Source organism: Brachionichthys hirsutus, chromosome 8 (assembly GCF_040956055.1).
Source record: "Brachionichthys hirsutus isolate HB-005 chromosome 8, CSIRO-AGI_Bhir_v1, whole genome shotgun sequence".
Classification (NCBI taxonomy): domain Eukaryota; kingdom Metazoa; phylum Chordata; class Actinopteri; order Lophiiformes; family Brachionichthyidae; genus Brachionichthys; species Brachionichthys hirsutus.
In genome coordinates this window covers 13,486,277-13,629,316 of record NC_090904.1, presented here as the reverse complement: position 1 = coordinate 13,629,316, position 143,040 = coordinate 13,486,277, and the positions used below count along the sequence as shown (strand labels likewise).

Below are 143,040 nucleotides of genomic sequence, written 5' to 3'. Positions count from 1 at the left end.
GTTTTCTTCCGTGTTGATTCCTCTGCGATTATTTTGTCCGGACAGGTTTAAATGTTTGCAGTCATGCAGTTCTACAAGAAAATACAATGGCAGATTGTCATCATTCCATCACGCCGACAGATAAGGGCCTGTCCTCCCGTCATCACAGCAGTCTAGCATCAGCTTAATCAGCCGCTGTAGCTAGCTGAGCCTCTGATTGTGTGAGTAGGAGTGTCTATCTGGCTATCTGGCCTGATAAGAGCTGAGAAAGAGACAGCAGAGCCGCACATGCACCACCAAGTTTCACACAGATGGCAACGAACAGGCCAAGGATGTGTTTGAACGTGGCGGAGCGCGCTGTCGTGGTTCAGAGGATTAAAAGAATAGGAGTTGTTCAATGCCATTGACGTCTATGGAAAGCCAAACATTCACTGCCAACCCTGACATTAAATTCTGCCTCTGTCCAACGGCTAATAACTCCAGAACGAAAGATGGTCGGAACACACTTTCTTTTCCTGATGAAAGACGAGACTTTAATCTTTCATTTGGTAGACAGAGGGAGAGCTGGACGTGCAGAGCGCAATCAGGGGGAGAGTGTCTCGACACACACACACACACACACACACACACACACACGAATACACACACACGCACGTCTAATCCAGCTAATCCATCCTGCTAATTAAACAACTAGTAACTTGGTTAATGAGCCATGACAAAAACAAAGACCAAATTGACAGATAAAATTATTCCATTTACCCGTCTGAGAAAAACATCTCATCACCGCCATGGTTAAAAAAGAAGAAGAAAACAACATGCACAAATTAATTAAAAGTCAGTGATGAAACACCTTCTGTCAATTATTGTTACAAATAACAAGCTCCGTAACACGATTATGGGCACGTAGAGACACATCACACTAGCTTTAAAGAAAAATAGGGAATCACTCACTTTGAAACCCTTTAATAAAAGGGCAGGACAGACTTCGTGAAACAGGAGACACTTTCTCCAAACAAGGGAAGCAGTCTCCTGAAAGGGAAGAATGAGCAGTTTACAACAGAGAAATGCTCACTGGACACCAGCTCGATCGACCTTGGGTTGCTTTCTAACGGCCTTTGCTCCAGCATGACATCATAGGCCTGGAGTGCCAGTGAAATTGAGTGGACCAGAGGCAGAGAAAGGCAGTGCAAGACAAAGGAAAAGTGTGGAGGCTGAGAGAGGGCTTTCTGATTTGTTCCGTTGGCAGATGACAAAACTGCGTGGAATGCGACGGCGAGGGGAAAGAGAAGTGATCAAGAGCTCAAGAAAGAAAGGAGGGCAAGAAATGGACGAAAGACAAGGGGAGAGAGGCCTGTTGATTAAGCCCGGATTGCAAGGCCTTCCCCTGATTCATTTCCCCTTTATTACCATTCTCTGTCTGTCCCTCTCCCCCCTGTAACCGGAACACAATTAGCCTCATATTGGTGAATTATTACTCTTGGTGTACTGACACAAAGATCATTTCATACAAAATCAATGCCACATAACTATGGGATTTAATATACCGGTAGTAGGTTGCGCTTTTGCCACAATTTTTAGTTGATTTCCCCCCCCCCCCCCATCTTTGTTAGCTAGCAAGGCTACTAGCTGTGGTTTTACATTTGAGATTGTAGGCTGTACAAATAACGTCTGCTGCTGTCGCAGAAGCTGAACGACACAGGCTACAACGCCGTGAGACAAAATGAAGGTACGACAGTCCCGCCCCCGACAGGCTGTGAGAAAGGGCGATCGAGATCTGTACATTGAAGAAAAGAGGCAATCTGTATAATGGTTCTATAATCTAAAAATGCACTTAGAAACAATGTAAACAAGCAACACACAGCTGCATTGATGAAGGCAACAGGCTGCCATTGTCAGCATCATTTCACGGTGGCCTACCATGGCCAACCCTACGAGGCCTGCGGCCAGTCACTGATTATTCTCTGGGTAAACAGTATCACCTCGGTTACACGAGTCCTCACACAGACGCTCAGAGTTCCATCCAAGTCGTACGCGCATACAGGCCGTCTGATTAATGGCCTGTGAGCATTAAACATGACACATCTGTGATAAAAGCCACACATCGCCACTTTGTTGGCTTTTGCTGCTTTCACGCTCATCACCCCATTCATCCTTTGTCCGCTGACTCTGGACGCCCGTCAAACCGCTAAGGCATTTTGTTCAGAAAAAAAAAACCCCACTGCGGCATAATGCTTCATATTTAATTTGGAAGTGATGAAACCCTCTGCCTCATGAAAATATCTTTAATACCCCCATTATACTTTACAGACTATATTAAAGACTGTCAGTGGATCCAAGTTTCTGGGACATACAGTACACGCACACCAAAGAGCATCAAAGGACATTAGTGAGCCAAAGATCCATGTAAAAACGTCCCATGGTTGGTTTGATTTCTAATGTTAGAGTCGCATCAGAATATTTTACTATATAATACTTAGCAGCAAAATAAGTCCCTCTGATTAGAACATTGAACTTCAGGTCTCTTTGTACAGTGCTAAGTCAGGTCATGAGTCATCTCTGCAGCTCTTCAACCGCCTGAATGCAGTTTGGCTTCATTAAATGGCCATCATGTGACAGCAGTCAGCCACCCGGCTCCATTGCTCCTCTTCCCTCTTCTGTATCTTCTCGTGCCCATCTCTTGCCTTCATCTCCCCCCCCCGCCCGCCCCCTCCACCCTCCACTGGCGCCTGCATGGTTAGTTAGGGATTGCCACAGGACATCATGTGACAAGCAAACAAACACACTGCGCAGTGTGCGCACAAACAGGCACGAGCGCACACACCAGCAGACACACAAGCGCATAACCGAACAGCACATCAATTCGTCTTTGTCGCTCCCGTTAACTTTCATGTGGGCTAAGTTGAATGAGCAGTAGAAAGCGATCCGACAATAGAGCCCATTGTGCCGGCAGTGCAGAGGCTCCATCTTCATGTGTTAGTCCCAGCAGCGACCAGACACACCATGAGACTAAATGTTATCATTCACTCACTGTAGTTACCGGCTGGCAGAAGCTCCGACTGACTTGGTTTTTATGGAGGGTTAATTTATTTATATTTGTTTTGAATCAGTGGCTCTAAAGTATTTATATCGCTTGTCTTTCGATAATTCTCCTGCCATTAGTACGTCTGACAAACAAGGCAGTTTAGGTTTCAAACGCTGATTCATGGGGGGGGGGGGGGGGGGGGGGGGGGGATTTCTTCATCTTATGACGTACGGATGTTGGAAAAATAGGAAATAATAAAGTCTTGAAAGGAACGAATTATGAGCGCAACACCCTGCTGATCCCCCACGCCCGTTAGCCAACCTGTGTACCTGTGCAGTATCCAACCCGGGCTTGGGCCGCTGCGATCCCCCGGCCGCCCCTCTTCACGTTCCCTCATCGGCTGGCAGACCTCCAGCACCTGAAACTCTAGACGCCACTGGTTCTGGCCTTTCTACAAAATTTAGGAAGCCATTAGCAACATCAAATCATTACTTGAGGAAAGGGAGACAGTGATGTGTGTGGGGGGAGGGGGGGGGGGGGGGCGTTGGCGGAGTGACGATGAAAGAGAGTAAAAGAACAAGAAACACACGAGGAGAGAGATCAGATTTCTCCTGCTCAGTCCCTCCATTACAATAATGTGCAGGTGCCCATTTTACGAATACATAATGGTATAATATCCATAATAAAGACAATATGGATTCTTTGACTGAAAGGGTTAATGCACTGGATACAACAACTTCCACTCCTGGTATGTCGATCAAGCACAGATGAATAGAAATCAGGAGATGATGTATCCGCTCTCGGCTCCCATGTGTGTCGGAAAAGAGAGTCTAGTCTCTGAACAAATAAGGCTCTGGAGAAAAATGAAGGTCATATCAAAGGGTAAATATATAATTAGCATTAAATGTCAATTTTACAGTATATTTAATAATTGGAACTTTCTTCTTTAAAACCTGAAAATGTTGTACATTTCATGAAATGTATCCTCAAGATAGGAAAACTAACTGATTTGGAACAAAGTTGGATTATCTTAAATTTTTTCCAATACATTATTATTATAAAAGTTTGAATTAATATTTCTTTATTTAATGAATGCCTGAGGAAATAATGGGGTGGCTGTGTGTTGGGTAGTAAGAAGGATGGGATGGGTCAAATGCGGTGAAAGATTCTCCTTGGGGGGATTCACAATTAATTCATAAATGTTAAAGAAAATGGTGAAAATGTGGGTATTTCGAATTTTTCCCCCATATTTTTTCATTTGAAAATTCCACTGAAAAATTCTGAATGCTTTTGAAACCATATGAAATAAGTTAATAACAAAAATAACCATTCTTGTTGTGTTATCCAAGTAGCATGAATGCCAGTGAGGGGGGGGGATAAAAATAGTCACACACCACAAAAATACAACCAGAAAGAGTATGAATTAATTCCAGAAACATCCTCCACCAGGCTATAATAATCTACACAACTATGGCAGAATAAATGAAAGAAGATGACACAAACTCTAACGCAACACAAAGCTACACGGCCGTTTGTCAGAGTCAGAATAGAGGCCATGGTTTTAGAACTTCTGCTCTCTCTGACCCTCACACTCTCGCTCTCGTTACTGCACTGTCACCCCAACACTAATCCAGTTCAAATGTAAACAGGCTTAGGTCTTCATTCCTCTCTTAAACCGTATCAAATGTATCAAAGCTGAGGCTCAGCGGTGTCCTTGGCTACAGAGGGGTCAGGCCAGGGCCACGCAAGGCCACACACTCTACTCGATTAGCCGCAGAGCCAGTTAGTCTGACTGACCAACGCAGTGTGTTTCCACGAAGCAACTCAGACCAGTATGAGTGCGTTCATATGTAAGCATGTGACTGAATTTAGATGGCGCTATCTATTGGGTTAATAGGTCAGTTCATGGTTATAAGAGGCATGACCGTTTGTAAAAGAAACATGTACATGCGTGTGCGTCTAGCAGAGACACGGAGTCTTGAAGTGGCATCAACCAAGAGGGAAAATATGTGAAAGGTTACACACAGGCTAAGAACAATAATACAGATTGTTTTACAGATTGTTTCTGCAGCTTGTTTTTTTTTCTGTGGTAAAGTCAGCAACCATGGATGAGTTTTTGAGAGTGTACCATCTTGCTTTATTTTTAAAGTAATGCTTAGTCTTTTTTTTTAAATAATTTCAAATTAAAAAGACAATAATCACCTTTATAAAATATGCATGAATGTTACAAGCTTTTCCTGCCTGTAAATTACAATCTAAAACAAGGAGATGTAACAAAGTGCCAAACACAAGCAGATAATTACAAATCCAAGTTCTGCTAAATCCAAGTTTAAAGTTCTGCTAAAAATATTCACTTGCTGCTACAATACAGTATACCAATGATGTTTTAAAAGATAGTTTAACCCATCTTATGCTCGCCCGGAGGGGATTCTACAGCCATTTGGCTGTTACTATACCACCTTGGCGCAAACACAGTTGAACCAAATGTGGGAAAGCGTTTGTTATCTGGCTTTATTGTGAAAAACCAGAAGGAGAGTAAGGGTCCCAGGAGAATTTCAATCAGTTTCCTTGTCAAGCTACAATCTAATCAGTTACAAATATCTGACTGTTCACATTGACGTTCTCGAGCTAATTGGATACAACTATTTAGAACAAGTGAAGCCTCAGCTCTTCTTCACGTTGATTTCCAGACTCGCGCAAAACATTCGTATCATAACAAAAAGAGAATAATTATTATCTCAGTTTTTTTTTAATGCAATTGTCACCAGTGATTTCCCCCAAATAATTTGCTTTATTACGCTCAACATATTCCGTAGCCTCTGGAGGGTCCTCCGAGGGGACCGCTGGTATAAACGATACTCCTCCCATCTTAATCCCACAACCATCACTCTTCCTCAGACGTTCAACTGTCATTCTGACCCTGATGTGGGAACCCGGTTTTATCTGATCCCCCAGTTCTCCCCGGGGAGGTGTAGAGGTAGAGGCAGGGCATCCCAGCCAAGCCAAGCCAAGCCAAGCTGTGTCTACATAACTCACCATAAACAGACATCCCCAAACTTTCACACCGAGAGCTACCGCTGAGCTGTGAGAAAGCGTCGCCCCCAGCATCTGGAATATGTTGTAAAAATTGATTTAACTTGCAATCTGTAATAGAATTTCCATACATTTAGGACTATAATTACTTAATTATTTAATTGCGTATAGGTCGGGGGAGGCACCTACAAAACATATATTATACATAAAACATATATAAAACATAGAAAGCCATGGGAATTATCAATAAAAATCATTATAGAGAACAAACGAAACACTTTTCATCCAGCTAAACATTCTGAAGTTTAATGACATAGTAGATTACAACACAATAAAAAGTAGGAGGTTGTTTGAGCATCCATTTGTTGAGAAGTTGTGCACGGACTAACAGGCCGTATATTTTTATACGGCCTGTTTTTTGTACAAACCAAGAAAAGTATTTTTCAATCTAAATAAAAACACTCAGATAACCACGTATTTGCAATGTTGCTAATCGGCTTGCTCGTTCCCTTTCTCATATCTCCCATTGATCGCAACAAACACCTCTTGTGCAACTCGAGTCTGAGGTAGAAATAAAAATAGCAAATCTCCTCATCCCTTACGTGATACTGACAGTTCTGATGTTCCCTAGAGTTTGTGTGCATGTCATCCTATCAGTGTTCACTTGTCTCCTTTCCTCTATCAACTGACCCCATCATTCAGAAATAAGCCCTATCCTGCTAATCGTCCATCAGACAGATTCAATTGGAGCTTTTTAATTAATATTGCCGTTTATCGGACCGAGTGGGGGGGGGGGGGGGTCTTTGTAAATGGGATACCTCATTAGGCTTTGGAGGAAGCTTTTAACCCAGCAAGGTTATCTGCGCTCCTCCCTCTGCCTGTCATCAGCGCCTCAAAGTGGGCTTCCGTTTGCCTTCACTTCCTGCCTGCGCTGGTCCTTCTGCCCTGTTTCAGTCTACTATTCTCTTTCTTCAGTGTATAACGCTGGATTTGAAAGGGAATACACATTAGCACACATCAGTTTAGCACCACGGAGTCAGAGCCTGAGCGAGACTTCTGTCCAGCATGATGTCGATGGGGACTTATTGATCCCAGCAGGCTGAGGCTTAGGGGATCCTAATGCATTTACACTCCCTCCACACATTCTGTTAGCCCATCTTAATTATAGCTCAACCATAACAGGTCCATACAACTCCCCTGATACTCAATGACTTTCTCTGCACTGACCCCCCCCCCCCCCATCCTAATTTCCCCTTTTATTCCCTGCCCTTTGCCAGTCTGTCCTCTGGGATCCCTGGGGTATTATCTCTAACGGCACCGTTTGTGAGGCCAGTCTGCTGATGGAGGCCGATTTATTGTGTAATGATGCATTCTTTCAAATTGATTCAAATTGTCCAATAATGCATGCCGACAATGAGGGAAAACAGCCACACCCACAACTGACAACCGAGGTCCCATGTTGTTGTGGGCTGATTTGCTTTTACTTGTAATAAATAAACTAACATTAGATTATATGTCTACGTAAATCAAAATCAGATCCGGAGTCTTCTGATCACATTACATGACCATGACCAAACCTTTGTTTTCTAGGTCTTATTTTCATTTTCTTTACCTTCCCGGTACGCTTCTTCGTGCTGACATCACTGGTTGGAGGTGGGTGGGACACCATAAATGATGTCAAAGACATTCAAATCAGGATCGGACGAGTGATTGTTGTGGGGTTAGGATTAGGGTTAAATGTGACTAAACGACACCCATGCAACTCGAATAGACAATAACAATTAAATAGTGCGTCTTACCAAGAATTCAGGAAGATTAGATATTTCTTTGCATTACAGGCGATTTACGAGTTGGCAGTAATTCATAGTCGTCATGGTACGACAAAAACTGAGTCACGTTTTTACAAAAATCAATTACCATTCCAAGCCATGCCTGTGCGCTTATGGTGCGGGCATTAGCGGACAGGCCAGGGCGCTCTGTCCCACGTCCCATCCGTTGGCTGGCTCTTAATGCAGTTACAGCTGTGTGTGTGTGTGTGTGTGTGTGTGTGTGTGTGGGGGGGTCTGGACGTTTCCCGTCTTCGATAAATGAAGTTTTTACTTACCCTGGAGGAATCCAACTTTAATGGGCCCTGGTAAGTAGAAGAGGGGCAGACCAGTTCAGGGAAGGCTGCCAGAAGAGAAGGAAGAAGAGTGACAGTAATTAACAGGTAAAAAGGAATCAGTCAATGCACTGATCAATCAAATGTGAGTCTGTGTCTCAGACAATCTGTGAAAAAGCAAACAAATGCACTGACGCCTAACCGGCAGCTCCGGTTGTTAAATAAGGATGTGGTAATGCTCTTTAGGCTCTTGGTGGCTCAAAATGGAGGCAGCAGAAGTCTATACACTGCTCAGAGCACTTCCTCTGAAAACACGATTGTGTATGAATGTATTTATAAACTGAGGACGCTGTTCAGGCTGCTCAGAGCCCTTTGGTACAGTTAGTAAATGGCTCCATCTATATGCCTATTCTCCCTCACATATACCCAGATTCACAAACAAACAGCCCTCCACCCTTTCCCACTGCGCCCATGGGATGGGCAGAGCACTCAAGGGAAATGAGGTCACACACACACACACACACACACACACACACACACACACTGCTGTGGTAGTGTCGTGTCATTCAGGCCTCTGTTCGGCTCTGTCTATCAAAGCTGTCAATCTAATGCCCCCCCCCCCCCACCAGCAACCAGACCTCGGTCCACCTTTTAAGGCCGAGAATATTTGGTCCCGTCGGTTGCCATGGGAACCACCCAGATGTTGGCCTCTGATTAGCTGGTGACCGTCAAATGAAATCAGAAGAGGTGTGATAAGATCACCGCGACAGAAACTGGGAGAAAGGTGGCTGCAAGAGGGAGGGGGGGGGGGGGGGGGCAGAGGAAGTCATAGAAAGGGGGAGGAAGGTGGGTCGAGGGCTTTGCAAACACGTTCATGAACTTTGATGCTTCACTGGCGAGTGATATTTTTTCCTCCAAACGTTTCCATTTTCGGTCTGTGCAATCTTGGCGACGTGTAAAAATGGCCGCCGCTTTCACTCACTCAAAACCGAAAACAATCAAGCTCTGTTTGTTTTCTGAATGAGAATGTGTCAAGATCGTTTTTCCTGAGCGGTGAAGCACCGTTGCGGCACTTGCTCGCAGATCAGGTTGATTCTATGAGGGATAGGCGGGAACGCAAGCTGCCCAATCCAATGGCTTTTAAGCAAACTCCAAACAGCACTTCTCTGCTCCCCTACCTGTCCTGCAAGCAGCTAATCGCATCCAAAAGTGCCATTTCCTGTCAATGAAATTACATTAAACATCTCCCTTTAGGTCATTGTCCAAAGTGACCCCGAACTCACTGAGCCTGATAAGGGTGCTAACTAGGTAAAGGCTGAAGCACTTCCCAGTGTTCGGTCAGTGAAAAGGGCTTCGGAGGAGGGAATGCAGGGGGGGGGGGGGCTGGCACTGCTCGCTCCATTTTCCAATAAACTCCAGCAATCAGATCAGTGCCGCTTTAAATGGCCGACTTGATGGCAGCGGGCTGCATTAGCCGCTGGTGTCCTCCCAATCCGATTAGGAAAAGACAATGACAGTTCCCAGCCAAAAGAGGCAGGTACACACACACACACACGCAGCCAAGGCAACGTTTACTGCTCATTACATAGATTATATATATGGTATAGAGAGACACTCGCACACAAACACACGTGAACCTATATTTGTGTTAAAAAGAGAGGTATGAACAAAAGCGAGGGTCTCGCCCACATGAACCGTGACACAAACAGGCCGGACCTCTCGTGGCCATTTGCGGCGCTGACTGGATGATGATATGGCAGATGTCATTATTATTGAGCAGTCGGCCCACTTGATGTTTCCAAGTTGTTGGGCAGTCATTTGGGGGGTATTAGCAGCTCCTTTGGTGCAGAGGTCACCCCCCCCCCCCCCCAAGGCTGTGTTACATGTCTGAGTGTGTGCTACAAGTGTGTATGGTTGTTTGGGCGCGGGTGATTTATGGCTGTCAAAAAAGTGACTCTCCATCTCCCTAATGGCTCTGCTGCTTTGAGGGCCTGCCTTTTACGGTCACATAATTACCCGAGCTTGTTTTTGTGTGCAACAATGGGATACTTTTACGTCGTGCACGTGCCCGACATGGGGACCTCGCAACGAGCTGCTAAGTGCAACAGGCGGCGTCATCAAAATGTTTGACATACCTGAGATTCCTCAGGTATTCCTCAGGGTTCCTGCTCAGGTGGAGCAAACCAGCGATGCAAATTAATGGCTGGGCTATTTGAGAATGCTTGTGTGAGGCACAGAGGCTGGAACCTGCTCCTCATCACAGAACTGGACGGAGAGGAGTGAGGTTGTATTTAACAGATTTAGAAGGACGGTGAAGCCCAGCACCTGGAGGGAGAGAAAGAAGGGAGGGGAAGCGCATCTCATCTTTACGGGCCCGCCCGCCCGCACAGCCCGAACTGGGTGAACCAGAGGAAACCAGGACACGCTGATTCAGAGCCTTCGTTTCTACCTTCCCTTCACAAACCACACCTCCAGCAGAGAAAAGCCCTTATGCAGCGTTTTGGAAGAGGTGGCACACAACATAAAAAAATAAATAAAAAAAGAGATGTAGATGCAAAGATGTAATAAGTTCAGCCGTGCGCGACTGATAAAAGCAGACCACCGGCTGATTTTGAGTGTTTTATGTTGGAACGTTATTTATGCAGCGCTGCATTACCTGATGTCGTCTGATGATGGACTGCGGATCAGCTAGTTAATTTAGGCCAGATAAAAGCCTCTCATCTCCGCCGAGGTAGATTACTGTAATAACAGCCTCTCTCATCTTTTGATCTTTTTTTCCCCCTTTTTTTTTTACTGCTGCGTTGATTCATTTGCATGTGTCACAGATACAGCTTTATTTAGGGTGCTTATTAATGGGAACAGGAGGGATACGTGATACTAAAATCTGAGAAAGATTAGCACTGGCCCCGCCCCAAATCTCACATGCCAATTCTGAACATAGTATCCGTGCATGCAGGTACACACAATTTGTACTGCAACACTGTGAACACATAAGAATAAATAAGCAACCAGCACACAAGCATGTAATCTTAACTTTATACGTGCACAAGAACACAAACGCATTCACACAACTTATTCAGAGACACGCAACATGCCTGCCCTTCAATGACGCCATCTTGGACTGCCAGGCAGAGCGTCGTCTCAGGCCTCGTCCTCCTGTCTCTCCCCGGCTGCTTCGCCCTGGCAGATATGGCCGACGTGGACGTGTACTTTGTCCTGATCATCCGTGAGATGAGATGAGAGGAAGTGGGAGGTATTGTTCTTCCTGTGGCGCTAAGCCCCCGGGCGATTACCCTGTCAGGAGGGAGAACTCAGCGCCGGCGCCAACTGCCACAAACCCAGTGCTAAATCCCAACTGATCGCAAAAGAGGCTGATTTTTACACTTTAGATTCCTCCCATCTCTTAATGCGGCCGATGAGGCAGAGGATCTTCGCCTCTCCCTCATCTTATCCGCTGCCGCTATCCTCCTCAGTTGGTGGCGTCAACCGCTAAGCTTGCGCTGCAGGGATAAGACTCAACGCCTTGTCAGGCCAGATCAATGTGATTTTACAATGCAGTCCGTGAGAGAGGCCCGTACAGCCAAGCCTGGCAAGACAACGGCACACAGCTCGTTCAGTACGCTTAAGCACAGCTCAGGAGTGACTCTCACCACCTCGGAGTATCTAGGGTGTTCAAATAAGATACCCTAATCTAACAACAATGTTGTACACAAAACCTGCCCAATACATTTCTTAAATCTGCCCCCCCCCCCTTCCTTGCCCCTATCTTTCGGTTTATCAGTGAGGTTGATCTCTCTGAATGCCTCATTGAATTCCTGCATTGGTTTTATCTTATCCGTTTTCTCAGAAGCACGCCATGGAACTGTTTTTTTTTTTTTTCAGATTCCCCCTCGTGTCATCAGAGCATTTCTTTCTCATTTTGTTCGATCCCCAACGGTAACCCCCCACCCGGAAAATGACACTATCATGTCACAGAGGGTGTTTATATTAGCGACGTGTTAATAACGATGCGACTGTGGTCCTGCATGACAGTCAGTGATGAAGTCATTACATTTGGAACAAAGCTTTTTTTTTTATTGCTTTTCCTTGTGTGAAAGGCAGAAGAACAAAAGCTTTTGCTGCTAAAAGAGGCCGACTGAATGAAGGCAAAATGAGAACTTGCAGTAAAAATTGTTCCCCATCAGAACATCCAGCTGCATGATGACATCCTCCTCTTTGCCAAGTACTTCAACTGATTTCCTGTTTGGGTTTGGTTATCATATTGGACCGCACTAATATATCATCCCCTCCCTAATGTCTCCTCTCCTCTCTTTTACTTTTACGAGTGACAGTTGGGAATAAAGTAGAGCGTAAATCTCTGGCAGTAATAAAGCTGCTCAGGCCAATGTTCCTGACGCTGGTTCATCTCGCCCTCATCACAAATGTGTACTTCTTACAAGATAAGCCCTCCTGCCTTTCATTGCTCCCGCTAAGTCATACTCATGTGTCAGATCTCCATCCATTTTTAAGAATGCTGACGGAACTGCTGCCTTGCACGAGTGCATGCACAGCATAATGCTATAAATGCGTATCAATGCTAAGAACAAACATCTTTAACAGCATTAGGCACACACGCATTCAGAGGGAAAAGTTCCCTCTGCCTGACCGCATTCCTCTAAAGGGCGATCATGAATCTTGTCCAGGAATCTGAGTCCTGTGCTGGTAAAGCAACCTGTGGCAGCAACTCCTCCTATCCCCAATAAAGTCATCCCTGGGTGGGCAGGAGAGCCCCACACATCCCTGACCTCCATCCATCAGCCAGGAGGGAGTGCTTGGCTCTGCACACACACACACACGCACACACACAAGATCTAACTGGTTTAAAGCCCAAAGGTGTCAAAACAAGCCTCAGCAGCTCCAAACACAGCCAACAACTATCTAATCAGTCAGCTGTTAGATTATGCTGTCAAGTGGTCGGCTACTCGACTCCTGACTTATCACTTACAAGTCTCCTTTATGCTCAATGAGGACAGATTGCAATTCATTCAACTAACATAAAAACTTGAGAATGATCACAAGGACAGGATTGTGGATCTATTCATAAATCAGGCACAAATCTTAAAACGGAGCTTTTATCTTAAAAGCTCCGTTTTTGGCCGGAGAGCGTTCAGGAACAGCATCTAATAAAAGATGCGGCTGCATGCAAGCACCCATTGTGTTCATTCTACAACTGAGAAATGTGCATTAAAGTGACACTAAACAAGAACACAATTGTTCATGTCAAGTTGTTATGTCTTATGTCCTTTGTTGGATGTTGTGTGGAAAGACAACACAACTCTGGCTGTTTTAGTGTGGACAGGAAAAACTGAACTGAACCCTTCCTTACCAAAGAGATTTAAATCAATCAGGAGTTTGTTGTTCAAGCACTAATCTCTCCTGATTTCATTGCTTTTAAAAGGCCACACACAACGCCAACCATTTAATACATAGTAGGATTTGTAGGACTGTGATGTTTGCTGTCCCCAAAAGGATTTTACATAAAACGATACACATGAACAAGAATATAAACAAAGACACAAATCAAATATGCACAAGTTTGAAATGTACATCGAACTACACAAAATCTTAACTTTTTTCAAATGACTCACGGACAGAATGTTGAGACCAACGATGAATTACTCAAATTTTCTCCAGGAGCCTCAAACATGACTTTTGACACCGAGATCACACAATTTCTGAGATGAGTTTATGATTATGAATATATATCCTTCTAAAACCTGATAAAATGAATACAGCGCCTGATAAGATTCTTTTCTAACAGACTTTCTGGAATGCAGGCTTGGAAACCTGAGTTAGCGTCTGATGCTCATTTGTCCACTTGGGGCATGTTGGCTCAGACAAACATGAACACAGAGGTTGCCATGATGTCAGAGGCCAAAAGACTGCGAGCCTGTTAGAGCTCTAAGAGCTTCATCAACATGCCACGTGGACACCTAACGCATACCCAGAGACACATGTCATCCTTCCACTAGTTCATCTGTTTCTCACAGGGGTGGGACTGTGGGAACCATGCTGTCACTTCCTGTGCCTGTGGGCTGAGCCAATCATCATCTGATAAGATTCATGGCTCTGCCAATCAGAGCTTGGCCTCAGCTTCACATGATGGGGCAGAGGATGCGATAAGAACCAAACTTGCCAGGGAAAAATGTCTTGATCTCAATTGTGCCCCCTTCAACCCGACCCTCTCCCCCCTCTTCCCACCAAAATAGTTGTTTGGAGACAAGGTTTCTTTTTGTCTTTTGCCCATAATTACATTTCCTTTCATCTGCCCCCTGTTCCCCTTGACCTCTACTCTGGGGTCAGTGGCCAGGATATCCCACTCTCCTCTGGCCAATAATGTGCCTTTTAGGGTGGATGAAGAGGGGCATTCATGCCAAGGCAGACAGGAGAGCAGCGAGCGGCGCAATCACTCCATCACACTCTGCCCCCGTCTGTCTCAGCCCCTGCCCAAACACCCAAACGCTCCTCCGTGCTCCTCACATCAAAGGCCTGGGACTCCGGGCTGCAGCCTCGGCTACAGCTCGGCGCAGCACAGAGGGCAACGGTGTCACCAGCCAGGGGGAAGCAGCGCGGCTGCCGTCTCAGAGGAAAGCCCCGTGAGACGTTCCACCATCACAGTTGTTGATACAGTGAAGACGGTGGTTGAGAGTCAAAGAATTTAAGTCACACGCCTTTATGCGGAATCACAAACTCGCACACTTAACTCACAATCTTAATGAAAAAGATTGAGAACAGCCGGGGACCCTCACGATGAGTCATTGGGGAAGTGTATGAATTTTCCATTAGCCTTGGGCAGTCAGACCTTACATTAGCATCGGTCCTGATCACAGGAGGTGGTCTGACTTATGAACTAGTCCCTGGACACTCTGCTGAGCTGCACTAGTCAAGTTATGTCAACATTACAGATGTATACTGATGTGGTGCATGCCAAAGAAGTGTCCAGCATGTGTCCAGCATGTGTCCAGCATTTCTATGAGTGTCTATCTGGTTTTACTTTACTGTAAGATGTCGGCCGGCCCGTGTGGACCCGGCACGTAAAGAACAATAAGCAAAGTGTGGGTCAGTATCTTCAAACATTCATTACAAATGACTGGAAGTCTGCCAAAGGCTTCCATGCTGTCAAAAGCCTCGCACCTTCACTGTTACATAGACCAAGTGTGCTGGAACACAATAAAATCAGCCATCAGGCCTCGCATGGCGCCACAAGGCGCTAATGCTGTCCTTTGTCTTGTGGCAACAGAAAAGTCTTTTTTGGAATATCGTGTCAGAAATGGGACGTATGGTGGCGCAGTGGTAAGCGCTGTTGCCTCACAGCAAGAAGGCCACGGGTTCTAATCCGATTGTGAGGAGTTTGCATGTTCTCCCCGTGTCTGCGTGGGTTCTCTCCGGGTTCTCCGGCTTCCTCCCACCACCAAAGGCAAATTAGGCAAATTAGTTACACATAGTGAGTGTGTGTGAATGATTGCCGGTCTGTGTGTGGCCCTGCGATGAACTGGCGGCTTGTCCAGGGTGCACCCCGCCTCTCGCCCGTTGACTGCTGGGGTAGGATCCAGCACGACCGGTAATGGACAAAAGCTAGTCAGGAATGAATGAATAAGTCACAAATAAAATACAATAAAAATGAAATAAAATATCACTAAAACAGCCCGAGAGCGAAGCTCAGGCTTCTTCAGTCGTGTAAACCTACAGCCACCAATCTGAGCAGACCTCCACCAGTCTGCCTGCAGCCTACCACCCTTTAGAATTTCACTGTGATCAATAGCTGGATTAATTGCTGAAAGGGTGGGGGGAGGAGGAGGGGGAGGAGAAAAAGGAGGAGGTCGTCAGAGCCCCGGGCAGGGGAGGTTTTCAGAAGGTGGGGGTTAAGATGTTGCTGACAGGCAGGGAAAGCTGAGGGGAATTAAAAGGCGAGCAGAGGGGGGGAGCTGGAGTTGGAGGAGTAAGAGCTGGAGAGGAAGCTTCAATCCTCCTCCGCTCTACCCCACCCCAGGTCACCTGGCAGCATGCAGGGCGGCGGGCAGTCAGATTAGGATCTGAGAGGGGGAGATAACGAGTTTACTGCCCCCTGGACGGGGCTGTTGGAGCCAGGCAAGGAGGAGGGCAGGCCAAACAGGCTGTGGATGGGTGGCGGTGGGTGTTTGTTTTAACCTGGGGAGATAGATGCAGCCAGGCAGGGTGTGCATGAAAGAACACCCCAGCAGGGGAGTAAAACACACGGGCAGGACGGTTAGAATACCAGCAACAGCTCAGGCAGCTCATCCCTCTCAGCCGTCACACAAACACACTTTCCTGTGCTCCGAGGCGCACACACACGCACAACCCGGCAATCACTGCGCTCGCATTTGGATTTTCTGCAGCTATTTGCAATTGATTAAGCTCTCAGTCAATAATAGATCATTGGTAATAATTAGAATACTTGCTGTCCTTATTTGTTGGTGTCGGGTAGATTCGTATCCAAAGGAACTGCTAGGAATTCCACACTCTCATTGAACAGCGACGTGCACGTTCATATTATCTCCACAGTTACTGGAAATTGGATGAGCCCGATCCCATTACAAGCAAACACGGAATAACATATGAAATCTGTATGTATTTCACACCACTGTGATCTTCGATCACTGAATTCTGTGCACGTACAGGCAGGCTGTATTAGCTTTGCGTGTCTGGCCCATGCAGGCACTGGAGGAGAGATAAGGCGAGCGGATATGAGAAATATGAAAAATAGCTCTGTGATAGGATGATCAGTGAGAATGAGCAATACCGGCTGCGGTGACAAATGGGACAGGGAGCCAAAGAGGAGAGGGATGCAAAACGGCATTGAAGCCAAGGACAGAATGATTTTCCAGTAGGAGTGGAGAAGAAGCGTTCTGAGAAAGATCAGGTCAACAATAACCTCCTGATATCAGCCAGTTAGTAATACCCCATTTCAACACAACTTTGAGAGCCTTTTTAATGCTGAAACTGAAACACACTCAGCACAGGTGCTGCAGTTTAATACGAGCGGAGTCCAATGTAATAAAGTTCTCAAATGAAATGAATGAATAAACTCTTGTCTCTTACTTTAATCTTGTTTTTACACAGATGAGATCATGTTACGAGCTACTTTTGGGTGTTTTCCTGTAGCAAACCAGCCAACAATTGAAACAGGACAGACATTCACAGCATCAAGAGACGCGGGATGAATAGCACAGATCCTCAAACACACAAACCCCCCACTCTCTCCTTAACACTCACTTTCATACGTGCACTCAAAGGGATTCTGGGACCCTGCGGAGCGGCACGCGAGCGGCCCTCTGTCAGCTGTGTTTGCAGTGAGGCAGGCAAGGGGCACCCTGCCCGTCCAAAAGACAGTCGTGCACCAGGCAAATGGGAGAAAGGAGGGGCGCCCTGTGGAAAGGCCAAGGCCCCGAGTGGAGAGAAAAGAGTGGCCACAAAACAGCTTTCCTCCAGAGAGCGAGAAAGAGGAGGCGGGGGCCGTTGGAACAATGCCCCTTCAGCTGCAGGTGCAATGGCTGAGGCCGTGTGTTTGTGCAGAGTGTAGTTTCTTTTTTTGTGTTAATTGAGCTGATCTGTTGTCTTTTCTTCGCTGCAAGTTTAACTCACAGCTGATTAACATGTGGCCTTTGCAGCTCCCATGTGTGTGTGTGTGTGTGCAGAATTACAAGCCGAGCTCGGTTGCCAGTGCGTGCAGAGTAATGACACACGCACAGGGTGTGTAGACACAGGCGGAGGGAGAATGTTAACTTGATTTGCACTTGTATGACGCGCAGGGCACCGGTTAACGCATCTGAATAAAAGATTTATGTGCTACGTGTCGTACAATGGGAAGCGCGCAGAGGCGTCACGCAGCCACTAGATTAAACAGCATACTCAGAGGATTAAAGGCGTTATACCTAAGAAAGGTAACACGGTAGATCAGCAGGGCATTCAGCTCACCCACTGTATTTATTACCAGAGTCATATCCCTGTTATAACGCCGCGTCACTTTGGGAACGGCTATAATGCCACGACGCAGCGACTTTGCAGCGACTTCTTGACAAACGTGGCTGTGCATGGTTGAATAAAGAACAATCAATCTTTGTTGAGGTTGACATCAAAACAGGACCTCATGTAATGAGATTCGGAGAGTCTTGACGCCAAGGATCCGCCTCGGACAGCCGCCCCACGGCGAGAGATCCTGATATTCAGACCCCTGCAGACGGGACGGCCCTGTTTGGACAACTGTTTCCTATCCTACAAACTCACGAAGCATCGCCGCCACAGAGTCGACAGCCCCGTCCTGCCCTCGGGCGGCTGGGCCTCAGCTGCCTGCCAGCTTGGTGGAGAGGTGTCCGTGCACCAACGACAGCTTTGGAGGAAGTCCTCACCTGCAGGAGCCGAAGCAGCAGATATGCACATGTTGGTTTTAACCAATGCAACAAGCGAACTTAACGCTCCTCAAAGCCACAGCCCCCGGGGGCGGTCAGCAGGGCGCTCGGTCAGCATGGTGAGGGAGAAACACGGAAACATGTGTAACGCCTCAAAGAAAGACACCAACTTCACAGAGCAGCGTGGCCCCCATTGCTCCCCCCATCCCACACCTCAGCCCATCCTTTTCATTGGAGATTATTGGGAAAGAGAAGAGCAGAGGGTAAAGATGGGGAACCGAGATATGGAAGAGAGTGAGGGAGAAAGATGAAGACACAGACAGGGAGATTTACTCGCCACCCCTCTCTACAGATATCACTGCTTAATTAAAAGGGCAGCATGTGCTAAGTATTATTCCAGCTGAGATCTCTATCTCCAGCCTATGTAATAATATCTTCAGCAGGCTTACAGCTACATTTTCGAGCAAATTTCCTTCCTATTCTTTGCCCTTATTTCCTCTTGGCCTATGTCTGTTTTGTGCTGTCGCTGCAATCTTTTTTTTTTTGCGTGCCTGCATTACGTGCGTGTGTGTGTGCGTGTGCGTTTGAACCAAGCCGGACTGTTTTGCATGTTAATTAATGTAATATTTTGTACACCACTCGGGAGCGCCTAAGTGTTCTTTTGAATGTGTTCCAATTAAGAAACATGCCTAAGGCGCAAAACGATTTCAACATACAGAAAACGTTCCTTTTTCTTTCAAACAATTTTTGGGAGACCACTGAGGAACGTGAGGGAAATGCAGAGTTCACATGCCTTACAGGAGCAGAAAGGATCTTTGGTTTATGGAGTCTTACAGAGAACCCCACTTCTCCCTCACAAACCAGTCACTGCTCTCCGTCTCCATCTGGAGAAACCCTGACATGATTCACATCTGCAGCCAGACATGTGATCCGGGTACCAAGCTGCCTGCCTCAGAACAGTCATCCCCAGAACCTTAACGGTGCTGCAACAATTTCAAGCATTATTAATGATGTGCACTTAATATGTATCTATGTTTGTCCAGAAATCCCCTCCAGGTCAGTTCAGACTTTGAATCACATGCACACGCACACGCATGCGATTGCCATGATCGGGAAGTCATTCATGCTTCGTGTCTTTTTTAAGGGGTGAGCCGTAAACCCCTCATGCGTTTTTTTTTTTTTACTCAAAGAGTGGCTTTGGACCCGCATTCAATCACCTGGTAAATTAGTTTAATCCTGCAGAAAATCTGTCCCTCTCCTGGGACATATTCAGAGGTGTCAATCGGAGATAAGGCTTGCGTGACAATAAAGCCACCAAACCACAGGGGACCGTAGCGCCGCTCCTTTGCTCTTCCATACATTTGAAGCTATTTGATTTGTGGGAACAGAGAAAAAGGCTTCCATTTCCTTTTTCATTAAACTGTCAAAATGAAAACATTTGACACAAGTGTTACCTGCAACAGAAATTAGCTCCTGCATGTCAGAATAACTGTTTATGAAGCTTCTACGTTAAACTTCTGTTAGCAGCATGAGAAAAATACACGACATTCATAAGCATTAGATTCATTTTTAAGGGACTTGAGGTGCTTCTATCTTTTCTTTCTACAATGAAACACTAATTCTAGTTATAGTATAAAGAGATTGTTTGGTTTGTATATCTTGCATATTATTTTATCCATTACTTTGTTGTCCCATTTCTCATATATTGATTGGTTTTGTTCCAATCGCTAAACTTTACCATTCAGCTGGACTGTTATAAAAACAAATAACTCACTACTCACCACACACACGCACCCACACACACACACACACACGCGCACACAAAATACGCAATCCCTGTAGGTCTCTCAAATACAAAGCCAAGCCCCTGCAGATCACTTCTGCCCTCTATTGACTGGGAATGGGATTGCAGTTGCAGATAGATAGAACATGTGAGGTTTATTTCTGAGTTCAGTGCAGCTTTATTTACAACACACACCTGATGGCTGCTTGATTAGGAACTGGGCATCCGGTGTTGAGAACATCTTAAATGATAATTATTAAATAAAGTCATCTATTTGATCGTCAACAATAACATGGTATTCAAATTAATCATAGGAAAATTGTGATATTTATTGAAAATTATTGTCATATTTCGACATTCAAATTTATTCATCCAGATTAAATTGAGGACAAATTCTAACAAAATTGGGCTTCACCGAGGCCCAACAGTCGCCGATAATTCAATCAGTCTTGTCAAAAAACAAATTCACATTCCTGTATCCATAATTCACAGGATAGACAACTCCCAATGAAAATATATTTAAGTCTGATTGGTAGGGATCCAAATAAAGATACTGATCTTTATTTCAGTCGTAGATGCTGCCACCCTAAAGATGGCATATTTTATTTTGCCAGTAAGTTTCATGAATTATTCTCTGAGAGCAAAAAGAAAATGTTTAAAAATGTCTTTTTCAAGGGGGGGGGGGGGGTCCTGCATCTAACGCCTTTGCCAAGATCCAAATATAATTACCGGTAAGTCTATCCTGGACCAAGAAGCAAACGCCTGCAAAGTTTTACCAAATACTACATACCCAATCACACACGTGAAAACATTAGTTTCTTGGTGGAGGAAATACTATAATACATACATTTTACGTTATTTCACACAAATTCTACTTTATTTATTCATCATAACAAACTAAGATATTGAACAAATAAGAGATTTATGAGTCTCACCATTTTTGTTTTACCACGACTGAGGCCAAATAATTAAAACAAGCCATAAACTGAAGTGTTCCACATTTCTTCATTGGGGACCCCGTGCACATTTAATTAGCAAGACACACCACGCATTTACACATATAGAGGTTTCCACAGGCGGTGAGCAGAGTGCTAATGTGTTACAGAATGAGTGAGAATGATGTGAACAGAGTGGAAGGGAGCCGGGTGACATAATGGGAGTTATTTTAACATGAAGTTTAGTGAGAAACAGAAGAAACAAAAAGAGCAAAAGTGGAAAGGAAACTTCAAAATGTTCTCTGAGGAGAATGAGATCACAGGCTGCAATTATATCAATCTTGTCAAGTGATGGTGGCGATACACTAAGAGGAATGCATGCAAGCACACACACACACACACACACAACTCCACTGGGAGAATAGCCTCCTTGACTTGATTTTTAAATGTTAGAATGTTCTGAGGGTCACATGAGGGCCACTTACAGGAAGAGAATGTTTGCGTGTGTCAGACTCAGAACATTGGGCCCCTGATAAAAGCACTTCTTCTGATTTCCTCCTTTGGTTTTTAGTTTTGTCCATTTGCTCTCTTGCTAGTTACGATGAAAGTCAAACGTTCCCTGATGCCAAATGCCGATTTGGACTTCAGACAAGTATTGAATGCGAGTGTGCTTGTGTGTCGTTCAGTGTGTCAGAGTCCTGAGAAACTAAACCTGACTGTAAAATCTACCACACTACAAGAAAACAAAACACGCGTTAAGTAGTAATTCATTCTGTTGCATTTGTATCATGGACACAACACATCCCCCCAGTTTGTAAAACCAGTGTACAACCTCGAAACTGGAACACAAAAGGTCCCAGTCTGAGCCCACGTCTTTCACCCACACACAACAGACTCATGGTGGGGCCAGGGGGTCTGCAGCTCAGTTCCCAGGGAGCCTCGCTGGTCTGACGGAGGTACTTTGTCTGAAGCCGGGGCAGACTCCAGCAGACTCCAGAGGAGATGCCTATCAGCTATACTGGCTATGCTACAGCCTGAAAGAGAGAGGGCGAGAGAGAGAGAGAGAGAGAACTACAATACCAGATGTCGAATGAAAGAATTGCAAGCATCGGCATACAAATCAAAAATGTGTAATTGCTAATTTAAGGCCGGAAAAAAAAATCCATGCAGGTTTGCAACAACTCACTGGAAGTAAACATTTCCTTTGAGATTCGTACGTTAGATATCGACATCGGTCTTTTGCTGCGACGGTCAAGACGATGGAGATAAATCCCTCAACGGCCGAATCAAGTCAAGTAGCCCGACCGCTCCCCGTAGCAGATAACGGAAGCAGAGGGAGCCACATGCAAGTGTTGACAGGCTGAGCGATGCACAGTGAAACTGAGAGTGAGTCAGGTCGGTGACGCTGAAGGTCAACAAGGAGCACGACCTCTCCAGGTGTGGCCTCCTTAGTCAGTGCAGACTGATCACGTTCCCTTTCACACGTCCTTCACGCTTGTATATATAAAAAAAACAGAATGCAAAATGATCTTGCATACGTTTAAATTTAGACGCAATATGCAGTCCATCTTTCCCGCTGACAGGGATGTTGGCAGGTATTCTAAGGTGCCGAGCAGTGATAGGAACAACAAAAAAGCCGATACGGGGATGAATGCAATGCCTCTCTCTTGTGTGTGTGTTTGTTTTTTACATCTTTCTCTCCGATCGCCGAGGCAGGACAGGGTTATGGATCGGGTGTGTTAGCGGTAGACAGAGCTAATGTGTGCTGTCTGTTGCATGGCGACTTCTTAGTTAGAGCGTGAGGGCATGGGGTGGGGGTGGGGGCTGGAGGGAGCCGCACCGTGACCCAAGGATCTCCACGGTCTCTGTCACCGGAAAATTAGATTACAACAGTTGGTCCAGGGGGGGGGGGGGGAGGTACCGAGGAGGGGGCGTCAAGAAGTCTAAATATGGAGGCCTCAGTATGTCTGTAATCACTTTATACAAGTTAGATGAACCGACAGACTTATCTCCTCCTCGCTGTCCAGATTGCAGATGCTGGTGTTAAGTGGATGTGTGTGCAGGAAAGCGCTCCGACACAAATCCTCCGGCCTCACGGTAGCTCTGCCGCGTAAAAGCAGAGCGACAGGATCAAATCAGACCGAATGACATGGAGGCATTCACTCTGCTTGGACTGATCAATGGTCGAAAATATCTTTCTACCATCTTGGAAAGGCGACTGGGGACTTTAAGACGGACAGAAGATGGGGCGGGGGGGGGGGGGGGGGGGCACGGGTAGAGACCGATGTCAGCGAGGAGGAAAAGAGCGAGAGGTGGATGATGGGCAGAGACAGAGCAGAAAATTGAAGTACATGTAACATGACACAAATGGACAAAAGTATTTAGCTAATGATTTATCATTAAACAGAGCAGGCAGCCCTCCCCGGCCTGATCCCCCCCCAGCACTGCCCAGGCCCTGGCCCTATTGTAAAGAGATGGAGGGGCAGATAAGCAGGGCTGTAATGGTAGTCAGATGGCAGGTGGGCTGGCCGAATCCGGGGTTAATCACCGCTAAGTGCTGTGGGGAGGGGAGGACACGGGGCCTGGATGAAACACTGTATCCTGGGGGGCATTAGGAGGACAGGTAAATCAGGCCAGGTAACTCTCCTCAGAGGCTCAGGGAGACAGCTGGACGCTCGCACTGGTTGGGTAATGGCGTTAACTCGGGAGCGTCGCCACAGCGATGCGCAGCATCAACACAGCCCCCCCCCCCCCCCCCCCCCACGTCTGAGGCTCGCTCCTATAACCATGTTAGGCTCTTTTGTGCGAGATCCATCCGACGCCATCACCCGGGGCGTTTCTGCGTAAACCAAGTGACCTAATCTGTGTGACCGAAAACACTGAAGCAGTAACCAAACAGAGGGATCCGTTGACCCTTCAGAGGAAAGAGAATCTCTCACAATATCTCTTTTATTATTTCACACAGGGCTGAAATAAACAGCTTACATGAATCGCATCACACTTTGATTTAAAACAAGATAAAGCCCTGAGATTACAAACCGCGCAGAAAACTAAAGCCCACCACGACAAACGCGGCGTGGAAAACCTCCCTCTGGTTTCAGGAGTTCATGTTTTCGGGCCCCTATTGGTCCGTCCGCGCACTCAGAGCCACGCTCGCCTCCAGCAAACAGTCTGGATGACCCCCCTGCTGCCGTACCATGAAACGCAGGCGGCCCTGTGTCTCAACAGCGGATGACGAACGCATAATGAAGGCAGTAATTGGAACAACATTTTGCGCTCTGGGATCCCTGTCGCCGTCAGGCCCAGAATTCTCCCAAAATCATTCCCAAACGTCCGAAAACCAAAACAAAACACGGCGAAGGGAAACACAACTTTACAGAGCAGTGACTTTTGATGGGCCGTTTCTGCTGCAGACTCCAGTGTGCGTGCGTGGACGCGGGGCCTTCCTCGGGCCCTTAACGCAGAACAGGCTGCGACTTTGCGCCATCGGAGGCACCTAAACAACAACAACAACAACAGCCTGCTCTGCGATCCGCAGAAACGCACGCACACACACGCACGCACGCAAACCTTAATCTCACAGCGCATGCAGGCACCAACCGTGCAGCGCGGCTCGATGCGCCACCGGCGCGCGTAAAATGAAGTCGTCGTAAACAACAGACGAAGTCATCTTGTTTTAGAAGAAGAAACGACGAGAGGTCGAGTCAACGGAAAAACTTAATTAAAGCATCTGCTTGTAGTAAACAGTCGAGAGGACGCATCTATCAGCCGGGCGGGCACGTGTCGCTGACGGGGGGGGGGGGGGCGGCGCTCATCGGCTCTTCCATCAGCGTGGCGGGTGGCGCTGCTCTGACTGGACACAGTAACACAGCGCGGCCTGTTCAGAACCTGCGAGGTTACTGTTCATTGTTCAGAGCGGCCCGGTGCGCCCTGCGCTCTGCGCGTAATTACCTCATGACGACAAAGTGAGCTTTGATGCACCGTCTCTCCGTCGTGAGGCTTTAATGACCGTTTGTGCAGACACGAAATGAGCCAACGCGCACATTCGCTCGTGCGTAACACAGGCAGAGACGCTCTCTCTCTCTTTTACGCGCGCGTACTGGCTCCAGCCAACCAGTGGGTTTGATGTCAATCAAGCGGGTGTCTAATTAAAAGTAACAGGAGGGAGCTGCTGGGGACAGCAGTCGCTATCAGACTCACATTTTCATATGAATGGCCCGTTTTAATTAAACTGAACAGCTAATAAGCCTCAGTATCCAGACCATGTAAAAGTTGAACAGACAAAGAGCCACAAAGAAAACACACGCGCGCGCACGCACGCACGCATGAGAGGGAAAGACAGAGGGATGAATAATGACAAGTCACAAGCAGAGTGATGCGTTGCCTTAGAACCTGTTTGCGCTCCTTTGTTTTCGGAGGGGCTTTGCCAGCAGCTATTGTCGCCGGCAGTTTATTCAGCATTGATGGTATTAAAGAACACAGTCCTAAAAGAATTTCTCTTTGCATTGAGACAGGGGAGAAATGAAAGGGTGGCATGAAAGAGATAGAGAGAGAAAAAGAAAGAGAGAGAGACCACAGAGCGGTATCTCTGCCTGGAGAGAGAGAGAGAGAGAGAGAGAGAGGCTACAAACAATTTTGTGTCGGCTATGCTTCCTCACAGCTCAAGGGTAATTATAAATGTATATTTCAGTGAGTGGATCAAAAATAAAGCAGCAATAGGGCTAAACCGACTGCCGACTGTCTCCGGGCCAAGAAAGGCAAAACAAAAGCAGCATTCTGCCAATGATTTGGGGTATCATAAATGAAATAACACAAAAACAAAGTATGAAAGAAATAAAAAAAAATCCTGCCAGCATAATGAATTCATGTAACACTTAGCAGCCTGGCTATATGATGGTCTGTGTGCTGCCAACAACAACATTTAGAGCCTCCAAAAGAAGCTTTTTGTTAATGAGCCAGACATAATTAATTTGTTTATCATCCCGGGTGTGAAATTAGCAAACAGCTCAAATCGTTTCTTTCTTCCACCTGCTCATACCAACCGAATGTCATGCAGCAAACACCCCGGGTTGCTGTGGATGCATGAGGAGAGAGAATGGGCACAAAAGCCCAAATGAATTAGTCGGGCAATTCCCATACTGCTAAGATTTCTCCATGGAAGAGATTATGGTTCCGTTCTAACAAACACGACAAATCTCTATTTTCCCAAACCTTTTACGGCGGATAAAGAACCCTGGATCCCTTTTCCACACTAAATCCCAGATCAGCTTCTCCTCAGCTATTCAAACCACCCAGCAGGTTGGTTCTGAAAGGCTTGAAAGTGAGCCCTGAGATATGAGCTCGCCGCCGTACGCTCGACTCTCCACTTCCCCTCCTTCCTCACTTCTTCAGAAACTTTTAACATCATGACCCGAAGAAACATTTGAAAACTATAACAATAAAATTAACTTGTAATGAGCAAAATAATTGCACATCAAAAGCTGCTCAATGGTGGAGCTCGAGTTTAGAAGAAAGAGCCCAATTTACAGATTACATGGCTCATGATGACTAAAGTTCAAAAAACGCACAGAAATTGGTTGTGAAGTGAGAAAAAAGGGCCCTTCCAAAACGACTCCGAAGCATCCTTTAAACTTGTGTAATGGATACGCTGCGGGCAACAGGGCAAATTTACCATGCAAAGAATCTCCATTCTGCACGCAACACTTCAAAGGAGAAGGGAACTAAGTTTCAGGCAGCCAGTGGGCACAGGGAGGGGGGGGGGGGGGACTCGAGAAGCACGTTTGTCTCCTGGAATGGCAGAAATTGGCAGGAGGGGGTGTTCAAAACGAGAGATTTAGCTGATCTAGGGCAGAGAAGTGGTTCCGTTGGCTTCCTCGATGTTAAAGACGAGAGGAAAACCGTAACGGGGACCGGACCAACGCTGAGAAAGTTAAAACTGAAGGCAAGGAGAAGAGAGGCTTTTTTTAAATCCATTCTGTGCTGAAAGAGCGACAGGAAAGAAGGAGAGTGTAATAAGATAGGAAGATAGATGGTGACAAGGCAGAGTTATTGTGTTTCTCTCTATCAGGTCACGGGTCTTTATGCTTGAGACAAGAGGGAGACACAAATGATAAGAAGTCCAATGTCATACGGTGCCGTCCAATCAGATACACAACAAGCATAAAGACCTACTATCTGCACACGCTGGCCTGCAGTGGACAGCTGAGATCGTTATATATATACATATAACTATATTAAGTTGTTCTTCCCATTATCAGATACTACATACACAGAAATTTGATTCCAAAATGAAAAAAAAATCTGTACAGACAAATGCGTACATTTAGTCGGCACAAAATGTTAAAAGAAAAAGAGACATTTTCTTGGCCATGACGTTTCCTGCCCATTTCTCAAGTTGCCTCCACGTGCATCCCTCTCTCTCTCTCTTCTTTTGGTCTCTCCTCCACCTCCCTCCCTCCCTCTCAAGCACAAGGCACTCTCCTCCTGCCGTTCTGGATCCTTATCTGATGGGAGCGTCGCCACTGTTTGCATAAAACACTGTTTATAAGGAGTTGCATATGTTAAAACATTAAGAAACACATTAGAATGCACACACACACACACACACACACTAACGCTGCACACAGACCTACACACATTGACAAGTTGAGCTGTTCTGGCGCTGTTGAAACTGCGACGTGGATTTGTTTAAAAAAGGATTTTAAATGTAAAATCTGAAGGAAAAGGAAAAGAAACACACACACACACACACACCATTTAAGTTGTTAAACTGCTGTTTAGTTCTAATATACACATTAGTCTCTCATGTTTCATTCTAGTATGTGCTATTAATACATTATATTTATGACATACTATCAGTCGTACAATATAAACAGAACAAAATGAGAACAAACGGCTTTTTGTTAGAACATAAGAAAATGTGTTTGTTTCATCTTAATAGAATAATAAAAAAAAACATGTAAATAATTTCCAAAATGATCCATTCAAATGCCGATTATATGAAGAGTTCATAGTAAGAGTTCTGTAGTAAACGGCAACAAATTCCCATAAATTACGTGCCAGTGAACTCCTCTGTGTTTTCAAATGCTCAGAGCAGAGATGTGTAGATTAACAGGTTACACACGCGTGCTGCAGCTGTTCAGGCATTTAAAACAGCGATCAGGTACGTTATAGAGGCCGAGGATCACGATGAAGCATCTCCACCTGTTCAGGAGCAGCGAAAGAAATGCTGCAGCAGCTCTGTGCCGTCACTACGTGTTCAAATGCCGGCTAGCGTATCAAAGACCATCTGATGGAGTTTGCTCCGCCTTCTTAACCAAGTCGGAGGCGGCTGCCAACACAAACCGCCGGCTCCTCCTTGATTCTCGCTTCAAATTCTCTTGTTCTGCTTTGTGAGTTGGTTTTTTGCTCAATTAAATTTCACCATTTGTTTTCTCATGAAATTAAGTTACTTCTGCAAATTTACACTCATTTACTTAACTTATGAAAACCTCCAGCCATTCAAAGAAAAAAAAAAGAGTGAGCGAGAAAATGAAGCATGCCGTTTGTTTAACATGCAACTTGAACTTTGTGACCTTCACATCAAGCCCGTCTCCACCCGTGGACCTCAGTCTCGCTCCCTTTATATCCATCAGTGGTCTGCGTGGACCGTGTCGGGGGGGCAGGCAGGTGGTGTGTGTGTGTGTGGGGGGGGGGGGGGCACCTTTCTCTTTCTGGGATTAAAGTCGTTAACCACAGGGGATTTGGACGAGTGACACGAATCAAGCTGTGGTTTCATCGAGACCACCTCAGCATATCCTGGGGGACGTTTTCCTCTCTGCTCGCACCCAAAGAAAACGTCTTCCTGATTTTTAAACTGCCAACAATGGCTCTCTATGCTTTGGTCAGTCACGTCTGCAATGTATCTCCTTCCTGTGTGGACAGAGGCCTTTAATCCGAGTGTGGCTCCCAGGAGACAGAGGAGTGAGAGTTGTGCATAGATCGGAGAGGGTGCCGTCAACAGAGACAAGCCTTTTGCCCCGACACGTGACCCGACTACTTCCGGGTCATGCCGTGATGACCTTCCCGGAGGTTATTCAGGGTGCCAGCTGTGTTTCACACGACCTCCACTACATCACATTCCCCCACGCCAGTTTTCCTTTCCCTCTTCGATGCAGACATTCATTTCTGTCCCACTCATGATCTGCTGATTTCACATCCAATTATGCCGCAGTCGAACCACAAAGAATGTTTCATTCATATCTGTTTATTATGTCAACTCTCGACCGGGGGGTGGGGGGGTGGATGAAGACTGAAGATGAATGAAGATCGTCATCATTAGAGTCGATGGTACGTGATGAGCTCATCATGGAGGAATGAGGGTCGTTTGACTGAATCATTCACACCAGAATAGTGTCTGACAGGCTGGCAACACATTTGCTGTTTGGAGAAACCTTTTGTTCATCAGATAAAAGTTGACTTCTTGTAGTTTCTTAGATATTCAAAGCGTTCTTTTCTTCAGTACTTTACAGATTAATGTTTAGATATCATGGTGAAATCTTCTGTCGGACATATGCAATTCTGAATTTCAAATGGAATTCAATTAGTATTAGTAAAGTATTTTCCATTCATCCATCCATTGTCTTCCGCTTATCCGGGGCCGGGTCGCGGGGGCAGCAGCCTAAGCAGGGAAACCCAGACTTCCCTCTCCCCGGCCACTTCTTCTAGCTCTTCCGGGGGGATCCCGAGGCGTTCCCAGGCCAGCCGAGAGACATAGTCTCTCCAGCGTGTCCTGGGTCTTCCCCGTGGTCTCCTCCCGGTGGGACGTGCCCTGAACACCTCACCAGGGAGGCGTTCAGGAGGCATCCTGAATAGATGTCCGAGCCACCTCATCTGGCCCCTCTCAACGCGGAGGAGCAGCGGCTCTACTCCAAGCTCTTCCCGGATGACTGAGCTTCTCACCCTATCTCTAAGGGAGAGCCCAGCCACCCTACGGAGGAAGCTCATTTCAGCCGCTTGTACCCGGGATCTCGTTCTTTCGGTCACTACCCAAAGCTCGTGGCCATAGGTGAGGGTAGGAACGAAGATCGACCGGTAAATCGAGAGCTTCGCCTTTCGGCTCAGCTCTCTCTTCACCATGACGGATCTGTGCAGAGTCCGCATCACTGCAGACGCTGCACCGATCCGTCTGTCGATCTCTCGCTCCATTTTTCCCTCACTCGTGAACAAGACCCCGAGGTACTTGAACTCCTCCACTTGGGGCAGGATCTCCTCCCCGACCTGGAGGGCGCACTCCACCCTTTTCCGACTGAGAACCATGGCCTCGGATTTGGAGGTGCTGATTCTCATCCCGGCCGCTTCACATGCGGCTGCGAACCGATCCAGTGAGAGCTGGAGGGCACGGCCTGATGAAGCCAACAGGATCACATCGTCTGCAAACAGCAGCGATCCAATCCTGAGGTCACCAAACCGAACCCCCTCAACGCCCTGGCTGCACCTAGAAATTCTGTCCATAAAAGTTACGAACAGAATCGGTGACAAAGGGCAGCCCTGGCGGAGTCCAACCCGCACTGGAAATAGGTCAGACTTATTGCCAGCAATGCGGACCAAGCTCTGGCACCGGTCATATAGGGAGCGGACACCCCGTATGAGGGGGTCCGACACCCCATACTCCCGGAGCACCCCCCACAGGACTCCCCGAGGGACACGGTCGAATGCCTTCTCCAAATCCACAAAACACATGTGGACTGGTTGGGCAAACTCCCATGCACCCTCAAGGACCCTGCCGAGGGTGTAGAGCTGGTCCACAGTTCCACGGCCAGGACGAAAACCACATTGCTCCTCCTGAATCCGAGGTTCGACTATCCGGCGGACCCTCCTCTCCAGTACCCCTGAATAGACCTTACCAGGGAGGCTGAGGAGTGTGATCCCTCTGTAGTTGGAACACACCCTCCGGTCCCCCTTCTTATAAAGAGGGACCACCACCCCGGTCTGCCAATCCAGAGGCACTGCCCCCGATGTCCATGCAATGTTGCAGAGTCGTGTCAACCATGACAGCCCTACAACATCCAGAGCCTTAAGGGACTCCGGGCGGATCTCATCCACCCCCGGGGCCCTGCCACCGAGGAGCTTTTTGACTACCTCGGCAACCTCGGCCCCAGAGATAGAGGAGCTCACCCCCGAGTCCCCAGGCCCTGCTTCCTCACTGGAAGGCATGTCGGTGGGATTGAGGAGGTCTTCAAAGTAGTCCCTCCACCGATCTACGACGTCTCGAGTCGAGGTCAGCAGCGCACCATCCCCACCATACACAGTGTTGACCGTGCACTGCTTCCCCCTCCTGAGATGCCGGATGGTGGCCCAGAACCTCTTCGAAGCCGTCCGGAAGTCGTTTTCCATGGCCTCACCGAACTCCTCCCATGCCCGGGTTTTTGCCTCAGCAACCGCGGTAGCTGCACTCCGCTTGGTCTGTCGGTACCTGTCAGCTGCCTCCGGAGTCCCACAGGCCAAAAGGGCCTGGTAGGACTCCTTCTTCAGCTTGACGGCATCCCTCACCACCGGTGTCCACCAAGAGGTCTTGGGATTGCCGCCACGACAGGCACCGACCACCTTACGGCCACAGCACCGATCGGCCGCTTCAACAATGGAGGCACGAAACATAGTCCACTCGGACTCAATGTCCCCTGCCTCCCCCGGTACATGGTCGAAGTTCTCCCGGAGGTGGGAGTTAAAACTCCTTCTGACAGGAGATTCTGCCAGACGTTCCCAACAGACCCTCACAATACGTTTGGGCCTGCCAGGTCTGTCCGGCATCCTCCCCCACCATCGGAGTTGGCTCACCACCAGGTGATGGTCGGTTGACAGCTCCGCCCCTCTCTTCACCCGAGTGTCCAAGACATGCGGCCGCAAGTCCGGTGAGACGACTACAAAGTCGATCATCGAACTGCGGCCTAGGGTGTCCTGGTGCCAAGTGCACATATGGACACCCTTATGCTTGAACATGGTGTTTGTTATGGACAATCTGTGACGAGCACAGAAGTCCAATAACAAAACACCACTCGGATTCCGATCAGGGGTGCCATTCCTCCCAATCACACCCCTCCAGGTCTCACTTTCATTGCCAACATGGGCGTTGAAGTCCCCCAACAGAACGAGGGAATCCCCAGAAGGAGCACTCTCCAGTACCCCCTCCAGGGACTCCAAAAAGGGTGGATACTCTGAACTGCTGTTTGGACCATAGGCACAAACAACAGTCAGGTTCCGTCCCCCCACCCGAAGGCGGAGGGAAGCTACCCTCTCATTTATTGGAGTAAACTCCAACATACAGGCACTGAGCCGGGGGGCAATAAGTATTGCCACCCCCGCCCGGCGCCTCTCACCAGTGGCAACTCCAGAGTGGAAGAGAGTCCAACCCCTCTCAAGAAGGGTGGTTCCGGAGCCCTTGCTGTGTGTCGAGGTGAGGCCAACTATATCCAGTCGGAACTTCTCAACCTCGCACACCAGCTCAGGCTCCTTCCCCGCCAGAGAGGTGACATTCCACGTCCCTAGAGCTAGTTTCTGGAGCCGAGGGTCGGACCGCCAAGGTCCCCGCCTTCGGCTGCCGCCCAGCTCACATTGCACCCGACCCTAGTAAAGTATTTTGACTTATTTATTGCTGAGGTGGTGCAGGATGTTGTTTTGGAGCAAACTGAAAAGGTTCTTTCGGATTAGGACATACAGAAAATACTTTGACATCGTGTACAGATACGCGAGTTCTTCTGGTAACATGTACTCTGCAGGTTTCTTATAGTTTGCATCATTTTGCACCTTCGTTGGACGTCGCTCTCAGACTTTAAACTTCCGTGCGAACCCTGACTCGCCGCTCAACTCCCAGTGGACACACAGGCAGTTGTGTCTGGGCCCATGAGGGCAAGATGGGCGTATTCGACGGGAGCACCGAGGTCACGTGACCGTTTCCCACCGCTCAGAACCTCTGCTTCCCTAAAGCTACAACAGGAAGCAGAGTTTCGGGACAGACTAATGGACCGTCATTACGCTTTCTGGCTCCGTTTGCGCTCATTTGTTGGAGCGGTGTGAGAACATAGAGCTTCTAGCCCTCTGGCAGACAAAGACAGTAATATCTGCACTTAGTTCATTATGCTGCACAAGTGATAGCCCATTTTCCCCATTTCTTGCCTTTATTCATTTTAATTCATCCGCATTCAGCCATTTCCCTGACCGTGCTGCTCTGCTCAGTCTCCGGGTCTCTGGTCTATCTCTTAATTCCCTTCTGATTGGTGGAACTGAATGAAACAGGGAACTGAGTCTGCAAAGTTTCCTCCAAACTACCACAAAATTTCAGGCTTTGATGCAAAAATCTTAATTCATTCGGCACTCCTGCAATCACAGGCCCCCGTCCTTCCTGTTTTATTTTTTACCATGTGACCACAGAGAGGAGGGACTGATGGAGGGAGCATGCTTCACTTCAAACACAAGACAACTTTTCCCTGTGCTGCTCGCATCCAAAGTTAGATATGGTTTGCTACAATGGCTGACAGCCTTCCTGTCACACACCTGTCCAGTCTGACTCAAATGGGCCAGAATGGATAGAAGAAAGGATGGGGCGCAGGCAATATAGCTTCAATTGTTTAAGTGTGCTTGAGAGACAGCCAAAAGAGACAGAGCCACCAAACCGGGCCAAAAAGGGGCTCGCTGAATGGTGTGTGCACGATGTGTGTGTATTTAGGGGGCAGCAAGGATGGGAGATGTCAACATTTTTTCTTCAGTCCACCCATCTCCATTTGCATATTTTCAATTCCCCACGAGCAACAAAGAGAGGAAGGAAGGAGATGCTCATACAAAAACCAAATTGACGAGGGAACAATGGTGGCCTGAAGGGTCATTTTCAGGGGCTACAATTTTCTGAAATCACAGTTGCATACTTTTCTATTCTAGTGCTCAGTCAGAACCCTTCTTTGTGTGATTTGATGACGAAAATACATCAAACCTGAATAGTTTTTACATAATCAAAAAAACAATGGCCTTTATTTCATTTGTCAGTAGCAAAAACGAGCAGCGGGCGGGAGGTTGGCGGACTTATCGATGATTAATGCCCGTCCTTTCAAAGCTGACCTTGAAATGCATCATTCACCAAAGAACATAACCCCTCAAGGTCACGTGGAAAGAGTCGACAAACAGCTGACAATGCAAAGAGAAACGTCTTTAATCCGTCGCAGCAAAACCGAGATAGCATTCGCTAACTGCACACCGGCTAGGTCGACGCATGACGGAGGTCGTCTGGAGGTGTCATAGGTGTAGGGGATGAAGGCGCACACACAGCTGGCTGAGGGGCAGGTGTAGGGAGTCAGAGGCCTGAAATCAGGGCGGATGAGCAGGAGAAGATGAATGATGGATGGTGTTGATACAAGAGCCGCAGCTCTGCTTTATCGAGGCAGCACAAGCCAAACCTGCCAGGGTGACGGGTTGGCTGTCAGCCCTTTGTTTATGGGCCGCCACCCATCTCCCAAATGCCTCCAAAAGCCCCGATCCTTCAAAAATAGCCACTTCCTCACCACTCCTGGTCTCTCCATCTCTGACTCGCTTCCTTTTTTCCATTTGCTGTGCAAAAGAACGGAAACGTCTTCAGAAGTTTGTTTCAAACGTACCGGAGCAAATGAAGACGGGCCCGTTAAAATTCTCCCCATTGGTTGGGAAACGGGGGAAAAAGTATTTTAACAGTTCATTTTTTTATAAGATGTTCTTCTGGACGTACGAATCCACAGAAGAGGAAGGAGAAGAAAGAGAGCGGAGGGAAGAAGTGAACCTAATCCCGCCATATCCCCACGAGTTGCACGCTTCCAATTAACGACTGGTTGCTTTATCAGTCTCCGACGGGCGATTGCCGTTTTTAATAATTTTCTTTCTCTACACGGATTCTTCCCCTCTATCAGTTCTTCCCGCTCTTATCATCTAACCCCCCCGTGTGCCGTCTTGCTCCCCCCGCCCCCTTGCTTAGGTTGCTGCCGCCATTAAATCATGTTTCTCATGGAGCCGTCCTCTCATGCCTTGTCCGGTGGCAGAGCCCAGTCTATGCAAATAAAGGCGTCGTGCTCCGAGTTTAAATCCGGCGTTCAGCCGCCGACGCGGCAAATTCCACACCGGATTACCCGGCGCCATGTACCAATCTAGATTACAGCACCAAACCGATTGTGTGATCAAGAAACCGCAACGGCATAAAGTCGAGCTCAGCAATAAGACGGAGATCCGTGCGTTGAGCTGCAACACTGGGAGTCAGATAAAGTTCGTCTTCGGCTCCGGATGACAGCGAGAATGTTTAAGCCTTTTCTCCCGACTCATCCACAGCTGGGAAACAACAGCAACCTCTTTCACCCATGCCTTTGTTGGTGCGATTGATTTGGAGGACCTGAAATGTGCCTGTCACATTGATTGATCTGCCCACGTGAAGGGGATGGGGAGGGGGATCCCTCTGCCGGCATGGTAAGAGACGGCAGGTGATGGCTGGCTGACGGAGGCGAGGAGGAGCCGAGGCGGAGGTGCATGATGATCCAGCCTGAGTGTGTGTAGAGGCTCATTGATTCGCTGTTCTCCTCCCTCTGGTCAAGGCGTTACTGGAAGCGGGGGCTGTTATCTCCATCCTGGGGGGGGGCAGGGGGGGGGGGGGGTCACCCACCGCCTCGCTAATGGCAGCATACCATCCTAACCAATCGAGCGAGCCGAGCAGCGAGTCCAGGTGGGCTGTTGCTAGCCACTTCCTCCTGGGTGGGCTATAATTCATCTCCAGACGGGGATATGGCCTTATCTCGCCCTCGCCCCCCCCCCCCCCCCCCACCACCACCCCCCCAGACCTGCCCCTCGCACGCTCCGTCTTAGGGAAAAGATTTTCTGGTGCCCTCGGTTGTGAGTTATAGTCGGGGTTAAGGTGACTGAATAGGCCTGTCTGTTCGGGTCGTCTTTGTGAATTATGTCTTTATGAGGAGTGTGACAGTGCACGTGCACGTTTATACAGCATGTGTGTGTCTTTGTGCGAGACGTATTTATCATGCAAACAAGCTGTGTGGCTTCTCATTAAAGTGTGTTCATACATTAGGTGGAACATTATTGTCATAAGTTATTTTATCATCTGTGTGGCATCGTTGTCGTTGCATTTGAGGGCCAACCCCCCCCCCCTGAATATGCTTCCATACGCACACACACACTCTCCTCCACGCTGCCTCTCGCTGTCATCTCGGCCTATCAATCAAAAATGTATTAAGTCCGGAGCCGGGGCCGATCAAAGGCAGAATTCCTGGGAGGAGAGCAGATAAGGCCTATCTCATTAATAAGTGCTTTACCATCGTAGGGGCCTGCGCGCCTCGCCACACCCTGCCTGCCTCCCTTTGATATCTAATTATCCATCCGTTTCATTCTGTCAGAGAGCGAGTGGAGGGATGACTCATAGTGTCATCACAACCGAACGCTGTTGCGTGTGTGAGTGTGTGTGCGTGTGTTGGGATCCGGGCGAGGGGCTGCACCGAAGCATCGTGACATGCGGCAAATCCAAACCTGCAGCGAATGTAAACAAATGCAAATCAGATGTTCTTGCAAAGGCGAGCGGGTTTTTACGTTTTGGAACACACCCCTTTGGAAAAGATGTCACGTATGCAGCTCGAGCCTGAGAGGGAGAGAAGCGTGTGCTTTATGTAACGCTAACATCAGGCTGCTGCTGGGACTCGGCAGCGGCTTACAAATCTACCTTTTCAAAAACATCTGTGAGGGCAGGAGGAGACGGATCTATTAGCAGCGGGCGAGGAAAGAAACAAGATATTAACACATCAAGGAAAGACGTTGAGGAAACGGGACAATGGAGGAGCGAAGGGTTAAGAGGATCTTTAAAGAAATGCCGAGTAAAGGCTGATGGACAAAAGAGGAAGAAATGAAGAAGGAGACAGGAGAAACGAGAGAATGGGAAGTAGGAGGGAGAGAAAGAGCAAGGATTTCTTTCCCCTTCTCTCCTTGGCTTTCTGTAAGAGTAGCTTGGGAAGATAAGGCTAAAAGGTCCATCAGTCTGTTGCGGAACAATCCATTCTGTGTCTCCCTCCTTTTCCTTTCTCTCAAGATACTGCCTTTCTCTCCGTCTAATGGCACAACTCAGATTTCTAGTGATGCCTCTTGTGATACGGCTCATCTCTGGTGGCACGGTTTACTGACATCACTTATCCACTACGCTCATCCTAAAAAGAGCAAGCCAGCGGCGAGCCCATTGCAAAGGGCAAACATTTTGTTCCTTCCAAGGACAAACCTGCAACGCGGCTAATATTCAAGCCAGTGTCATTTATTGATATGAAGAAAGGCGACAACAAAAAAAACTGAATTTACGTCTTAATTTGAAGAAGCCGTTTTAAACCTTAATCGCTAAAAGCAGAGCTAAGAGACAAACACAAACCACGGAGGATTTAGAAGAACAAAACCTGCGCGCCTAACAAAGACTCACGAGTCTTCGAGTCTTTGTGCTCCCGCTATGAAGAGACTTTCTTCGAGAGAGGAGGTGTGTCAAAGACATGGGTCACAATGTTTACCGAGACTTTTAATCCAATCACAGCACCCCCTCTGCTTTCATTTCCTGTTTCATGGGATTAAAATAAAAAAATTAAACAAAACAAAATTAATTTACGGCCGAATAGTTTTCCGTTTTAAAGATGTGGGTTTTGAAGACAGAGAGAGAAACTACAGAAGCAATAATTAAAGTCAGAAAAGCTAATTATGTTCTGTGAGTTCACATTTTGTTTTGTATTCCTGAAAGAAATGTGTGATGTTAAGCCAAGCAAACAATATGAACATTCATTGCATGCTGACATCTCTCTCTGTCTGTCTCTGACCTGTGGTGAAGCTGCCTGAGGGTTTGAATAACTGTCTGGTGCCAGGCTGCCTCACCCCAAGGCCTTGTTGGAGATGAAATAGGGGTCAGCAGTGGTGGTGGGGGGTGGGTATCTGTGTGTGTGTGTGTGTGTGTTGCACACTCTTTCCATCAATCTCATAAAGCAGATAGAAGGGAAAGTCTGAAAAATGGGCCTAGGTGCAGAGAGATGATTGCAGTCATGGGATTCAGGAAGTTACAAAACAGAGCACGAACAGGGGCAGAAAATCCAGACCCAAGGGCAACAAGCTGTTGCTTTTTCCCCTGATACATTTGGATATATGTTCACATAAACCCCCCCATTCAAAAACAACAAGTTAAACTTGGCCTCCATCTTTCGGGACTCTTCTCCTATTTACACCTAAAATGTAGAAAAGCTATGCTTTTACAGCACAAACATAAGAAATGAGCTGCAGCTGCAACAGCCGACCTCTCCGATCACCGCACACTCACACACTGGCCCTGCAGTGATACTGGACCTGAGAGTCAGAGCCACAACCAGATGAAAGAGCGGTCGACCCGCTGGGATGAACTTCATCTCAGGCTGACCAGGGCTGGAGGGGCTGGTTGCGTGGGTGGCATCGCCTACACCCCATGCATGAGCAAGTCTGGTTGTGATTTGGTCGTTGGAAAGCGAAGACACAGCAGAGTCTTCCCTCGTTTTCTCTGCTTGGAATCTCTTGGCTAACGTGGGTTAGGAAGAGGTGACAAAGAGGTCAGGGGGGCTCCAGTCGACTGTGGCCGGAGGGTGAATGCTGGGGAGGGCCGTTGTTAGAGGGCGGGGGTATCCCTCAGGAGTCTTGCCCTTCCCAAATCAAAACAAACAAACAGAGAGGTCCTCTGATTTAATCTGGCCTGGAAAAAAAGCCCTCCAACCGGACCACACCGGGCCGCCACCTGTAAGCAGCAGGAAGCACTGTAACGGCACCAACTTCGTTTTACGGGTTTGCTCCTTTGCACGTTATCCGACTACATGGAAGGAAAACACTGACGCGCTGGATGTGTTAGGGTCATTTTTTCTGCTCGAAACTGAAGACAGAAGCAGATAAAAAAAAAAACAACAGGAAGCACAATCTAGATAGAATGATCTGCTCCATATTTGGCAAATGTATATTCATGGCTAAAGGCCAGTGAGGAGACTATAGTGGACGTACAGATTTAATAAAACGAAGTCCAATTGCTTTAACAGAAAGCCATCAAGCTCCACAGCGAACTGCCGTAGGTGGCTGCTTGCATCCCCATGCAGGAAGAAGAACAGTCTACGCCAGAGTTGGGCAAACATTTTGACTCGCGGGCCAGAATGGGTTCTAACATTTGGCAGAGGGGCCGGGCGACGAACAGATGGATGGCGTGTTTGTGTGAACTAATATAAATTACATGTAAAAGCCATTTAATGAAAGGTTTGGCATTTTACAGGTAGCATTAGGGAAAGGGTCAAATGAATGAGGTTTAATTATAATAACATTGAATTTAATGATATAATATGGACAAGTTTGGCGGGCCGGATTAAATAGCCCAACGGGCCGTATATGGCCCCCGGGCCTGGGTTTGCCCATGCCTGGTCTACGCCGTCATGGTCGCCGTGACTCATATCACGCTCACGCCAAACTCCTGCACCTTGTTAGAGCTGCACAATACAGCCGAGAGAGGCAAACATGTTGTTCCAGGGACTCGACACTATTCATAGTTTCCATTCAAGAGAGATATGAATTGATCGGTCATCTCTTTGGTCTCTGCGGTAAAAAGCAATTAATTATTGCTATCAAATATTGGCCAAATGAAATGCATAGCGTGCCTCCCAACTGTGATGGATATATATACACATGAGCAGACATCCATGTGAGCTGGGAAATCAGTGGAACGGTATCTGATTGGCTGCCGCCCGGGAACGCCAGCATGTTTGCCTCTCTGACTTCTCGCCATAAACATTCCTTCTGTCTCTGTGTTTCGAAGCTTTGCTGCAACAGTAGACTAAACTTCTCGCTGGCTAGCTGCTACCCCAACACAATGCTAAACAAATTCTTCTTCCTCAGTGGCGAACCCACCAATAGCAGCGCAGCGTTCCGTCAGCTGACCGAAGCAGCAAAAGATGCGGCTGAGATTAGCCCAATCAGGGGTCAGGCTGAGGTTATCACAACCACTCCAAAGCTGAAACAGATGGGGAATGGAGCGCGGCGCAACTCGGCGCTGCAGTCCCTGTATTTCCCTGCTCCACTGGACGAGAATAGAATCAGACTTTTACATTCTGGGTCATGTTGCTTTAACAAATTAAAGCGTGGATCAGCAAGTCGACCTTTAATGTGACGCGTGGAAAGACCTAAATCTCGCTCAGTGATTCAAGTTCTGCGTCTGTCACAGGGTGAAGAAAAGATGCTGAGGAGGGCACATGTCGGAATGTCGGAATGCCTCTTCACGGCCGTGTAAAAAATATTTTATACGACAGTCTCAGACACAAGACGCACGTCCCTTCTTAGAGATGACGATCATCTGCGATTTGGTTTAGGCTTGACATCGAGCCTAGACCTCTAAAGTTTAATCATGAGGGAGAAAACTAATTCTAATTAAAGAGCTTGTGATGATACCGACCTTTTTACACACCAGCAGGATACACAATAGTAGTTTGTGTTTTCTCTAACCCAGGCATGGGCAAACCCAGGCCCGGGGGCCATATGCGGCCCGTTGGTCTCTTTAATCCGGCCCGCCAAACTTGTCCAAATTATATTATTAAATAAAATTGTATTATAATTAAACCTCATTCATTTGACCTTTTTCCTGTAATGCTACCTGTAAAAGGCCAAATCCTTAATGCAATAGCTTTCATGTGTCATTTATATTAGCTCACACAAATACTCCATCCATCGGTGCTTGGTCCGGCCCCTCTGCCAAATTTTAGAACCTATTGTGGCCCGCGAGTCAAAAAGTTTGCCCAGCCCTGCTCTAACCTGTCTAGACTACCCCGGACATCATTCCTGCCGTCTGTCAGTCTGCCTGCCCCCCCCCCCCCCTCTCTGTCTATTTTTGCATAATTGTTTGCTTGTTTTCCTCATTATCTCTCCATCTGGAATTCAACTCCCTGAAGTGATAAACACAAGGCCCCTCGCAGTCTCCCTCTCTTTCCGCCTCTCTCCCGACTCCTCGCACCGAGATGAGATGTAATTGTGAAGTGAACGGTGCCGCGGCGAGAGGACGCGAGGAAAAGCAAACAAACAAAATCAATGAGATAAAACGGTGGAAATATGTACAGCAACTTATCGCAGATGCTAATTGTTTCCGTGTGGGAAGGGGGGGGTGGCCGTATGAGTGTGGGGGGTGGGGTGGGGGGGGAGGAACTTGAGAATATCCTCCCTGTGCGTTTGGCCTGCGCCTGACTTCAGAGCTAAGCCCTCGCTCAAGAGAAGGTCAACGCCAGGTTCAACTTTTCACCTCACATCCTGAGAGAACACATCGAATACCAAGGATTACGCCACCGGATGCTGCAATATCATTTCTGCTCACCTGTTTCTCAGAACTCGAGCTGATATGCAACAGCTGCGATAAAAAAAAAAAAATTAACTTTGTTGTTTTACAAACCGCATTTGCAAACTAGATTTTCCTTGGTGGCAAAAACTTTACTCACAAAGTCAGCACAACATAAAAGTGCCATGTCGGCGGTGAGTGGAGGAGCCTTGGTGTGAATTTTGTGAAAGTTTTAGAGCGGTGCAATGCAAACTGAAAAAAATTATGTGTTCAATTTACTGACATTTAATGTGTGAAGTGGTTGCACAGAACAACTGACTGGTAATCGAGATTTGAGTATATCTTAAAGTTGAACTTACTTTTTTCGGGGGACATTTTAAACTACAACTACAAATATTAGTTCCTTTTAGATTCACCATTGCATCACTGATGTTTACAAATAAAGCTTTCAACATTTACAGGAGGTCAGAATCAGGTTTCCCAGCGTGTATGGAGGTGTGTGTGTGTGTGTGTGTGTGTCCTCCGTGTGTAGGTATGGCGGTGTCACCGCCGGTCAGGTGTAACGGCACAGACAGACAGGCAGGCGACCGGCTGGCGTCAGTGGTCACACGCCTGTCACGACACACCGCACGCCTGGGAGCTGCATACCGCAGCACCCACACTGCAAACGCACAATGATTGCTCAGTCCGCTGTATCACGCACCAGCAGCAGCAGCAATGTGAAATATTCAAGCAGGGACAAAAGGTAGAGCGATGGAGGTGATGGGGGAAGGGAGGGGGGGGAAGAAGGAAGGGGTTCAATACAGTGGGATCCAGTGGATGAAAGGGACAGTATGAAATACCAACTTGTGCCGAACTTGAGCGTTCAGACAACGGTCTCGTCGCTGAGCAGTTTGAGGAAAGAGGTCATTTTTTTTTTGCATTTTCTGAGAAAAACAATAAAAAAAAGTTCCTGCTGGATATTTATTTCACATTTCAGCATTAATAATGAGAATTATAGAGAGAAAAATCTGTGAAAACACTCATCAGTAAAGAGGATGACTTTCATCAGCTATAATCAGAATTATCATTACTGAAGTTATTTATGAAGGAAGCATTCTAGATCTACGATGTAAAGATCTACTCTTGTCCCTTTTTGTATGATTGGAAATTAAACTTTATATTATTACAATGAATAAATCTAAGTTCTTGATGCTCACTTTTGAAATGTCCCTTGATGTACCGGAGGACATGTTTGTACATTGTTCTGCTGTTTATAGAAAAAAAAATCCCACATAAACTAATAAGAATAAAATAGAAACAAAAATAGCCCCCTATTGAAAATTAAACTATTGTTTCAGCACTGGTCACAAATTTATTTTAGTCACTTCCTTAAAAGAGCGCAGTAGTTTTACTATATCTCTAAATAAACTATTACTTTGCAAAACATCAGATCGGCACAGAAGAAATACAAACTTGGAATGTTTCTATCCTTTGCATGAACCGAACTGGAGACAACTATGAAAACAAAACCAACAAAAAAGTGGTCAAAACTTCAACGTGGTGACGCTGGAGACGTTCCGCAGCTCTCTCCCGCCCTCTGGTGGCGCAAAGGGAGACCTGCACCGCATCGCCGCCATTCACAGACACCCCGAGCTTGCACATCTGGTGCTAATCAGCCCAGCTCTCAGAACACAAACAAAGATGCAGACGCACAAGGGCAAACACTTTTGAACGGATCCCCTTAAGAAAATCCCTCTCAACTCCTGAACTTCCGACAACATACTTGGCCTGGATCTGCGGGGGCCATAGACGCGTTATCCATTGCACCACTGGCCCGCACATCAGTTCACGCTCACCTCCATTCAAAGTGATCCATTAATAAACTACAACCATTGGCGCATTTGGTTTCTGAAGAAGAGACGTGCGGTCCAGCGGATGTCTGTGATGACCTGTCAAGAATCGACCATTTAGACGCTTAAATAAGTATAAATTGCAAGTACGGGAAAAGTACAAACTACAATCTTGTATTACGTTTCAATATTCGGCCCCATGTTAAGTGGCTATAATCTAAATTGGGATAAATTAGCTCCACCGTGACGTTATTGACTTTGCATTTGTTTGTCTCCAAGCTGAATAACCTTACCTGAGGTATAAATCCTAAATCCATCTGTTAGTGTTCCTGGAATGTTCAGACATTAATACAAAAAATAAAAACAACAGACTACAAAAAACTTTTTTTTTTCTTTAAACAACACAAAACCCTTCTTTCTGTGGCCCCTCAATGGTTTTGAGAGAAGCTTCTTCTTTTATTGGCGTGAGAAACCCTAAGGACTCACTGCCGCCCCCTCGTGGCCGTAGAACTCTGAACAAGATAACCTACCTACATCTGCTTGACTCCAAGTTTTAATGTTCATTTTTTTAAGGTTAGGACCACCTCGGATTACATGTGGTTTTGGGTTAGTTTAGAATTTTATTTCAAATTTAATTAAAAAAAAATAGGCATGTCCACAGAATGGTGACATTTATCTCAGGTTGTTCACGGCTTGTTTAGAATCTAAATATTTATTGTTGGGCTTGACCAGACAAACACAATTGAATTGCGTTTACACCGCACATTCATGTAGAGGCCCATTGGTGAAATGCTCCGGAGTTCAGACATGAAGACTTTGGTTCCAGAACCATTGAATATAAAATGTAGCCCACCCGGCTGCCGAAACCCGGGATCGAACCAGGGACCTTTAGATCTTCAGTCTAACGCTCTCCCAACTGAGCTATTTCGGCCCGTGGCGTACTGGGATACAATAGTGAGAGTGGATTATAGTGGTATTGCTTTAGAATTAAACCACAAATAAAAGTAGTCACACAGACAGAAAAGAAAACCAGTGACAATCGTGTAAGCTCCATTGTAATAAAATAATATTTTATAAAGTGTAAAATATGAATACATGAATACATTAAGCATAGTTCCTACTCTGACTGTTGCAAATACGGTGAATGAGTATCAAAAATGCAAGGACAGGAGCGCTGAGTGAACACAAGTTGAATCTATAGCAGCTGGTCTTTGGAAAGGGATCTGTAAGAATTAAAACTTAATAGAAGGCTGTGGAATTAGTGTTTAAAGGTCTACCAAGACCACGTCATGACAATAAAAGGCGTTTTGATCGTTTAAAACGAGAGAACCTTGAAGTTCCCTTATGATTCACAGTGAATGTCTACAGCTGACAGTTTGAACTGGCCTATTCTGTTATGCAGTGATATTTAACAATGACTTATGTTGTTGATCATGAATAATTACTGAACTTCGAATTAAGCTGCGTCCATCTGGGAAGGGGTCATTCTGCTCAGTGATTTACCGTCAGGTTTTGCACGGAAAGCTCATCTAGTACCGTTCCTGCACTGACAGGAAGCAATAATTTGTTTTCTACAGATTTGATTGTTGTGGAAGGAAGCTAATATATTATGTAAAATGTGCAATATGTCCATGCTTTACAAGTTATTCATGTTATTAGTAAATGCACACGCCTTACCTTGCGTTCCAACTTTCACAGACTACATAGAGTTACCTAAAAATCACGCATGGTGAAGTCAGAATCATACGCTCTTATTTTGTAATGCCGTAGTGCAAAAATGTGTTTACGTATTCTTTATGGTTGTTTCTGTATTTCTGACACTTTTGGGTATCATTTTATATGTGTTTTAATTGCCACATACAATATTCCCACAGGATGACGTGGCCCCAGTGCAGTGTAGATTTTAAATGTTAACACAAATCGATCTAGAAAAGCCCCGACACGATGTAGTCTGAGGCTCTGCCATCGATCAGACCGGTTCCGTTTTTACCAGCAAACCAGCACTGAATCTTTTCCCCGTCTGTCACATTTCTGCTGAAGTCCTTCTGCCAGTATCTGGAAACAGGACAAAGAAAAGACAGTGTTCATGCAAATAAAGGCTTTTTGTAGCATTATCATTGTGTATATATGCGCTTACACACCTGGTCACGTTGAGAATTTGTTGCTTCACATACATCGTTGCATTCGAGTCCTTCTGACCCGTCACCTCAAACTCAACCCCGTGGTAGAACTGACCTGGAGGGAAGCAGCTCACGTCACATCCGCATGGCTTACTTGAAAGGATCATTGCATCATGATTTCCGGGTCTTTTCCGGGTCCCTACCGAGCAAGCCATGAACTGAAGCAGACAGATGGTGGCTGTCCAGAGTGTAGAATCCCAGGTAGTCCTGACGGACCTGGCGTCTCTTCCAAACCTTTGTGTGTCTGATGACCTCAAATTTAACGGAGTGTCTCAGCGTCACCGTCAGGCAGCAGTTTCTAGTCAGGCTCAAGTCCAGGCTGGAGGAGAGGCAAGGAAATTGTGATAATTTTGGCCGAAATTTCCAGGGTTAGCGTCATAACTGAAATTTGGATTTTTGCTTAAATGTTATTAAAATGGAATTTGGGGAAGAATGGGCCTCTACATGAATGTGCGGTGTAAACGCAATTCAATTGTGTTTGTCTGGTCAATCCTAACAATAAATATTTCAATTCTAAAGGGAAGTCTGGGTTTCCCTGCTTAGGCTGCTGCCCCCGCGACCCGGCCCCGGATAAGCGGAAGATAATGGATGGATGGAATGGAATTTGAGTCTTCACAGATGTGTGATTTAGGTGTAGTTCAAATTTAAGCATGGTTTTTATTTTACATTCCCTTTTTGTTTCGAATTATTTACTGAATCTGTTTAACATTATTTAAATAATTTCTACTTTGCTTATTTTAAATATACGGTGGGAGGGAAAATATCCTCAGATCATTTTTACATGATTTGTTTTTAAAACAAATGCGATAAAAACAACAAAATTCTTCATTACTAAAATATGCGGTATCACCCTAGATTTAATTCGATATATCAAAAACTATGTTACTTACTTGGCTTCTTTGATAGAAGTAGAGTCCGACCAGAGCAGCTTGAATTTCTTGCCATCATGAAAGGCAGTGATTTCCTCAGTGCTCACCTCCAGCCTCACCCCCAGCTTCTCATGGCTGATCCCAAAACGGCCAAAGTAAGTGTTGACATTTGCATCTGGATGAAATTTCTTCTTGTCGATAATTTGGCCATTCACCACTAAACCTGAAAATATGACAGCTTTGAGTTTTATCTTATCATACAAAAGGAGGCATGCATTCTGACTGAGTAAATGCGAACCAGGCTAACCGGATTTTGGGTCTCTGACCAGATTGAAAATGGTTCCAGGTTTGTCATTGATGTTGAAGCACAGAGCATCGTCCCGCTCTGGCAGCTCTATGATGAAATGGGGATCTCCGTCCACTGCGGATAAATCAATGAAACATCCGGTCAGGCAGAAAACATGTAAAATATGAAATCAAAACAGTCTGTTAGAATCCAGGATCTCTTCTGGATTGTCACCGAAATTTAATCATCTGTTCCTGGTAACATTGCTGGTAATATTTCCTGAAAATAAATTTAAAAGGTTTACCATCTGCTACACTTTTGAACGTGGAAGCCCTGTGCTTCGAAGAACCTCCTGCCAAAATGAATGAAAGAGTTCACAAGTTAAGGCATGTCAAAACGTATTTAGACTGAACACTATAACCGGTTCCTGCCATCTGCACGGTTCGATATGTGATCATAGTGCAAGTATTTTAATATGGAAAAACGTACTATTTGATTGGCTATGTGAACGGGGAGCACTGGCTCGGGAGATACCTGTGATCAATAACAAGCACATCTGTCAAGTTGTTCAGCCCAAAAGCAATATTGATGTAATAAGTGATAAGATTTCAAGAGTTTGTCATACCGCCAAGTCTCTCTGCTTTCTGCCGCTGGTCTGAGAAACAAAGCAGGGGTTAGTTGGAGGTCTGTGACGCATTGAGTTGACACGCCAAAAAGACTTACAAAAGAATGAATTACTAGTAAACACATCTGGACTGCTATTCTTGTACCTTCAGTCAGTTTATCTGCGATGAGGGGGCTGCCTGATCCCTCCTCAGTTTCAGGTTTTGTGACCACCATGGATGTGACGGGGGTGACGAAGCTGTAACGCAGTGACATGTCCAGGGCTTTGGCTGTCCTGGCGTCTTTCTCTTCCGGAGTGCCAATATCACTGGGTGATTCAAAAATAAATAGGAGCTGGTTATCTGTTCTGTAATGACATGAACCAGATGTGTAATAAAGCTGACAGACACAGCTCAGATGACCAAACCTGCTCTCCAGTAGCTGCTGGATGGTGAGGTAGGCCCACAGACGCTCTGAGAAGTCGCCAAAGATGTAATGCTTTTCTGGAAAGGTGATATCCAGGTTCGTTACTTGAGCCTTTCCTTTCACCTCAAAGTCCTTTTCAGGCTAAAGAAAGATTACAGATCCAAATACATAAGTCGTTAAAATGTTGGATGGATTTGTTGCTTAGGTCATTTTACTGGATCCAGGACATTTGAACCATGACAGAAGGCGAAAGACTCTTTTGGACTGCAGTTAGCAACAGCTGCTCCATGCTGCTGGTATACTCTGTCTGTTGCAGCATTTCGCACCTGTGCTTCACCAACCTCACATTCCCCTCATTTACATAAATAAAGTACATAAATGTCTATCTACCATAATGACTAGACAATGCTTTATTTATGTTATGAATGACACACTGATGTCCATTTCTCACCCCTTTGGCAAAGACTTCCACGAGGAAGTGTTCTGGGTCGTTGCTTATCACTTGGCCTGACACCACTATCTCGGAGCCATTAAACAACTGGGTGTACTGGTTTTTGGTCAGGAAGTCCACTGCGTTATCGGGATAACGTAGCTCCACCTCCAAGAGCAGAGGGCTGGACACCTCATCGTAGAAACCCTTGAACAAGGACACTTTAAATCATGTAATATCAATGTACCCAAATGTCCCAGGAGGCGTAAAGATAAAAAAAAAAGAATACCAAATTTGCATGGGTATGATTTTTTTGGTCTACCTGAAGCTGAATTGATGCATCTGAACCCACAAAAATCCTGCGGGCCAATCCTTTGTTTTGCTTACTCATCACATCCAGGAAGGAATAATCCACGTCATTTCCAAATCCAAGACAGAACACAGACATCTTCCCTCCAACAGCCGAACGCACGTTCTCCTGGATTATCTTAAGGTTTGACTGTCCTTAAATTTCAAATATGACTTAATATAATACAAATAATATTCAAGAGGTTCTAAAACCTTTACACAAATTATAATTCATTAATCAATCATGAATTAGACTGTTTGCATTCACAAATACTAATAAACTCTGACAGCCCCCCCCAAAAAAACCAAGTCTTTTTTCACATAAAGATTTCATATTGCAAATTTTTACAACTCACCATGGTTTGGCATTCCATCAGTCAGTAAAATAATCATATCTGCACTCCTCTCGGGTAGGTTGCCATTTCCTCTTTCTTTCACCAGCATTCTTACGGCCTTCAATACAGCATCATTAATATTGGTAGCTGGGAGGCAACAGCAGAAAACACAACATTTGTCCAATCATGATGAAATGAAAACCAAGTATAACATTCTCACTGTGTTCCACAGAACAATAGTTGAGCTTTCATGTTGTTTTTGCGCACAAGTCTAGTAAAATATGTCGATACAACCAGTAGGCTATTAGCTTAGCTTAGGTTAAAGGGACGGTGGATGAAGATGCAAGCCTGCTTCTGCCCAAACATCTCAAAATCTAAATATTAGAACCTCTGAAGCCTATAAAGTAACACTGAATCAAAACCTTTTTACAATAATGGTTCCAAGAACAATGACTTCCTTGCATTATTGGCATGTTCATGACAATATCTTTATACCAAGCTTCTCTGTGTCCGTTGACTTCTGTCCAAAAATGTGAAAATATCATCTGAATAAGCAATTTAATAAAATAAAAAAACGTCCTCTCACCTCCGCTGTCCTTTATTTTCCTGACATAGGAAATGGCTTGAGAAACATTTTTCTCTGTTGCTTTGACAAGAGAGTTCCTCCAGGTCACAATTTTATCATCAAACAGGATGAGGGCAAAGTGGTCTTCCTCATGGAGGTCTTTCAGAATGGCTTCCAGTGCTTCCCGTGTCTGTAAAAGTTGCCAGATTCACATATGAAGATGCAAACAGATGGACACATTTTGGGCGTGGACAGGTAAGTTTCTTACCTGTAACATCTTTGTTCCAGACATTGATCCACTTCTGTCAATCACAAACACCACATTCTTTGGGACTCTGGGCAAGTCCGGTGGAGCAAAGAAGTGCACAAAATACCCATTGACGATCTGAATGGAAACACATATACTGTGTGTGACTGAAGGAAATAAAAGAAATGTCACAGGTGTGCACACCCTCGAACCACAAATGGAGCCAACTTAGTTCACAAGAAACTACGACTGCTCTTCATCTTAAAGTTCATTCAAAAACGCTGTAGACTTTGTTAAAGAGTCTATCTGACTTTGGATAAATGGAGTTTTTAATGTTGAAATTTTATATTTTTTCCTGACCTCATTCTGGATCAGAGCCAGATGACATTTTGCATGATAGTTCATATCGAGCCCCCTTCTGACTGTGATTTTTGTGATTTTCCAAATCGCGACAGTATCCGATCCAGATTAAATTTGCTGGCAAGATAGAGGTCACCACCCTACGTGACGTTTCAAATTGCATAAACATTGGTCAATAATCAACCAAGATATTGAGGAACACATTTTGAAGCTACATTTGAAACCGTAGACCACTTACCTGAACTTCGCCAAGGCTCTCTTGCCGCTTCACATCATACTTAACGATGAAATCGCCATCAATTATGGTGGATTCACATCCTGGACATTTCCTCTGCTGCTCCAGAGTTGGAGAGAAAGAGATGTGTGCCTGAAAAACAAATATATTTCATTTCATTGACTGGCTTCCAGTGACGGTACAGGACACAGTATTTATGATGCTTGAAAAAAAGTAACCATGAAGTTTTTGGAAGTCTTGAAACAGAATAAAAGAATTCTGTCAAACTCTTCACCTTCGTGTCGGTGACGGTTTTCTCCACCAGCGAGAGCAGCTCATTGGTGAGGAAAGTTGCAGTGGCTTCAACAAAAGCGATTCCTTGGGGCTCGTAGATGTCTGCAACGATCTGCATCCATGCACACACACACACACATATGCATGTGCGCACATGACACACCATGTTTCATTAACAAGTCATCATCTGTATTGATGGAAACTGGAGGATGTTTTGAGCTCCATCCTGACCAATGCCTCGCTATTAACAGAAAGAAAAACAGAGGAGTGTGTTCAACCTCAAAATCCTGCACGGGTTGTTCGGGTTTGATTCTGGTCACAATCTCATACTGGCCCATTTTCCTCTTAAGCAGCTCCTCGTAGGTCAGAATGAAAGTCACGCTGCCCTTGGCTTCAATGTTAACAGACACCGAAAACTTCTCCATTGTCCTTCCGGAGGCCCTGTAAAGACGGACAGGTACTGTCACGCTCCCATCACCGCCACGCGTTCAGCATTTCTCAATTCAGCGTACTTGACCAGTCCGGCAGTTTGTCCGGAGGAAACAGCCTTCTCATACTCTTTCTTGGCTTTCTCTTTCCCCTTCACCTCCCCGACGTACGTCTGACCTCCAATTGTCCTGGCGAGACATAAAGACATGCATTAAACACAAAGAAGGACAAGATTATGACGGGGAGAAAGACAAGGTGAGTTCTCACTGACATCGTGAAATTGCTGATGAATGCGGTCTTGGGCAGATCCACTTCAAAGAAGATTTCCTGGGATGTGTTTACTTTGTTTAGCGCCTTGGAGGTTATGACTGTGTGGGAAAAACGGTACGTCACTGTGCAGTCCACTTTCACGCTGTACACCTCCACCATCTGAAAGGACGGGCAGAGAGAGAGAGAGAGAGAGAGAGAGAGAGAGAGATCTGGAATGTTTGTTGAATAAATGCATTTCCTTAGGGCTTGAGATCAAGAGATCTCAGCAATAACCATCATAGCAAAAAAGCAAGGCCAGCGGCTTTGGAAGACTGGCAGCCTGTTGTCTCGCAAATCGATTTTGGATCAGGAGAAGTGGAATGGCCCTGAGTGAGAGCGCTTTGCTCTGTAACCACAATGTTGGCGATGGTAAAAATGTCATACTAACAGTGAGGGAATAAACTTCAGATGGACAAATGACTTCTAGTTTTACTTCCTGTTTACTGTCTCCAATAAAGCCAGAGAAAATAAATGCATGCCATTGGACATTAGGGAGGAAAGAAAGGAACGTTGCCATCTGGAAGCAATGAAGCCACAATTTGCAAAGAGAAACAATACTGCCATTGTGAGATAGTTGCCAGTCCTCTTGATCCTGGACTGAACTGTGATCAAACCTCTTTTTCAGAATTTCAGATCAACAAAATCCCTTTTCCTTACATTTGCAGAGCTTGTGCTTCTTTTCTACGAAAGAAAAAGAGATTGAAATATACATTTATTCTCACGGTAGTAACAGTTCTTCTTGTGTTTGGTGGCAGGATGAAACAAAATATGAGTGACAGATATTCACAGTACGGAGAGTGAAAGATGGGTACCTTCAGTGACCTGCTACTCACAGCATTCTTGCTCTCCTGGGAAGAAAACATAGCATTTATTAGGATTGGGAAAATATTTTCCGTCAAAACGTTTTGTACAGACAATGCATCAGTTCTCCTGACAGCCCTCATCCCTTTTGATAAAGTTCACAAACTTAATAGCAAGTGTCTAGCTGACCCCTTTATGTGTGGCTGTGAAATGCACATTAGTGCAGTTTAACAGTATGGCTCATCAAGCTTCTACAAAAAAGCACAGAGAGCGCAGACCTCCGCCAAGCAGCTCATTCCCCTTATAATTAGATTTACTCATCCAGAATCTCATCTGGATCATCAACAAAATTCAATCATCTGTTCCGGATAACATTCCCAACATTTTCTGAAAATGTCAGCAAGATCCATCAGAACTTTGTCAGTTATCTTGCTAACAGACGGCCAGGCAAACAAACACCGGCGATCACATAACCCCCCACCTCGGTGAAGGTAATAATTACATTTGCATTTGTTTACATGCAATTGGTCCACATGGTGGGCCTGATCATAAGTACCAATGCAAAGGCCTTACTTGCAAAGGCATGACAGAAAAACAACACACATCTATAATAAGCCTGAAAGAGTTCAACATGGACATTGGGAAGAAACATCGCAGGACAAACGCTTCCATCACCTCACTTTATGCTTATCCTGGGTGCTGAATAATGATCCAGCTGTTAAAGCGGGAAATACTCAACTATTTTCCCTGAAAAAGCTAGGAATTTGTAGTGTACACCATCAAGAGTGTTCTGGACAGGACCACGGAGCCGTGCAAAGAATTCTTTGTACAGCTAAACACAGAATTAGAAAAGCCCTGCAAGATATTTTAATCCAGTCACTGAGGATCCACCCTGGATAACCTTTCCCCCTTGCTGCAGTTGGGAAGTGCGCACTTTATAATCCTTTCAAATAAATAAATAAATAAATAAATAAATAATAGCCTACGACAAAGCAAGGTTTTAAATACCTGTGTGAGAGCATCTCTGCGGGAAATGACCATGGCTCCTTGGCCCTGAGCCTGAAGCCCCATGCAGATGCATATCCACAGCAGCATGACTCGCAGTGCCGCTGGCATGCCTGGGAAACTGAAGAGCTTTCCCGCAGCTTCGGATGAAAACAAGAGCAGAGGGAATTTGAGGCATGTGGGAATCCAATCTTCTCATAGGAGTTATACTCCGCCTCCACTATGTGCTGCAGGAGGAGGGAGCCCGTCCAACTGGTGTGTCATGTTTGTGCGAGCCAGTGTGCATGGTTTCCTGTAAACTGGCACTCCAGTGTGGGAGGGGGCATTATTTCCATCTCGTCCCAACTTGCCCACCTCAAACTTGTACTTGTGTGTGTGTACGCGCGCATGGTGTGCGTAAAAGGCAACAACTGTAGGTTATAAAGTTATATAAGGCTATAGGTATTTGTTTCCTCTCTGAATGAGGCTGATTATATCACAAAGTGTGAACCACCAGTTAATCAGAAATGAAATGTTGTTCGGTCGTCTCAGGATGACTTTGGACAGTTTGGTCATATGAAGGAATGTTTCAACAAGTTGTCACTTCCCTTAACGTCTATTACCACCGTTTAGGACACACAGAAGTCAGTATGTTTCACAAATAGACACAATTGTTTCTGGATTATATTGCATGCAATTATATTTCCACACAATTGATCTCTCTTGAGACGTAATTGTAGAATAGAATAGAACAGCACTTTATTGTCATTTCACACAGTGATGCTATGAAATTGTCATTACAATGCTGCTGCTTCAAGCTGATTCTTTTTACTAAAGATTTTGATTTGGAAGATTTCCATGGTAACGCTGATTTGCGATGCCTTTTTACAGAGTTTTGAAAAGGCCGGACACGATGTAGTCCGTTGCGTCTCTATCAATCAGGCCTGCTCCGTTGTTGTGAATGGACCTGGAAAACGACCCATCATTCAATGATCCATTAAGAATCTTCTCTCCATTGGTGACTTTCACAAAATAATGGGAATGTTATTGGGGATGTTATAATGCATGGGTCGGGAACCTTTTTGACTAAGAGAGCCATGAAAGCTAAATATTTGGAAATTTATTTCAGTGACAGCCATATAATATATTTTAAACGTGAATTCAACTAAATGTCAGTATAAGCGGTAAGCAGGTAATAAAACTAGTATAATAAGCCTCTGAATGTTACGGACTAACGTGAGCGGACCCCAGAAAGCAGAGAACAGAGACGGTGCGATTGTTGAATTTATCATTTACTGTTGTGTTCTGTTATGCAGATCTAAACCTAGGGGGCGCTGTAGGAATGTGCGAGAGCGGAAATGGATGGTTGTGAATGAGGAAGAATAAAGTACCAGACTGAAGCACATGAGCTCCCCGGCTAAGTATTTATTACGGTGATTAAACACCACATTTTTGGCGACGAGGATGACAGTTTCTGTACCTTTACCTGCACCTTTCATGCCGTGCCCAGGCGAACCTACTATCGCTTTTACGATGTGGTTGAAGATGTTCGAGAACTACATGCTAGTCATCGGAGCTACAGGGGATAGCTGGCCCGATGCTAGAAAGCGTGCCGTTCTTCTCCATGCCCTTGGGACAGAGGGTCAGAGACTGTTTTATGCTTTGCCGGATACAGGTACTACTTATGCTTCGGCTGTTGAGGGACTAAGAAAGCATTTCGTTCCCAAAGTAAACGTGATTGCAGAACGTCACAAATTCCGCCAGAGAGCACAGAGGCCTGATGAGACGGTGAACGAGTTCTTAGCTGCGCTGCGCCAACTCGCTGCTGCTTGTGAGTTTGGAGAGATGGAGGAGCAGATGCTTCGTGATCAGATGATAGAGCGTGTTGCCAATACGCGCATACGGGACAGACTGCTGCTGGAAGCGGACTTGAACCTAGCTAAGGCTACTACATTAGCTTTGCAGATCGAGACTGGATTACGTAACGCGGACGTTTTTTCTGACAACATGGCTGCTGCACAGGTGAGAGCCATTCGCTGACCAGTAGTGGGTCAATTACGTGCAACAGTGTCTCATGAGGGACATTCGGCTGAATGCTCATTTGTGATTGTTGAGTCAGGTGCTGCTTTACTGGGGTTATACCTGTTCGTTGCTCTGCGTATGTGTATTGAGGGTAACAAAGTAATCCCTGCTGCTAACCCAAATGGTTCACCTGATCCTGAGCATGCATTGCCAGTTACAATGCCACTGACTGTACGAGAAGTTGGATGTGCAAAAAGCTTTGTGCACAAAATACAACTGAAGCCACATGCTATTCCAGTTCAGCAGAAATTGAGGAGACTTCCGTTCTCAGTAAGACAAGCTGTTACTGAGGAGCTCAAAGACCTACAAGACAGAGGCATAATTGAGCAAATTGACGCATCTCCGTGGGTCTCACCCATCGTTGTCACCCAGAGACGAGGCGGAGGAAAGCTTCGTATGTGTGTTGACCTGAGGGAGCCAAATAAATCGATTGTCTGTGACTGCTACTCCTTACCTCACATGGATGAACTGCTGACCAATTTGCGAGGGGCTACTGTCTTTTCTACTATTGACCTTGCCTCTGCATATCACCAACTGCTGCTTCACCCAGATAGCCGTGATATAACTGCGTTTATCACACACGAGGGACTTTTCAGGTTCTGCCGTGTTCCCCTTGGCCTCGCTTCAGCTCCATCAGCATTCCAAAAGATGATGTCTACTATACTGTCTGGCCTTCCAGGAGTTCAAGCCTACCTTGATGACATCATATGCTATGGCACTAACCAGCAGGAACAAGATGCCAATTTAAAGAGGGTGCTGAATGCCTTGAATGAGGCGGGACTCAAGTTGAACATGACTAAATGTAAATTCAATCAGAAAACTTTGTCTTTCCTAGGACATACGATATCCGGAGATGGACTCCACCCTGACAAAGACCGAGTCAATGCAGTGACTCATGCACCTGCACCACATGATGCACACTCCCTGAGATCCTTCCTTGGTCTTGCATCGTGGTATAGTAAGTTCATTCCTGACTTTGCTACTGTTGTTGAACCACTACGTGCTGCTCTCAAGGATGCTACTGACCTGAGGTTCATCTGGACTGCTGAGGCTGAGTCCAGTTTCACTGAAATTAAAAGACTGATAGTGGAGAGCCCTGCTCTGGCACTATATGACCCTGATCTGCCTACTCAAGTGACAACAGATGCTTCTAACTATGGGCTAGGGGCTGTGCTCACCCAGCTTCACCCAGACAACACAGAGAGAACCGTTGCCTTTGCATCCAGGACCCTTTCTCCTGCTGAAAGGAAGTACTCTACCATTGAACGGGAAGCTCTTGCATGTGTCTGGGCAGTGGAGAGATGGAGAACCTACCTGTGGGGACGCCACTTCACACTGCGCACAGACCACCAAGCTCTTACATTCCTCCTGACATCCAGAGGGACTGGTCGTGCTGGACTGAGAATTGCACGATGGTCCGCTAGACTGCTTTGTTTCACTTATGATGTCACTTACCATCCAGGCAAGCAGAATGTGACAGCTGACTGTCTTTCCAGAATTCCATTTTCCTCTACAGGGGATGCTGCGGAGGTGCCGGACATGGTTGCTGCTATCTTCCAGGATTTGTTGCAAGCCATCTCCCTGCCGGAATTCACTGCAGCCTGTGAAACATGCCCTGAACTGACACAGCTGAGACGTCAGATCCAGACGGGCTGGCCCAAATGCCGGAAGAATGTGACACCGGAACTCGCTTCATACTTCAATGTGTCTGATACGGGAATTCCCTACAAATGTAAGAGATGAACTGGCTGTTGATGACTCACTTATCATGAGGGGCACAGATCGCTTGATTGTTCCTGTTTCACTCAGATCCAGAGTGATAGATCTGGCTCATGAAGGACACCAAGGACTGGTACGCACGAAACAGAGACTGCGTGAGCTGTATTGCTGGCCACAAATGGATACTTACGTACACAATATGATCGCTTCATGTGTGTCATGCCAGTATTCTGATAAGACTGTGAAAACTGTGCCTGCACCACTCATACCTGTGGATCTAGCAAATGGCCCATGGGAAAAAGTGGGAATTGACATCACAGGTCCTTTCGACCATGCTACATGGGACTGTCGCTATGCCATTACTCTTACTGATTACTATAGTAAGTGGCCTGAAGTAGCATTTGCACCCACTGTCACTACGGAAATGGTTATTCAGTTTCTAACTACTGTCTTTAGCCGTGAGGGAAATCCTTCTTCCCTGGTTTCTGATAATGGCTGTCAATTCACCTCCCATGCATTTGCAAATTTTCTGAGGCAGAGAGAGATAAAGCACCTGCGCTCCAGTGTGTATTATCCGAGAGCTAACGGAGCCATTGAAAGATTCAACAGAGTGCTTAAAGAATGTTTACAGACTGCCAACAGAATGCACAAACCATGGAAACAAACTGTAACAGAGTTCTTACAGAACTATCGTGCCACACAACACGCTACAACAGGAGCTACACCATTTGAGTTGCTGAGACACAGAAAGATGCGTACAAAACTACATGTACTCCCTGTCTCACACAAAGTCAAAACACACACACAAGTGGAAGAAACAGTAAAACAAAAGCAACAAAAGAGCAAAGAGTACACAGACAGAAAGGTTGGTGCAAGAGTACCGAGGTTCCAGATAAACGACACTGTGCGTGTCTGGAGACCAGAACATGTTCCAAAGGGATCGTCCAGATTCACTGAACCCCTGACAGTTATCAAGAAAGTGGGACCAAACACTTACCTGCTCAGTGATGGACGGAAATGGAATGCATCCAAGCTAGCATCCTTCCCGAAGGAAGCTCTAACTGCCATGGATAGTGGAAATGTCAACAATGCTACTTTTGATGAGTTTATGGTGCCTGAGAATGTACACCATCATGTACCAGAGCTAGTTCCAAGGCAGAGCAAGAGAACAAGAAATAAACCAAATTGGCTGACAGGATTTGTTAGATAAGGAAATATGATTATGCACTGAGGTATTGCTTATTCTAAAAAGTGAACTTGGTTACAGGATGTGAATACAAAAACAAGTTACTGTTTATTTGTTTGTTCTACATATCATCCTGTTCGACAATTCTTTCATACTTATAATTTCATATCCCTGCTGTTCATTTATGATCGTTAAGCAGTCGAGATTTGTTGTTGTTACAAAATGCTGTTACCTTGCAAAAATGATTTGTTTATTCTGTGTGTGGAAGTGATTCCTTCAAGGAAAAGGGAAATGTTGTGTTCTGTTGTGCAGATCTAAACCTAGGGGGCGCTGTAGGAATGTGCGAGAGCGGAAATGGATGGTTGTGAACGAGGAAGAATAAAGTACCAGACTGAAGCACATGAGCTCCCCGGCTAAGTATTTATTACGGTGATTAAACACCACATTTACTGATATAAATTCAACACAAAAAACAACCTGACTGCACACAGGACGAGGGGCGGCTGGAGCCCAACGTAATATATATAACAAAAATACTTATTGAGGAGGAATTCTCACTCCTGAATTCAAATGGTGTGCGTATCCCTACTCCACGGACACAGGTTCGATTAATTCCACAATGGCAGAGAGCAGGTCCGGTTCAGACAGTTTATTCTCATGAACAATGATTGTCATACATTTGTGCATGGTATCTGTTTAACAACAATTATAAACAGAATAATTAAAGGCACAATAACAGCCAGCAAAAACACTTATAAACCAAGGAGTTGCCACCTAAAGCAGCAGCCACAATTAGGGGAGAGCAGTGGCTGTGAATGGGCCCACACGCCTCTTCAACCTTTGGAAAAATAAGAAAATAATATATCTTAATTATATTGCAATCACAAGCTCGACGTGAAACTAAGCTGTAAAATAAAAGTCCTACCACCTTCCAGAAACAACCCAAACTCACTGGCAACAGGACAGCGCAGCCAACACATCCGCAGCTCAATTTCACCTGGGGATCAGACGAGCAGCCCAGCGTGATCAACGATCAGCTGTAGATCCAATCACATGCTGATGTCACCGGGGTTGTGCATCGCGCTAATTATATGCAAGAGTGGCGTGTGAATGTTTTAGAAAATTACCTGTTCAGATAATAAATTGTGCGCGCAGATGGCCATTCGCGTCAGTCACACCACGACAGCCACATGAGTAACCCGGAAGAGGTGTGGATGCGCGCCCGGCTACAAGGGGGGATATGCCGCCCATTGAGGGGCGAGCCTACACATTGGCATAGCGTCCCACAGTGGCACGGAGGGAGACTACGTATGGCTACATTTTGTTTTATCGCGCCAAATGCAATCATCAAAAGAGCCATAGGTTCCCGACCCCTGACCTAGATGCTTCACCTTGTAGGGAATTTCCATATTAGATGGGATTCCACAATGTGATTACATGCCGACATCACAACATTAGTATTATTACTGATTCACTTGAATGCCTCATCTGGTGACGACACATAATGACGCACATAAACATGGGCTTAGATTGGCTGGGGCGGGACCCCCACCTTGAGGGGGACAGACTCATGGACATAGAAAGACGCGGATGCAGAGGGCGGCCCTTTGTTCGGACCTGAGACAGACACACGGAACAGGATCTAACCTCAGCGCTGATATCTGAACCAACTTGTATTGATCTGCGTATTATATAAATGTCTTAATCTTGACCCAAATCCTCTTTATTGACCATGCACCCACATGGAGAACAAGAACCGGGGAGGGTTAAGGTAAACCCTAACAACCTGCTGGGTTGGTGTTTGGGCAACCGCTCTGCTTTCCGGGTGAGTTTTTGCGGGAGAGTTCTGCCCCGCAGTCACATCGTTTTTCGTCAGACACTGCTCTGTCTCCAGTGCCTGTTGTTCATCACTGTTTTCCTTATGATGGCCCATTTAGGGCTCTCGAGACGGGCGCTAAAATTTTTGTCATAGACATGGGGGGACGTAGAGAGCGCGTCACGTTAGATAGGCTTAAGCCAGCGCATGTGCTGGTTGACGAAGAGGTGTGTCCGGGCCAGGTTCCCCGTCGGGGTCGTCACCCTTCCAGACGCACTGGGGTGTCCCAGTGGGTGGAAGTTCCTGAAAGGAGGCCTTCTGCAGATGTTGTGACACCTAGCGGTGGTCCGAGTGGACCCCTGGAGCTGCAGGTTCCTACAGTCGGACAGCGCAGCCGTTATGGCAGGCTGGATCAGGCCCCCTGTCAGGTATTGGACTTTATCCAGATGTTCCCTCTGGGTGTTCGGGGGGGGGGGGGGGGGGGGGGGGTGGTGACCACTGAGAATAGGTCTCTTACCCAAGAGGTTTATGGGTAATGGGCGTGGTTTTGCGCCCATAAGGTTTTGGTGCTCAGATTGCATTGAGTCTGTTGTTGGCATCTGAATAGTAAAGAGCAGTAATCCACCTTCGTCTCCGAGTCATTCCTCATCCTGCCACAATACAAACAAAAAAAGGATTTCTTCAATAAAGTACCATCTCTGTAATGTATTTGGTCCGTGCCTGGATTCCGTAGTCATGTGATGACGTAGGCATGTTAGCTTGTTGTGTGCGCCGATGTAACATGTAGTTCCGTGACCGGCTGCGCCTCATTAAAAGAAAGGTTTGTTCCAGAATCCGCCTCCTCCTTCCGACCATCCGTAGAAATACATAACAATCTCCATACGAACATCTATCAGCCACAGCTCCAGCAGTCTTAGTGTTGCGCTTCACCTAACTCCGTCGTAGCAACACATGCGACAGCAAACATTAGTTCCGGTCGTACACAAGAAACAGACGTGCAAGAAAATAACAACCAACATCTTAATGAACTTACTAGGTCAACAATTAATTAATGCATTTCAATAGCAGTAACACTGTTTGTAGAACCAAAGTTATATTCTTGATCTTGGTTTCCTCGATATTATGGACACATTTCTCATTGTACATCTCTTTTTGAAGTGCCACCAATTCTTCCAGGTTGATAGTCTCATTGCTGTTTAAATTCTCCATCTTTGCTTGTAGATCCGCCAATTTCTTCTTGTAAGTGGTATTCTGGAAATCACGGTGATTATTCCAATAGTCTATCTCTTCTTGTAGAACCGGAATTCTATTCTCTATCTCGGTATCCTTGCTATTATGGGAAGAATTCACTTTGTCCATCAGTTCTTGTGGATCAGCCATTTCTTCCTTGGATAGTATGCCTATTCTGTACATCTGTCTTTTTGTTGACGGAGGAGCCCCTGCTCCCGAATCCCGAGTCGCTGTCTGTACAGTCGAAATATCTTCCTTGTCCTTTTCTGTCTCATCTAAAAGTTTTTGCAAATGCTGAGCTTGTAGAGTTGCCAATGTTTTCTCCTTAACGGTTTTCCGGAAATTATAGCGCATATTCAAATTGGCTAACTCTGTTTGTAGAACTAAAATTATTTTTTTGATCTCGGATTCCTCGATATTATGGACAAATTTCTCATTGTTCATCTCTTTTTGAAGTGCCACCAATTCTTCCAGGTTGATAGTCTCATTGCTGCTTAAATTCTCCATCTTTGCTTGTAGATCCGCCAATTTCTTCTTGTAAGTGGTATTCTCGAAATCACAGTGATTATTCCAATTGTCTATCGCTGCTTGTAGAACCAAAATTCTACTCTCTATCTCGGCATCCTTGCTATTATGGGAAGAATTCACTTTGTCCATCAGTTCTTGTGGATCCGCCATTTCTTCCTTGGATAGTATGCCTATTCTGTACATCTGTCTGATTGTTAACGGAGGAGCCCCTGCTCCCGAGTCCCGAGTCGCTGTCTGTACAGTCGAAATATCTTCCTTGTCCTTTTCTGTCTCATCTAAAAGTGTTTGCAAATGCTGAGCTTGTAGAGTTGCCAATGTTTTCTCCTTAACGGTTTTCCGGAAATTATAGCGCATATTCAAATTAGCTAACTCTGTTTGTAGAACTAAAATTATTTTTTTGATCTCGGCTTCCTCGATATTATGGACAAATTTCTCATTGTTCATCTCTTTTTGAAGTGCCACCAATTCTTCCTGGTTGATAGTCTCATTGCTGCTTAAATTCTCCATCTTTGCTTGTAGATCCGCCAATTTCTTCTTGTAAGTGGTATTCTGGAAATCACGGTGATTATTCCAATAGTCTATCTCTGCTTGTAGAACCGAAATTCTACTCTCTATCTCGGCATCCTTGCTATTATGGGAAAAAATCACTTTGTCCATCAGTTCTTGTAGATCCACCATTTCTTCCTTGGATAGTATGCCTATTCTGTACATCTGTAGACTACAATTTATACTTTTCTTTTACGATCAAAGCACGGTAGAACATCAAAGTATGTAGAACGTCAAAGTACATAAAAGAGCGCCAATTAAACTACCAGTCTCTCAGAACTGAAGAAGGCTCTTTGATGAGAGGCAAAACACCTCCTTTTTTCTTCTAATTTGTCTGTGTGATATGGCCAAAAATAGCGCAACCATTTTTGTGTTTATTTAATTTAGGCAGCTGCACCATAATTTCCTTTGTTTTACTAGGTTTGATATTTCCATTTCAATTCAAGTGACAGTGGTGTCATGTTATATTATTTAATGCATGTCATTTAAGAATATGTATAACACATAAGCAGCATCAAGGTGGAACTTTATGTCACTGGAGCAGTGACACCCCAGGGTTGTTTCAGGTGGGAGCCTCCGCCCCCGCTTCAGATACGATCTGGATGAAGAACCGAGTGCTGCGTGTCATCTGCATACCTGTCAACCTCCAAGGCTCCATGGCCTTACAAACCATTGATTTTTTCCTTACAAAATACAAAATAACCTTACACCATATATTTTTTTTCAAATGCGTTTATTTATGTACATAGTTGGACATTATTAATTAGGATACAGTTTAATTTTGATATTTTAACTAAACTAAAATATCCATTAATAATGCTTGTAATTTAAATTTTTAAATAAGAACAGATATTTCGGGGGAAAAAATCATTAGCATTTTTATTTTTGTAAACCAAACTTAAGTATCGATCAATGATGCTTGTAATTAAAATTTCAAACAGGGACAGAAAAATACAAACCTTTGTTGGCTTGTGATTGGGAAACATGTTTTTCAAAAAGTACTAATGAACGTTAGTAAATGTTATGACGTGGTTTCATGCTCATTTGAGCATTTGAGCTGTGAAATGTAAAAACTTTTACATACGTCATCAAGCGTGTGCCGTCACATGGATGAGCGCTAATTTTCCCACCGTCAGGTCTTGCAGGCGGGTCGCTAAGGGTTGTGTATGGCTGTACATATTATTAGTCGGGCTCTCACACACATGTAAAATGATGCAACAAGCAGATTATTGTTCAAGTATGTTTTGTTTGTAAAATGGAAATTAAAGAGATACGATCTGGATGAAGAACCGATTGCTGCGTGTCATCCGTGTTACTGACATCCATCTGTATTCTACAGATTTGTATTTTGTTGCTGTGGTACCAATCTGGGACCCGTAACATCTGCATTTGTGCTCAACACTGACAACGTACATAACGTCAGTCACTGTTAGAGTTCTATGCAATTTTATTTTTATAGTGATTGTGACCGTCACCTGCCCTCTTAGCAGACTAGCCTATTCATATTATAATGATCCTTGGGGGAATCCTTAGGGGATCCTTAGGGGAAAAAGTGGCTTTAGCCAAGCCACTTTTTCTGTTCGTGCTTCTTTCACTTGGAATTCAATACCAACCTTGGGGTTGTTGGTCAAAATAGGAATGTGATGACATAACGAGTCTGTCCATGGCATGTTCCTATTTTGCGTCACCGTAATTCCCCACCTCTATCAAGTTCATAAATATATTTTCCAAGAAGGACCTGGTCAAAAAACAGGAGCGCAGAAACTGGAAACTGATTTATCAATAAATTAACTGCTCAATAAAAAAATAACAAAACTTCCGTGGTAGAAATAAATAATATAAATAAAAGTGCAATGAGAACTAGAAAACGACAATCAGAGATTGCAGGCCCTCGCCTCCAAAAGACTATTCGATCTTGTGAGACAGTAAACAGGGCTTCCGGATCAGAGGGGCCAAACCTGCTCTAGCTTCTGGACTCCTTCTGGACTCTTTTTCCCATCATGCCATTCGTGTCCCTCCCTCTTAAAGTGACAGTTTACGGCACAGGCACAATTCCAGATGTAAAAATAATTATAGAATCTGGATCCATATCCGGATCAACGCCATTCTCGGGGGGGACCGAGCCACGGACAGAACCTTGCTTGTTTAAAAATTTCAAGTCAATTGGGTTACTAGTTTTTGAGTTATGCCGAGAGACATATAAGCAAACAAACAAACAAACAAACGCACCCAATTGCAATACCCTCGCCTCCTCTTCAGCGAGGGTAATTAGAAGAAAAAAGGAGGTGTTTCGCCTCTCATCAAAGAGCCTGATGGACAAAGTGATTTTTTCCCATAATAGCAAGGTTACCGAGATGGAGTCTCGGAATCAGAACCAGCTCGGATACACAAAGATAAAGTAAACTGTGATCCAGCTGGACAATAGAAATTTAAAAACGAGAGTCTAGCTAAATGCAAAGAGGTAGAGAAACGAAGAATCAAATATTGATCCCGTAGTGTAACGCCATAGTAAAATTACTTCATACTGGTTCCCAATAAAATGCATATTATGAATATGTTTCACAGATCTTAAGCATAAATCTGTAGATTAATCTCTACAAGCGACTTTTCCACTTTTGTTTTTCTCTTTGCCATTTGATTTATTGTCAGAATATATTGATTAAAGTCACTTTAAATAAAAATACTTTCCCAGTTTCCTGATTAGCCCATTGGTGCCGACAGCAGCTAGCTCTTACTGGCAAAAACCAAAACAAGAAGCTGAAAGCTGCTAAAGCGCTGCAGAATCTTTCACATTGCACATGCAAATTTAACACTCAATAGGACACATAACTCCATGCTGCCTGGACCGACCCTTTTTATTAAATTTAATCCAATTTACAGCAAAACTTGTTCATAGTGGTTGACTTCCTTTTGATTGACCCCCCCCCCCCCCCAAAAAAACAAACAAACTATCTCGGCCTAGTTTAGATCTAAACTGTACCATGGCAGGCCCTACCAGCGAGCCATGTGCAAATCTATCAAGTAGCTGTTTTGCCATCGTGGGAGCCGACAACCAAAGAAACGGAAGTGAAAATATTAAGTGAACGGCCAGTATCAGGGAGTTGAGGCTCTTTTAAAAGAGTAATTAAAGGAGGATGACAGCTGATGACAGCTTTTGGCACTTGACAGGTTTTGATGCAAAGTGTTGCAGACGTGCTTTGCAGCATTTCAGTATCATATCAGAATGGAAACCCGGCTCTGATCTGTTCATGTGTGTCAGATGAGGGGAGAATGTTTTATTCAAACAAATGCAATTATACAAATAACTAAGAACCAGCTTAACAACAATTGTTTGCTATATATTACATGCTTTTGAAAAACATAAAAATGCTCTAATAAACAAAGACGGAGCAATTATTTACAATACGGACATTTAAATACAATTTTGTTCTCTTGAGAGAACCTGAGCACCAGTCCATGACTTCCAGTTTAGCTCGGAGAGTAGCTCAACTGGACTTTCTGTTTGACTGCAATGACTGATCCAATGTGGCAGCGATATTATAACTGGTGACTTGGAGGTAAAATTCAAATGCTGTGACCGGAACATTTGGTTAAACTGTATTGTAGGTACTTAATGTAAGAATACTATGAGAATGACCGCTTCAAGCAAAGCTTTGTAAAACCGGGTAGTGTTGGCAGAATGTTCCAGGAAGTAGCCGTCATCGTGACTCATTTTTAATGAGTCCAATCCTTCATTTGTACAATGTCTTAATCTATGTCCAATCCTTCATAACTACAGTGCTCACATGCGTGTGTGTGTGTGTTCGTCGCGGCTCAGAGACAGTCCTTGTCCTTGGGCTCATGAACGGCGAGAAACGCTGAAGGAGTTTAGTCCATAATCCCGATAGATTTACGGCAGTCCACAGCAGGTCCCTTATAGTTCCAGCGGCATTCGAATAAATGTCGCAGCTTTGCGACTCCAAACTCTGGGGGACGTAAAGAACGGGAACCTCTGCATGGGCAAGAAGGCGGCAACGCAAAAAGGCACAGTTCCTCTGGCCATCAGGGCTGTGCCAAGAACCTTTCGAAAGTTGGGAGGTGCTATATCTACAAGATGTGAACCACCAGTTAAACAGAAATGAAATGTTGTTCGGTCATTTCCTGTCATATCAGGATGACTTTGGACAGTTTGGTCATATGAAGGAATGTTTCAACAAGTTGTCACTTCCCTTAACGTCTATTACCACGGTTTAGGACACACAGAAGTCAGTATGTTTCACAAACAGACACAATTGTTTCTGGATTATATTGCAGATATTAGAAATTAAAATATATATTTTGAATAATAAAGTATAATAAGAGATATAAGATATACCAATAAGAAATCACAGTTGACTTTATTCTGGAATAGATGCATTTTTATTTGATTTCCACACAAGTGATCTCTCTTGAGACGTAATTGTAGAATAGAATAGAACAGCACTTTATTGTCATTTCACACAGTGATGCTATGAAATTGTCATTACATTGCTGCCTCTTCAAGCTGATTCTTTTTACTAAAGATTTTGATTTGGAAGATTTCCATGGTAACGCTGATTTGCGATGCCTTTTTACGGAGTTTTGAAAAGGCCGGACACGATGTAGTCCGTTGCGTCTCTATCAATCAGGCCTGTTCCATTGTTGTGAACGAACCAGCAGGGAATCTTTTCTCCGTTCTTCCAGTCCCTCCTGAAGTCTCTCTGCCAGCCTCTGAGGACAGAGATGGGATACATAAAGAGCATGTATTCCTTTGTTAATATGTGATGGGGGGGGGGGGGGGGGGGATCTGGACTGAGCCGTTGGGTACCTGGTCACATTGAGTTCATGTCCTTTCACAAGCATGGTGGCATCTGGTTTCTCTGGGACTTCACCTTCACGAAGGTTTGTCACCTCATAGTCAATCCCATGGTAGAACTGACCTGGAAAACGACCCATCATTCAATGATCCATTAAGAACCTTCTCTCCATTGGTGACTTTCACAAAATAATGGGAATTTTATTAGGGATGTTATAATGTAAGATGAAAATGTAATGTAATTCCCTTTATCTATAATCCTCTGTTTACACTGGTTGAAGATGGCTACCCACTGCCCCTGAGGAGTGGGCAAATGCAGAGAAAACCTTCCCTTCCATGCGTGCAATCAAAAAAACAACAAAGAAGACCTCTAAAGTAATTTAAAATGCAGATCTGTCAGAAACATAAGATGATGTCTCATAAAATTCATTCAGCCCATTAATAAGGATTCTGAAATGAAATACTTATAGATTTTCATAACTTTAAACCTAAACCCAATGCGCTGCTTGATTTGTGTCGTGTGGTACCTAGCAGGCCGTGGACTTGAGGTGACAGGAGGTGGGAGTCCAGGGTGTAGAAGCCCAAGTAGTTCTGGTGATACTGGTTCTTCTCCCACACTTTGTGTAGCAGGATGACAAACTTGACTGAATCCTTTAGCGTTACCTTTAACCTACGACCCTTGGACAACAGAAGGTCCACACTGGGGGAGAGGACATTGATAATTGAGCTGGATTTTATATTCACATTACTCATGAAGGGGATGAAATGTGAGGAGAGTGCAGACACTCACTTGTCCCCTTTGACAGATGCTGTATTCGACCACAGCAGCCTCATCCATTTGTCTTTCTGGTACAATGAAATGGATGTAGTGTCCACCTCCAGCTTCACCCCCAGAGACTCGTGAACGATACCAAAGCGCCCTAAGTAGGTGTTAATTATGCCATCAGCTGGAATCATCTTGTCTCCGATGGTCTGGCTATTCACGAAAAGTCCTGAGGAAACAATTCAGGGTTTGGTGTACACTTGTATATTAGGTGTAAGAATGTCGTGATGATAGTCAGGGCTCAGTGCTGACCAACAGCTGGGTCTTTGACCAGGTTGTAAATGGTTCCCGGGTTGTCGTTGATGTTGAAGCACAGGGAGTCTTTTTTATCTGGGAGCTCGATAATGAAATGAGGATCTCCGTCCACTGCAGGAGACATCAGAGTACAATGAGAGAAATATATGGAATGAATATTTCTCTGTTTTTATTTAGTGTTATTTGCTGATGACGTTTCAACCACAGTCTTCCAAATAGCCATGTGACTCACAAGTGTTTAATGTTAGGTTTGCTGGTATTTGTCATGGATTATACTGGGATTACTAATCCTGAATAATTTCACTATCATTGTTAGTTGTTGATCTTTTAATCTCTTGATCTCTGTTTCACATTCTTACATTTCTTTAAAATGTATCATACAGTGGGTCTAATCCACTACTTTAACACACACAGAAAATTATATCTGCACCCAGAGTCAAAATTGATTACAAGTGAGATTTCTCAATTCATCTTTATGTCAATGAGACATAAAGAATTAGAAACCTCGGATTTTGATACTTTTTCTCTATTTTTCAAATTTTGATTTTTAATAGATAATCAAACACTGATGGGCAAGTCCCCTTAAACGTTGTCATTAATATATTTAAATCAAAACATCCATTGTCCACATCTTTGGACCAGAATTCTAGAATTAGTCCAGCAATAGTGAGCCTCTAGGGGGCGCTGCAATTATCTATGTCTCATAATTGATAGCACAGATTTATATGACATTCTGTCCCCAGTCTGGGTTCACGACTCCATCTGTGCATTTGGCTTTTTCCGTCTGATTTCAGTCATTACTTGTTAACAGACTGACCAACAGGCTGACAGAATGGCATTGCTCATTGCTATTTCATACTGCAAAAATTTACTCACCAACTTGTATGGGGCTATTAGCAGGTGGAGGCGGTCCTACATATAGGAGCAATATTTATTTAGTACAATTTCAGTAATTCAAGTCAAAAACAATACATTGAAAAAAATGTTGTCAAAGTATACTACCTCTTCTTTCGGCTTCTTGTCTTTCCTCTGTCCAAAAAAACAAAAACAAATCAAAAATATTTTCACTTCTACAATTAAAATCAATGGATTACAGTGAGGGAAAATTTGGTGTCTGATGGCAGCTGAGTTCAGAAAGTCTGTTTAATATCACTTTAAAACCTCTTCACTCCTCCATTACCTTCAGTAAGCTTGTCAGCAAGGGCTGGGTCATCTCCATCTTCAGGCTTTGTGACCACCATGGAAGTGAGAGGAGTGACAAAGTTGTAATTTAGAGACATGGCCAAGGCTTCGGCTGTGGTGTTGGCGTTTTCCTCTGCAGTGCCACTTTTGCTGCAAGAAATGTTTGAAATGAATATTCCAACAAAGACAAGGAAGTCAAACTATTTCACTCGGCACTGCTGAAGGGATGCTGAGGTGAGTAACTGCAATTTCTTGTCTATTATTACTATTTTGACAGAGAGCTACGTGTGCATGTTTGTGTGTGTGTTGTTTGAGTGTGTGGATGTGTATTTGTGTGTAAAGAGTGAGTATTTTTTATTTTGTTTTGTTATTTTGCATATCTGCACTGCTGTAATTTTGTTATTTCTGTTTTGTTTTGATTGAGGACCCCCTTGAAAACGAGATGGTTTCATCTCAAGGGGTTTTATCCTTTCAATAAATAAATAAATAAATAAATATCATTTATTAACCCTTTCTTCCTGCTGCAGTCTACTTTTATATTACATATTGGCATCGTAGAAAATGGCTTGTTGAGATTTAAACTTGAGTTTAAATGTCAGAAAAACTTTACAAATCACAATAAACTGACCTCTTCTCTAAGAGCTGTTGGATGGTGAGGTAGGCCCACAGGCGCTCGATGAAGTTCCCGAAGATGTAGCCTTCATTAGGGTATAACACATTCCAGTCCACTGTAGTGGCCAGGCCCTGCACCTCAAAGTCACCCTTAATCTACAAAGAAAAAAATAATAGAAGTTTGGATATCTAAAATGCATAGCAGGGAAAAACACACGTACATGATCTCCACCCATGCATTGTCTCTAAAACACCAGTATTTCCTTCATCTCACCCCTTGTCCCTTCACTTCTACACTGAAGCAATCATGATCTGTCGACAGACGACCAGACGTCACAATCTCTGTGCCACTAAATAATTGGTCAAAGTGGCTGGTGGTGAGGGAGTCCACTCTGTTGCTATGGTATTGAAGCTGCACCTCAGAAAGCAGAGGGCTGGAAACCTCGTCATAGAATCCCTGCAATAAATGCAGGCATCTGATTGGATAAGTGTTGAAGAATGCAATGTAGTTTCTACAAAATTCTGAATTTGTTCGACTTGTCTTCACCTGAAGTTGAAGTGCTGCGTCTGAACCCTCAAATATTCTGCGGGCGAATCCTCTGTTTTGCTTGCTCAATGTGTCCAGGAAGGAGTATTTCACATTATTCCCAAATCCAAGACAGAACAGTGTCATGATTCCTCCAGTAGCCTGACGAACATTCTCTTGGATCTTCGGGAGCCTGGACTCTCCTTTAATGGTACAATTACAATATTGAAAAGTTCAATACTACACAAAATGACAGTAATCCAATATGCACTTAAACAGTACATGCAGTGCAGAGTATCCTCTAGTGTGTAAACACTCACCAGAAGTTGGCATTCCATCTGTCAGTAATATAATCATATCGATGCTGTTCTTTAAGAGATTGCCGTTCGCCCTGTCTGTGACCAGCATCTGCACGGCTCTCAACACTCCACCATTGATATCGGTTCCTTGAAGAAAATTGGACAATAAATTGTAAAATGTGCAGTTTTTGCATGTATTTCTGTTTTCAAAGGAATAAAGACAACATTTAGTCTTTAGTCTCATGTTTTTCTATTAACCTCCTTTAGCCCTGATGTTTCGTACGTAGATCTTGGCTTCAGCCACATTTTCCTTGGTTGCCTTAGTGAGGTTTTGTTTCCAGACATCAATGTTGTTATCGAACTGGACAATGGCAAAGTAGTCATCCTCACTGATGTCCTCGAGTATGTGCAGCATCGCCTCACGTGTCTGAAGAATTACAAGGTCAGGGGTCAAGACGTGCTCATTGATCTATTCGAAGCACATCAACAGTCTGGCCAGGGTGAGAACCTGCTCCATCTTTCTTCTCCACATGGATCCACTCCTGTCAATAACAAACACCACATTCTTCGGGAGTCTTTGCAGGTTGGGTGGAGCAAAGAAGTGTACGAAATATCCATTCACAACCTGAAGGGAAGAGAATAATTAGCAGCAGTGAAAACCATGACAGAACAACGAGCCAAAATGGGACTCCAAAGAATGAATGTTGATTCATTTGATGTTATGTAATCCAATCCATACATTGTATATAAAATTTCATCATTAAAGGAAATCTGGATAGTTTGACATGTGATGCAAATGTGTATGAAGCACTGACCTGAATAAAGCCAAGTTTATGAGATCGTTTCACGTCATATTTAATGACAAAATCTCCATCAATGATTGTTCCGTCACAATTTGGACACTTTCTCTGCTGCTCCGCAGTTGGCGAGAAAGAGATGTAAGCCTAACAGAGAGACACGATACAGCGATAAATAAATCATTTTCATTTACTCTTTATTCCTGAGGATTCATCATCTGCAATCCAGAAGAATTTGTTTTTTGCTGAGGACATAATATCTACCTTTTTCTCAAAGACAGTTTTGTTCACCAGAGGGAGCAGGTCATTGGAAAGGAAGGTTGAATTGGTATTAACATATGCAATACCCTGAGGCTCATAGATGTTTGTCACAATCTGTCCAAGCACATAAGACACACACACACAAAAAGAGAGACACACATTTACAATATTAATTTAGCAGTGAAGTGTGCAGTAGGAGCGACAGGGGAGTTTAGTGTAGAGGTGGGAGTGCACCAGGGATCAGCCCTGAGCCCCTTTTTGTTTGCCATTGTGATGGATAGACTAGTCACTAGCAGATGAGGTGAGACAGGAAGCCCATTGGAATATCATGTATGCAGATGACATTGTGATCTAGAGTGAGAGCAGGGAGCAGGTAGAGGAGAATTTAGAGAAGTCGAGGTCTGCTCTAGAAAATAGAGGAATGAAGATGAGCAGGAGTAAAACAGAGTATGTAGTAAAAAAGAATATCCCAGGAGGGATAGGGAGGTTACAAGGAATATATGTGAAAAGGTAGTGGACTTTTGCTTTTGGAGATAAGGTCGGAGAGACCAGACTTCTATGCTTTGGACAAGTACAGAGGAGAGACAGGGACTATATCAGTAGAAGGATGCTGAGAATAGAACTGCCAGGGAACAGGGCTAGAGGTCGACCCAGGAGAAGATACATGGACGTAGTGAGGGAGGACATGATGATGATGGACAGGGTGAGAAAAAGACAATTTAGAATATCTGAAATCACTGAGAGCCTGGATTTTAACTCACCTGGAACTTGTGTACGACTTGTTTGGGTTTGACTCTAAAAACAATCTCATAGTGGCCCAGTTTTCTCTGGAGCAGCTCCTCGTAGATCAAAGTGAAAATCACGGCACTTTTGGCTGCGATGTTGACAGACACTGAAAACGTCTCCATACTTCTTCCAGAAACCCTGAAACACATCAGAATGAAAGCCTCTGTACAACTTAAATGTGTATTTTACTATTTTTATGTATTCCTTGTCTTGACTCACCTGACCAGACCTGCAGTTTGCCCGGAGGAAACAGCTTTTTGGTATTGTTTCTTGGCTGCCTCTTTCTCCTTCACCACCCCGACGTACACCTGACATTCAATTTCCCTGTGAGGACAGATGGAGAATAACCTGATGTAAGTTGACGTAGCTCTGCTCACTAACTGCATCATTTAAAAAGACTGGATAACAGCACAATTTTGCTGAAGGTTCAATGTTGTCAGAGCCAGACTAACATGCTAAAGTTGCTGATGAATGCAGTCTTGGGCAAATCCACTTCAAAGAAGATTTCCTGGGAGGCGTTTGCGACGTTCCGAGCCTTGTACGTAATTTCCGTGTGAGCAAAGCGAGACGTCACAATGCAGTCCACGACGATGCTCTGCACCTCCACCTGAGGAGCAGACACAGATGGATTCAAAGAGCATTCAGTGTGGAATGCGTCCTATCTGAAGCAGTCACAGACGCATTTGTATACAGTAAGATCTGCTGCTTTTGTGACACATCAGACAGAATTTATTTTCACAGCTGGACTTCAACGTTTGAACAAAATGTTTCTCTCAATGTCTTTAACAGGAAAATGTCAAAAGGAAAATATTTTCTTACCGAACTGGAATGTGTATTTCTTTTCTAAAAGGTAAAAAGAAACAACAGATTTTGTATTATATATTAGATTTGTTCAGTTCAGATTTGCCCTCAACTGCCCTTATTGTTTTATGCCGTTTCATAATATGTTCCTTTAAAAATTAGAAAAGGAAAAGCTTCCATATCACCACAGTGTTGGTTTGATAGTCTATAAAAAAGATATATTTCAGCTGTTTCACTGATTTTGAAATCATTCATTCATCTTTTTGACCGGATCGTTGGATTTACTGGAGCCTATCCCAGCTCTCTACGGGCGAGAGGCGGGATGCACCCTGGGCGAGCCACCAGTTCATTGCAGGGCCACGCACAAACATTCACACTCAGCTTCAAACCTACGGACAATTTAGTGTAACCAATTCAACTAAACTGCATGATTTCTCCACGCAGACACGGGAAGAAAATACAAAGTCCTCACAGAAAGGAATCAAACCCGATACCTTCTTGCTGTGAGGCAGTAGCGATACTCAATGTGCCACTGTGCCACCTCACTGGTTTTTACGAAAAGTAATAAATGTTTCAGTATGAGGGAAATTAGAAGTCTCAGATTAGATTTGTAAAAAAATAATAATAATTATGACTTTTCTTAAAAATATTTACCCCCAGTTTTGCCAATGCTTGCCACTCAAATTACCTGATGGATAAACTGCTGTAGCAGATAATGAGAGATCAAATGTTGATGCTGCATGATTTTCATTCCCCTCCTTTAACATTGGGAGGAGGTTGTATTTTAACAAGTCCATTTCTCTTTGTTCTTGGTTGGGCTGTTTGCAGGGTTATGCAAAAACTACAGCGTATAAAGCAGTGAAAGTCTGACGAGCATCATGGGTTATTAAGCTAAAGAAATGTGCAAGATCGTTCGGCCTCGTACAATGCTGAGGGCCATTCTAGTTTATATCATTATAATAATTAAGTTCTGTAATGATTCCTAACTACTAACAGAAATTAGCAGCTGTTGAAGGTTTCGTCCAAAATGCACAAGTAGAAATTAGATTTCTCAATAACATTTTCATTATCATACCTGTCTCAGCATCTGGGATCCTCCTGCCTCCTGAAATACAAATACAACACAGTGAATCAACATGGAGCCAAGATATTAGGATAATAAACTAATTATAAGTTAATTCATTACATGAGCTGAATATATATTTGTTATTATTCTTAGCTAATAAATCAAGTGAAAACACTCAACTGTGATTTTTACATGTTAATATCAGAGTACAAAAAGGTCAGAGTGAAATTACCTGTAAGCCGTTACTGGGTCCAGAGATGACCAGAGCCCCTTGGGCCAGGTAGGGCAGCCAGAGGCAGGCACTGCCCCAGAGCAGCAGTCCAACGTTCCACAGTCCAGACATGATGGAACCTCAACTGAGTACTGACCAAGTTCACTCTTAAGAAGATATATAGTCCCTGTCCAGGGGGAGGGCCTGGTCCTCCCACTGGAAAGGGGACAGGGAGTACTCACTGCCTGAGTGAACGTACCTGGGGGGGTAGATTTGCTAGCAGACCACTGTAGTGCGATTCCAGAACCTAATTTGTACAAAGTGTCCTCATAATAATTAGGCAGAGAAAACCTCCCTCAATATCGATCTAACTTTCTGCTGCATGTGTGTTTTTCTGCTACTTTTAACCCTGCGTGCAAACATCCCATTTGCATAAACTGGACAACCGCCGATCCTCCAGTTCCCAACCCAAGTCCCAACCACTGAGCCACTGCCGCCCCTCATACATGCTATTACACTTTAATTACACTTTAACAACATTTCACATTGTAAAAATATTCAATACAGTCAACCAACATAAAACTGTTTCTATTTCACCTCAAGATAAACAAATAATTGTAGAAAAATCAATAAAAGGAGAAAAAAAAACATACTTAGGAAAAGCCTTCAGGAATTTCTCAGCATTGGTAAGAAAATCATTTACATTTCCTGAGCCCCATTAATCCAAACCTAAGATGAATCTTTGATGCACGTATTGTGAACATTACAGAGTAGAACGCAGTAATGTCAACTTGTACTACAGCTAGCACAAGCTCCAACCATTTATAGATGGTGAATGCCACATCATGCAAACCATTTTATCAGCCCATCCATGAGACTCAGAATGCCCACAGCGTGTGGGTCTTCTGTGAGATGCTTCTATCCTGTCGTGGGGCTACTTGCTGAACACGCTAGCACCGGGACCTTTGGCAGGTGCAGGCTTGTCCAGGGAGGTTTCTGTCCCCGTCCTCACCCTACTGAAGACAGATGGAGCCACTTTGCCAGCGCGTTCTAAATGCAGACATAAATACATCTCATTAGAAAAACAGCTGCTTATCCTCAACAATTGGCAGGAATTTCCATTTGGGATTTAAGTATGACAGAAGGGAAGAAACTTTACCGCAACAACTGAATTGTGCCGCTTCATCTTTATTTTTAAGTTGCGGGACTTTTAGAAGACGACTCCAGTCAATTTCCAATTTCAAGAATTGGGATGTCAACTTAATTCCCGCTGCCTTGATCCCTTATAATTACTTACTTGAGTCATATTTCTTTGTATTATTTCAGCATTATTTGATTCAGCAAGAAGACGGTGTTACACCAAACGGTGACCCTGACCTTTGAATGAATTCTTACCACAGGCACATTTAAACATTTCTTTTTTTAAATCTTATCTTAGATAAGCAAAGTTTGGGTCAAATCACTTCTGTGTGGGGGAGTTATGCACATGGTGTGGAGCACTCAGCATTTCAACAACGTGCCAAGTTAATTAGCTTAATATTTTAAATATGAGCAATACAACTTACAATCTAAGTTGTATTCAAAGTCAAAGCTTGGAATAGTCGATGCAGCACACAAATACAAAATAATGTGGAAAAGATGGTTAGACAATGCAAAACACACTATAAGGAATACCTATAAAGATGGAACATAGGAATACAATTTCAAAGAGAAGGGTGGTGAAAATAAAGAATATCTGCAGATTACACATTCCTTAATGAAGTGTCAGCCTAATGAAACCCATAATCCAATGGTTTACTATCTCCAAGGCCCACTCTACCCTAAAGCTCCAACATGCTATGATAATTCAATCTATTTAACCAGCAGCTAATGTAGTATGTGATTTGAGGATAATTTGGAAGAAAGACCTTGACTGTTAGATAGATGAAGACACATGGAAAAAGATTGTAACTGATAATGGGGAATATATTAAGGACAACAGAGGTAAATTCAGGGCAGCACGTTGGTGTAGTGCTTAGCACTGTTTCCTCACAGCAAGAAGGTTCCGGGTTCAAATCCTATCGGTGTGGAGTTTGTATGTACTCTCCACGTCGGCGTGGGATTTCTCCGGGTTCCCTGGTTCCCTTCCACCTCCAAAAACATGCAATGCAGGTGAATCGATTACCCTAGACTAGATTGTCCGTAGTGTTTAAGTTTAAGTGTGTGCGTAAATGGTTGTCTGGCTCTGTGTTGCCCTGCGATGCGCTGGTGACGCGTCCGAGGTGAAACCTGCCTCACGCCCTTAGCAAGCTGGAATAGACTCCAGCAACTCCCGTGACTTGCAAAGTGGAAGAAGAGGAAGAAAATGGATGGATGGAGGTAAATTCACTCAATAAAAAAATCTACACCGTATTATTTAGACACCATGTCGGCTTTTCAAAATATGACTAAGAAATGCCAACACATGCTGGAAATTCAAGACAGTGGTGGGAACGTTCTATGGTCAAACCATTTTGGGAAAGCATGCTGAAGTTCGTAGAGGCATTGGTAGGAATACCCTCGCTACATTTATGCCCTTTTGGACATAAAACATGAATTACAAAACTGCTGATTCAATCCTGATGGCTGGGACAATCTCAGCTGACAGAATTATTTTGAGATATTGGAAAGCACTCTCTATTCCAGCATCTAGTAGAAAGCTTATATGAGTGAAATAGCATCATATGAGATTATGTTGACAAGAATAGCGGGCAGGGGCTGTTTCGTTCTAGGAAGCTGTGATCACTTTACGGCCTACTAGACCTCTCACTAATAGGTCAATTGTAAAACTGTTACAGTAGTAGTTACTAAAAGACCTATATATACAGTATCTAATCATTTTTGCTAATACGATAGCTGTTTGATTTGTTCCCTCTTACAGGTACACTTCAATCCGTGGTCACAGTGCACCTGAATGTCAAACAGCGTGCTAAGGCCAACACATTTTAATCAGCTTAATGTGAAAGATAATGAGTTTGGATGCTGAATTCCTGAAGGAGTCTTTTGGAGTACACAGTGAACAAGGACAGAATGGGGCGGGTTAAGAATGATGTCAAGAGACCAACACTGCGTAGAAAAGAAGTACTAGATGTCAAAACGTGAGGCTCTGGAGAATGTCAAGCAGAAACTCTCAGCTCTGACCACGATGCTGAGGAGCTTCATCACATAAGCAGATGCCTCTTTTGTGAGCCTCGTTATAGAAATGCAAATTAGCCTTAATGCCAGACTTTATGTTTTCATGCAACATGTAGAATTCCTTTTAAAAAACAATTATGTTAACTGTAAAAGTAATGCCATCAAGATATAAGCCGACTGTGTCGGTATAGTACAAATGGTGGGGTGCGACCCCCTAGTGGGGCGCGGTGCGATGTCAGGGGGGGCGCCTGTGACCACGGAGAACATGCTTTTTTTGCCGTACTAGATTAAATTGTAATTGCACATCCACTCCAGTAGTTGGCAGTGGCGCCCTGATTGTCAGAGTGCGCGCAGGGAGTATTAGCTCTATGGTGTTGCGCGGCGCGTGTGCCGCACAGACAGCACAAAGCAGGCGATATGAAGAGCAGTTGTAAACAAACCCTCAAGAGACAGCATGGATAAATATTTAACAGAGAGACGGAGATGATAAGACAAAGGAAGGATGGTCGAAAGCCAAGACGAGGAAATATGACGTAGCGTACGTAGCGCTTGGCTTCACCGTGATGATGATGAATATATTTATTAGATAGAATGTTAGAGTACAGGTACAGTCACACAGTAGCATGTATTACAGTACAAATACAGTCAAACATCCTGTCTAAGAGGATTGTGAGTTTGTGAAGCAAGACACCCCCACACTCTTACATATCATTATTGTTACTGGTTTGGGATAAGTAAACTCAACCTCATTGTTATGTAATCACCTGCCTGTTGGATGAAGTGGAAACAAAAGCATTGTGGGACACCGGCTCAGGTCTGTCTCATAAATGAGAAGTGGAGACGAGAGAACATTCCACACACCACAGTGAGAAGCCTCACAGAGATAATTGGTCCAGGCATCCTTGATGGAAGAGCGGTGAATAAAACACCAATCCCATTCTCAGGGTGGGTTGAAATTAAATTCAGATTACCCTCTGTAAGTCTGACACTTCTGGAGCTGGTAGTGCCAGTTTTGGTATCTGAAGAAGAGGGGGTAGGAGAAGAACCAATAATTGGGTACAATGTGATTGAACACTTACTGCAGATGGGTATAGACCCACCACGTGCGGTTAAAGAGGCAGTCAGTGCAGCATTTTTTCGTGACAGAAAAGATCAAAGTGGAACAAAAAGACAAACCAGAGAGTGGCAGTGGCAGTAACTGGGACCCTCCGGTTTCCCTCAGTCATCTTTCCTTAGCACAGCAACAGCAGGTCAGACAGCTTCTGCATGAGGAGAGCGCAGCTTTTGCTCAGGATGAATATGATGTGGGAACTATACCATCACTGCAGCTTAAGATCCGTCTGAATGACCCCACTCCAGTTACACGAACCTATGTATCAGTACCCAAGCCACTTCATAAAGAAGTGAAAGAGTACCTGGAGGATTTGTTGAACAGAGGCTGGATAAAGAAATCCAAGTCCTCGTACTCCAGTCCCATTGTCTGCGTGCGCAAAAAGGATGGCAGTCTCCACTTGTGCTGTGATTATAGGGAGTTAAACAGGAAGTCCATCCCTGACCGTCACCCAATACCCCGCATACAAGATATGCTGAACAGTTTGATGGGAAGTTCTTGGTTCTCAGTCCTGGACCAAGGAAAGGCCTATCACCAGGGCTTCCTGGAAGAGTCAAGCCCTCCTCTCACTGCATTCATCACACCCTGGGGCCTGTATGAGTGGGTGAGAATCCCCTTTGGTTTGTCGTCTGCACCTGCAGAGTTTCAAAGGTCAATGGAGGAGTGTTTGGTGGGATTGCGGGATGAAGTATGTTTGCCTTATTTGGATGACAACCTGGTTCACTCCAAGATGTTTGAGGAACATCTTCACCACCTGAGAAGTGTCTTGCAACGTTATCAGAGTCATGGAATCAAGTTGACACCAAAAAAGTGTGAGGTTTTCAAAAACCAGGTGAGGTTTCTTGGCAGGCTTGTTACAAAAGATGGTTACACTATGGATCCTGCAGATGTCGCTCCTGTGCAAGCACTGAGGCAAAGGACACCCACCAACATAGGAGAGCTAAGGAAGTTATTGGGATTCATTTCATATTATCGCAGTTATATTCCAAACTTTTCCCGCATAGCCAAGCCACTGTATGACCTCCTCTCCTCAGACAAAGCTGAAAAAGGGAATCGCAAACCAGCAGATCGAGGCAGAAAAAAACAAAACAATGGACAGCTGCCATCATCTCACCCAGTTAAGTGGTCATCTGAACATCACCAAGTACTGTGTCAGCTAGTAGACTTTCTCTCTCAGCCACCAGTGTTAGGATATCCTGACTTCGAGCAGCCATTCGTCTTACATTGTGATGCTTCACAAGATGGGCTTGGGGCGGTGCTTTATCAGAGGCAACATGAAAAGTTGGTAGTAATTGCATACGGGTCCAGGACTCTAACTGCACCAGAGAAAAACTACCACCTTCGTTCAGGAAAGTTGGAGTTCCTGGCGATGAAGTGGGCCATATGTGAGAGGTTCAGGGATTATCTTTACTATTCTCCACCATTTGTAGTATACACTGATAATAACCCTCTCACATATGTGCTCACCACAGCAAAACTGAATGCCACTACTCATAGGTGGGTCGCTGATCTTGCTGACTTTCAGTTTTCCATCAAGTACCGTCCTGGCCGAGCTAATGGGGATGCTGATGGTCTGTCACGCATGCCTTTGGATATGGAGCAGTACATGCAGACATGTACGCAAGCAGTGGCGCCAGAAGTCATGAGCAGTGTGACTCAGGCAGTGTCTGTTCAGTCGCAGGAACCTGAACCTTGGTTGGGCCCAGCAACCATCAACCAGATATTAACTGGGAACAAAGATGTAGTGATGTCAGCAAGGGCAGATATCCCTAAGGCGGTTCTCAGAGAGGCCCAAAAAGAGGACCCTGTTATTGGCGTGATACTGAAATATATTGTCACTAACAAGTGGCCAAAAGGTGGAAAGCAATTGGACAACAAAATAGCTGCCCTGATGAGACAAAGACTGCACATTGCGGATGATGGACTGCTGTACTGTAAAACTATCAGCCGTTCACAGCTACTCCTTCCTAAGAAGTTCCATCAGCTGATTTATAAAGAACTTAATGAAGAGATGGGTCACCTTGGAGTAGAGAGGGTTTTGAATCTCATCAGAGACCGCTTTTATTGGCCTTACATGCAGAAGGACATTGAGCATTATGGTACTCGGGTATGCAGCTGTCTGAAAAACAAGCGCCCTAATAAACCAACCAGAGCGCCACTCACCAACATCGTTACCACCTATCCTTTCGAGCTGGTTTCTATTGTAGGGAATTTCCATAGTAGATGGGATTCCACAACGTGTTTACATGCCGACAGAACAACAGGGACGCACCACGCTTAGTTTGTTATTGTAATGACTGATTTCAATTGAACACATCACAACAGTGATGTCACACAACACAGATGAACATGGGCTTAGATTGGCTGGGGCAAAGTCCCGCCTTCAGGGGACAGAATGACGTGAGGACGAAGCAGGAAGCATCTTCATTCCAATGAAGCACGGGCACGAGAGCTGTGTTGGAATCTCAGCGCTGATATCTGAACTAACTTGTACTGATCTGTTAATTCTATAAATGTCTTAATCTTAACCCACATTCTCCTCATTGAATACACACCCACAACGGAGAACAAGAACCGGAAGAGGGTTTGGTAAAACCCTACACTATTGATTTCTTGCATTTGGAGAAATGCAAGGGAGGGTATGAATATATCCTTGTTGTGATGGACCACTTCATGCGGTTTGCACAGGCATATCCATGTCGAAATAAAACTGCCAAAACAGCTGCAGACATAATATTTGGAGATTTTGTGTTGAGATTCGGATTTCCCACAAGACTTCATCATGACCAAGAAAAAGAATTTGAAAACAAATTATTTGCCAAGCTTCAGGAATACAGTGGAGTCACAGGGTCGCGGACCACACCATACCATCCACAGGGGAATGGCCAGGTGGAAAGGTTCAATAGAACACTATTGGCCATGCTCAGAACTCTACCGGAGACTGCCAAAGCAGATTGGAAAGCATCCTTGGCTAAAGTGGTCCATGCTTACAATTGTACACATAGCGAGGCCACTGGTTATGCACCTTACTTCCTGTTGTTTGGTCACCCACCCAGGCTTCCAATTGACCTCATGTTTGGCCTCACCCCTAAAAATCAAAGCTCATCCCATCAAGAGTATGCTGAGAAATGGAGGTTGAGAATGGCCGAGGCATACAGATTGGCCTCAAACTCAGCTGGCAAAGAGGGGATATGAGGTAAAACGGCTTATGACAAAAAAATCCATGGTGCAGAGTTGTACCCTGGATGTAGAGTGCTGGTCCAAAACCTAAATGAAAAAGGAGGGCCAGGGAAATTGAGATCATTCTGGGAAGATCAAATGTATGTAGTATCACAGAGAAAACATCAGGACAGCCCAGTGTACGAGCTGAAGCCAGAGGGTGGCAAAGGATGTGTCAGAATTCTCTACCGGAACCTCCTGCTTCCATGTGACTTCCTACCGGCCGCAACACCTGACGTACCGATTGAAACACAAAGGAAACTAAAAGTTAAACAAAGACACAGGGAACCAGAGGACAGCTCTGAGGACGAAGAGCAGTGGATATCTCTCAGTGGATCACAACCAAGAGATTATGATCAGTTCCAGAGCCATCTGAGGGCAGGAGCTCCCGAGTTCCACCCAGACAACAAAGCAGCAGCAACTGAGGATTTTATCAGTGAGGAGGGAGCAGAGCAACAACTGCCACTGGTTGAAGAAGAAGTGACCACAGAAGGGGTAGTAGAGACATTAAACACGGAGAGTGAAGAGGAGTCTCTCCCGTCTGCTCCCAGTGACCAAGACGATGCTGAGCAGCTACCTGTCAGAAAGAAAAGATATCCTTTTCGTAATAGAAAACCGAGAATGATATTCACATATCACGAGTTAGGGCAGCCTTCTATGTTACATGCCTAGAAAGTGAACTTCAAGATAAGTAGAGTGATGCTATGCAGTTAACGTAAGGCTGTAGAAGTCTGTTGTGTTAAGATAGAGTAATGATTTAAAACACCGTTTGTTCAAGAGGTGCCCGACATTGAGGCGTTCAGTGATAGTTGTGATGAAACATGTTATTAAAAGGGCAGGCTACTACTATGTTGAAGTACCTTACTCTCAGCAGAGATGCAGATACCCGTGTACGATGCGGAAGTAGCAGTGGACTGTCATAGTGCACGATGACAGCTGCTGCATTCATGTGACATTAACAGGAGATCGGTGTCATATGGTTCACTGAGGACAGCGCTGCATCTTTATGGACTTATGGACTGAAGAATGCTGACTCCTACTTAGAAGTCATCTGCCTATATGTTATGCATATCAATGTGTGGACTCATGATTTCATGATGTGAACTGGTACTCATAATGTCGGGACGTCATTACATTTTGGAGGGGAGAGTGTGAGGATTGTGAGTTTGTGAAGCAAGACACCCCCACACTCTTACATATCATTATTGTTACTGGTTTTGGATAAGATGTTGTACTTGAGATAGCGGACATGCAGGCAATAACATTGACGGTGTATTACCGACATCCGCCACAGGAGGGAGTGTACTGCTTGGTGAGCACGCCTCACAGGCTCATAGCAGCAACACAGGCACTGCAGAGAGATGATAGAATGCGGTGCAGGAGAACAATGGCGCATGTAAAGATGTTGTCTGTATCTATGTTACAGTAAATTCATTCCAAGACACACTGAGTCATTTTTGAAGTGTGCAACAGGAGCATTTCAAAAAGCCCTTGCGGTCTTGTTTCCGTTGAAAGTCGTGACTACGGTGGGATACGTGGAAAGATCTGACTTCCTCATTTTGCTAAAATAAAATCAGCACAATTTATTTTTCATTTTGGTTTTGTAGGTTAAAGTGTTTTATATTTTGTGCTCCTGAGTTAATGTTGCTGATCAATTGTAATTTATTACTATTTATTGATGTTATTTAATTTAATTTATTATTTAATTGTAGAAATTGTAGTTTCAGGATTAAAAAAATATTTCACGCAAACTAATGCATTTCAAATATTTTCTGTTGCAGACAAAAAAAATTGTAATAAAGTTATTCTTTGTTGCAAGTTGATCTATATTTATTTCTTTTCTTTTCTTTTAGTTCGCTCTCTCCTGAAAGCCCGGGACTCAGCATTCAGGTCTGGTGATGCTCCAGCACTCAGAGCGGCGAGGAGAAGCTTGACATCGGGGGTAAAGAGGGCCAAAGCCTCCTATGCTCGGAGAATAGAGGGTCATTTTGCTTCCAACGACCCCCGGAGCATGTGGAAGGGCATCAGTACCATCACGGACTACAAAAAGAGAGTCATGGAGTGCCCCAGGGACCCGTCTCTTCCTGATGCCCTTAACACCTTCTAGGCTCGCTTTGAGGCTTCCAACACGTCACCCTGCACAAAGCTCACGCTTCCACCAGGTGAGCTGCCCCTCAGTCTGGCTGCTGAGGATGTGATGAGGTCCCTGCGGAAGATCAACCCCCGCAAGGCTGCAGGCCCAGACAACATCCCGGGCCGGGTTCTGAGGGACTGTGCCGATCAGCTCTTCGAGGTGTTGACCGACATCTTCAACACCTCATTGTCCCAGGGCTCAGTGCCGACGTGTCTGAAGACAGCCACCATCATCCCTGTCCCCAAGACCTCCACCGTTTCATGCCTGAACGACTATCGGCCGGTTGCTCTGACTCCGATAGTCATGAAGTGCTTTGAGCGGCTGGTGATGGGGCACATTAAGGAGAGCGTCGATGACAGCGTGGACCCCCATCAGTATGCGTTCCGGAGGAACCGCTCCACTGACGATGCAATCGCTTCTGTGGTTCACGAGGCCCTGAGTCACCTGGAGACCAGAGACGCTTATGCCAGGCTGCTGTTTCTGGACTTCAGCTCGGCATTTAACACCATCATCCCGCAGACCCTGGTCAACAAACTGCTGACACTGGGGCTGAGCCCATCGATGTGCAACTGGGTCCTGGACTTCCTGACGAACAGGCCGCAGACTGTGAGAATCCGCAACATCTCCTCCGCCCCCATCATCCTCAACACCGGCTCCCCTCAAGGATGCATTCTTAGCCCTCTGCTGTTCACCCTGCTGACGTATGACTGCAAAGCCAAGTACCCGAGCAGTCATATCGTCAAGTTCGCAGACGACACAGCAGTGGTGGGACGCATCCTCAACAACGAAGAGTCAGAGTACATGCAGGAGGTGGAACATCTGGTGCAGTGGTGCAGAGAAAACATCCTCTGCATCAATGTGAAGAAAACGAAGGAGATGTTTGTGGACTACAGGAAAGGAGGCTACACCCCCCCTCCCCTCTACATCGGAGGAGCGGCTGTCGAGGTGGTCCAGAGCATCAAATACCTGGGCGTGCACATCGCCAGCGACCTAACATGGAGGACTAACTCAGCCGCCTTAGTAAAGAAGGCCCACCAGCGCCTCTATTTTCTGAGGAGGCTGAGGCGAGCAGGTATGGGCTCCCCTGTCCTGTCGTCCTTCTACAGGTGTGCGGTGGAGAGTGTCCTCTCATCCTGCATCACGGTGTGGTACGGCAGCTGCTCTGCTGCAGACAGGAAGGCCCTGCAGCGGGTGGTTAAATCGGCCCAAAGGACTTCAGAGAGCAGCCTACCCACCGTGAGTGGCATTTACAGCAGGAGGTGCAGGAAAAAGGCAACCCGCATCATGAAGGACCCCACCCACCCTGCACACGGACTATTTTACCCCCTCCCATCTGGAAGGAGGCTGCGCAGCATCAGGGCCAGAACCACCAGGTTCAAAAACAGTTTCTTCCCTGATGCTGTGAGAGTTATAAACAGTGGATAACTCGGAGGCCAAATGCACTGCTTCCGTGTTGGACCCTACTGGGGATCGTGCAATCACTTTTGTCACTTTTGTCACTTTTGTCACTTTTGTGTATATATTTAGTTTAAGCTGAATGAATGTGTGTTTGTTGTGTGCCTCGAGCTGGGACCTGAGTGCTGTTTTTCGTTCGGGCATGAGAGTGTTTGAATGACAATAAACATTTCTTGATTCTTGATTCTTGATTCTTGATATTTCCTTTTATGTTAACAAGGATACAAGAGTGTTTTTTTTGGGGGGGGGGGGGGGGGGGGGGGTCGCGAAATAGTTTTTCTTCCTCGGGGGGCCGTAACAGAAAATAATTGAGAAGCACTGGTATAGTGTAACAGAGCTAGAAATGAAGTCGAGTGTTTTCGTGATTTTAGTCATAATAAGCACCTTTGGTTAAAATGCGTGATTTGGAGCCTCTGGTGGACATCGTGGGTACTGCAGCTCTGCTGCATTTTGCTTCTGCCACACCCGATGAGAGAAACTGTGTGCTTCATGTTGGGGATCCATCTATCCGTCCATTTCCTTGTAGGTGAAGCCAGGCATTTCCCACCAGGAGGAGGCTTAGGAGAAGACATGGGAGACATTGGAGAAACTATGTCTCTCAGCTGGCCAGGGAACGCCTCGGGAAGAGCTTGAGGTGTCTGGAAAGAGGGAAGTCTGGAAACTCCAGTTCCAACTGTTGCCTCCACGACCCGGCCTCAGATAAGTGGTGGAAGATGGATGGAAGGATGGAAGAGAGTGGGGTAGAGACATGGCTACCAACAGTACGGAGCTGAGACAGTGCAGACTCAGTCAACCATATGGATTTCATGTGTCTGTGAAAGTTAAGAAGTTATGGATTGACTAGTTATCATAATTGACTTTATTCTGAAATGAACGCACAAGCCCAACTTTGACGAACATGTTTTTCTTTATTTCCACACAAGAGATCACTGACACAACTCTCGAGATGGAACGTCACTTTCTTATAATGTAAATGTCATTACAATGCTGCGACGTAAAGCTGCTTCTTTTTACTGTAAGGTTTTGATTTGGAAGATTCCCAAGGAAACGCTGATTTGCGATGCCTTTTTATGGAGTTTTGAAAAGGCCGGACACGATGTAGTCCGTTGCGTCTCTATCAATCAGGCCTGCTCCGTTGTTGTGAACGAACCAGCAGGGAATCTTTTCTCCGTTCTTCCAGTCCCTCCTGAAGTCTCTCTGCCAGCCTCTGAGGACAGAGATGGGATACATAAAGAGCATGTATTCCTTTGTTAATATGTGATGGGGGGGGGGATCTGGACTGAGCCGTTGGGTACCTGGTCACATTGAGTTCATTTCCTTTCACAAGCATGGTGGCATCTTGTTTCTCTGGGACTTCACCTTCACGAAGGTTTGTCACCTCATAGTCAATCCCATGGTAGAACTGACCTGGAAAATGACCCATCAGTCAATGATCCATTAAGAATCTTCTCTCCATTGGTGACTTTCACAAAATAATGGGAATTTTATTAGGGATGTTATAATGTAAGATGAAAATGTAATGTAATTCCCTTTATCTGTAATCCTCTGTTTACACTGGTTGAAGATGGCTACCCACTGCCCCTGAGGAGTGGGCAAATGCAGAGAAAACCTTCCCTTCCATGCGAGCAATCAAAAAAACAAAACAAAGAAGACTTCTAAAGTAATTTAAAATGCAGATCTGTCAGAAACATAAGATGATGTCTCAGAGGCTAGACTTGATGTCTCATAAAATTCATTCAGCCCATTAATAAGGATTCTGAAATGAAATACTTATAGATTTTCATAACTTTAAACCTAAACCCAATGCGCTGCTTGATTTGTGTCGTGTGGTACCTAGCAGGCCGTGGGCTTTAGGTGACAGGAGGTGGGAGTCCAGGGTGTAGAAGCCCAAGTAGTTCTGGTGATACTGGTTCTTCTCCCACACTTTGTGTAGCAGGATGACAAACTTGACTGAATCCTTTAGAGTTACCTTTAACCTACGACCCTTGGACAACAGAAGATCCACACTGGGAGAGAGGACATTGATAATTGAGCTGGATTTTATATTCACATTACTCACGAAGGGGATGAAATGTGAGGAGAGTGCAGACACTCACTTGTCCCCTTTGACGGATGCTGTATTCGACCACAGCAGCCTCATCCATTTGTCTTTCTGGTACAATGAAATGGATGTAGTGTCCACCTCCAGCTTCACCCCCAGAGACTCGTGAACGATACCAAAGCGCCCTAAGTAGGTGTTAATTATGCCATCAGCTGGAATCATCTTGTCTCCGATGGTCTGGCCATTCACGAAAAGTCCTGAGGAAACAATTCAGGGTTTGGTGTACACTTGTATATTAGGTGTAAGAATGTTGTGATGATAGTCAGGGCTCAGTGCTGACCAACAGCTGGGTCTTTGACCAGGTTGTAAATGGTTCCCGGGTTGTCGTTGATGTTGAAGCACAGGGAGTCTTTTTTATCTGGGAGCTCGATCATGAAATGAGGATCTCCGTCCACTGCAGGAGACATCAGAGTACAATGAGAGAAATATATGGAATGAATATTTCTCTGTTTTTATTTAGTGTTATTTGCTGATGACGTTTCAACCACAGTCTTCCAAATAGCCATGTGACTCACAAGTGTTTAATGTTAGGTTTGCTGGTATTTGTCATGGATTACTGGGATTACTAATCCTGAATAATTTCACTATCATTGTTAGTTGTTGATCTTTTAATCTCTTGATCTCTGTTTCACATTCTTACATTTCTTTAAAATGTATCATACAGTGGGTCTAATCCACTACTTTAACACACACAGAAAATTATATCTGCACCCAGAGTCAAAATTGATTACAAGTGAGATTTCTCAATTCATCTTTATGTCAATGAGACATAAAGAATTAGAAACCTCGGATTTTGATACTTTTTCTCTATTTTTCAAATTTTGATTTTTAATACATAATCAAACACTGATGGGCAAGTCCCCTTAAACTTTGTCATTAATACATTTAAATCAAAACATCCATTGTCCACAGCTTTGGACCAGAATTCTAGAATTAGTCCAGCAATAGTGAGCCTCTAGGGGGCGCTGCAATTATCTATGTCTCATAATTGATAGGACAGATTTATATGACATTCTGTCCACAGTCTTGGTTCACGACTCCATCTGTGCATTTGGCTTTTTCCATCTGATTTCAGTCATTACTTGTTAACAGACTGACCAACAGGCTGACGGAATGGCATTGCTCATTGCTATTTCATACTGCAAAAATTTACTTACCATAGATTACATAGTTATTAGGAGGAAGGGTAAGGCCGGGAGGAGGAGGAGGAGGAGGAGGTGGTGGAGGAGTAAGGCCGGGAGGAGGAGGAGGTGGAGGCGGTCCTACATATAGGAGCAATCTTTATTTAGTACAATTACAGTAATTCAAGTCAAAAACAATACATTGAAAACGTTTTCACTTCTACAATTAAAATCAATGGATTACAGTGAGGGGACATTTGGTGTCTGATGGCAGCTGAGTTCAGAAAGTCTGTTTAATATCACTTTAAAACCTCTTCACTCGAGTGAATTCTAGAATTATTCCAGCAATAGTGAGCCTCTAGGGGGCGCTGCAATTATCTATCTCTCATAATTGATAGCACAGATTTTTATGACATTCTGTTCACAGTCTTGGTTCACGACTCCATCTGTGCATTTGGCTTTTTCCATCTGATTTCAGTCATTACTTGTTAACAGACTGACCAACAGGCCAACAGAATGGCATTGCTCATTGCTATTTCATACTGCAAAAATTTACTTACCAAAGGGTACGGTGTTATTAGGAGGAGGGGTAAGGCCGGGAGGAGGAGGAGGAGGAGGAGGAGGAGGAGGGGTAGGAGGTGGAGGAGTAAGGCCTGGAGGAGGAGGAGGTGGAGGAGTAAGGCCGGGAGGAGGAGGAGGTGGAGGAGGGGTAGGAGGAGGAGGAGGAGGAGTAAGGCCGGGAGGAGGAGGAGGTGGAGGCGGTCCTACATATAAGAGCAATATTTATTTAGTACAATTACAGTAATTCAAGTCAAAAACAATACATTGAAAAGAATGTTGTCAAGTTATACTACCTAAGCTTCTTTTGGCTGCTTGTCTTTTCCCTGTCCAAAAAAACAAAAACAAAACATTAAAAACGTTTTCACTTCTACAATGAGAACTAGAAAACGACAATCAGAGGTTGCAGACCCTCGCCTCCAATAGACTATTGGATCTTGTGAGACAGTAAACAGGGCTTCCGGATCAGAGGGGCCAAACCTGCTCTAGCTTGCTGCTCCGGAACGTACTACAAGACTCCTTCTGGACTCTTTTTCCCATTATGCCATTCGTTTCCCTCCCTCTTAAAGTGGCAGTTTACAGCACAGGCACAATTCCAGATGTAAAAATAATTCTAGAATCTGGATCCAGATCCGGATCAACGCCATTCTCGGGGAGGACCGAGCCACGGACAGAACCTCGCTTGTGTAAAAATTCCAAGTCAATTGGGTTACTAGTTTTTGAGTTATGCGCTCGGACAGACAGACAAACAAACAGGCAAACATACAAACGCACCCAATTGCAAAACCATCGCCTCCCCTTCGGCGAGGGTAATCAGTGAGGGGACATTTGGTGTCTGATGGCAGCTGAGTTCAGAAAGTCTGTTTAATATCACTTTAAAACCTCTTCAATTGTCCATTACCGTCAGTCAGCTTTTCAGCAAGAACCGGAACATCTCCATCTTCAGGCTTTGTGACCACCATGGAAGTGAGAGGAGGGACAAAGTTGTAACGTAGAGACATGGCCAAGGCTTCGGCTGTGGTGTTGGCTTTTTCCTCTGCAGTGCCACTTTTGCTTGCAAGAAATGTCAGAGTGAAATTACCTGTAAGCCGTTACTGGGTCCAGAGATGACCAGAGCGCCTTGGGCCAGGTAGGGCAGCCAGAGGCAGGCGCCTCCCCACAGGAGCAGTCCAACGTTCCACAGTCCAGACATGATGGAACCTCAACTGAGTACTGACCAAGTTCACTCTTAAGAAGATATATAGTCCCTGTCCAAGGGGAGGGCCTGGTCCTCGCACTGGAAAGGGGACAGGGAGTACTCACTGCCTGAGTGAACGTACCTGGGTGTGTTTGCTAGCAGACCATTGTAGTGCGATTCCAGAACCTAACTTGTACAAAGTGTCCTCATAATAATTAGGCAGAGAAAACCTCCCTCAATATCAATCTAACTTTCTCCTGCATGTGTGTTTTTCTGCTACTTTTAACCCTGCGTGCAAACATCCCATTTGCATAAACTGGACAACCGCCGATCCTCCAGTTCCCAACCCAAGTCCCAACCACTGAGCCACTGCCGCCCCTCATACATGCTATTACACTTTAATTACACTTTAACTACATTTCACATTGTAAAAATATTCAATACAGTCAACCAACATAAAACTGTTTCTATTTCACCTCAAGATAAACAAATAATTGTAGAAAAATCAATAAAGGAGGAAAAAAAACATACTTAGGAAAAGCCTTCAGGAATTTCTCAGCATTGGTAAGAAAATCATTTACATTTCCTGAGCCCCATTAATCCAAACCTAAGATGAATCTTTGATGCACGTATTGTGAACATTACAGAGTATAGAACGCAGTAATGTCAACTTGTACTACAGCTAGCACAAGCTCCACCCATTTATAGATGGTGAATGCCACATCATGCAAACCATTTTATCAGCCCATCCATGAGACTCAGAATGCCCACAGCGTGTGGGTCTTCTGTGAGATGCTTCTATCCTGTCGTGGGGCTACTTGCTGAACACGCTAGCACCGGGACCTTTGGCAGGTGCAGGCTTGTCCAGGGAGGTTTCTGTCCCCGTCCTCACCCTACTGAAGACAGATGGAGCCACTTTGCCAGCGCGTTCTAAATGCAGACATAAATACATCTCATTAGAAAAACAGCTGCTTATCCTCAACAATTGGCAGGAATTTCCATTTGGGATTTAAGTATGCCAGAAGGGAATAAACTTTACTGCAACAACTGAATTGTGCCGCTTCATCTTTATTTTTAAGTTGAGGCCCTTTTAGAAGACGACTCCAGTCAATTTCCAATTTCAAGAATTGGGATGTCAACTTAATTCCCGCTGCCTTGATCCCTTATAATTACTCACTTGAGCCATATTTCTTTGTATTATCTCAGCATTTGTTAAAAGCAGTATTTAAAAGTCATTTTGATTCAGCAAGCGGTGACCCTGACCTTTGAATGAATTCTTACCACAGGAACAGTGTACCGTCACATTGAAAGATTCTGAATTCCCATTGAAACATTTTTTTTCTTTTATCCTATCTTAGATAAGCAAAGTTCGGGTCAGATCACTTCTGCAGATTACACATTCCCTAATGAAGTGTCAGCCTAATGAAACCCATAATCCAATGGTTGACTATCTCCAAGGCCCACTCTACCATAAAACTCCAACATGCTATGCTAATTCAATCTATTTAACCAGCAGCTAATGTAGTATGTGATTTGAGGATAATTTGGAAGAAAGACCTTGACTGTTAGATAGAATCTTTTTCCATGTGTCTTCATCTAACTGATAATGGGGAATACATTATGTATATGCATGTTCTCTCCGCGTCGGCGTGGGATTTCTCCAGTTCCCTCCCACCTCCAAATAAAAGCAATGCAGGTGAATCGATTACCCTAGACTAGATTGTCCGTAGTGTTTAAGTTTAAGTGTGTGCGTAAATGGTTGTCTGGCTCTGTGTTGCCCTGCGATGCGCTGGCGATGCGTCTGAGGTGTACCCTGCCTCTCACCCTTAGCAAGCTGGGATAGACTCCAGCAACTCCTGTGACTTGCAAAGTGGAAGAAGAGGAAGAAAATGGATGGATGGAGGTAAATTCACTCAATATGAAATTCTACACCGTACCATGTCGGCTTTTCAAAATATGACTAAGAAATGCCAACACTGTCAGGGTGGCTGGGCCGAACTGGACGCTCTAAACAGGCACGACACAGGAGGTAGGTTGAGCTGGTTTAATGGCCCACAAGGGAGCAAGGCAATCAGGAGAAGACTCGACGAAGTCGGCGACTCGCCGGAATCCAGACGGAGTTCCGTGACGAGTTGGTAGGACGTCGGCAGGCAGGTTCTGCAGACTTGCCAAGGAGACGTCACGAGAAAAGGCCGTGACGTGGAGCCAGGGAGACAACGAGCACATGAGACCAGGAGCTCTGGAAGATGCTGACAATCTGGCAAGGCGTGGAGCAAGGGCCCGAGTCTCTATGGAGCAGGTGAGGAGACGAGGCTCGATTGAAATCAGCTGCGCATGACTGCCACGCCTGCTCCTGCTCCAGCTCTGCCCCCTGCTCATTCTGCTCCAGCTGACTCCCAGCAACAATCACTCAGACATAGAGAGAGAAGCATCAGGAAGAAAACAGAATCATGACAAACACATGCTGGAATTTCAAGACGGCGGTGGGAACGTTCATACATCTCATCTGGGAACGTTCTATGGTCAAGCCATTTTGGGAAAGCATGCTGAAGTTCGTAGAGGCATTGGTAGGAATACCCTCGCTACATTTATGCCCCTTTGGACATAAAACATGAATTACAAAACTGCTGATTCAATCCTGATGGCTGGGACAATCTCAGCTGACAGAATTATTTTGAGATATTGGAAAGCACTCTCTATTACAGCATCTAGTAGAAAGCTTATATGAGTGAAATAGCATCATATGAGATTATGTTGACAAGAATAGCGGGCAGGGGCTGTGTCTTTCTAGGAAGCTGTGATGATTTTACAGCCTACTAGACCTCTCACTAATAGGTCAATTGTAAAACTGTTACAGTAGTAGTTACTAAAAGACCTATATATACAGTATCTAATTATTTTTGCTAATACGATAGCTGTTTGATTTGTTCCCTCTTACAGGTACACTTCAATCCGTGGTCACAGTGCACCTGAATGTCAAACAGCGTGCTAAGGCCAACACATTTTAATCAGCTTAATGTGAAAGATAATGAGTTTGGATGCTGAATTCCTGAAGGAGTCTTTTGGAGTACACAGTGAATAAAATAGAAAGCCTTTATTGTCCTTGTATAGTGGCTACACAATGAGATTAGGGATGAGGACATGGTTCCGTTTATGTCCACCATTTGTTCTCGTCCCTCAAGGTATGATGTGATGTAGCTCCTCAGCATCGTGGTCAGAGCTGACCACGATTTTCTTGCAACATGTAGACATGCTTCATGTTGGGGATCCATTCATCCATCCATCCGTCCATTTCCTTGTAGGTGAAGGTGTTCCGGGCATTTCCCACCAGGAGGAGGCTTAGGAGAAGACATAGGAGACATTGGAGAAACTATGTCTCTCAGCTGGCCAGGGAACGCCTCGGGAAGAGCTTGAGGTGTCTGGAAAGAGGAAAGTCTGGAAACTCCAGTTCCAACTGTTGCCTCCACGACCCGGCCTCAGATAAGTGGTGGAAGATGGATGGAAGGATGGAAGAGAGTGGGGTAGAGACATGGCTACCAACAGTACGGAGCTGAGACAGTGCAGACTCAGTCAACCATATGGATTTCATGTGTCTGTGAAAGTTAAGAAGTTATGGATTGACTAGTTATCATAATTGACTTTATTCTGAAATGAACGCACAAGCCCAACTTTGACGAACATGTTTTTCTTTATTTCCACACAAGAGATCACTGACACAACTCTCGAGATGGACCGTCACTTTCTTATAATGCAAATGTCATTACAATGCTGCGACGTAAAGCTGCTTCTTTTTACTGTAAGGTTTGGATTTGGAAGATTTCCATGGTAACGCTGATTTGCGATGCCTTTTTATGGAGTTTTGAAAAGGCCGGACACGATGTAGTCCGTTGCGTCTCTATCAATCAGGCCTGTTCCATTGTTGTGAACGAACCAGCAGGGAATCTTTTCTCCGTTCTTCCAGTCCCTCCTGAAGTCTCTCTGCCAGCCTCTGAGGACAGAGATGGGATATGTAAAGAGCATGTATTCCTTTGTTAATATGTGATGGGGGGGGGGGGGGGGGGGGGATCTGGACTGAGCCGTTGGGTACCTGGTCACATTGAGTTCATTTCCTTTCACAAACATGGTGGCATCTGGTTTCTCTGGGACTTCACCTTCACGAAGGTTTGTCACCTCATAGTCAATCCCATGGTAGAACTGACCTGGAAAACGACCCATCATTCAATGATCCATTAAGAACCTTCTCTCCATTGGTGACTTTCACAAAATAATGGGAATTTTATTAGGGATGTTATAATGTAAGATTAATATGTAACGTAATTCCCTTTATCTGTAATCCTCTGTTTACACTGGTTGAAGATGGCTTATCAATACAGATTTGTTAAAATCTAGTCGATGAGTCACGAAGAGAATTTCTTTTTTTTTACGTGCAGTCAGGGGAGGCACGGCCTCCCCTGACTGCACGTCACTGTTGATTTCATTAGAGACAATTTATGTTGTAATTATCTTGTTGAAAAATATGATGATTCTGAAATTAAATCGACATTTACTTGTGTAACTTTCAACCTAAACCCAATAATTGTGTTTTTTATACTGTACCCCCACCAGGTGTAACAAAATGAAGGTGTGTGTTATGACATCTTATTAATTTTCATAACTTTAAACCTAAACCCAATGCGCTGCTTGATTTGTGTCGTGTGGTACCTAGCAGGCCGTGGGCTTTAGGTGACAGGAGGTGGGAGTCCAGGGTGTAGAAGCCCAAGTAGTCCCGGTGATAGGGGTGCTTCTCCCACACTTTGTGTAGCAGGATGACAAACTTGACTGAATCCTTTAGAGTTACATTTAAGCTGCGATCTTTGGACAACAGAAGGTCCACACTGGGAGAGAGGACATTGATAATTGAGCTGGATTTTATATTCACATTACTCACGAAGGGGATGAAATGTGAGGAGAGTGCAGACACTCACTTGTCCCCTTTGACAGATGCTGTATTCGACCACAGCAGCCTCATCCATTTGTCTTTCTGGTACAATGAAATGGATGTAGTGTCCACCTCCAGCTTCACCCCCAGAGACTCGTGAACGATACCAAAGCGCCCTAAGTAGGTGTTAATTGTGCCATCAGCTGGAATCATCTTGTCTCCGATGGTCTGGCCATTCACGAAAAGTCCTGAGGAAACAATTCAGGGTTTGGTGTACACTTGTATATTAGGTGTAAGAATGTCGTGATGATAGTCAGGGCTCAGTGCTGACCAACAGCTGGGTCTTTGACCAGGTTGTAAATGGTTCCCGGGTTGTCGTTGATGTTGAAGCACAGGGAGTCTTTTTTATCTGGGAGCTCTATCATGAAATGAGGATCTCCGTCCACTGCAGGAGACATCAGAGTACAATGAGAGAAATATATGGAATGAATATTTCTCTGTTTTTATTTAGTGTGATTTAACTATGATGGGCAAGTCCCCTAAATCTTTGTGATTAATAAATTTTAGTCAAGTGTTTATTAACAACCATCGCTAAAATCACCGAAAATCTAGAATTAGTATTGCAATAGTGAGCCTCTAGGGGGTGGTGCAATTGTGTGTGTCTCATAATTGGTTGCACAGATTTATATGACATTCCGTCCACAATCTTGATTCACGACTCAAATCCCACTACATAATCCGTCTGATATCAGTCATTACTTGTCAACAGGCTGACAGAATGACATGTACTTACCAAAGTATGTGGGTGCTGGTGAAGCGTAATAACTGTGGGTACTGTATGGTGAAGATCCATAACGACGTTCTATATAGGAGCCAAATTTATTGAGTACAACTACAGTAATTCAAGTCAAAAACAATACATTGAAATGATTTGTGTCATGCTTTTTACCATTTCTTTCTGCCTCTTGTCTTTCCTCTGTCAAAAAAACAGATTAAAAACAGTTTCACTCCGACAATTAAAATCGATGCTTGCAAGGGAAAATATCTGATGGCAGCTGAGTCTGTTTAATATCACTCTAAAACCTCTTCACTCCTCCATTACCTTCAGTCAGCTTGTCAGCAAGGACCGGGCCATCTCCGTGTTCCTTATCTTCAGGCTTTGTGACCACCATGGAAGTGAGAGGAGTGACAAAGTTGTAGCGTAGAGACATGGCCAAGGCTTCGGCTGTGGTGTTGCCTTTTTCCTCTGCAGTGCCACTTTTGCTGCAAGAAATGTTCGAAATGAATATTCCATCAAAGACAAGGAAGTCAAACTATTTCACTCGGCACTGCTGAAGGGATGCTGAGGTGAGCATATCGTTTATTAACCCTTTCTTCCTGCTGCAGTCTACTTTTATATTACATATCGGCATCGTAGGAAATGGCTGGTTGAGATTTAAACTTGAGTTTAAATGTCAGAAAAACTTTAAAAATCACAATAAACTGACCTCTTCTCTAAGAGCTGTTGGATGGTGAGGTAGGCCCACAGGCGCTCGATGAAGTTCCCGAAGATGTAGCTTTCATTAGGGTATAACACATTCCAGTCCACTGTAGTGGCCAGGCCCTGCACCTCAAAATCATCCTCAATCTACAAAGAAAAAAAAAGAGAAGTTTGGATATCTAAAATGCATAGCAGGGAAAAACACACGTACATGATCTCCACCCATGCATTGTCTCTAAAACACCAGTATTTCCTTCATCTCACCCCTTGTCCATGCACTTCTGCATTGAAGCTGTCTATGTCATCATTCGACAGACGACCGGACGTCACAATCTCTGTGCCATTAAATAATTGGTCAAAGTGGTTGGTGGTGAGGGAGTCCACAGTGTTGTCAGGGTAGTGAAGCTGCACCTCAGAAAGCAGAGGGCTGGAAACCTCGTCATAGAATCCCTGCAATAAATGCAGGCATCTGATTGGATAAGTGTTGAAGAATGCAATGTAGTTTCTACAAAATTCTGAATTTGTTCGACTTGTCTTCACCTGAAGTTGAACTGCTGCGTCTGAACCCTCAAATATCCTGCGGGCGAATCCTCTGTTTTGCTTGCTCAATGTGTCCAGGAAGGAGTATTTCACATTATTCCCAAATCCAAGACTGAACAGTGTCATGTTTCCTCCAGTAGCCTGACGAACATTCTCTTGGATCTTCGGGAGCCTGTACTCTCCTTTAATGGTACAATTACAATATTGAAAAGTTCAATACTACACAAAATGACAGTAATCCAATATGCACTTAAACAGTACATGCAGTGCAGCGTATCCTCTAGTGTGTAAACACTCACCAGAATTTGGCATTCCATCTGTCAGCAATATAATCATGTCAATGCTGTTCTCTAAGAGATTGCCGTTCGCCCTGCCGCTGACCAGCATCTGCACGGCTCTCAACACTCCACCATTGATATCGGTTCCTTGAAGAAAATTGGAAAATAAATTGTAAAATGTGCAGTTTTAGCATGTATTTCTGTTATTAAAGGAATAAAGAGAACATTTACGAAAACATAATGTCTCATGTTTTTCTATTAACCTCCACTATCCTTGATGTTTCGTACGTAGATCTTGGCTTCAGCCACATTTTCCTTGGTTGCCTTAGTGAGGTTTTGTTTCCAGACATCAATGATGTCATCGAACTGGACAATGGCAAAGTAGTCATCCTCACTGATGTCCTCGAGTATGTGCAGCATCGCCTCACGTGTCTGAAGAATTACAAGGTCAGGGGTCAAGACGTGCTCATTGATCTATTAGAACCACATGAACAGTCTGAGCGGTGTGAGAACCTGCTGGATCTTTTTTCCGTACATGGATCCACTCCTGTCAATAACAAACACCACATTCTTCGGGAGTCTTTGCAGGTTGGGTGGAGCAAAGAAGTGTACGAAATATCCATTCACAACCTGAAGGGAAGAGAATAATTAGCAGCAGTGAAAACCATGACAGAACAACGAGCCAAAATGGGACTCCAAAGAATGAATGTTGATTCATTTGATGTTATGTAATCCAATCCATAAATTGTATATAAAATTTCATCATTAAAGGAAATCTGGATAGTTTGACATGTGATTCAAATGTGTATGAAGCACTGACCTGAATTTCCCCAAGGTTATTTAACCGTTTCACGTCATACTTAATGACAAAATCTCCATCAATGATTGTTCCGTCACAATCTGGACACTTTCTCTGCTGCTCCGTAGTTGGTGAGAAAGAGATGTGAGCCTAACAGAGAGACACGATACAGTCATAAATAAATCATTTTCATTTACTCTTTATTCTTGGGTCAATATTCTTATTGAATGTAAGAGGATTCCTCATCTGCAATCCAGAAGAATAAAATTAGACATTTGTTTTTTGCTGAGGACATAATATCTACCTTTTTATCATAGACAGTTTTGTCCACCAGATGGAGCAGTTCATTGGAGAGGAAGGTTGAACTGGTATCAACATATACAATACCCTGAGGCTCATAGATGTTTGTCACAATCTGTCAAACCACGTAAGTAAGAAGCACACATACAAAAAGAGACACATATTTAGAATACTAATTTAGAATAAGTCAAATCACTGAGAGTCTGGATTTGAACTCACCTGGAACTTGTCTACGACTTGTTTTGGTTTGACTCGAAACATAATCTCATAGTGGCCCAGTTTTCTCTGGAGCAGCTCCTCGTAGGTGAGACTGAAAATCACGCCACTTTTGGCTGCGATGTTGACAGACACTGAAAACTTCTCCATCTTTCTTCCAGAAACCCTGAAACACATCAGAATGAAAGCCTCTGTACAACTTAAATGTGTATTTTACTATTTTTATGTATTCCTTGTCTTGACTCACCTGACCAGACCTGCAGTTTGCCCGGAGGAAACAGCTTTTTGGTACTGTTTCTTGGCTTTCTCTTTCTCCTTGATTTCCCCGACGTACACCTGACCTTCAATTTCCCTGTGAGGACAGATGGAGAATAACCTGATGTATGTTGACGTAGCTCTGCTCACTAACTGCATCATTTAAAAAGACTGGATAACAGCACAATTTTGCTGAAGGTTCAATGTTGTCAGAGCCAGACTAACATGCTAAAGTTGCTGATGAATGCAGTCTTGGGCAAATCTACTTCAAAGAAGATTTCCTGGGAGGCGTTTGCGACGTTCTGAGCCTTGGACGTCATTTCCGTGTGAGCAAAGCGAGACGTCACAATGCAGTCCACGACGACGCTCTGCACCTCCACCTGAGGAGCAGACGCAGATGGATTCAAAGAGCATTCAGTGTGGAATGCGTCCTATCTGAAGCAGTCACAGACGCATTTGTATACAGTCAACTCAGTAAGAGCTGTAAACTAATGAGTCATATGATAAAGTTATGGGAAAAAGTGGACACAAGTAAAGCTTTATGCCAAGGAAGAGTACCACAGACACAATGTTTGCATTGAGGCTAGCAATGGAGAAGTATAGGGAAGGTCAGAAGGAGCTGCATTGTGTCTTTGTAGATCTAGAGAAAGCCTAGGACAGGGTGTTTAGAGAGGAACTGTGGTACTGCATGAGGAAGTCTGGAGTTCAGAACATGTATGACAGTGAAGTGTGCAGTAGGAGTAACAGGGGAGTTTAGTGTAGAGGTGGGATGCACCAGGGATCAGCTCTGAGCCCCTTTTTGTTTGCCATGGTGATGAAAAAACTAACAGATGAGGCGAGACAGGAAGCCCCTTCGAACATGATGTTTGCAGATGACATTGTGATCTAGAGTGAGAGCAGGTAGAGGAGAATCTAGAGAAGTGGAGGTCTGCTCTAGAAAAGAGAGGAAAGAAGGTGAGCAGGAGTAAAACAGAGTATATGTGTAAATGAGAAGGTCCCAGGTGGAACAGTGAGGTTATAAAGAATAAATGCAAAGAAAGTAGAGGACTTCAAGTACCTCAGTTCAACAGTGCAGAGTGATGGAGAGAATGTGGAACGGAAGTGAAGAATCGTGTGCAGGCAGGCCGGAACCAGTGGAGGAAAGTATGAGGTGTGCTCTGTGATAGGAGAGTGTCGACAGGAAAATCATTTCTTACCGCACTGGAATGTGTACTTCTTTTCTGAAAGGTAAAAATAAACAGATTTTGTATTATATATTTATATTTGTTCAGTTCAGATTTGAAACAAGTAAAATCGAGCAAAGTTTATACTTTAAACTGCCCTTATTGTTTTATGCCAATTCATAATGTGTTCCATTAAAAAAAAAAAGAAGCTCCCTTATCACTGAAGTGTTGGTTTGTTTGTCTGTTATCAGGATCATGCAACAGCACTGTTTTTCATGAAAGTTCAATTTTGGGCATGAGGGAAGTAAGAAGTGTCAGATTAGATTTTAAATTCAATTTTTTTATCACTTCCTAGCTTTATTTTCATTTTTTTCTTTACATCTACAGTATATATACCCCCCCCCAGTTTTGCCAAAGCTTGCCACTCAAACTACCTGATGGATAAACTGCTGTAGCATAGTAGATAGTAGTAGATAATAAGAGATCAAATGTTGATGCTGCATGATTTTCATTCCCCTCCTTTAACATTGGGAGGAGGTTGTATTTTAACAAGTCCATTTCTCTTTGTTCTTGGTTGGGCTGTTTGCAGGGTTATGCAAAAACTACAGCGTATAAAGCAGTGAAAGTCTGACGAGCATCATGGGTTATTAAGCTAAAGAAATGTGCAAGATCGTTCGGCCTCGTACAATGCTGAGGGCCATTCTAGTTTATATCATTATAATAATTAAGTTCTGTAATGATTCCTAACTACTAACAGAAATTAGCAGCTGTTGAAGGTTTCGTCCAAAATGCACAAGTAGAAATTTGATTTCTCAATAACATTTTCATTATCATACCTGTCTCAGTATCTGAGATCCTCCTGCCTCCTGAAATACAAATACAACACAGTGAATCAACATGGAGCCAAGATATTAGGATAATAAACTAATTATAAGTTAATTCATTACATGAGCTGAAGATATATTTGTTATTATTCTTAGCTAATAAATCAAGTGAAAACACTCAACTGTGATTTTTACATGTTAATATCAGAGTACAAAAAGGTCAGAGTGAAATTACCTGTAAGCCGCTACTGGGTCCAGAGATGACCAGAGCCCCTTGGGCCAGGTAGGGCAGCCAGAGGCAGGCACTGCCCCAGAGCAGCAGTCCAACATGCCACAGTCCAGACATGATGGAACCTCAACTGAGTACTGACCAAGTTCACTCTTAAGAAGATATATAGTCCCTGTCCAGGGGGGGGACCAAAAAGCTGCCAGAGTCCAAGTACGTGGGATTGTGTGTGGGTGTGTTTGCTTGTATGTTAGAGAGAGGACTGAACCAACAAACCGGAGCTCAACGTGCACAAAGCCCTGCAGTACAGATGCCAGCGACTTTTACATCTCAAAGTTAGATGTGACAACGCTGCTGTCCAGAATGTCGAGGCCAATAGCGAATATGTGTGACACAAGTCTTTGTTTGGTGCATAACAGCCTGCTCATATGTGTTTCCCCCCATTAATTGCAATAACTTATTGCATGATGTTGGTAGACGCTCACATCAGAATGCACTGTATTTGCTGTTGGTCAACATTTGTGAATAAATACGCTTCATGAACTTTGCTCAATTCTCCCTTGACTCGTGCTTTTCCATCTTGCACTGGACTTCTTTCACTCCACGGCCAGTTCTGTTTCGCTCAATGTGAGCATTCATGTCACTTCTTGCTTACTGGAGAGAAACAGTAGCGCATTGTAGGAAAGCTGTAAATACAGGTACTCATGTTAAATCCTGAAAAAATAAAAATAAAATGCCTGGAGATGAAGCGGACCATTATGGTGCGATACTGGAACCTGCCTTGCCTACAAAGTGTCTTCATAGTAAATACACACAGAAAATCAACCTCAATACCTCCACAGATATAGCTCGAACTTTCTGCTGCATGTGTGTTTTTCTGCAACTCTTAACCCTGCGGGCAAACATCCTACTTGCATAAACTGGACTCCCATCCTCGTCCATATTCCATGTTTGGCAGTACTGATTAAAAGGGAATGAAACCAACGGCAGGCAAAAACAACCCAAATACTTTGTGCCTGAGTTTTTAAACACAATAGTGTACTTTTGGAGTCATTTGGACCATACTCAAGATGCACCTGAGGAAACAATCCTTCTCCCTTCCCCCGTGGTTGGAGCTTCCAGGTGGGCGATGGAACGGGTGGTCCAGTAGGGCCAAGGCAGCCAACCCATCCCAGAGGGGCGCCGCACAATCAGATGCTCATTCTGGACATCCAGGACACCGTTTCGGACCGGGGTCCCTAGTTTGCCTCCTAGGTATGGAAGGCGTTTTGTTCGGCACTGGAGGCCACGGTCAGTCTTTCTCTGGCTACCACCCACAGACCAATGGCCAGACAGAGTGGGACAACCAAGACTTGGAGGCAGTTCTCTGGTGCATCACCTACCAACATCTGGCCTCTTGGGTCATCCCAGCTGCCCTGGGTGGAGTATGCACGTAACTCCCTGTTCAGCTCTATTCCCCATGCATGGCTTCTCTGTGTTTCCAACCTGCCTTCTTACTAGTGCCATCAGTCCAGGAACATCTGCAACGAGCCTGCCAGGTTTGGCGTGCGAGTAGGGCTGCCTTCACATGCACCGCTGTACGGAGTCAGTGATTGGGAGACCAACACCGCTCTCCAGCCCTGCACTACCAGAAAGTGTGAGCTCCCACTCCACTCAGTCAGCAGGGAAGCTATGTCAACCACACTGTTGACATAGAGTCGACTTTATTCTGTTTGGGTTACACTTTACCTACATTTCACATGCTAAATATATTCAATACATTCAGCCAACCTAAAACTGTGCTTATTTCCCTTTAAGATAAACAAACTCCTTAGGAAAAGCCTTCAGGAATTTCTCAGCATTGGTAAGAAAATCATTTACATTTCCTGAGCCCCATTAATCCAAACCTAAGATGAATCTTTGATGCACGTATTGTGAACATTACAGAGTATAGAACGCAGTAATGTCAACTTGTACTACAGCTAGCACAAGCTCCACCCATTTATAGATGGTGAATGCCACATCATGCAAACCATTTTATCAGCCCATCCATGAGACTCAGAATGCCCACAGCGTGTGGGTCTTCTGTGAGATGCTTCTATCCTGTCGTGGGGCTACTTGCTGAACACGCTAGCACCGGGACCTTTGGCAGGTGCAGGCTTGTCCAGGGAGGTTTCTGTCCCCGTCCTCACCCTACTGAAGACAGATGGAGCCACTTTGCCAGCGCGTTCTAAATGCAGACATAAATACATCTCATTAGAAAAACAGCTTCTTATCCTCAACAATTGGCAGGAATTTCCATTTGGGATTTAAGTATGACAGAAGGGAAGAAACTTTACTGCAACAACTGAATTGTGCCGCTTCATCTTTATTTTTAAGTTGAGGCCCTTTTAGAAGACGACTCCAGTCAATTTCCAATTTCAAGAATCGGGATGTCAACTTAATTCCCGCTGCCTTGATCCCTTATAATTACTCACTTATCTCTTTGTATTATCTCAGCGTTTGTAAAAAGCAGTATTTAAAAGTCATTTTGATTCAGCAAGCGGTGACCCTGACCTTTGAGTGAATTCTTACCACAGGAACAGTGTACCGTCACATTGAAAGATTCTGAATTCCCATTTAAACAATTTTTTCTTTTATCTTATCTTAGATAAGCAAAGTTTGGGTCAAGCAGAAAAGGGTAATGCTGGTTGAATGAATTCTTACCACAGGTACGTGTACTGTCACAGTGAGGCAACACTTGTGTGGGTGGGTAACAAAGTTGAAAGGTAACAAAAGAATTCTGAAATCTGAATTATTATTTTTTAAATACACGCTAAGCCACTAAATAAATATCAAAAGCAGAACAGACTTGTTATCGCTCACTCACCACACTCAGCCATGACCTCATAGGTTTTACTCTTCACTTCACCCTTCAGTCCCAGTTTGCCGCGGGCTCCTTTCAAGTCCTCCTCCTTCATTGGGGGACGCTTCTTCTTCTTCACTTCAGCTGGCTGAAGGACGGAAGGAAAGAAGGCAAAGGTTAATGATAAAAAACAAGGATAGTAAAAATGTGTTGTCACAATTTTTGCACCCACTTTGCTTTTTGTAACGACAGCAGGATATGACTGGATGTAACATACCTGTGACATGCTGCTGGAAATCTGCGCTTTGATTCAACTTGCGCTCTCTTCTCGACAGTGACGGCCTTGCTGGTTACTTTTCCAGTGAATTTCTTTGTCTCCCGTTGAGCCTGAAGGTATATATAGTCCTGGATCAGGCGCAGCGACTCAGTCGGGCCCCCGACCCGCTGCCACGCTCTGCCTGTTGTCAGTGTGTATTATTAGGTGTGATGAGAGGGAGAGTGCAGCTGGATTGGGTCTCCCAAGTCTTACGATAAGCTTACTGCCCGACAGCTGATATTTCTGGACACAACACAAGTTTGTCCCCCTCCTCCACTGTTGTCCCCTTGTCTTGTTTTTAAAGTTGTTGAGAGGCGTGATGCGAAAACGGGTATCAGAGGTGTCCGCTCATTGGTCCAACTTGGGTTAAGGCAAAATATGTTAATTTTAGCTCATAATCCAGGATGCATTTTTGCATTCATACTTATTACTGGAGTTTGGGTTTTCTCTGGAGACATCTGCACCGTCACTCAAATCTGTGGTTTGTTTTCCCAATCATAGTCGTTTACTCGTGCAATGAACCGTGGCACATTTAAAAATAATTTAATTGTTGGCCTCATGGGCGTAACACGGTTCTCTTACCAAAATTCGATTTCTACTCTAAATTCCAATTACACAATGCAGAAACAACTAGAAAGACAATCAGAGACTGCAGACCCTCGCCTCCAATAGACTATTGGATCTTGTGAGACAGTAAACAGGGCTTCCGGATCAGAGGGGCCAAACCTGCTCTAGCTTGCTGCTCCGGAACGTACTACAAGACTCCTTCTGGACTCTTTTTCCCATCATGCCATTCGTGTCCCTCCCTCTTAAAGTGGCAGCTTACAGCACAGGCACAATTCCAGATGTAAAAATAATTCTAGAATCTGGATCCAGATCCGGATCAACGGCATTCTCGGGGAGGACCGAGCCACGGACAGAACCTTGCTTGTGTAAAAATTTCAAGTTAATTGGGTTACTAGTTTTTGAGTCATGCGCTCGGACAGACAAACAAACAGACAGACAGACAAACATACAAACGCACCCAATTGCAATACCCTCGCCTCCTCTTCGGCGAGGGTAATAATACAAACGATACAAGGGGGGGGGCTTTCAATAAAGTGTTTCACATCCCTTATTGGTAAAGCATTTATTATTATTTACCTCCACCGCCTCCCTTTGCAGTCATTTAGTAGTTTTACTTTCCAAAACATGAACATCCCTCGTTGATCCAAGTGGAGCTGAGATTTACCGCCACTGTCGTTACACTTTTCTACTTTAAAACGCAGTCCTATCCAGCAGTCACAAACATCGTCATGAAAACATGACTATTAGACTATTACATAGTCATCAGTCGCAGTTTACGCCACTCTCCCTTTAAAGAGGACCAGCAGTCACACCGATGACACACGCTTTGACACACGCATCCAGCATACGCACAGAATCTCATTCACCCACACACTCTCTCCCGACTGTCTGGTCCACAGTCACCGAACAGTTTAGAGGTCTATGAATGTCACATTCTTAAAGTTAGAGCGTGTGGAGTGCTGCTTCGTGTCATGTTATTAAATAAACAACAACAACAACAACAACAACACCTGCTGGTCATTACACTCAGGCACATTATTGCAAAAAAAAAAAGAAAAAGGAACGCAAACAAACAAAAGTAACGATTAAATTAAATGAATGAGGAAAATGTGCAAAATGCAAAAACAAAAATCTGACCTTGAAGGAATAAGGTTTTGGAACAAGCATAGTTACCATTTTGGCCCAAAAATACACATATTAAAAATAAAAAATACAAAATCACAACGTAAATCAAGACAAAAACCGTACAAACACACACGTCACACAGACAGGGCATCACTTAAAGGGACAAACACAAAACTGACTGAGTTGTTTGCCTTCCTGCTGATTTTCTGCTTGACAAGAAGATAAAGTAACGTTGAGTCAGTACCAACGTGAGTCAGTACCAACGAGTCAGTACCAATGCACTCCTTTGACACGCGTAACACTACGTACAAGATATAGTAGTAAAGAGTGTAACTCTGGGCCTGTTAGGAGTTTCATCAACACAGTGATTTCAGCATTCTGACGTGACTCTCCTGCACTTCTCGGGCATATCTCATGATACCTCCTCAAACACACACACACACACACACACACACACACAGGCTATGTCGGTACGGCTGCATAAGAAAAGAAAGCACATGGGAAGTTCATATGGAATCTACGTCAGGAGTACAATCACTTCAGACATGTTATAGAACGAAAGCAGCTTTGCTCGGATGGTGCTTGGTTCGGCGGTGGCTGTTTAGGTTTGTCCAGCCACTCTCATCCGGGACAATTGCACCGATGCACATAGCCACTGAACGCCAAACAGTATTAAATGTTTCTCCCGTTACACTTGCAAAAAGGACGTAACAACAACGTTTGTTCATCGCAGGACTCTTCATCCCAAAAACAGTAACAGTGATGCACGACACTCGCCCCAGGAGTGCCGTCTAAATGCAACGGTGACCTGAAAACCCTGCTCAACGGCAGAATCTACCCCCCCTCCCCCAGTGTGTTACATTAAATTCCTGGTTAGACACAGTTGATGAAGTCCTCCAGTCGTCCAGGTCGAAGGGAAGTCAATTACAGGACTTTCTTCTGCCATCAAAAGAACAGCCGACTTCTCAAAATATTCATCAACTCTTAAGGCTGATGCAAAACCTGTAGAGGTTTGAGGGATGTCTTTGCTAGCCCGTGAGCAGCCAGACAGCGATGAAGCTAGCCACGCAGGTCAAACGGGGATCCCCATGCGGAGCTTCTTCTTCTTTACCGTCTTCATCCCAGGGAGTCGCCGGACATCGTCCTCGTCCGACTCGTCCATTTCATCATCCGCTGAGAAAAGGATCTAAAGCAAAGAAGGAGAAAAGAAAAGACAGAAAACTTAAGGTCAAGCGGGCGGGACATATTCAGGATTACATGATAAAAGTTTCAATTCACAATCAGCTTTATTGGGCAAGTTTGTGCACACAATGTGACTCCAGTTTAACTTTCTCACAAAATATAAAGTGCTGGGAAATTTTAATGAACAAAATCTAATTAATTGCAGTTTAATCTGAAAGGTTTGCAGGCCGTTATTATTTAGAACAGGGGCCCACAAACGTTTTTCCTGTGAGGGCCACATAACTTTTCCCTTCTCTGATGGAGGGCCGGGGTCAGTTTGCACAGGAAAAGTGTACAAGCCTCACTGCCGCGCGGTTTGACAGCTAAACGCTTATCAGAGTGATCCACCGAGGAAAGGTCCGGCAGTTTTAGAAGAAAAGGTTCTGCAAAATTTACCAGAGGTGCTGGATTATGGATTATTGTGTCTAGACATTTATTGAATGAGACATCAAATGTCCCAACTTGGGACATTTTTGCTGGACAGAGCATATAGCATGCATTATGGTGTGTGTGCTCTCTCTTGTAATTTAGACGGATAATGTTTCACACTATCAGGACATTTTCAACAGAGAGAGAGAGAGAGCACAATGAAGAAGTATTATCTTAATGACTATCATCAAGATAATCTTAGGCGTATTCATTTGTACCCATCAAATTAAGAAATGTAATGAAATAACAAGTAAAAAGGGTAAACTATTTTTTTTTAAGATAAACATTGTATGGGGTCAAATTGACTCAGAGGATAAAAGGAGGGTTAAGCAATTCCAGCATTTTTTCTTGCTCCTCTTGATTTACCTCAATGATTTATAAAAAAAAAAGAAAAAAAAAGGACACGAGCCAGCCAGGAGTCGAACCTAGAATCTTCTGATCCGTAGTCAGACGCGTTATCCATTGCGCCACTGGCCCGCTGTGGCAGAGAACTGCAGCTGCTCAAAGGAATAAATGTCTGTCGCGGCAGCCCCTCCCTTCCTCTGGAGGCGCGTGAGGCGGAAACACGACGCCGCTTTCGCCATTGAAATGTTAAAAAGGAACAAACGTATGGACAACTCCTTATTTACAGTTACGTTAAATCATTTTACTCACCGCTATAGAAATTACTACTGTCAGTTTATTAAAGCGGTATTTAATCTAAATTACAGAGAAGCAATGGAGAGGGATTATTATAAACAAAAACAACAAAAAAGTCTCGCTAAGAATTATGTATAGTTATATATATATAATTATATATAATTATTCATATATACGCCACTACAGAAAAGGACGTCTGAGAACCTCATCATCACACCCGCAGCACTCCCTGGTGGTCTAGTGGTTAGGATTCGGCGCTCTCACCGCCGCGGCCCGGGTTCGATTCCCGGTCAGGGAAGTATTTGATTTTTAATATTTTTTTTTGTTCATTTGTCTGCGAGGGCTCCACCAACCGAACCACCACAATAAAAGATAACAGTTTGGTGTTTTTAACTTATTATTTTTCTATGTTACTGCCGAGATCGAAACATTTATTTGGTCAACAGAATAATTGAGTTCATGGTGGACAAGCGCTTTATCCATTTCAATATTGACCAAATGTTATAGTATTGAAAAATAGCCAGAAAACATTTTTGGCTGAATACTATCAAGCTGCCCGTTGATATTTTGGAGAGCAAATGCATGTACTTCACAATTATGTGTATTTGTGTGTTGTTTCTCCATAATTAGGCGATTCATTCTTGACTTAAAGGAAACAAAATAAATGGATTGAGCCCAGACTGACCTCGACCTGTGATACTTAACTTCTAATTTATTAATGAGTGATAGCATCCATGGGCCGTCCTAAAGAAGCCTCACGACGGTAAAACTCACTTCTGATTCAGAGTCGTCATGGGACATCGCTCGTCGGTAGCGGACCTTGCTGCTTCCCCGTGAATTCTCCTCTCTCTCCTCCACCTTTGCTTTGGTCCTGTGCTTCTTCATTAGGAAATTATCAACCACCCAGAACATGAGGGCCTGAGCAAAACCAAACAAAAACAAACGGATGATCATTTAGAGCGCGGATAATTAACAGAAGTTAAAACCGAAGGTAACAAGTAGACTCACGTTGACGAAGAATGGAACGATGAGCATCACAATGGCCAGCTCCAGGTCAGGATTCTTTATGGGGTTGAGAAGGGCCAGCTGTAACACATGCATGCATAAACACACACACACGCACGCACAGCAGCACAGATAACTAGCTTCACACTGGGAAGTGAATTCAGTGAAATCAGTAGGGCCACTAACAGCCTGCATCTATTAAAAGCAAAGACAAACTCCCACTTGAGCACAATTAGGATGAGTACAACTACAAATCTAATCCGTAATCTAAGGAGGGTTCAGTAGGAGAATTGGAAAAAGCATTATCCATGGACAAATGAAGAAACATAGGACATAAGAATACTTAACCACACAAGAGAAAAACTCTTGAGCGTAAAAACTGATTATGCTGCAGTCGGAAACGAGGAATAATAAACGGTGAAAAAGGCTTATCATCACCGATTATTTTCAAATCCCTATCATCTTGTTTTTCCTGACCTTTTTCCACTGCGGGATGAGGAGGATCAGCATGATCAGCACCTTCTCAAACATCATGATGACAATGTAGAGGATACACTGACCCAACCATGCTGTGCACTGCACTGGCTCTCCTACACACACACACGCACACACACACACACACACACACACACACACACACACACACACACACACACACACACACACGCACACACACACACAGGAAGGTAAGACGGACTACTGGGAAACAACTGGCTGAGGTATTCAGATATGCAGCACAGTTCATTTCCAAATCTCACATTCGCGTTTCAGTTACACAAACCGTTCTGGGGGACATGAAGAAGACGCCGACCAAGTTCCTAATGACGTTGCACCACTGCAGCACAGACAGCAGCCACTGCCCTCTATTGGAACTTACCGCCATTTTAAGAATCGTCCGGTCGCACAACTCGTACGCAGTCCTCACCGTATTCTCCGAAACGCAGAGAGTCCCACTGCCTCCATTCCACAACAGCGCTGACGGCCCTCACGCCAGCATAGATCAGCAACATGCCCACCGAAGCATCCAATAGGAAGTTAATGAGGTATCTGGGAAGGACAGACGGGCGGTTATAATCCACCGCTCAACGACGGGCAGCGCTCTCGGGTCGGACGGACTCACAGTGAGCAGGGATCTTCCTCCGTGAGGCCTGACAAGTAGACGTTTGCAAAGTGGATGAACAGCATCCCGATGGCCTGCTTTGAGGTGTCCAGGAACCTGCAGGGAGGAGGACAGTCGATGACACTGCAGCAGGATGCATTCGATCCCCTTGCAGAGGAATGAGTATCGGCTCGCTCCGCTGGCTCACCAGATTCTCCAGGGTCTCCTCTCGTGTTTTGGCTCCCTGAAGCGTTTCACTGTGGAGGATGACGGATGTTACAACATATCACTAAAACAAAACACAGAATCACAAATAATGTCCTTTAATTTATTTTTAACAACGTTACAACTCTACTGTGAGTTGTCAAAGGTCCAGCCCGCATTTTGGTAACTTCCTATCGTCTATCTGTGATTTAGAAATGAATGTTTGAGCAGTTATTTTCCTTTCCCTACAACATGAGTATCCGGTGGGGGATCAATAATGGTATCGGGTGCATTTAAGAGGGGCCATTAATTCAATCGTTTGTTTCCTAAAAATAATATTGATAGTGGAGAATATATTAATATTATGAAGAAAAACATTCTTCCTTTCGTTCGGGACAATTTTAATGATGATCACACACGACCAGAAAGTTAAGGTTCCATGGACTTATTTTCTGTGACAAACCCGGAAAGAGTTATTTAGTTATTATTTATTTTATTAATAGTGTTATTATCTATTTCCTGACTTTTTTTTTCTGTGAAGAACAGGTTATTTGGTGGCTGTCTGGAAAACAATAAATGTTGAGGCCCCCCTGCCATCGCCACACTTTTCCTGTACAAACCGACCCCGGCCCCCCATCAGAGGAGGAAAACTGTACGTGGCCCCCCTCACAGGAAAAGGTTTGGGGACCCCTGAGTTAAACCCTCGCAAGTGAAATTGATTAGTTGAAGCAATGTAATGTTATTCACAGAGGAATAAGAAATGTGATGAAGATCATTGACGTAAACGCAGCAGCTGCGATGTGAAACAGAAACCCTGTTTTCCTTTGATTCTTACATCCCAGCTGTGATCAATACAGCGCTTGATTAGCAGAGTGACGCTATTGGACAGTTCCGGGTCCATCCGCAGCTGGAGTGAAACATCTGGCACACATACTCACGCATCAGCGTGCTGAAAGCCACCATGGCGAGGAGTCCCTGCAGAAAGATGCCGAAGGAGTCCATCAAGGCGCCGTTCTCGCAGCCCCGGTTGTCGGTCCCTGCCGCGGCGCTGGAGGACGCGGACGTGTTGGAGGACACGGCGGGCAGCCTCGCCGGAGCCGCTCCCCCCAGCTGTGTGAGCATGTTGACGCCGCTGACGGCGTCCATGAGACGGAAGAGCTGGATGAGGCGGATTAATAAAAGCAGTCGCTTGTTTCGCGGAGACCGCGTCGCTTCCCGATCCTCTCCCGGTCAGCTAATCGATATGCTAAGATGGGCAGTGTTCCGTGAATGATGGCGGCATCCTCTTCTCTCCAGACTTTCACTCATTCTCGTTCAGGGCTCCATGGAGCAAATCTCTGTTTGTCATAAGAGAGTGCTGAGCTAACAGGGTCAGTTCTCATAACCCAGTGCTAAGCTAACAGGGTCAGTGCTAAGGTGACATGGTCAGTTCTCCTAACCCAGTGCTAAGCTAACAGGGTCAGTTCTCCTAACCCAGTGCTAAGCTAACAGGGTCAGTTCTCCTAACCAGTGCTAAGCTAACAGGGTTAGTTCTCCTAACCAGTGCTAAGCTAACAGGGTCAGTTCTCCTAACCAGTGCTAAGCTAACAGGGTTAGTTCTCTTAACCCAGTGCTAAGCTAACGGTGAGTTCTCCTAACCCAGTGCTAAGCTAACCGGTCAGTTCTCCTAAACCAGCGCTAAGCTAACAGGTCAGTTCTCCTAAACCAGTGCTAAGCTAACAGGTCAGTTCTCATAACCCAGTGCTAGGCTAACAGGTCAGTTCTCCTAACCCAGTGCTAAGCTAACAGGGTCAGTTCTCCTAACCCAGTGCTAAGCTAACAGGTCAGTTCTCATAACCCAGTGCTAAGCTAACAGACCCATGTTTTCCCCTTTTGGCGTTGGAAAGCGGTGCACCGGCTACCCCTTCACTTCGACGCGTGTAAAAACAGCCTGTCTGTTAGAAAATCGATTAATTGCAGACCCATAGCTTTCGTTCTGCTTGCAATCAGCGGCTTCCGGTCCCAACACTAGTCGTGCCCACTCATGTTGACAGACGCCTTGTCACGTGACCTGCGTAGCCATTGAAATGCATGCTGGGAAATAGGAAGAACTCAGACTCATGTAAAAGCCATTGTTTACTTTATTAATAATAATAATAATAATACATTTTATTTATATAGCGCTTCTCTTAGAACTCAAAGACGCTTTACAGTGTACATAGTAAAAACAATAAAATAAAACAAAAAATACAAACAATAAAAATGTGAACACGGATATAGAATCAATAAAATTCAAACAGTAAAATAATACATTAAAAGTGAACACGGTTTAAGCAGTCAATAAAAATTCCAACAGTGCAATTATACAGTAAAAGCAATGTTAAACAGATATGTTTTAAGATCTTTTTTAAATGAATTTAGATCCGGGCAGGCTCGTAGCAGTTGTGGGAGTGTGTTCCAAAGTGTGGGTGCAGCAATGGAGAAGGCTGTCTCCCCAGGTTCGGAGCTTGGTCCTACAGGGGAGGGAGAGGAGGTTGGCGTCTGCAGAGCGGAGGGAACAAGATGGGGTGTGATGGTGGAGCAGATCTGTGAGGTAGGGGGGGGGCAGATTATGGAGAGCTTTGAAAGTGATGAGGAGGACTTTGAACTGTATGCGTTGGGGGACCGGGAGCCAATGAATGTTTTTAAGGACCGGGGTGATGTGTTCACGGGAGCGGGTGTGGGTAAGGAGGCGAGCAGCGGAGTTTTGAATGTATTGCAGTTTATGTAGGGTTGTTGATGGTAGTCCATAGAGAATGCTATTGCAGTAGTCGATTCTGGAAGTGACGAAGGCATGGATCAGGGTTTCGGCGGCGGAGAAGGTGAGTGATGGACGGAGGCGAGCTATGTTCTTAATAATTGGAATCTTCACTTTTCAGCATCTCGTCAGTTTTTTGTTAAGAACAGGTTGTTAAAAAATCTGTTAGATTGCGTGAGAATACCGGAAAATAGAGGCAATTGAGTAAACACACAACTCATAGAATTTACTTACAAAATGAAGCACATTACAGTAAATCACAACAATAGGAACTGGTGTTAAAAAAAACGAGAAAATAAGCGAAAACACCGTTTTATCCCACAAACGCATTCAATAAGACTACTCTCATTGAGGAAAAAAAAAAGCCAATTAAATTATATTAAATGAAAAAAAACTAGATTTTAAAACATACACCTCAAATGAGAATTTAGGCCCATCCTGTGCGAATACCGTATATTTATGGCATTCAAACAATGTCAACGCAGAAAGTTAATTGCTCAGGGTTTTTTTTTTCATCCTGCTGGCGTTAGAAGAAATTTGATTATATATACATTATATACAAACATGAAATTGCATACCAACATACAGTGCATGGTTTTGCTTGTGCTTATACAATCATTGCACTGTAGGCGGCTCTTAGTTTTATAATTGCAAATGGTGTTAGTAAAATCATATTAGTCACCCTTATTCAACTCAACCGTCACCGGTATGTCTACGACTAATGCCTCTGGCTTTCATAATGTGAACTAATTGTTTCTCTGCTTATTTAATGGTCCAAATGTCTTAGAAAATCTTAGAATACAAAACCAATCAGTTTGAAAATGACTCCCAATCTGTTGGTACTCAAAGACGCACTTCTGTAATGAAACTGAATTCCGAGTGGGCAGTCATCTATACCAAAAGTGTTGAACATTCTGCAGCTAAATGAAATCATTAGCAGACAGGTTGACCTCATTTTTGCTGATATTTGCAAATGCCGTCAAGCAGACACTAAATGTTTTAGTATGAAAAAAAGAAAAAAACGGATTCAGTGGCGTTCCCTTTAAAATGCGTTGATGCAGACTGGAGGTCATTTATGGAACTACAAGAAAATTGCCTGAATTAAGCCATCTTTCATTCCCTCACTGTGCCTCTCTAAAGAGTACCTGAAGTGTTTCGGACCCTACAGTAGCTCCTCTGTCATTCTTCTGTAACAGGAAAATGGTTCTTTACGACACATGTCCATGCTTGTATGGCATTATGTTTTTTTTGCAGGATTCTAAAGGATGTCCACTGTAAAGACGAGTCAATACATAGAGCAGTACGTAATCATGTTCATGGTCATTCCCCAAGAGCTACGTGGCAAACTGTTGATAAAACGCCAGCTTGACCCTCTCAATGTGGTGGCACAGCTTGATGGCTGGTCCTAGCTTCAGGTCCATACACTCTTGCACTGTTGGGAGGTTCAGAAGTAGCAGCGCTTGTCCATCAATTTCCTATTTAAAAATAAATAAATACGAGATGCAGATTCTATAATTAGCTTGAGCTAAATAAAAATTGTGCATTGATGTTTTGCATTTCTTACCTGATCCAGAAAGATCCGTGCAAGAGGTGCACAGTCGGTGGTCCTGATGAAGCGAACCACATCAGTAACACTCCATTCCAACGGGCTGGTGTCCAAACACAACTTCTGAGGAGGCTCATTCTTTGAAGTCTATAAATACAGACAAGGTGACTCAGACAAAACTCCGGCAGAAGTGGAAAGACTCACAGGTGATTTTAACCCTTACGATCAAAGGTAAGACAGGGTTATCAGGCCAGAATATTTCTTCATATTCTAATATTTTCACTCATAAATATCCTCCAAAACCTTTACCTTTTAATGAAAACATTCAAAACATGAAAAAGTGGATTAGCGGAGGGAAAAATAAGATGCATTTGGTGGAGCAGGCAGAAGAATGGCATCTAAAAAAATTGTTTATTCATTACAGAGTAAAGAAAAATAAAGATTGGCTAAACAAAAATATATCCCAAATGTTTATTACCAGTTGAAAACGTTATGACTTTCACTACCTTTGGCGACGGAGGGCGGTTCTCATCGTCAGAGAACGACGGGGAATGGGGTTTCCGGCGCCGGCGCGTGGGCCTCGGGGTCGCTGGAGGGGAGGGAGATGGCGTGGCGGGCTGGGATTTTCCAAATGATTGCTCAGAATCATCTTGGAGATCATCCTGCAGCTCTGATCCAGAATCTTCACTCAGGGAGTCATCTTCATCCAGATCCTCTTCTTCTCCACTGCCCTGGGAGCCAAACAGCCCATTAGCACAGTTTCACGTAATCGGCGAGGAAGAATCAAAAGGTAACCAAGTTTGTTTAACAACGATACAATTGACGAGTCGTTTTCTATTCTGCTTAGCGACGAAAACAAGCGTCTTACCTGTGGAGACCCTGCGGGCGTGTTGTCCACTGAGGCTGAGGAGCGCCGTTTCTTGTGAACAAAGAGCTGCTTCCTCCTCTTCCTCTTCCTCCCTCGTCTCTTCACTCCAGCCTCAAGGTTAGAGTGGCCCCCAGGTGGACGGCCAACGCGTTTACACTTTTTCTTCCCATAGTAATACGCTGGTGAAAAGACGACATGCATTTCATATGTCTGAGATATTCATACATTCATGAGTTTAAAAAGGAATCAATCAGATTCGAATACTTCATTCAAATGGGAAAAGCACACCTGTGCAGAATATGTGCTGATTATGTAGCCACTAGTCTGTTGCGTTCAAATAGCCTATTTCTTAACTCCAACAATGCAGTGCAGCAGCAAATCGACATTGACGAAAAAGAGAGAGGCCTATTCTCACATTTTCAGCAGATTGCTCCGCTCACTTTCTGCCAGTGCAACATTATTGGAATTTCTAAATCACAAACTCTATCCCTGCTGCTTCACAGAAATTTGGAATTCATTATGGGGCCTTTATATACTTGAGGTTTTCGATTCAGGGGGAAACAACAAACAGAAAAGTGTTGAAGGAATCTATGAGGAGAAAGGAATGAGCTTGCTGTTGAAACAAAATTCAAATTATGTTTGGAACCAAGGTCAAAACTGCAGAGTAAAAAAAAAAAGATATCTGAACAGTCGCAAATTTAGCGACGGGATGAGAGGTTACGTTTACGGCCTCCTTAGAAGATGACTAAAATGATGATCTACAAACCACTTACTGTATTTAGTCTTTGTGAGAACAGAGCAGTTCTCCGAGCAGCCCTCCAAAACCATGCGTGGACCGAACAGGTTCGGACAGCACTCAAGTTTGATGCAGGTTTTCCTGCAGAAGTCTGCCACACGGTCTGCTGTGCGAACTATTTCCACGGTGGCCCGGTAACTCTTTCCCTTGTATCTACCATATAAAGAGCAGCAAGGTCAAACGGCAAGTTTAAAGATAAATTGTTCATATCTTTACACAACATCACATTGAGTAGATTTTCAAAACTAAAATAAAGACAAAACATACGAGTCTCATTGCTCACTAAAGCTTCTATCATACTGATGTCTGCACTGCTTGACCGGAACAAGCAGCATCTTCTAATTATAATCCCCATGTCTGCTTTAATTACGAAGACAAGGGGCCTGGTTTTGGTGTGCAGGTAACTCTTTCCACTTGGGTGTTCAAGTTCACATTGAATCCAGGATGTCTTAAAATAAGCCAGCTGTGAATACTTCTACTACTCCTGCAGGTTTTCTACAGAGCAGAATACTTTGAGCTGAGGATTTAACAGTGGGGGGGGGGGTCCGCACTTTGCTTTGAGAGTCTCTCCGTGGCCTTGCCAGCGGCTCTCCTGGTCCAGCTGCAGCTCTTTCAGCACACGGCTGGGCTTGTATGCCGAGTTTATCAGCAGACCCAATACCTGAATATGACATGAGAGACAAGAATTGCAACACTTAAATGTTACCTGCAGGTTAGAAGGTTGGGACATAGTTTTTTTTAAAGATGCATATGTACATCAGAACTATATTTGCTTTAAGACAGAGCCTGTATTTATCATTGGTGATTTCATACAGCATGCAAACATTAAGTATTCAAAATGACAATTCTAACATGTGACTGTTTATCAAGTGTAATGTTTACTTTGTTCGCCGTCTCATTTGCTTTTTATCACCGAAGGCAAAGTCCAGCTGGAGCTCAATGCAGCTATTTTGAGCTTGAGCTGATGCCGTGAGGACGGTTCAATTTATCCTCTGGGAATCAATAATGCCTACTTCGTTATTGCTGCCATAAAAAGCTGAACCCCACGCAGTAGACCTTCATGTTGGCGTTTAAAGGGACAGTAGATTATAAGTTTGCTTTAAAATGTCTAAAAACGACTGGAATGATGTAAAATATTAAGTTATCCTGAATGTCTCACATCCCTTTTAGCCCATCTAGATGTGGTGGTTTAGTTTAACAAGGTAGACAAGACCTCCCGCGCTCCGATGCTCCTTCATCATGCCATCAAACTCTGTCTCGTGGTACTGGTTTGACCCCGAGCGACAGAGAGCTCATAATGTGTTCTTAAGGCTTGAGGGATGGCGCCCGTTCTCGGTGCTATTTCCTATACTGCGGTAAACGAGTGCGACAGCCTCACCTCTTTGAGCACGAGGACACAATTTCCAGGGCCAATCAATTGAGGCAGTTCTGCAATGCGTCCCTTGTTAAGGTACGGCCCAGAAAAGCAGCGGTGGTTGAAGTAGATTTTGGGACAGCAGTATTTCCCGTTCCCCTGGCCTGCATGCGGATGCGAAAGAAGACGATTAAGAACAGTCCAGTGATTGAACGGCGCATAACTGGAATCCCTCGATGAGATCGGAGACGTGTCCCTCACCCGTCTCTGACTGGCTGGCCATCTGCTGCTTGACAGTGTCGGGTGACGATGACTTGGGTGGGATTCGGCTGTGAAGAGATGAAAACTGAACAATCAGACTTGATCGATTCAAACCGACTAATAAATAATCCGGCAACCGCAGCCTTCATCTCGTACTCACTGTTTCTCAGGCTGCACAACGGCAATTTTCTTGTCTTTTTCAACTGAAGAACGAATCAAAGAGAAGAGTGACGTATCCACGGTCAGACACACACACGACAAACAGACAGCATCTATCACACAGCGTTGGTGGCATCCTTTTTTAAGACGGACGCGTAAATGCAGCGGTGCGGTGAGAGCCCACTCAGGTGCTGCCGATGCCGCTTACCTGAGGGTTTGATGGGGTAGACCAGCGGATAGCCATTGGTCTCGCACCAACTGACGGGGAAGATGTCGAGGGAATCCACGTGGACCATCAGCTCCGGCATGGGCTGCTTCAGACCTGCATGTACGACACACATGAGAAAGCCACTCACAACACGAACCGCTGCAGCCGCCGCAAGGCTCATTCTGATCAGCCGATCCGTCGTCACACAGCCCTTAAAGCTTCCTTTCAGTTCCCCCTCGTCCTCGTTTCAATGAATGAAAGCTTGTACATGCGCGTCGCTGTGCAAAGACAACATCTACGCTTACATTTGATCAGAAATTATGTTGCATCTACGGCATATAGACAGCAAAATGTCTAGAATCCCAGAATGTGCCACTGTCGATCAATTTGAGAGCCGCTTTTATGGAGTTTTAGGAGCGAGTAGCAGAATATCAAAAAAGACTGACATCTGCCTCTCTAACTGAAAAGCATTAGAAAACTCCACCTTCTTTAAACTAAACAGTAGGACTGTGGAACCAGGTCAGATCCACATACCTACCTGACTGTGGGACATGTATACCACAGATAAGATTCGAGCAGCCTGTCTCACCTTCCAGACTGAGCCAAAGGATTTGCCCTTTGACCCTGGTGACAGTCGCCACGTGAATGTTCTCAGGAGACAGCGGGTTGACGGCTTCCAGTTTCATAGCCACTTTAAAGCTGTGGTCACACTGCTCCTGATAGGGTTCACAAGGAGGGGAGAAAAATAACGATGGTGCGACTTTTACAATGCAGTCAATGAAACCAGTAAAACATTGAGATACCAGGAGATACAGAAGGTATCAGACTCTAGCAGGGCGGCAGCGTTCACCGCAGGAGAACCAATCATTTTCTGTTTTATTGTCTAGACACAACTGCATCCGTGACATCCAATTACACACTGAACTAAACCTGAATGCAGTAAAAGGTTTATTTCACTTCAGTAAAAAAAAGCTAAACTAAAAATAAAAGATCTATTCAGTAGCTGGAATGACTGCTTGAATACTAAAAGGAGGCTTCAGCTCTGACAGCTTTCTAATGGTGATTAAAGTTGTCTTCATTAACAAAGGCACAGCAGAAATATAATAATACGAGTCTAAAACAAAACTCAAATTTAAATATCACGTTGACAAGGACTAATGGAGAGCTCGACAGGCCGATTCTTTAACCGAGCGACCAGCGGGTCTGCCCAGCATCTGAGGCCTGACTGAAGGGACTTACGGTTGGGAAGCAGTGTTGAGGAGCCGCTTCGGCCTCGCACTGTTTCAGGTAATCTGCCCAGTCAAAGTCTGGACCCTGGTATCCTGCACACAGAGGAAAGCAAAGAAAGCGTCGACAACAGAGACAATTTAACAAAGGCAAAGGAGAGGAGACCAAATCTGGTCCGAAAGGGACGACATTCGACAGAGTAACAACCTGGTGGGGGGCTGAGAGGCAGGCCATTTTTAAGGCTCCATTGAGCAGGGAATATTCCCGGACTGTCCTTGTGGCATAGAAAGCACCTCCCGACACCGTCCGACTCCTCTAAACCGGAAAGGTCATCGATTGTCACCAGGAAGTGTTGGTCGTTGAACACCTGGAGAGGAAGGAGCGGAGGTGATTTTGGAACACTTGCAGACAAGTGTCCCCCATATATTTTGTTTCAAGGAGTCACACTACGGCACTGTGATTAAATATACAAAACTGGAACTGCAAAGACTAGACTTGTGAGAAATCATTTGTCAGGTCCAGAAGTAATTAAGGCTAAGCTAGGGCATGGTAATGAAATTTGACAGCTAAGGCCAATGAATAGCAAACAGGAGAGAAATATTGCCACGAAGGACAGTTGGTTAATAAACTGCGTTACCTTGGTGACAGTCGCAGCCCTGATGGAAATAGGAGCAGCAGGGTCAACAGCCTCCAGTTTCATTCCCTCTTTAAAACAATGGGCAGAGACGGCAGGCTGATCCTGAGACAAACACACACACACACACACACACACACACACACACACACACACGCGCGACTGTTTCAGCGCCCAGACTACAGACGTTTTGCTTCACATATCATCATGATCAAATCAGTAATGAGTGTGGATGGCAGTACCTTATTGAACTCTGCGGTCAAACTTTCATCCTGAGGCAAGTCACTGATCCTCTGTCGTACCTCCTCCCACTCCTCCTCCGTCCGCAGGGTCAGCAGATCTGAAACAGATGGAGGAGAAACTGCTGCTAGAGCCGACCCTGACATCCCGATCGCTGCTATGACTTCACTGTTAAATAATGAATGAAAACTAAGAGCTTTCTTAGTTTCTTAGAGCTACATTTGATTCTTCATCTGCCCCTCCATCTGAAAGGATTATTCCTGCACGCTTTGGTTGTAAACCTCAACATCTACATATCATCTCCTCCTTCCTTTTCTTTCAACACATAAAAATCGGACCCGCGTCAGAGCAACTGACCTGAGGGAGGCCTGAGGGGGCAGCCGTGCTCCTTAGCCCAGCCCGGTGGGTGGAGGCGTGGGTTGAGGTAAAAGAGCCAGAGGGTTGCGGGTGTATCTGGGAGGCCCTCTGTGCCTACCAGTCGGAGCTTCAGCCGCCCTCCAACATTCTCCTCCACCTCAGCGGCCCAGGCCAGGTCCAGGTCAGCGCCGTCCTGGAGCTCCAGATAGCAGCCTGCGCGCAGGAGCTCCACCGGGTCTCTCCCATGTTGGGGCTGCGGGAGGTAAAGTGGGTGGAGTTAAATGGAAAGCAGGAAGCACAAACACACGTACACAAAAGCAAATCAGCACACGCCATACCAAAGAGAGGAATTTGGACTCAGACAGAATTCACTGCATGACTAAGTGACCGAGCTCGAGCGCAGGAACTGAAAGCTAATGGCTCGGAGGAATTTCACAAGCTGCTACTACATCTCGTTTGCTTTTGGCAGCGCAGTATAAGTCGAGCCTTGCCTTTAGAAGGAAGGCCTGGGGGCTTTAAGCCAGGTCTGCATGCAAGACTTCCTTATAAATGTAAAATCTAAGAGTCAAAATGGGCTTCACCAACTTGCCAAAGCTTTGAACACTTAAATCAAGAATACAGTGAGTAAATACCCAAAACAAAACACGACTGTGTGTGTGTGTGTGTGTGTGTCTGTATGAGCACTGCCAAGTCACTGTTGAAATTCTCCTCCTACCTGAGGGTATAAACTGTAATTTGCTTTTTATAATGTCAGTCGTATTTACTTAGTGTAACTCACAACGGTCTGACTTTATGATGGCAGTCTTAACGTTTTCATTTACAGCACGTCGGCTTGGTTATAGTTGTAAAATGAATCTGGCCCTGCCGATAGAGGGGATTGTTCCTGAGACTGGAGAGAGAGATAAGAGGCGACCGCCTCACCGCCTCACTGTGATCAGCTTCTACTCTCCGTTCTTACCAGTTCCAGAAGGCTGGCAGGTGCAGTGCAGTCCTCAGCCAAGGCTTTTTCCAGAAGGGCCTCCCAGGCCTGATGCTTCTCCCGCACACCTGAGATGGATCATAAATGCTTGTTTAATGGGTTAATGACACAATCAATTGAGCTGAGGATCAAACAGAACAGAGGAAACGCAAAGACTCGTCCAACGAGTGCTTTAAACGCTTCAGCGGATTCGGGTCTTGGCTAACGTTAGCCAAAGGCTAGTGAATTCATGCCTTACTCCAGCATCATATATTGTATGGTTAAGATTAAAGAGGCCTGTAGGATTATGTCGGTGTGATGAAACCCGATGTCCCACTCTGTAAGGATTTTAAAATCAGTGCCGGCCTTAGTCGACTTCACGGCATCAAGCAAAAAAATAAAAATAATAGCAACTGGAATCAAAAGGTTTTTTCCTTTTAAACATCTAAAAAGACTTTCACATTCAGAGCAGCTAAGTTTAGTGTTTTAAGATGCTTTGGTATCTCATTCTATACGTTTCATTTGTTTCAATGAGTTGCACATATTTAGGTATCAAGTACCGATTATGTCCCATAATCCTAAAAAAAAGAGAGAGAGAAGGAAAACAAGGACATTCCCTGAGCTGTAGCATCGAACAAAGTCCTGACCGTTGTCCAGAAATGTCCAAGACGTATGACCGAAGACCGTTCAGGGACACTCTCTTCTCCCACAATGCATTCCTTCTCATACGCAACACCTGGGTTTCGACTCTTTTACCATGAAAACGCTCGCCTAGCACTTAAAACCATCCATAACCAACAGCTGTTATGACATTTCCTGTTAAGATGGGCGAATCCTTCCCCAAATTTAATCCCACCATTAAAAAAAGCACTTTAAAGTCAAATGCAGGACAAAAAAAAAAAAGAGAGAATGTGCCGGTCGGTCCATTAAGCTCACAAAGGAAAACCAAATCTGAACCAAATGCATTTATGAGTGAATTCCAGCACCAACTCACCCTCCGGAGCTCTCATGGGCTTCCCGTGCTGGCGGCTCCATCCCAGTGGGTGGAGGTCTGCCGTCATGATATCGCACCAGAAGTCTGCGTGCCGGTCGTCCTGGTAACCCTCATAGCGCAGCAGGAGCAGCTGGCCGCAGGTGGTGATGATGTTGGCCACCCAGTAAGGACCGTCAGCCTCCGAGCGCACGCGTACCTCCAGCTTCATGCCTGGGTTCAGGCCCGTCTGCAGGCCCTGGTCCACCTGGGGCAAGGACAGAACCGACACTCGGCGTCAAAGCGTCGGAATTTACAAAAGCACAGAGTGAGTCGGAGTCGTGCCTTCTCTTTAACGAAAGACATTACGCAGCAAGCAAGTCAGCTGAAAATAAAAAAGGGAGCTTCCAAAGATGATTCTCATCATCACAAGCTGCTGTGTGGAAGCTGTGAAGACCGAAGACACCCACGTGCTTGAAGGCGTGATGGGGCACAGACTGGGCTCCAGTCTCCTCCAGGTAGTCGTCCCAGTTAAAGTCAGACACATCTTGAGCAGAGTCTCCATCTGGAGAAACACACACACACACACACACCTGTCAGAAAGTGCTTTCCAAAACATCTTATTCCGTACACAGACCATTTCTTACCGCACTCCGGTGACTCCCGACTCATGCTGGCGCCCCCCCCCCCTCTAGGCCAAGACTAGCAGCTCTGAGGAGGAACAGAGGAGGAGCGTCATTATCCAGCAGGAGAAAATTAATCAATACCGACACATCCAACACATGTGATCATCTACACTAAACTGGGGACGATCAATGATCTCTGAACTCTTGGCTGCTTGCAGCGGCTGTTAGACGAGTACATGCGACGCCTCTGCTCCGTAAAAACGCCCACTCAGCATTTAACACGTCAAACCGTAGCAGCAAAGATGGACACCGAAACCAGGAAGCTGGGATCAGGATTGGTTTTCTGGCTGAGTAGCATTACAACAGTTCACCACACGACATCCATCCGCGAGCAGCTACAGATGCGATTATTATTATTATTGCAACCTTGCTGCTAATTAGCCACGATAGCAACCTGCTACTTCAGTCCAAGGTGCAGGCAAGCACATCATCTTAAAAACCCTGCAAGGCCGAAATTGAACGCGTTTGCATTTGGATGTTTTTTTTTCCAGCCATCCAAAAAATCAAGGACTCCGGAGACCTCAATAATAAAATAGTTCAGAAAGCCTTGGCTCTGGGTTTACAGCAATATCCAAGCGCTTCTATCACGAGAAGCGGTGAATAAAGTCCCAAGTTCTACCCGCCATCTTCGGCATTCCTTTGAGCCGGCGCCTCTGCAAAGCACCAGATGCTCTATGAATATGAACCCACGCTGGTCTCATCCAGCTCCACCTGCGCCTCGACATGAACGCGGCCACGCGTCACGCCGACCTGCAGAGCTGCGGCTGAAACAGGTTCATGCAGACGAGAGAAAGAGCATGAATGAGAAAGAGCGGCGTACGAGATGAGATGCGGGGTGTCGCTGCTCTGTCCCGCCGGCTCCATTCAGCTGGCCTGTCAGGCTCGTCTTTGTCACGTCTGACATCTCTATTAAGACCGGGGCCACTAGCAGAGAGCCCCCCCCCACCCCCCCCTACCCTCCTGCGAACCGGACTGTCGCTGCGACCCCTGTGCTCCGCCGGGATCAGTGCCACCTTTCACCCGCGACCCTGCCTCAGACACATACATACACGCCAGAGGGCTTTATTGTCCCTGAGGTGGGGGGTGGGGGGGTCACCCTCCAAACACAAGAGTGAAAAAAAAAGAGCAGCAAAGGAAAAGGCACAAACTTCAGCGACGAGATATTAGATCGGTTAAGAATTCATGGTGGGATTTTAATTTGAGATTGTACTTCCACTAAATCCTGCTACACATTTAAACATAATAAAATATTAAAATAAGACAGTTATTCTTAAAAACAATCAAAGAACGATCACGTAATACATCCGAGACGTATACGGATTAGATTACAACACAGTTTCAAATGCAAGCGATCAATACGTACTCGGTTTCTGACTGCCTGTAGGCTCAGCACTTAAAAAGGACAGCCGCTGCATGTACAGGCCGACAGGAAGAAATGGAACTTCCCCCCGTTTCAGATACGGTAAGTGGTCTGCCTGAGTCCTCCTCCTTTAGAGACCGTTACTGAATAATATTCTCATCAGCATGCGATTGACTGCTTCTAAAAAAAAACCAAAAAAAACCTTCTTGACACTCTGTGTTCCCAAAGCAGATAAATGAATCTGAGGAAAACACACATTCACACACACGGTATGAGATCTCTGGGAAATAAAATCAACATTTAAAATCATTAAGATAAACTGCATTTAATGGATTCACAGATATAAGAAGTATTGCAGCAACTTCGTTTAGTTCTACATTGTTAGCAATTTTACAACTGCAGCAATGCAAATTTATGTCTCTGTAAAAAATGTACCCAAAAAAAGGTCCTCACACTTAGATGTGGTGCTAAGAAATTTAACACATCCTGTCTCTTCACACCTGTTCTAAATGGAACTACTCTGGATACCTGTTAAAACGGTCTTCCAGGAGACGTATTTATTACACCTCTGTTGAAATCTAAAGGAAAAGATTTTTTGGTGTTTGCGATGTGAACACTTTTTGCTATCCTATATATAGTTTCTTCTATTGAGTAACTACAATAAAATACATTTCCATGACATCCGGACAATCTTGACCAGGGATGTTATTTCTAGAGATAGACGGTGAATACTTAGTTTCTGCCCTTATTTCCATTGACATGGCAACCACAAATAAAAACCCACAAAGAGGAAAAAACAAAGTTTGAATTCATTCCTTACTCCTAAATGACTGGTAGCGGGTCCAGATACTTATATTGGATTTATTGGAGTATAAATCCTCTCATAATTCTGAATGGATATGTTTACAGAAATATTACTGACAGATGTTTCCAGACTCGGCACCATTAAACCAAGATTTAATATTCCACAGCACTGCAGATAATAGCTTGGTAATGATATGTATTTGGGAACAACCCAGTTGGAGGTTCTCTATAGCTTCTAATCATTACTTCCTCCCATCGATATAAATAACTTTTAAAAAAACATGCGTGATCCCCTTAAAAAAAATGATTCTGCTCGCTGCCACTGCAAAGCGATCACTTAAGTTGCACAATGGGGAAGTTGAGAGGCTGGATGGGGGGGTGGTGGGGGGGCATTTAGCCGACGTATATTACGACAGAACGTCGCCCCGTTCCGCGGCTGGTTAATTAAAGCAGATTAATTGAAGCATTTATTTGACCGATGACTTAATTGTTTTTTTTTGGCTGTTTTGTTGGTAAGAGAATTCAGATGGAGGTCGTGCAAAACCTTCATTATGTAAGAATTCGACATTATAAATGTTAGAAATAAATGGAGTAACCCGAGGGGCATCGGAAATATTCATTCAAAAAATAAATCCTGGGGCCGAAACCGCAGCGATAACACGCATAAAGATGGGCCGTGAACGCAACGGCGTTGCGGCGAGAGAGAGAGAGAGAGAGAGAGAGACTACAGCGCCAACGGTCTAACTTTAACTCCGAGGAGAACGCGATAAATACCGAGTCCGGGGAATTATTAAAACGAAACACGCGTCTTTGGAGGAACAGCAGCCTCGTTAAAGATCCGCCTGCGTCCGCGTCAAGTTACCGAACGTCACGGCGTGAGCAGCAAAAGCAGCCTGACAGGCAATAAGGGCGCTTTAACGCCGAACCGAGCCGGACTCATCTTCTTTGAGAGACGGGAAAAAAGACCAAAGCGCCACCACGATACACAACACCGCCGGGAAATGGCGACAAACAACACGCAGCGTGTGAATATTCAGTCGCCAAATGCGCCTCTTACCTCTAAGTAGTTTTTCCAAGTCGTTTCTTTTTTTTTTTTTTTTTTTTAGATGCTCGTTCTCCGCCTGCTCCGTTCTCAGCAACGTAAAGCTACCGTGAGTAGCATCAAAGGAGCCCCGGAACGTCCTTCCAAAAAACAAAAGTCTCCATCCGGGGCTTCCAGCTTCGACCGTCGTCCGAACAACAGCGGGACTTTCTGATTGGCTCGCCGCACTTCCGGGTTCTCTCCACTAGTGCTGCGCCAGCTTGACGCGGCTCTCTTTCTCTCACACGACCTCATTCCAATATGGCACGAATGGCCATTGCGCATGCACCGCCGCCTATATGCCTCTGAGCCCGGCTACATCACGCCGACTTCCATTTCTCACACACACACACAATAAAATATCACTCGAGCAAAATCTCCAACAAAAGAAAAAAGAAAAAGGAGCAGAATGGTGGCAGTCCGCATAAAACAACGCGGGCGAAACTGAAACGTCGTGAAATGTTTTTTTTTATACCGAGCAGGATCAACACTTAGTTAAAGACTGAGCCAGAATTAACATAAATGTCCGTATAATCGACCTACTTCTGATAAGTGTACCGTTTCTTACAGAAGAGCAGGGCATTCCGCAGCGAGGCAGCGCACTGGGGGCTGGAGTTGCTTAGTTTCCTTTGAGAATATCGTTTTTTAATTACACAATAAATGCTTAATAAGAGGCTGGGCGGACAATTACTTTTAAAATGAACCACATCTATGACCATTATTACCACTGAAGGAAATTCTCTGTCACTGCTGCTGTACTTCTCTTTCTGGTGCATCAGGATCACAAGTCGAATATTCTTTTTTGTGTGTGTGTGTGTGTGCGTGTGTGTGCGTGTGTGTGTGAGCAGGGTGGGGGAAACTGCTGGAAATGTACCACGGTTGTCTGTGCTTAAAGTACGCCTATTTAATATGCGAAATGTGCTTTCTTCATGAAATAAGCGTGCTTTTCATTGTAAATTCGAATATGCACTCTGTGAAACAGGCATTGCCGCTCATTTGGAATAATAATAAAAAAAATCCTTCACAATAGACCAGCCCTTATAACAAAAGAAAAAATATATCAGCGTTTCGAAGACGTTCAGATGGAAAGAGCGAAATTCATGCGTGAGAGCGGTTCTTGCCCGAACAGGCATTCTTTAATGAAATGTAGTAACATTCTAAAGCATTTTCATATCGCACCAAAGGGAGAAACACACCTTTGTTGATTATATTATCGCTCTTTTTTATATATCATAATCAGCAAATTATGGAGTATTTTATTTTTAAAAGTCTACAACTTGAATTGCTGTGAAGATCAAAGCATGACTTTTTTTTTTGCAAATTGTCTAACAGTCTATTTGCTCATGTCCTCGTCCTCCTGGCTGGCGGGCACAGAGGACGAGGACAGGTCATCGTGAGCCCTGCTCACCGCAGGAATGTGTCCTCTTCCATTCACGTTAGATGCTGATGCAGTTCTAGCACCTGACCGCTAGATGGCGGCAAACAGGATTTAATCACAGAGCCAACGGTGATGAAGATGAGCATTAAAAACAGGAATGCAGAACGTCACAGCGCTTCAGTGTTTTACTCATTTATTTATAATTTATGATTTACAAGGTATTTATTCATGATCAGATGCATAATATGCAGAGTAAAAAAATACACCCACTACTCAATGAAAGGTCAACGTACATCCACATACACCCTTCACTGCTTACTTTAAAAATCCTGTATTCAAGTAATGCGACATATATAACGCCATTCATTTTCGATGTGATGCCCACCCAACCGACACACAAAAAAAATGCATAATTTAACCCAAAGAGATGTACCATTACTGTAAATGTCCACTAGATCAGATAAGAGCTTAGAAAAATATGACATGTGGAATGATTGTCTTATTTTTTTTGTATCATGTTTCTGTTTGACGTACTAGACTAGAGGTTGGATGTCCATCTGCTACCAGGTACGGGCATCAGGAACCAGAGAAGTGAGGATTTATTTAACAGCAGACAGTTACCAGTGCCACACCAACGGCATAAAAACAGTAAAATAGATTTTTTTAAAAACTAACTTCAATTACGTCACAACTTTATGGATGGGGTGACACAAAATGCATGCAGGTGGAGTGTAGTTGGACACATACATTGGGCAAAGCACACAGGGACGGGGTGATTATGGTATGTAGACTATAATGCTGCGATTATGGTGTATGTATGTGCAGCTAAATTTGGGCTTCAGAAATGTCCAGATGATTTTTTCAGATCCAATGCTTTAGATATTTTTTTTAGTGGGATCCCAAGCAAAAATAACAGCGCAGCTACAAAAAAAAAAGAATGCACCACTGAGCCCCCCCACACCATAAACCTTTCCTTCTCCCTTCATGTCATGACATTTTATACTATTTTGTACATCTATGCAGTTTAAGACCTGAAACAGCATTTTTTTTTGCTTTACATGCCATCCGACATACTGATTCGTGTTCGGAGGAAACATTTTGTTCTCTTCATTTGCTTATTACGTTTTCCAGTTTGGGGTTGATGAAGGAAAAGCCAGCAAATGCTGCCTGGTCCATGGACTCGATGAGGTTCTTGTCGGTATGGGAGAGCTTTGGCTTCTCGCTCAGGAACTCTCTGTCAAAGTTGCTGCAGTCACTCGGGGATTTCTGTGGGTGGCAAGTCAGGAGTTCAGTCTCACTAATGCAACAAGCTATTATTAAAATAATGTGTATCATTAAGCCAGTACACAGTTATATTTCAGGTACCATTTAGCTGGTTCAGAAACAAAAAAAGAAACATGGCCTCATACCACTTTTGGCTTAAAGGGAGGCGTCACTTCTCTCCTCTCCAGTGCGGTCCAGCTGATGGTTTTGAAGAACGGGTGTGCACGGATGTCTCCCACCACGCCCAGCCTGCGGCTGGGATCTCGCTCAAACAGCTACATTAAGGAAACGTGAGGAAGGCAGGCGTTTGATTACAGAAGCAACACAAAGTGATGTAGTATTTTACAATGTTGAGATAAGGACGTTCGTGTGCTTTATGAGAACGCTGCGTCTACTCTAATAAGTATCTTGATCATTACCAGCTCTATCAAGCTCTTGGCCTCCTTGGTGATCCACCGAGGGTAGTGAGGCGTGTCCGACCTGATGGACTCAAACAACTCATCCTCATCATCGCCTTGGAAAGGTGACTGCCCAATCAACATCTCATACACGAGCACCCCAAACGACCACCAGTCTACTGAGAAGGTGTACTTCTGTCCGAGCAGGATCTGAGGATTCAGAAAATACACCGGAAGCTAGTGAGGGGAACCAGGACATGTATTGTCGAGGTAGAAGTACTCAGGTAAGTCAAGAACTCTTGTGACATGTGCAGACAGTGCCACACCTCTTAAAAACCACTAGGTGGCGTATAGACTGAAAGAATGTTAAAAAGCATGACATGGCAGGAAGCAGAATCACATAAAAAAACCAACAACAAAGTTGCAGAAAATACTTTTTTATGGAAAATGAATAGGATGAAGCGTGAGGCCGGTTGAGAAGCTAACCTCTGGTGCAATATAATCGGGTGTCCCACAAAACGTGGTGGCTCTGGCCTCTCCAAACACTTTCTCTTTGCACATGCCAAAGTCGGCTATCTTTATGTGTCCGTCCTTGTCCAGCATCACGTTGTCAAGCTTCAGGTCTCTAATGTAAGCCACAGGAAGAGACATACAACAATCACAGTCAGTTCTGTAGTAGTATATTCTGTTTGAAGTGAAGCGTAAAATGAGAAGCAGCGCCTGTGTACTCTGTGGAAGTACACCAGTACAAAGTGGGTTACCTGTATATGATTCCTTTTGAGTGGAGGAACTGCAACCCTACAATTATCTCAGAGCCGTAGAACCTGAAGGATGAAGTGTGCAAAATAACCATTACACAGTTCTACCCACAGCAAAGATTACACGACGGACCGTCTGAACCGTCTTCCAGGTGAACTTACGTGGCTCTGTTGATATCGAAGCGGCCTTTGTCTTGGATGTGGAACATCAAGTCTCCTCCGTTGAGGTACTCCATCACAAAGAAGAGATGCTCCTGTGCAAGCAAACAAATCACCATCAGCGAACATGTCGCTAAGCTAACTTTCACGAGGTCAGTATATGTGCGTGCTTACTTTTGACTGGAACGTGGAATAGAGGTGAGTGAGGAAGGGGTTCTCCCAGGCGAGGGCCAGGACTCTCTTTTCCACCATGGTACACTCCACATCATCGTCCATTAAGACAACGTCTTTCTTCAGGACCTTCACAGCATAGAACTGTCCCTTGCCCTTCAGCTCCGCCAGCAGCACCTGAAGCATCAGAGACAGGGATGTGCTTCAGCGTGATTGCTCCATGTACGGCGAGCACACGCAATTACAATCAAACACGCCCAATCTGAGGGAACTTGAAGGTATTACCTTGCCGAAGCTGCCTTTCCCCAGTACTTTGTGGAATATCAAGTGCTTGAGAGTGAGGTTAACATGGGAAACTGAGGCTTCAGCGGGGGCCGGACTCACTCCTTCATGTGCCTTGATGTTGCCATTTGCTATAAATACACATTTGCGATGATGCATTAATTAGAAACGCAAACGTGAAACTAACACAACCAAAGATACAGTTTTGAAAATCCAATATAATCTTTCTACTGTGGTGTTAACTGCAATACACACGTCTTACCACTAGGGTCTGTTGTCGCATTATGGATGTCTTGGTAGATCCCAATATCTGCTGCGTTGGAGTCATCAGATTTTTTCATCGATTTCTAGAGATTTATGTAAAAAAAATAAAATCTTAAACTATGTTGACATTCTTTATCAATGTTTTTTTTTCCTACAACAATTGACATGAAATGCATCTAAAGTCCAGAACAACAATAATAAACAAAGTGTATTACTGTGCAAACCTGGGAAACCTGAGATAGAGCCTCTGCTAGTAGTTTCTGGTTGATTCCACACAGATTGGCCACTTTCTTCTGACAGTAGCTGTGGACGTTCATGCCACAGTCTGGTAGAGAAAGACAAAACAACGGAAGGAAAAATGTCAACGTGCAAAAGGCAGACGTATATTCTCAGACAAAGTGGAGGGAAGAACTCACCTTCACATTTCAGGCCCTGCTTGAAGAGACCCCACAGCATGCTGCCACAGTGGTCACAGAACGTGGGGCTCTTGTAGTTGTAGTATTTGAAGCGATGTGGCATATCGATCTTAAAGCGCTCTTTCTGGAACTACAAACAGAAATCAATTGTAGGCACTTTCGTTTGGTACATAAAAGTGTAAATTCACATCCAACACTCGACCATTCGATTCTCGTGATTTACATGGCAAAAACACCCAATGCAAAGCATGCATTGCTGCAAACTTTGGTCATTAAAGATCAATGGATTATTTCATTCAAAGAAAAGGTCATTCATGAAACCTGACTGGGAAAATCAATAAAGTCTAAACCTGTAAAGCAAAACGTTATTGTCAGTTGTGAGGGCTTCGCATTAACTCACCACGGTGTCACGACTGTTGGCTGCTGTTCCGGTGCACCTGCCGATGATCATTTCAAAGCATTTCTTGTGGATTGCCGCATTGCATTCTGGGGGAAATAAATTATAAAGGAAATACTGTGTTGATACAAGGACTCAAAATATTAAAATGGGATAAAAATGCAGTAAATTAAATACTCACGTCTGCACTTGTAGCCTTGCTTGTTCAGCCCCCTGCAAGGGCAAAGGGGATGTGATTAATGAATGAATTAATTTAAGGGGTGGCAGTGGCTCATTGGAGAAGGGCCAGTTTTACACTCAGATCACTGCCGAGGCGCCCTTGAGCAAGGCACCGACCCCAATTGCTCCAGGGGCGCCGATCATGGCGGCGCCTTCACCCTATGCCCTCTCTGCATGCTCTGGGGCCCCTATGCATATAAGCATGCGTGTGTGGTTGTTTCAAGGGGCCCTTGTTCTAGCGTGTAAACGGAATTTCGTTGTGTGTTTGCAGTGTAAAAAGTGTCAAACATATAATGACAACAAAAGCTAATTTTAATCTTAAATTAAAGTCTTTTAATGGACGACATTTTCCTGTGACATAATTTTCATTACTCAGGTTGTGGTTATGGTAACTGATCTACCATAGATACAGATAATCAGCATGATTAAAGGTGAATCCCAGCATGAATTCTATATTATAAGATTAAAATCCTTTCTTCTTAAACTAAAACAGTTTGTACGGCAGCGACTGATCTTCTCTCCTACAGTCACACACACACACACACGCACACACACACACACACACTGTGAGGATAGATATGAGTGTAGTTCGGGATGAAAGGAGGACCTCGGTCCACAAGTTCATGCTGCTGACACAGTTGGAATTCGGCATAACAGCGCTGTGGGATTTCCCTTAACAGTGACTCATTCTCACAACAGTGTGGCTGTTGTTGTTGTTACACCCCCCCCCCCCCCCCCATGGATACGCCCGTTTCAGCGACTGGAACCGGTACTAATTGGTTGGTGTTTTGAGAAATTCCCTTGGGGGAGGAGCTTTTCTTGTTAGATAGCTGACATTTCTGTCATCGGGTATGCAGTCTCGGAGTTTTGAAAACGGTGCTCGCCAGTATCTTAAAATAAATAAAACGCGGCTGACAGTAAGAATAAGGCAGATTTAAACAAGCAGTTTAGTCGTATTCACATAGAGCACCACCGGAAACTCCTTACCACAGTCTCCCACTTCGATCTAAACATACCAAAGGTGAAATTCATAGTGAAAGACGTGTGATATGCTAAAGTGTGCACACATAATAGTGGCGTCACACAACGAAGGCAGGATCAGCATCTCACCACAGGAACTCTCTGCAGACGGAGCAGAAGGTGGGCTGGTGGAAGAAGATGGCCGTGAACTCGTGATTCTTGGTGAAGTGAACCTTGGGCTGCTTGAACGCTCCTCTCCTCCTGTTGAGGGTCATAACTCCATCCTCAGGAATAACCTTAACTGATGGTTTACTTGCCACTGTGGATAAAAATGAGAATCAATTTATGACCCAAGCTGCTACTAAATTCTAAACATGTTGTTTGTTCAACAGGGAATTATCATCCAAATACATTTTTTATTGATCTGAACCTCCAAACAAAAATTATAATAGGACGAGTCTAAAATGAGGTGAGATCTTTTTAGTTGTTCATTTAACTTTCAAATCTTTATTGCAGTGCATCTGATTAGATGTACTGATGTTCCTGAAATGATGGCATGCTTACCCTTTACAGTCCTTAGCTGTAAAGGGTAAGCACTCTATTGTTTGTTTTTTTTACCTTGTCTGCATTCGTGCTCCACAGTGACGTACATAACGTCAGTCACTGTTAGAATTCTATGCAATTTTTATTCTTTCACTCTATTGTTAAAAGGTATAAGAAGGAGGCTACAGTCGCTGCTAAACACGGATAAAGCCATCTTGGAAAAGCTGTTCTCACAGACGCAAGTCAACAGGGTGGGTTTAAAAGTCACCCAAAGAAGACAAGAGGCATGGGAGAGGTATAGAGGTATAGAAAAAGGCTGAAACGCTGAAAGAGATACAAGGAGGGTAGGGGTGGATGGAAGAGAGGGAGTTATGGGGGGGGGGGGGGGGGGAGAGACAAGCGATAGATAGAAAGGGAAATGTGGGAGAAGTGATGAGGTGAAGGGGATTAGCTAATTTCCTCTCTGCCAGTCGAGTGATAGATGCTGATGTTTGGACGACGCCTCAGTGAGCTGATCCAAAACGGGGGGGGGGGGGGGGGGGGGAGCGAGAGATGAGGCAGACGAGGTTAATAAGGCAGACGGTGTCGAGGGCTGTTCACACACGCTTAAAAATACATACAGCAAACCTGCGGAGTGTGTCGGAGGGAGCTGATGAAGTGCGGGGCTCTTTCATTACAGCAGACAAACTCCCCTTTCATTACCCTCCCCCCACTGGGAGCAGCAAAACCCCAACTGCTGTGTTCCTGCCATGCAGAACCCCCCCCCCTGCCCCCAAACCAAACAGGTTTGGAAATCTCACCCGATCCCAGCGACAGCAGCGCTGCGGGCCGGTACCGGTCGCAGTTCTGCCTCTAACAGCTAAGGTAGATCGGACCCGATCATCCGACCCGATGGTTCCCTGTCGTGTTACAGACCCTAAACATGGATAGCTCTTCATTCACACACGACACGAAGAACAACAATAGAATTTTCATGTTAAGCAGTTAAACTGTGGGTGTGTGCAGGAAGTACACGGAAATGAGCGCCCCGCCTGGCATTAGAGGGGATTCTATATCTTTTGCACGAAGAGTTTTTCTGTAGGCCTGTAAGCGAGTAGTGGGAAAGGGAGGGAGCAAGAAAAAGCCAGGGGTTCCCCCACAGCAGCATGCAGGGCCCGTGGACAGCGTTCAACGATGTCACCGCTGCGTGAAAGCTTTTTAAACAGCACCGCTAACGAGTTTTGGATTTTCTTCACTCCCTCCTGTTAGCATTGACCGTACCTTTTAACCTTTAAGTTAACATTTCCCTCTCGGGTGTGTGCATGCTAAACGTTCAAAAGAAATCGTGTCGGACAAAGAGCGTGTTTGTTCGAGCAAAACCAGGCGGTGCTGATCACATACGAACCCGTTTGTCACCTGAAACCGACTCGAATGAATGAATATTGCTTCCTGTTTCAGAAGCTAAACTGAGCATGTGACGCATCATTCACCAGTGTGTACGAGTCCAGTGTGGAGCAGTGCATTCTGGTTGCTAGTTGTCTCTATTCATATATACTTCTTTGGTTTCCTGCAGTTTTACCTGCGTCGCTGTCCTCTAGGAAGAACTGCACAGCCATCTGGACCTTCCCCGAGGGATGAAGGTCCACCCAGAACTCGGTGCGACTGTTGGTCTTGGACTTGCAGCGTTCTGCCAGCACAGACACGCCCACGGTGGCCTGAGCCAGAGACTCCTCGACGCTCTGCATGAGGAGCACCTCCAGGACTCGGCCCTCGTATATATGAGCGTCGAAAGTGGACTTCCAGGCTGGGTACATGGTGGGTTTCTTCTGGACCAAGGTCTTCCCTCGCTCTGTGAAAGACAGGAACGCCACAGCAAATGAATCAAAGTGTGTGTGTGTGTGTGTGTGTGTGTGTGTGTGTGTGCACATCCATACATACCTGTACTGACGGACTCCTTCATCTTGATGGCACAGATGGGAGTGTCAGACAGAGATGACAGTTCACCCATGTCATAAGTATTGAAGGCAATACGCAGGAAGGGTGCCATGGTAACGGCTCACCGAAGCCTCCTGCAGCAAAGACAGACTCAAAGTGAAAAACATTTCTTAAGTCTCTTTCTCTCACTCCCTCACACGGATCTGGGGTTTTGATTGCATAAGTTCCTCCCTTAAAATGAGAAGGAAGAGGGCCAGTGGCTAAACGGAGACTTCAGACGTGAACGGCAGAGGAAGCAGAAGCTTCTAGCCGAAGGCCACTTCACAAAGCCGTCAGCGCAAGGAGCAGTCGTGCCAAATTCCCGTCTCGTACTGCTTTGCATGTGAGGCGAGTCGGACTCCACACGGCATCTGAAGTCAGATGTGCCGTTTAACAGCACTTATGAAAAGGTATTCATCTGGTTTGTTCTGTTACCGGCGAACAATAAACACTACGCACGTCCCTCCAAAGCACAAAGCAAACAGAAAACGCCTCTTGCAGAAGTGTTCGCTCGCTTGCCTCACTGAAGCCGAGTTGCTCCACTGCTTGCATCCTTTTCATGCAGTTCCTTCTCTCGTGGGGTGAAACTGTGCTTTATTTTGAGCGCACCCACATAACCCTGTTACAGATTATAAAGGATAGCATTTTTCAAATGTTGGTCAGTTAACACTCACTATAAAAAATGTTTAACTCCTGACCAACCTTTCACGTTATCGAGGCTGTTGAGTCACGCATACACAAAGCCACAAAGCTGAAAGACCTACAAAGCATATTAGCCCACATCCTAATTCCAAAAGCTGCAATAAACGCAACAGAATTCCTCCATTCGGCACTTTTTTTAATGAGCTTTTAAGTTCCTTTATTTAATCTCTTGTAGCTTTACTCTCTGGCTCCGTTGACATAATCTTGACTTTATAGTCGTTTCACATTTCAGTCCTAAGATTTGAGGCAAAAACCATGTCGAAGTGCTTTTTAGCTCCTCTATTAAATTACATTTCTTTACAGTGTAACACACGAGAGCATTAATTTCCTGACCAGTCGCTTTCTTGTTTCTGATTAAATAATGAATCAATCATCGTGGAGATAAGCGTTGTTTGCGTTCATGTTCATTTTCACATGATGAACTTCCCGGTTACTGAACTGAAACATCTGCATGCTTGCTGCTCAGCGCTACATATGTAGGCCCACGTATAAAAAGCTGCTGCATTTAGATAATATCTGCAAAGATATAATCAAGCTATTCTCTTCCTGCATCAGAAACTATTAGAGCGAAGCGGAAACCCCGTCTCTCAAATGTGTTCCTCTGCTGCATTAAACAGGCCGTCTCAGGTATGAAATGCAAAGTGCAGATAATCTGTGATAAATTGGCCCATTAAGGGCCCTGCAGAGGAAGGTGTGATACGGAGGATGTTGGATTGAGAGCTCAGACAACTTGGATGGGGAAGTGAATGGCTAACTCTGGCATCCCAGTAGCCATTATCAAGATGGCCTTTAAGAAAATCCCCTGACTTCCAATTGTGGGAAATAATCGAAGTTATTCAGCAGCCACATGTAGGTGACAAACGTTAAGAGCCCAATTCAATTTAAAACGCAGAAATGACATGAGAAATAAAGGAGGATGCTTTTTGTCAAACATTTGTTTGAAGCCAACTTCAGACACCGACTATGAGGTGAAAGCTGTTTGAGAACGCAATGCCTACACTCTCTCTCTTCAAAAGTGACTCCCAATAAAATGTTCAACCAAAAGCTGCACACACATTAAAGACTAATACTTGCTATTTGGGCTATACGGATTTAGATCCTGCCACTGTGACATCCCTATAACATTCACATTCCCTTTTGGCCCCACCTCCCTGGAGAGTGTGGAAAAAATGACCAAATGTAATCGGGGTAAGGGGTGAGCAGGACAAAATGGCGAAAGAGGGGCCGAATAGAAAAGACTAGAAAGCAGGCTGGCAGACATGAGAAATGAGACTCAGTAACAGCAGCCGATTTGTTTGGACCAGATCCCGCCATAATAAGGTGACATTCCTTGTGTTACTTTCTAGTAAATATTTAGCTATTCAGGGACTAAAAGCACTACCTGCCTGCAGGACATGTTTTAACTTAGGGTAACGCAACACAAAGTAATCTTAAACTAGAAAGGTGCTTTGATAATGCAGGAAAAACTTCCACGTGGGTCATGCACAGCAGACACAAAAGGGACTGAATGGTCAAGCATCGCCATTCTATTTCAATAGACCTGTTATGTAGAATAGAATCGACACGTATTGTCATTTGTACAGACGCATATAGTTACAGGAACGCAAGTATTTATTATGCATTGCTTTAAAATACACCCTTTAAATAAGAAAAATAGATACTGAAATATATCACCCGAGAAAACAACAAATCTATATATAATCTGAATCTATTAAATGTCAGTTTTAATTTTTTTTATACACCAATAAGCATAAACAAGCCAAGAACAGAGGTTTGAAAGAGAAGAAACTAAGACAACATCAAAATGATGCCTTCCACTTTGTAACATGCTTAAAACACAGCTGGACAATGGAGACACACAAACATGGCGTGACCGTCTTCAATAGTTTGCTACAGGGCTGACAATGAGCCTCGAACGAGTCAGAGGGTTGGTATGTGCTGGATGTTGTGGAGAAGAGGCGATCAGACTGGTTCAGCAGGTCGGGGAGCGTCTGCGCGTCACGCTTTCATTTGCGGGTCTGGACAAGAGAAGTGTAATTAGAGAGACAAACAGCAGGTTTCCAGCAACACCTGCAGCACAGAGTGACCTAGATTCGTCAGGTCGCGTTAGCCGTCCATGATAACGGCCGCTACTGGAAGAGAACCCACGCAGACACGGGGAGAACACGCAAACTCCCCACAGAAAGGTCCCAATGTGGCCACCTTGCTGCGAGGAAACGGCGCCAACCACTGCGCCACCGTGCTGCCCAATATGATTATTAATTAATATTTTCAATCCCAGCCAGACAAATGATTCTTCTTTATAGAGACAGTCGAAATGGAAAATTAAATGTATTCATTCTACACCGTGAAATAATGATCACGTAAACTACACCGAACTTAGCGTGGATTATTACAACAACGTTGAACTTCTTCGTTCCTCATTCCTTCAAACTGCATCTACTCACTTGACTTTTGGATAATCCAGCAGCGCAACAACCTCGAGCTGGTCATTAAATGGGAGAAAGCATTCAAACTGCTGTCACCAATCATGTTTCCTGAATCAATGTTCGATGAGATTCTCCGTAAAGTTGGATTCTGTGTTTCAAAGGGGCTGCAATTCCTAAACTGTCCATGGAATGTGAATGAGAACACCCTCAAATTATAGCCGATATCGTTTTATAGTCTCAACATTGTTAAATGTGAACCTCCGTGGGCACGAGAGCAAGGCAAACAACCAGACTGTGGCGCCCAACGCAACCGCAAAACACTTTTACACAGTTCACGACGGCAAGCCGAGAGGAAGGCGGCAAAGTGCGTTCGTCTTCATAAAAATTACGACAGATCATTTCCACTGCTCGTTCCTCCCGAGATGTGTGCTAATACATGCTAATATACATGTTCAGGTTGTGGAGGGAACCATCGTGGGCGCTAAGCTAAGTCGGGAAATGTTTGACACACTCCCGCAGCATAGTTAATCATTAATCACTAATTGTTCTTGGATCCAGCATTATTAAATGTTTAGTCACACTTTGGATTCATTTTCCTCCACCTGAGCGATCTGAGATGTTATTTTCAAAGACAAAACTCATTAAAAAAAAACTGGCCCAATATTAATCTACTCAGTTTATTTGAAATTATTTATTTACAATCTTTCATTTGGATCTTCAAATATAGTTTTGATATATCCCAGTCCTCCATCTACGTACAGGTGAATTAAAACATTTTTAAGTCCCCCCCCTCCAACGACCAACATGTCACTGCTTTTGTGCAAGACTGGCCATTTGCTGTGATCTGTGGGTCAACTGGAAAAACCCCTTTTATGACATAAAAACGACAACTTGAAGGAAGTAAAAAAATAGCTTTAACTTCAGGAAGTAGTTAAGAAATGTTGACAACAAAGTCTAAACGGCCCACAATTCATAATGGGGGAGTTGTGAATGTTTTCTTTCTCCATTCACATTCTTAAACAAACAAATGAATGCAGGCTAAACAACATAATTCTCAAACCGCTCTTAATCCACGAGGTCGGTGAGGCGATGTGTTACTACGGCATTAACGCCGCATGAGAGCGCACACACGGCAATAACCTCCAACAAAGCAGCCTTTATTGAAAAGCAGCGGAGACTGGCTCAAAATAATGGTGTGCAAACACACCAAAAACCCACACAGACACTTTACGCATGTATGCGACTACGTACAACGTGTGTATTTAATTACAGACGCCTGAGCAACTTAGTATTTTGCCCTTGCGCTCTGCTAAATTGTCTCTTCCACTCACGCACATACACAACCGAAGATCGGGTCAAAGTGACGACGAGGAGAAATGCGTGACCTGAAACCCATTAGTACTCGCATGTAATATCAGTGCCTGCCGCGATGTGTTTGTGTGCACACCTCACTACCGAGGGATCAGCGCACGGGCGACTCCTCCCTCGGCGAGCAGATGTCCCAACGCCGTCCCTCCAAGCGGCACATGAACCCACAAGCCAATATTGACACGCCAGAAAACTACAGGTGCTACACCTGCATGATAAAGACAGGATACAGAGGCCCGGCCGCGAGCAAAGAGCATTTTACGTGTTTGCGTGTTTGCGTGTTTGCGTGTGACGCAAGCCTGTCGTAAGCGGCGAGAGGAATATTTCAAAACAGGTTGTTTTTGTCTCGCGCACCTGGGGAGGCGACGAGTCGGGTCAGACGCCGGAACGCAGCGTCACAGCTCCATATTTAGACTTATTTTGTTACCAGAGATGAACTGTGCTCCTTGTGTTTTAATAAAGGAGGGGGGGGGGCAGTATGGGGAGGTGTGTGATGGAAAATGCAGTTGTCAAACCTGCCTGCAAAGAAAGCAAGGAGGGAACGACGTCTGATACAGTTTAGCGTAATTATAATACCAAGAGCCAGAAAGCGGTCACACAGACACACTCGACATTTATCTTTATGACGACTGTGAAACCAAAAGGATGAACCCGGGGACGTCGGCGTGAGGTCACTGGGTCACCGCCACAAGTTCCGTGACAGTACGGTGAATCATTCTGATTCGACACAAAACTATAAATCAATATTTACGCATCATCAGGATATCTGAGGAATTCAGTTCATGTTTTTCTGCTCTTTATTAACACAATGAACCGCAAACCCTCATTTCTCAGTGAGACACTCGACCCCAGACAGACAGACAGACAGACAGACAGACAGACAGACAGACAGGGGTCTGCTCGCAGTGGGATTCGACCCAAGGCTTGCAGCTCTTTCATTCCGCGTCGTTTTTCCAGTACTCGAGTGGAAGTTTCTCTGCAATAAATGGCCTTTTTAGTGTAAGCACTAAAAGTAATGGCATAACTTACGTAACTAGAACACGGCGAGACAAAGAGACATTCCGCGACAGCAGCCCCCCTTGGTCCTACAGCTCGGTTCCGGTTGTCGTGCCGGTAATAACCGGAGGTTACAGTCGAGCCACGGACACAAATCAGAGCCGGAGACGACGCCACGGTGCCGCTATGCAGGCGCCCTTCGGCACCGCAGAGAAACAAGTGTTTTGTTTTTTTATCTAACAAACTCAGACTTACCTCTTCCGCAGGGCTGGAAACTAAATTACCGGCTGCGAGGTCGTATCGAGTTCGGTTACTGAACCGTGGCTTTCCCGTGGCTTCGACCTCAAACTCTCCGGCGGCGTTTCAGGAAGCGTTAATTCGGCTCGACTCGACTCGACTCGGCTCGACTCGGGCTCCCTCGGAACTGTCGTCGGACTCCACGACGGCTCGCGCGCTGCAAAGGAGTAAATGTATAATGTATGACGTCACCCAGGTGAAGCCCCCAAAAGACACACGGAGGCACATCACAGAGAAATGTGACGACATGGTTATGGTATGAAAACAACAACAGCGTGTTACTCACAGGTAATATTATTACATTAAACACGCGCGTGCACGAGCAAGCATTACTCTCACGGGCTATGAATCACCATACAGCACGGAAACACCACCATTCTCACGAATACTCACCTTTATATTCATGTAAATACACGATATATATATATAGAATACTGTAGTTTATATAATGTGAAATTGTATACTTTTATGATAAATCGTGTATAGTAGAGTGCAATAGAGTATGTGAAAGAGTAAAGAGGATAAGACACATCTTTGTGAGTACAGTATGGCATATTACATTAAAGTATCATATTGTAGCATAAATGCGAAGTGTATGGTGAGTAGAGAATATACTAAAGAATCTGAGCGGGAATACAAATGTTTGTGAGTGTATCAGTACAAGTGAGAGAGTATTGATAGTATAGTAGACTAGGAGTGAGTACTTGGGCAT

At 44.6% G+C, this 143,040-nt stretch overlaps 7 protein-coding genes and 3 non-coding genes across 10 annotated transcripts; 1 reads left to right on the top strand and 9 right to left on the bottom strand.

Moving 5' to 3' along the window:
- Window positions 1-44,272: 44,272 nt before the first annotated feature.
- trnaf-gaa (transfer RNA phenylalanine (anticodon GAA)) lies at window positions 44,273-44,345 on the bottom strand. The gene has a single exon. It is a non-coding gene; the product is annotated as a tRNA-Phe (tRNA).
- A 113-nt stretch (window positions 44,346-44,458) lies between these two features.
- LOC137898877 (inter-alpha-trypsin inhibitor heavy chain H3-like) lies at window positions 44,459-52,137 on the bottom strand. The gene is made up of 22 exons (XM_068742930.1): window positions 52,122-52,137; window positions 51,967-51,990; window positions 51,272-51,429; window positions 51,084-51,188; window positions 50,850-51,012; window positions 50,573-50,683; window positions 50,302-50,430; window positions 49,725-49,841; window positions 49,478-49,646; window positions 48,913-49,038; window positions 48,531-48,712; window positions 48,230-48,415; window positions 47,780-47,919; window positions 47,520-47,680; window positions 47,375-47,404; window positions 47,239-47,283; window positions 47,054-47,101; window positions 46,771-46,884; window positions 46,485-46,686; window positions 45,738-45,913; window positions 45,556-45,649; window positions 44,459-45,469 (listed from the first exon to the last, which is right to left on the bottom strand). Exons 3-22 carry the CDS (start codon window positions 51,427-51,429, stop codon window positions 45,340-45,342), a joined length of 2,586 nt encoding a protein of 861 aa, XP_068599031.1. The 5' UTR covers window positions 51,967-51,990; window positions 52,122-52,137; the 3' UTR covers window positions 44,459-45,339.
- Window positions 52,138-66,790: 14,653 nt separating this feature from the next.
- Window positions 66,791-74,765, bottom strand: LOC137898156 (inter-alpha-trypsin inhibitor heavy chain H3-like). Its single transcript, XM_068742154.1, is given in 22 exon segments — window positions 66,791-66,929; window positions 67,027-67,138; window positions 67,542-67,714; window positions 67,805-68,006; window positions 68,090-68,203; window positions 68,969-69,004; window positions 69,065-69,121; window positions 69,273-69,424; window positions 69,903-70,042; window positions 70,161-70,343; window positions 70,434-70,615; window positions 70,733-70,858; window positions 70,970-71,138; window positions 71,220-71,336; window positions 71,527-71,655; window positions 71,773-71,883; window positions 72,531-72,693; window positions 72,775-72,879; window positions 73,008-73,162; window positions 73,375-73,398; window positions 74,432-74,461; window positions 74,655-74,765. Coding segments are annotated over 22 exon segments (2,730 nt in total).
- A 19,575-nt stretch (window positions 74,766-94,340) lies between these two features.
- Window positions 94,341-101,781, bottom strand: LOC137898155 (inter-alpha-trypsin inhibitor heavy chain H3-like). The gene is made up of 19 exons (XM_068742153.1): window positions 101,671-101,781; window positions 99,674-99,879; window positions 99,441-99,545; window positions 99,197-99,359; window positions 98,982-99,092; window positions 98,699-98,827; window positions 98,392-98,508; window positions 98,142-98,310; window positions 97,900-98,025; window positions 97,601-97,782; window positions 97,325-97,510; window positions 97,068-97,207; window positions 96,683-96,843; window positions 96,530-96,556; window positions 95,912-96,025; window positions 95,627-95,828; window positions 95,364-95,536; window positions 94,750-94,861; window positions 94,341-94,650 (listed from the first exon to the last, which is right to left on the bottom strand). Exons 1-19 carry the CDS (start codon window positions 101,779-101,781, stop codon window positions 94,512-94,514), a joined length of 2,673 nt encoding a protein of 890 aa, XP_068598254.1. The 3' UTR covers window positions 94,341-94,511.
- Window positions 101,782-103,320: 1,539 nt separating this feature from the next.
- On the bottom strand, window positions 103,321-104,951 carry LOC137898337 (musculoskeletal embryonic nuclear protein 1-like). Its single transcript, XM_068742364.1, has 3 exons — window positions 104,763-104,951; window positions 104,510-104,633; window positions 103,321-103,870 (listed from the first exon to the last, which is right to left on the bottom strand). The coding sequence occupies exons 1-3, from the start codon at window positions 104,769-104,771 to the stop codon at window positions 103,755-103,757; spliced, it is 249 nt and encodes an 82-aa protein (XP_068598465.1). The 5' UTR covers window positions 104,772-104,951; the 3' UTR covers window positions 103,321-103,754.
- A 2,614-nt stretch (window positions 104,952-107,565) lies between these two features.
- On the bottom strand, window positions 107,566-112,236 carry stimate (STIM activating enhance). The gene is made up of 8 exons (XM_068742363.1): window positions 112,029-112,236; window positions 111,095-111,143; window positions 110,908-111,003; window positions 110,713-110,834; window positions 110,265-110,377; window positions 109,791-109,868; window positions 109,557-109,700; window positions 107,566-107,679 (listed from the first exon to the last, which is right to left on the bottom strand). The coding sequence occupies exons 1-8, from the start codon at window positions 112,234-112,236 to the stop codon at window positions 107,566-107,568; spliced, it is 924 nt and encodes a 307-aa protein (XP_068598464.1).
- Window positions 108,548-108,620, bottom strand: trnar-acg (transfer RNA arginine (anticodon ACG)). Its single transcript has one exon. It is a non-coding gene; the product is annotated as a tRNA-Arg (tRNA).
- On the top strand, window positions 109,009-109,080 carry trnae-cuc (transfer RNA glutamic acid (anticodon CUC)). The gene has a single exon. It is a non-coding gene; the product is annotated as a tRNA-Glu (tRNA).
- Window positions 112,237-115,200: 2,964 nt separating the features above from the next.
- sfmbt1 (Scm like with four mbt domains 1) lies at window positions 115,201-124,117 on the bottom strand. Its single transcript, XM_068742636.1, has 20 exons — window positions 124,092-124,117; window positions 123,915-124,009; window positions 123,469-123,712; window positions 122,475-122,563; window positions 121,517-121,769; window positions 121,162-121,259; window positions 120,923-121,024; window positions 120,493-120,652; window positions 120,298-120,380; window positions 119,648-119,774; window positions 119,059-119,172; window positions 118,852-118,894; window positions 118,692-118,759; window positions 118,455-118,594; window positions 117,628-117,737; window positions 117,054-117,229; window positions 116,281-116,459; window positions 115,919-116,143; window positions 115,431-115,559; window positions 115,201-115,341 (listed from the first exon to the last, which is right to left on the bottom strand). The coding sequence occupies exons 1-20, from the start codon at window positions 124,114-124,116 to the stop codon at window positions 115,201-115,203; spliced, it is 2,601 nt and encodes an 866-aa protein (XP_068598737.1). The 5' UTR covers window position 124,117.
- A 4,815-nt stretch (window positions 124,118-128,932) lies between these two features.
- On the bottom strand, window positions 128,933-136,609 carry LOC137898832 (protein kinase C delta type-like). Its single transcript, XM_068742883.1, has 17 exons — window positions 136,501-136,609; window positions 136,142-136,411; window positions 134,496-134,499; window positions 134,191-134,352; window positions 133,043-133,074; window positions 132,865-132,950; window positions 132,465-132,594; window positions 132,273-132,373; window positions 132,047-132,131; window positions 131,788-131,915; window positions 131,506-131,679; window positions 131,335-131,426; window positions 131,176-131,238; window positions 130,901-131,039; window positions 130,436-130,624; window positions 130,163-130,291; window positions 128,933-130,019 (listed from the first exon to the last, which is right to left on the bottom strand). The coding sequence occupies exons 1-17, from the start codon at window positions 136,607-136,609 to the stop codon at window positions 129,861-129,863; spliced, it is 2,052 nt and encodes a 683-aa protein (XP_068598984.1). The 3' UTR covers window positions 128,933-129,860.
- Window positions 136,610-143,040: the final 6,431 nt, after the last annotated feature.

What these genes read in the sequence shown, in the direction of transcription:
- LOC137898877 (XM_068742930.1), bottom strand. Translation starts at nt 51,429, where the DNA reads ATGGTGGAGGTGTACAGCGTGAAAGTGGACTGCACAGTGACGTACCGT. An exon ending in TGGAAGTCTTTGCCAAAGGG is followed by an intron (nt 47,920 to 48,229) that starts GTGAGAAATGGA and finishes ATCTTTCTTTAG; the next exon opens with CCTGAAAAGGACTTTGAGGT. An exon ending in GGTCAGAGACCCAAAATCCG is followed by an intron (nt 46,687 to 46,770) that starts GTTAGCCTGGTT and finishes TCATATTTTCAG; the next exon opens with GTTTAGTGGTGAATGGCCAA.
- LOC137898155 (XM_068742153.1), bottom strand. Translation starts at nt 101,781, where the DNA reads ATGTCTGGACTGTGGCATGTTGGACTGCTGCTCTGGGGCAGTGCCTGC. An exon ending in AAACTGTCTATGATAAAAAG is followed by an intron (nt 98,828 to 98,981) that starts GTAGATATTATG and finishes TCTCTCTGTTAG; the next exon opens with GCTCACATCTCTTTCTCACC. An exon ending in GCATCTGTCAAAGGGGACAA is followed by an intron (nt 95,537 to 95,626) that starts GTGAGTGTCTGC and finishes CCTCTCTCCCAG; the next exon opens with TGTGGACCTTCTGTTGTCCA.
- LOC137898337 (XM_068742364.1), bottom strand. An exon ending in TGAGGTCATGGCTGAGTGTG is followed by an intron (nt 103,871 to 104,509) that starts GTGAGTGAGCGA and finishes GTCTGCATTTAG; the next exon opens with AACGCGCTGGCAAAGTGGCT.
- stimate (XM_068742363.1), bottom strand. Translation starts at nt 112,236, where the DNA reads ATGGACGCCGTCAGCGGCGTCAACATGCTCACACAGCTGGGGGGAGCG. An exon ending in TCTGCGTTTCGGAGAATACG is followed by an intron (nt 110,378 to 110,712) that starts GTGAGGACTGCG and finishes GTGTGTGTGTAG; the next exon opens with GAGAGCCAGTGCAGTGCACA. An exon ending in TCGTTCCATTCTTCGTCAAC is followed by an intron (nt 109,701 to 109,790) that starts GTGAGTCTACTT and finishes GGTTTTGCTCAG; the next exon opens with GCCCTCATGTTCTGGGTGGT.
- sfmbt1 (XM_068742636.1), bottom strand. Translation starts at nt 124,116, where the DNA reads ATGAGTCGGGAGTCACCGGAGTGCG. An exon ending in CCTTTGGCTCAGTCTGGAAG is followed by an intron (nt 119,173 to 119,647) that starts GTGAGACAGGCT and finishes TCGTACATGCAG; the next exon opens with GTCTGAAGCAGCCCATGCCG. An exon ending in CTACCCCATCAAACCCTCAG is followed by an intron (nt 118,895 to 119,058) that starts GTAAGCGGCATC and finishes TTCGTTCTTCAG; the next exon opens with TTGAAAAAGACAAGAAAATT.
- LOC137898832 (XM_068742883.1), bottom strand. Translation starts at nt 136,609, where the DNA reads ATGGCACCCTTCCTGCGTATTGCCTTCAATACTTATGACATGGGTGAA. An exon ending in GGAAAGGCAGCTTCGGCAAG is followed by an intron (nt 131,680 to 131,787) that starts GTAATACCTTCA and finishes CTGATGCTTCAG; the next exon opens with GTGCTGCTGGCGGAGCTGAA. An exon ending in TTCGATATCAACAGAGCCAC is followed by an intron (nt 131,239 to 131,334) that starts GTAAGTTCACCT and finishes TTCATCCTTCAG; the next exon opens with GTTCTACGGCTCTGAGATAA.